This window comes from Arachis stenosperma, chromosome 5 (genome assembly GCF_014773155.1).
Source record: "Arachis stenosperma cultivar V10309 chromosome 5, arast.V10309.gnm1.PFL2, whole genome shotgun sequence".
In the NCBI taxonomy this organism is placed as follows: Eukaryota; Viridiplantae; Streptophyta; class Magnoliopsida; order Fabales; family Fabaceae; genus Arachis; species Arachis stenosperma.
This window is the reverse complement of record NC_080381.1, coordinates 37026086-37148676: the sequence shown is the minus strand read 5'-3', so window position 1 is coordinate 37148676 and position 122591 is coordinate 37026086. Positions and strand designations below refer to the sequence as shown.

General features: G+C 37.3%; 4 protein-coding genes, 1 long non-coding RNA gene and 1 other non-coding gene across 17 annotated transcripts; 3 read left to right on the top strand and 3 right to left on the bottom strand.

Annotated features, from left to right (window-relative positions):
• Positions 1-37398: 37398 nt before the first annotated feature.
• LOC130984056 (small nucleolar RNA R71) lies at positions 37399-37506 on the top strand. Its single transcript, XR_009088015.1, has one exon. It is a non-coding gene; the product is annotated as a small nucleolar RNA R71 (small nucleolar RNA).
• Positions 37507-43989: 6483 nt separating this feature from the next.
• LOC130980704 (uncharacterized) lies at positions 43990-44949 on the bottom strand. Its single transcript, XM_057904357.1, has one exon. The coding sequence runs from the start codon at positions 44947-44949 to the stop codon at positions 43990-43992; it is 960 nt and encodes a 319-aa protein (XP_057760340.1).
• A 12585-nt stretch (positions 44950-57534) lies between these two features.
• Positions 57535-58992, bottom strand: LOC130980703 (uncharacterized). Its single transcript, XM_057904356.1, has one exon. It carries the CDS (start codon positions 58990-58992, stop codon positions 57535-57537), a length of 1458 nt encoding a protein of 485 aa, XP_057760339.1.
• A 4999-nt stretch (positions 58993-63991) lies between these two features.
• Positions 63992-67809, top strand: LOC130982685 (FT-interacting protein 3-like). 11 transcript variants are annotated; one of them, XM_057906740.1, is made up of 3 exons: positions 63992-64179; positions 64372-64500; positions 64944-67809. In XM_057906740.1, the coding sequence occupies exons 2-3, from the start codon at positions 64494-64496 to the stop codon at positions 66902-66904; spliced, it is 1968 nt and encodes a 655-aa protein (XP_057762723.1). In that variant the 5' UTR covers positions 63992-64179; positions 64372-64493; the 3' UTR covers positions 66905-67809. The 11 variants fall into 11 exon arrangements, 9 of the variants coding, with proteins under 9 accessions (XP_057762723.1, XP_057762721.1, XP_057762724.1 ...); XM_057906738.1 differs by having other exon boundaries at positions 64914-67809; XM_057906741.1 differs by having other exon boundaries at positions 64011-64179; positions 64425-64500.
• A 32019-nt stretch (positions 67810-99828) lies between these two features.
• On the bottom strand, positions 99829-101501 carry LOC130983113 (uncharacterized). Of its 2 annotated transcripts, none has more exons than XR_009087253.1 (3): positions 101000-101501; positions 100371-100554; positions 99829-100248 (listed from the first exon to the last, which is right to left on the bottom strand). It is a non-coding gene; the product is annotated as an uncharacterized LOC130983113 (long non-coding RNA). The 2 variants fall into 2 exon arrangements; XR_009087252.1 differs by having other exon boundaries at positions 99830-100248; positions 100371-100515.
• Positions 101502-101975: 474 nt separating this feature from the next.
• LOC130978982 (disease resistance protein RPV1-like) lies at positions 101976-110641 on the top strand. Its single transcript, XM_057902319.1, has 5 exons — positions 101976-102504; positions 104622-105714; positions 106055-106342; positions 106435-107379; positions 109662-110641. Exons 1-5 carry the CDS (start codon positions 102023-102025, stop codon positions 110262-110264), a joined length of 3411 nt encoding a protein of 1136 aa, XP_057758302.1. The 5' UTR covers positions 101976-102022; the 3' UTR covers positions 110265-110641.
• The last annotated feature ends 11950 nt before the right edge of the window (positions 110642-122591 follow it).

Below are 122591 nucleotides of genomic sequence, written 5' to 3'. Positions count from 1 at the left end.
GCTATTGCTGAGCATGTTTCTTCCACCATTGTTAAAGCCTTGTTGAGGCTTTTGTTGATCCTTCCATGAGAAATTTAGATGATTTCTCCATGAGGAATTATAGGTGTTCCCATAGGGTTCACCCATGTAATTCACCTCTGCCATTGCAGGGTTCTCAGGATCATAAGCTTCTTCTTCAGAAGATGCCTCTTTAGTACTGTTGGATGCATTTTGTCATCCATTCAGACTCTGAGAAATTATGTTGACTTGCTGAGTCAACATTTTGTTCTGAGCTAATATGGCATTTAGAGCATCAATTTCAAGAACTCCTTTCCTTTGAGACGTCCCATTACTCACAGGATTCCTCTCAGAAGTGTACATGAATTGGTTATTTGCAACCATGTCAATGAGTTCTTGAGCTTCTGCAGGCGTTTTCTTTAGGTGAATGGATCCACCTGCAGAATGGTCCAGTGACATCTTAGAGAACTCAGATAGACCATAATAGAATATATCCAAAATGGTCCACTCTGAAAGCATGTCAGAAGGACACCTTTTGGTCATCTGCTTGTATCTTTCCCAAGTTTCATAGAGGGATTCACTATCTTTTTGTTTGAAAGTCTGAACATCCACTCTAAGCTTGCTCAGCTTTTGAGGAGGAAAAAACTTAGCCAAGAAGGCCGTGACTAACTTATCCCAAGAGTCCAGGCTATCTTTAGGTTGTGAGTCCAACCATGTTCTAGCTCTGTCTCTTACAGCAAAAGGGAAAAGGATGAGCCTGTAGACTTTAGGATCTACTCTGTTAGTCTTAACAATCTCACAGATCTACAAGAATTCAGTTAAAAACTGATAGGGATCTTCTGATGGAAGTCCATGAAACTTGCAGTTCTGTTGCATTAGAGCAACTAGTTGAGGTTTCAGCTCAAAATTATTTGCTCCAATGGCAGGGATTGAGATGCTTCTTCCATCAAATTTGGAAGTAGGTGTAGTATAGTCACCAAGCATCCTCCTCGCGCCTTCACCATTGTTATTGGGTTCGGCCATGTCTCTCTCTTTTTTGAGATTCTCTGTAAGATTTTTTCTGGATTGTTGTGCTTTAGCTTCTCTTAGCTTCTTCTTCAGAGTCCTTTCAGGTTCAGGGTCTGCTTCAATAAGAATATCCTTGTCCTTGCTCCTGCTCATATGAAAAAGAAGAGAATAGAAAAGAAGAGGAATCCTCTATGTCACAGTATAGAGATTCCTTTATGTGAGTAGAAGAAGAAAAGTATAGAAAAAGGATGAGAAAAATTCGAACATAGAGGAGAAGAGAGAGTTTAAATTTTTAGATGAAGAGAAGTGTTAGTAAATGAATAAGAGAAATGTTAGTAAATAAATAAATAAATAGAAAGAGATGAGAGGAAAGAATTTTTGAAAATTATTTTGAAAAAGAGTTTGTGATTTTCAAAAATTAAGAGAAGAAATAAAATTAAAATTGAAATTTGAAACAATTAGTTAATTAAAAGAATTTTGAAAAAGAGTGAGGAAATTTCAAAAATTAGAGAGATAAAATTAGTTAGGTGGTTTTGAAAAAGATAAGAAACAAACAAAAAGTCAATTAGTTAGTTGAAAAAGATTTTTGAAATCAATTTTGAAAAAGATATGATTTTAAAAAAATATATTTTGAAAGGATATGATTGAAAAAGATATTTTGGAAAAAGATTTGATTTTTAAAATTAAAATTGATTACTTGACTAACAAGAAACTAAAAGATATGATTCTAGAATTTAAAGATTGAACCTTTCTTAACAAGAAAGTAACAAACTTCAAATTTTTGAATCAATCACATTAATTGTTAGTAAAGTTTTCGAAATTTTGAAATTAGGATAAGAAAAAGATTTTGAAAATAAATTTTAAAAATTTTCGAAAATAAAAAATGAAAAAGATTTGATTTTCGAAAAAGATTTTGAAAAGATAGAATTTTTTTAAAATTGAAAATTTGACTTGACTTACAAGAAATAGCTAAGTTTTAAAAATTTTTTGACTAAGTCAACTCAAATTTTCGAAAATTATGAGCAAAATAAGGAAAAGATATTTTTTTTATTTTTGAATTTTTAATGAGGAGAGAGAAAAAAGAAGAAAAGATGTCATATTTGTGTTTTTCTCTTTTTTTTTTTTTTTGTAAACAGGAAGATTGACACAAGATATGAAAAATTAAGATCAAAACACATAACGCATGCAAGAACACTTTGAATGTCAAGATGAACACTAAGAACACTTTGAAGATCAAGATGAACATCAAGACTTATTTTGGAAAAATTTTTAAGAAAAGAAAACATGTAAGACACCAAACTTAGAAATTTTTAATATTTAGACACTAAGAATTCAAAAATGCATATGAAAAACAACAAAAAACACAAAACAAGAAAATTTAAAGATCAAACAAGAAGACTTATCAAGAACAACTTGAAGATCATGAAGAACACATGCATGAATTTTCGAAAAAATGCAAAAGTTTTTAAAACATGCAATTGATACCAAACTTAAAAATTGACACTAGACTCAAACAAGAAACACAAAAATATTTTTGATTTTTATGATTTTATGATTTTTTTTTCGAAAATTATCTTTAGAAAAATGAAAAAGAGAAAAATTTTGAAAGATTTTTTAAGAACTTTTTTTTTGAAAATAAAATTACTTAAACTGAGCAACAAGATGAACCGTCAGTTGTCCAAATCGAACAATCCCCCGCAACGGGGTCAAAAACTTGGTGCACACTACTATGGTTCACTCACATTCTTCACAACTTCGCAAAACTAATCAACAAGTGCATTGGGTCATCCAAGTAATAAACCTTACGTGAGTAAGGGTCGATCTCACGAAGATTGTTGGTATGAAGCAAGCTATGGTCATCTTGTAAATCTCAGTTAGGCGGATAATAAATGGTTATGGAGTTTTCGAAAATAAAGATAAATAAAGCATAAAATAAAGATAGAGATACTTATGTAATGCATTGGTAGGAGTTACAGATAAGTGTATGGAGATGCTTTGTTCCTGTTGAATCTCTGCTTTCCTACTGCCTTCCTTCAATCCTTCATACTCCTTTCCATGGCAAGCTGTATGTAGGGCGTCACCGTTGTCAATGGCTACTTCCCATCCTCTCAGTGAAAATGGTCCAAATGCTCTTGTCACAGCACGGCTAATCATCTGTCGGTTCTCGATCATGTCGGAATAGAATTCATTGATTCTTTTGCATCTGTCACTACGCCTAACAATCGCGAGTTTGAACTCGTCACAGTCATTCAATCCCTGAATCCTACTCAGAATACCACAGACAAGGTTTAGACTTTCCGGATTCTCAAGAATGGCCGCCAAAGGGTTCTAGCTTATACCACGAAGATTTTGATTAAGGAATCCAAGAGACACACGCTCGGTCTAAGGTAAAACGGAACTGGTTGTCAAGCACGCGTTCATAAGGATGGATGATGATGAGTATCACGGATCATCACATCCATCAGGTTGAAGTGTAGCGAATATCTTAGAATAAGAATAAGCTTGAATCGAATAGAAGAACAATAGTAATTGCATTAATTCTCGAGGTACAACAGAGCTTCACACCTTAATCTATGGTGTGTAGAAACTCCACCGTTAAAAATACATAAGTGATCAAGGTTCAGGCATGAACGAATGGCCAGCCCCCAAAGTCTAAGAACTAAACGTCAAAAGATAGATACCAAGATGTCTAATACAATAGTAAAATGTTCTATTTATACTAGACTAGTTACTAGGGTTTACAGAAATAAGTCTAAATGCAGAAATCCACTTTTGGGGCCCACTTTGGTGTGTGATTGGGCTGAGCTTGAGCTTTACACGTGCAGATGCTTCTTTTGGAGTTAAACGCCAAGTTGTAACGTGTTTTTGGTGTTTAACGCTGGTTTGTGACGTGTTTCTAGCGTTTTACTCCAGAATGTAGCATGGAACTGGCGTTGAATGCCAGTTTGCGTCATCTAAGCTCAAACAAAGTATGGACCATTATATATTTCTGAAAAGCCCTGGATATCTACTTTCCAACGCAGTTAAGAGAGCGTCATTTGGAGTTCTATAGCTCCAGAAAATTCATTTCAAGTGCAGGGAGGTCAGAATCCAACAGCATTAGCAGTCCTTTTTCAGCCTGAATCAGATTTTTGCTTAGGTCCTTCAATTTCAGCCAGAAAATACCTGAAATCAAAGAAAAATACACAAACTCATAGTAAAGTCTAGAAATGTGAATTTTGCATAAAAACTAATAAAAACATCCCTAAAAGTAGCTAGATCCTACTAAAAACTACCTAAAGATAATGCCAAAAAGCGTATAAATTATCCGCTCATCAGCTTGCCACCACTTGCTTCAGGTTGAGGCTCGATACTCTGTTGACCATACATCGTAAGATGTGGCTTGGAACTTTAACTCCCCGAAAATTCTCCCAATAAGTTGATTGATTGATTGATTGTAAGACTATGCATAGACTCTTGGGGATGCACACACGAAAGGACTATCCAGGGTTAGCTACTGGACATGTTAGGTTTGGCTATATAACCGACAGATGAGACTTATCAGCCATAGGGCAGGCATACATCATATGCATTTTTTTGTTTTGTTTGAGTGTGCATTACTTGGGTTTACCTATTTGATTAATTATGCCTAATTGCTATATATTCTACCTGCTGTAACTGCATTCTATCTGTGTTTTCTTTGTCTGTGTTGTATGTCTATGAAACTGAGAGATCCATTGCCTGGTGAAGGATGACGAGGGTAGTTCCACCAGTGTTTTGGAGGGTTGAAGGAAGTAGAAAGTGAGAGTTGAGTTAGAATTAGAATTAGAATTTAAGAACCTTATATAGTTTACCTAATGTTGGGCCTAGTTTATTTCCTTAAGTTTAATTTTGAGTGTCGGAGTTCTATGATTGCCTCTAACTTTTCCGGGACCTTATATATTATGTACGTTAGCACCGTTACAATGTTGAGAATTCCCGGTTCTCATTCCATACATATATTGTGGTTTTTATATGCAGGTCGAGAGGCACCTCACTAGGTGTCTGGAGTTTCCTGAGCAAGCGGAGCTAGTTCTTTTGGGGTTACTGTATTCTGTTTTAGGCTATGTTTATGTATGTACTTAGACTCTCTATTTGTATTTTGGATGTTGTACCTCGATCTTTGCTTTTCTTCCATTTCAAGTTTTTGTTCACGTGAGCGATGCACTTCTCTTTTGCGATTTCTGCTTAAGCTTTTGGTGCATGAAACTGACTCCGCATGTTTCACACAGATAGACCGGCAAGTATACCGGGTCGCCCAAGTAATACCTCAGGTGAGTGAGGGTCGATCCTACAGAGATTGTTGGTTTGAGCAAGCAATAGATATCTTGCAGATCTTAGTCAGGCAGATAGAAAATATAGTTTGTCACAAAAAACGCATAAAATAGATAAAATAAATAAAACGTTACTAGATAGGTGTGAAATCAATGATGATAGAACGGTTGAGGCTTTGAAGATGCTTCTTCCTTCTGGATCAACTTTTCTCACCATCTACTCCAACTTCTGATTGATTCATTCCATGGCAAGCTGTATATGATTAACGTTGGTGGTGCACGAAATTATTATCTCAATGGTGCCAACAACTTGGTACACACAATTGTAATGTCACTCTTTTTCACAACTTCACACAACTAACCAGCAAGTGCACTGGATCGTCCAAGTAATAAACCTTACGTGAGTAAGGATCGATCCCACAGAGATTGTCGGCTTGAAGCAAGCTATGGTCATCTTGTAAATCTCAGTCAGGCGGATTCAAATGGTTATAAAGTTTTAATAATTAAAATATAAATAAAACATAAAATAAAGATAGAGATACTTATGCAATTCATTGGTGGGAATTTCAGATAAGTGTATGGAGATGCATTGTTCCTTCTGAATCTCTGCTTTCCTACTGCCTTCATCCAATCCTTCATACTCCTTTCCATTACAAGTTGTATGTTTGGTGTCACCGTTGCCAATGGCTACTTCCCGTCCTCTCAATAAAAATGGTCCTCTACGATTTCTGTACGGCTAATCAATTGTCAGATTGCTCGTCTCGGATGAAAAATACCATGCACATATATCGTATGGCTAATAAGCTATTGGTTCTCCATCATGTAGGAATAGGATTTACTATCCTTTTGCATCTGTCACCACGCCCTACAGTCGCAAGTTTGAAGCTCGTCACAGTCATTCCATCCCAGATCCTACTTGGAATACCACAGACAAGGTTTAGACTTTCCGGATCTCAAGAATGCTGCCAATAGATTCTAGCCTATACCACGAAGGTTCTAATCTCGGATTCAGATGCCCCATTGTCAGAGGGGGGTCGATATGAATCGTTGATTAGAAACCCAAGAGATATACATTCAAACTTGTTTGCATGTAGAACGGAAGTGGTTGTCAATCATACGTTCATAAGTGAGAATGGTGATGAGTGTCACATAATCATCACATCCATCATGTTCTTGTGTGTGAATGGATATCTTAGAATAAGAATAAGCATGAATTAAATAGAAAACAGTAGTACTTTGCATTAATACTCGAGGAACAGTAGAGCTCCACACCTTAATCTATGGTGTGTAGAAACTCCACCGTTGAAAATACATAAGAACAAGGTCCAGGCATGGCCGAATTGCCAGCCCCCAAAATGTGATCAAGAGATCAAAAGATGATCAAAAGATATTCCAAAAGCTCATCCAAAGATGTCTAATACAATAGTAAAAAGTTCTATTTATACTCAACTAGTTACTAGGGTTACAGAAACAAGTAAATGATGCAAAAATCCACTTTCGGGCCCACTTGGTGTGTGCTTAGGCTGAGCATTGAAGCTTTCATGTGTAGAGGCTTTCTTTGGAGTTAAACGCTGATAAACCTCGATTTCGTGGTTTATTTTATGCTTAATTTGGGGGATTTTATCACCTTTTCCCACATTTATTCAATAAAATAGCATGGTTTTATAATTCTCCCTTGAATTGTGCTTATGTGTAAAAACATACTTTTTAGGCCCTTAAATTGGTGATTTTAACTCACTTTAATTCCATTTAATGTCTTGATGTGTTTGTTGAGTGATTTCAGGTTCATAAAGCAAGTATTGGATGGAAGAAATGAGGGGAAAAGCATGCAAAGTGGAGAATGCATGAGGAAACAAGAATTGGGAATGCATCAATGGGCGCGCACGCGTACAAGGCGCGCACGCGCAAAAGTGATTTCGCATAGAGACGCGCATGCATACATGATGCTTCCGCGCAGATGAAGAAATAGCCAATCGACGCGCACGCGCACATGGCGCGTACGCGCCGATACTCGCACGTGACTCACTTAAAGGCAAAACGTTGGGGGCGATTTCTGAGCAGCCAGACCCAATTCCAACCTGTTTCTGAGTGTATTTCATGCAGAATTGAGGCCCAAGCAAATGGGGAAGCAATTGCTTGTAGTATTAGCATCATGTAGTGTAGTTTCTAGAGAGAGAAGCTCCCTCTTCTCTTTAGAATTAGGGTAGATTAGGTTAATTTCATCTTAAATCTAGTTCCAATTTCATGTTCTCATCTTGTTTTCTCTACAATTTCATGTTTCTATTCTTGATTCCTCTTTGTTTTCATGTTAATTCCCATTTTTGCTATCTTTTGTGATGATGAACTCTTGATGGATTTGGTTTATTTTTAATGCAATTTAATATTTGATGTTCTTTTATTGTTGATTTGAGTTGTGATTTTATCTTTCCTTGCAATTGGTAGTTGGTAGATTTATATTTCTTGCACTTTTACTATGCTTTCCATTTGTACCCACCAAGTGTTTGACAAAATGCTTGGTTGGGATTTAGAGTAGAATTTTATGCTCTTGGTTTGGGAAGGTAACTTAGGAATTCTTGAGTTGCTAATGTCCAAGTGATTGATGATTGGGAGCCATTGACCTTAGATCTCACTAATTAAATTGGTGGAGAACTAGGACTTATGGACTTGGATTGACATAGTTGATTTGACTTCCTTTATCATTTAGAGGATGACTTAATGGGGTTGATCCTTGCCAACTCTCATGTTGTGGTTAGTGATAAGGATAGAGATCCTTGACCACCAACCCTTGCCAAGGCCTTTTTGTTATTTGAATTCCCTTATCATCTACTTTTCATGTCTCTTATTCCAAAAATCCCAAAACATACTTCATAGCCAATAATCATACACTTCATTGTAATCCTCGTGAGACGATCCGGAGTCCAAATACTCCGGTTAATTCTTATTTGGGGTTTATACATGTGACAAAACCATAAATTTTAATTTGATGTGAGAATTGTTTGTTGGTTTGGAGCTATGCTTACAACGAAGTAATTCTTTTCTATAAGAAGAAAATCCTAACCAACGCAGTTTTCGTCTATCAAATTAATGGCGTCGTTTCCGAGGATTGCAATGGTGTTATATTATTGGCTATCGTATATATTGTGAATATCTTGATTTTTGGTTTGTTTGTTAGTTTTTGCTAGTTGTAGGATTTTGTTCTCTTTGTTTCTTGTTAGCTTTTATTTTTATTTTCTCTTTCACTATGAATTCTCATGACTTTGGCTATGAGTGTGGTTCAAACTATGTTGTAGGAGATGGAATTTACAATGATAACATGCATCAAGGATTTGGAGATCAAAGGTGAGAGGAGCCCCAAGCTTATAGACAACATTCTTGGCAACAACCTCCTCCGACTTCTAATGGGTACAATTCAAATCTTGATGCATACTAATCTAATGTATGTGATGACCCTCATTGTGGTTGCCAACCACAATCATCATATACATATGAACCCCCTCCTCAATATTGCCCTCCACCATACTCACAAGCCTCATACCACCATTTACCTCCATATGATCCTAACCCATATCCACCATACCAACCACCATATGAACCATCTCTAGAGCCACCACCACTCCAACACTCATACTCCCATGAACCACAAAGTCTATACACAGCACCTCAAGAATTTCACTAATATGAACCACCTTCAAACTACAATACCCTTCCCTCAAACAATGAAACCTCTCTTCCACCACCGCCTCCCGATGAAGCCCCCATTCTAGAATTGAGAGATCTTGAATCTCATATATTAAGGCGACAAGAGGAGGATGAAAAAAAAGTTTGCAGAGTTAAGAGCAAAAATGACTATCATGGTAGAAGCCATTGGTAACATAGTCTCATCCCGCCTAAGCCTATGCGATCAAGGCACTCCCATTGTTGAATGTGGAAAAGCACTCGAAGAACTTAGTGAGGGAATGGACTTGAAGCTCCAAGGTGAAGAAGAGGAGTGAAAGCAAGAAGTGCAACAAGAGGAGAAGGTAGAGATGATTGAACCAAAGAAAGTAGTGGTTGGCACCTTAAGATATATTGAGTACATAGAGGAATCACAAGTTGAAGAGCCTTCTTCCATGGAATTTGAAGTTGATGTTGAGGAGGAGAGTGCACAACCTCCAAGGCACAATTTGATCGAAGAATTGGAAGAAGTGGCCCAAGAAATAGGCCCTCCTATTTATGATGATTTCGCATCAACATATGATCCTTTTGAGTTTGAAGAATCCTTCCCCATTGGACTTGGAATTGATGATGAGGTAGATTTTACTAAACCTTCTATCTATGATTTGAGTGATGGGGAAGAGATTGAAGGCATTGGTGAAGAAGAATGGGAACTTGAGGAAGTTTGGTAAGAGGTAAAGCTTGAAGAATCTTGCCAAGTGGTGGAAGCCTCTAGGAGAGGATGGACGGGAGTAGAGCGTGCCTTGTCAAGATCATTGGGAATTCGTCCACCTAGGTTGTCATCCAATCCTTCATTTGAGTGGGTAAAACTTTTAACTCTTAGCTCTATTATCTCACTTGAATTTGGTTTACTTGAGACGGATGGCCAACTTAGGGCGCTTTGTGGAATTAAGCGTAAAAGGAGGATGTTTAGTGGTTGGCGTTGTAAGTCTAGGCTCATTATGGTTGAAGCTTTAAGGAGCAAGGGTTAGACTAGTGCTCAATTGGATGGGTCTAGGAGGGTAGTTTGGTGCTTCCATGAGAATTCATCTCTCTTGCCACCCGGAGGAAATCACCATGATCAACTCAAGGACGGGTGTGAAAACAAAGTGTGGGATCCCCGATCGCACAAGGAAGATCAACTTTGGGAGCCTATGGTTTGTGAAGAACTCCATCATAGCTTAGAATTATTAACTTTGAATGATGAAGCACAATGGAAGTCCAAGCATTGGTGGATGTTCAAGGATGGATTCAAGCACAAGCCACCTTGATGGATAACTCCCCATAAGTCCAACTTAAGGACAATAAACAAAAGTTCTAGGTGGGAGACACCCCACCATGGTAACATCTTTCCTTTTTCCTTTTTGTAAATATTGCTAATAATTAGTTTAATTTTATGTTTTGTTTGGTTAGATATGTTTATTTGGGAGTTTAGTATGTTAAATAAGGTTTTATGATATTTTGGTAGTTGTTTGGAGGTTTGGAATGCTTGGTTTGGTGCAAAAATATAGAAAAATTTTGAAAAACAGAACACCATCCACGCGCACGCGCACTCCACGTGTACGCGTGACCCAAGTAATTTCAACCATCCACGCACACGCGTCATGCACGCGCACGCATGGATTGAAGTTTTCCACTTTCCATACATTCACCCAAGAGTTGTGCCTGAAGTGTGCCAACTTTGTGCCCCAGGGCACACGCACACGTACCTTGCGCGTATGCGTCGCTTCCATTTTACCGTTCCACGCTTACACGCACATGACGTGCACGCGTGGATTGCCCCTGTTTCACCCACCTTCTTTTCTTCCCTTCTTTCCATTTCTTCCCTTCTTCTCTCTTCTCTCTTCTTTTCTTTCTGCCCTTCAAACATCATCCAACACTACCAAATATCATGTAACACCACTTCTTTTAGTTAGTTAGTTTAATTTTTGTTTTCCATTATAAGTGTTGGATTACTAATCTTGTCTACTATTTATTGCTGGTCATTATTAATAGGATATTATCTTAATATCATTGTTGTTAATTGTCATTGTTGGATTTCTTTGTTGAGGTTATATTTGGTAACTTGGTTTAGAACTTTCCATGCTTAACATTTGTGAAAACCAAGTACATGTTACATTGCCTTCATGCATCTTACCTCTTTTGAATTGCATGTTTTGGCCACCATGCATTCATCATCCATCGCTAGGCAATTGTATATCATCATTGCATATTTTTTTAGGTGATGCTTGTTTGTGGTTTACCTCTATTCACATCACTTATTTCATGCATTGAGATTGTAGAATTATGAAATTTGATCGAAAGCTTACCTAGTGACATATTTTTTAGCTTTGTAAAGCTTTGTGGACCATGCTTACTATGTGATTGATTTCCACTTCTATTTTCTTTTTCCTAAGTTCCATAGCACCCATGTGTTTCATCTCTATGTCACTTAGGTGTTGCAACAACTTCAATATGTGTCATTGATTGTTGTGTAAGTTTCATATACCATTTTGTTCACTAAGTCTACTTACACGTCAATCAATGTCCATGCATTATCCAATCTCACAATTGCTTGATTAATTGCTTGAATGCTTCCATGCCTCTTCACTACTTGTTTGATTGACTTAACTTACAAGTCTCTTGAAGTACTTCAAGCACACTAGAATGAGTGAAGTGCATACCTCTTTTGTGTAATTGTGACATGGCTTTTAAATACTAGGGTGTGAGTTCTAAACCGTATGCAAGTTAGGACCCACACGCCTATTTTTCATCAATGTCACATTAACTCACTCACTCAATTCTAGTAATTTACCTCATTCCAACAATTCACGCTTCCTTGCTTTTGTATTTTCTCATCTTACGGTGTTTATTTTGTTTTTCATGATTGATGCACCATAAGCAAAAATGGAAGCGGGAGGAAGAACATGTAGCAATCGGTTGACCTACCAGCTGAAGGTAGCAACTCGGAGAGTTGCCGTACACCCTTGCTCATCTTTGGATGCACCGAGGACGGTGCAGACTTTTAAGTATGGGGAGGTCGTCCGACCGCTCGGTATTTTTGGGTGACAAGTTTCTAATCCCAACACTTTTGCATTTCATTTTAGGATTTTTAGTTGCATTTTCTTATTCTATATATGTATATAATAAGCTTAGTCAAAATAATAAAATTTTTCAAGGATTTTATCTAGAGGGCACCCCAATTGATTGAAAAAAAAAATTTTAGAACTTGCTTGAATTATATATTTTGTGGATCATGTTCTTGAGCTAAGAATACAAGCATGTGAGATTTGAGCCGCAATTATGTGGTTACACAATACATAACCACTTATTTTCATTCTTGTGTGCATTATTCTCTTCCTATGATTTTAATCTTTGATTTGTTTGATTCTTTATGTCCATTACTTTGTGTATACATGCATTTATATGATTGAAGCCATTGTTCAAATAGCTCACTTACCCAAATAGCCTACCTTTTATCTTCCATTGATAGCCAATTTTGAGCATATGCTTAACCCATTTGTTCATAATTGTAGCACATTACAAGCCTAAGTGAAAAATAATAAATGTCCTTTGTTTGGATCTTTGAATAGATTAGGCTAGTGAGAGTGTTTATCAATTGATTTCGGAAAAGTTGGGAACATTGGGTAGAGATAAAAGTATATTTTGTATTTGTGTTGAAAATCTTGGGAATTGGGTACATACTCATGTATTAATCATGTGTAAACCATATGCATTGATGTTCTTGTATATATTTTAGTTTGAAAAGAAGAAAAAAATGAGAAAAATAAATAAATAAATAAATAAATATATATATATATATATATATATATATATATATATATATATATATATATATATATATATATATAGAAAAGAAAGAAAAAAAGCAATAAAAATGGGACAAAATGTCCCAAAGTGAAGTTCAATAAGAGTCAATGCATATGTGTGGTGACCAAAAATAGAATGTATGAGTGTGTAAAAAAGTGAAGAATGGGTAGTTAGATTAGCTTTGAATTGTATAAGTTGTTATATAGGTTAGGTGGAAAGCTTAGGTTAATCAAAGATTCAAATTCTAATCCACTTGACCATATGCATCCTTGCCTTAACCCTAACCCCATTACAACCTTTGGGAAAGACCTCATGATATTTGTATGCATGTGATGAGCGGATAATTTATACGCTTTTTGGCATTGTTTTTAGTATGTTTTTAGTATGTTTTAGTTAGTTTTTATTATATTTTATTAGTTTTTAGTTAAAATTCACTTTTCTGGACTTTACTATGAGTTTGTGTGTTTTTCTGTGATTTCAGGTATTTTATGGCTGAAATTGAGGGACCTGAGCAAAAATCTGATTCAGAGACTGAAAAGGACTGCAGATGCTGTTGGATTCTGATCTCCCTGCACTCGAAGTGGATTTTCTGGAGCTACAGAAGCCCAATTGGCGCGTTCTCAACTGCGTTGGAAAGTAGACATCCTGGGATTTCCAGCAATGTATAATAGTTCATACTTTGCCCGAGATTTGATGGCCCAAACAGGCATTCCAAATCAGCTCAAAATTGCCCGGCGTTAAACGCCGGAACTGGCACAAGAATGGGAGTTAAACACCCAAACTGGCACAAAAGCTGGCGTTTAACTCCAAGAAAAGTCTCTACACGAAAATGCTTCAATTCTCAGCCCAAGCACACACCAAGTGGGCCCGGAAGTGGATTTTTATGTCATTTACTCATTTCTGTAAACCCTAGGCTACTAGTTCTCTACATATAGGACCTTTTACTATTGTATTCTCATCGGGGTAGCTATCTTTGAGTAATCTTATGCTATCTTAGATCATTGGGAGGCTGGCCTCACGGCCATGCCTAGACCTTATTCTTATGTATTTTCAACGGTGGAGTTTCTACACGCCATAGATTAAGGTGTGGAGCTCTGCTGTACCTCGAGTATTAATACAATTACTATTGTTCTTCTATTCAATTTGGCTTATTCTTGTTCTAAGATATTCATTCGCACCCAAGAACATGATAAATGTGATGATTATGTGACGCTCATCATCATTCTCACTTATGAACGCATGCCTGACAACCACTCATGTTCTACAAGCAAATAAGGCTTGAATGCTTATCTCTTGGATCCCTAAATCGGAATCTTCGTGGTACAAGCTAGAATTGATGGCGGCATTCAAGAGAATCCGGAAGGTCTAAACCTTGTCTGTGGTATTCTGAGTAGGATTCAATGATTGAATGACTGTGACGAGCTTCAAACTCCTGAAGGCTGGGCGTTAGTGACAGACACAAAAGAATCACTGGATTCTATTCCAACCTGATTGAGAACCGACATATGATTAGCCGTGCTGTGACAGAGCGCGTTGAACATTTTCACTGAGAGGACGGGACTGTAGCCACTGACAATGGTGATGCCCAACATACAGCTTGCCATGGAAAGGAGTAAGAAGGATTGGATGAAGATAGTAGGAAAGCAGAGAGACGGAAGGGACAAAGCATCTCCATACGCTTATCTGAAATTCTTACCAATGAATTACATAAGTATCTCTATCTTTATTTTATGCTTTAATCATCCATAACCATTTGAATTCGCCTGACTTAGATTTAAAAGGTGACCATAGCTTGCTTCATACCAACAATTTTCGTGGGATCGACCCTTACTCGCGTAAGGTTTATTACTTGGACGACCCAGTGCACTTGCTGGTTAGTTGTGCGAAGTTGTGAAATTATGTTTAGACCATGGTATTGAGCACCAAGTTTTTGGAGCCATTACTGGGGACTGTTTGAGTTGTGAAAAGAATGAATCACAATTTCGTGCACCATGTTTTTGGCGCCATTACCGAGGATTGTTGAGTTTGGACAACTGACGGTTCATCTTGTTGCTTAGCTTAGGTATTTTTCTTCAGAGTTCTTAAGAATGAATTCTAGTGTTTCAAGGTGATGTTCTTATCATCACCAAAGCTGATTGATTCTCATCAATTTAGCTCTTGAATGTAATGTCCTGCTGAAGCTTGGCTAGCCATGTCTAATTTCTTTAGACTGAAGCTTTAGACTAACATTGCATGATTCCTGGAATTCTCATTAAGAATTTTGATATCTTTATTTTCTTTTCCACTTAATTTTTGAAAAATCCAAAAAAATTATAAAATCTTAAAATCAAAAATATTTTTATGTTTCTTGTTTGAGTCTAGTGTCTAATTTTAAGTTTGGTGTCAATTGCATGTTTCTATTCTTCTTGCATTTTTTTTTGAATTCATTCATGTGTCTTCATTAATCTTCAAGTTGTTCTTGATGATTTCCTTGTTCTGATCTTTAAATTCTCTTGTCTTGTGTGTTTTGTTGTTTCTCATATGCATTCTCATTTTGTTAGTGTCAATAGTATACAAACTTCTAAGTTTGGTGTCTTGCATGCATTGTTTATTTGATTTTAGTTGCATTTTGATTATTCCTCATTATTAAAAATCCAAAAAAAAATTTTAATTTGTGTCTTTTCAAGTCAATAATACAGAGAATTGAAGATTCAGAACATTCAGCAGAGGAATTACACAGAAAAAGCTGGGCGTTCAAAACGCCCAGTGAAGAAGGAAAACTGGCGTTTAAACGCCAGCCAGGGCACCTGGCTGGGCGTTTAACGCCCAAAAGGGTAGTGTTCTGGGCGTTTAACGCCAGGATGGCACAAGAGGGAAGATTTTGTTTTTAACTCAAATTTTTTTTCAAGATTTCAAATTTTTTCAAAATCAAATCTTTTTCAAATCAAATCTTTTCAATCATATATTTTCAAAATCAATCTTTTTCCATTTTCAAAAATACTTGCTATCAATTAATGATTTGATTCAACATTTCAAGTATGTTGCCTTTTCTGTTGAGAAAGGTTTAATGTCTGAATCATATCTTTCTTGTTAGGCAGGTTATTAATTTTTCAAAATCAAATATTTTTAAATTGTTTTTCAAATCATATCTTCTCAATCACATCTTTTTAAAACCATAACTTTTCAATCATATCTTCTTAATCACATCTTTTTCAAAATAGTTTTCAATCATATCTTTTTGATTTCTAATTTCAAAATCTTTTTCAAAAATCACTTGATTTCTTTTTCACTCTTAGTTTTCGAAAATCACTTAGTATTTTTTTAAAAATATTTTTAAAATCTTTTTAATTTATTTTCGAAAATTTCTTCCCCTCTTCTCACATCCTTCTATTTATGGACTAACACTCCTCCTCAATGCATAATTCGAACTCTATCTTTCTTGATAAGTTCGAGTTCTTCTACCTCCTCCTTCTATTTTTCTTTTCCTCTGACACCTCAAGGAATCTCTATACTGTGACATAGAGGATTTCATATTTTCTTGTTCTCTTCTCTTTCATATGAGCAGGAGCAAAGACAAAAGCATTCTTGTTGAGGCTGACCCTGAACCTGAAAGGACCTTAAAGCGAAAGCTAAGAGAAGCTAAGGCACAACTCTCTATAGAGGACCTAATAGAAATCTTCAAAGAAGAAGAAGACATGGCAGCCGGAAATAACAACAATGTCAACAATGCAAGGAAGGTGCTGGGTGACTTTACTGCACCTACTCCCGACTTCTATGGGAGAAGCATCTCTATCCCTGCCATTGGAGCAAACAACTTTGAGTTTAAGCCTCAATTAGTTTCTCTAATGCAACAGAATTGCAAGTTCCATGGACTTCCATTGGAAGATCCTCATCAGTTTTTAGCTGAGTTCTTGCAAATCTGTGACACTGTCAAGACTAATGGGGTTGACCCTGAGGTCTACAGACTTATGCTATTCCCTTTTGCTGTAAGAGACAGAGCTAGGATATGGTTAGACTCACAACCTAAAGAAAGCCTGAACTCTTGGGAAAAGCTAGTCAATGCCTTCTTGGAAAAGTTCTTTCCACCTCAAAAATTGAGTAAGCTTTGAGTGGAAGTCCAAACCTTCAGACAGAAGGAAGGTGAATCCCTCTATGAAGCTTAGGAAAGATACAAACAATTAATCAGAAAGTGTCCTTCTGACATGCTTTCTGAATGGAGCGTCATATGTATCTTCTATGATGGTCTGTCTGAACTGTCCAAGATGTCATTAGATAGCTCTGCTGGAGGATCTCTTCATCTGAAGAAGATGCCTACAGAAGCTCAAGAACTCATTGAAATGGTTGCAAATAACCAATTCATGTACACTTCTAAAAGGAATCCTGTGAACAATGGGACGAATTAGAAGAAAGGAGTTCTTGAGATTGATACTTTGAATGCCATATTGGCTCAGAACAAAATATTGACTCAGCAAGTCAATATGATCTCTCAAAGTCTGTCTGGAATGCAAGCTGCACCAGGCAGTACTAAGGATGCTTCATCTGAAGAAGAAGCTTATGATCCTGCGAACCCTTCAATGGAAGAGGTGAATTACATGGAAGAACCCTATGGAAACACCTATAATCCTTCATGGAGAAATTATCCAAATTTCTCATGGAAGGATCAACAGAGACCTCAACAAGGTTTCAACAACAATAATGGTGGAAGAAACAGGTTTAGCAATGGCAAGCCTTTTACATCATCTTCTCAGCAACAGACAGAGAATTCTAAGCAGAGTCACTATGACTTAGCAACCATGGTCTCTGATCTAATCAAAACCACTCAAAGTTTCATGACTGAAATAAGGTCCTCCATTAGAAACTTGGAGGCACAAGTGGGTCAGCTGAGTAAAAAAGTTACTGAACTCCCTCCTAGTACTCTTCCAAGCAATACAGAAGAAAATTCAAAAGGAGAGTGTAAGGCCATCAACATGGCCGAATTTGGAGAGGAGGAAGAGGCAGTGATTGCCACTGAGGAAGACCTCAATGGATGTCCACTGACCTCCAATGAGTTCCCTAATGAGGAACCGTGGGAATCTGAGGCTCATAATGAGACCATAGAGATTCCATTGGATTTACTTCAGCCATTCATGAGCTCTGATGAGTATTCTTCCTCTGAAGATTATGAAGATGTCACTAAAGAGCAAGTTGCTAAATACCTTGGAGCAATCATGAAGCTAAATGGCAAGTTATTTGGTAATGAGACTTGGGAAAACGAACCTCCTTTGCTCACCAAAGAACTGGATGACTTGTCTAGACAGAAATTACCTCAAAAGAGACAGGACCCTGGAAAGTTCTCAATACCTTGTACCATAGGCACCATGACCTTTAAGAAGGCTCTGTGTGACCTAGGGTCAAGCATAAACCTTATGCCTCTCTCTGTAATGGAGAAGCTAGGGATCTTTGAAGTGCAAGCTGCAAGAATCTCACTAGAGATGGCAGACAATTCAAGAAAACAAGCTTATGGACTTGTAGAGGATGTTTTGGTAAAAGTTGAAGACCATTACATCCCTGCTGATTTCATAGTCCTAGAGACTGGAAAGTGCATGGATGAATCCATCATCCTTGGCAGACCCTTCCTAGCTACAGCAAAGGCTGTGATTGATGTTAACAGAGGAGAATTGATCATTCAAGTGAATGAAGAATCCTTTGTGTTTAAGGCTCAAGGATATCCCTCTATTACCATCGAGAGGAAGCATGAAGAGCTTCTCTCAAAACAGAGTCAAACAGAGCCCCCATAGTCAAACTCTAAGTTTGGTGTTGGGAGGCCACAACCAAATTCTAAGTTTGGTGTTGAACCCCCACATTCAAACTCTAAGTTTGGTGTTGGGAGGTTCCAACATTGCTCTGAACATCTGTAAGGCTCCATGAGAGCCCACTGTCAAGCTTCTGACATTAAAGAAGCGCTTGTTGGGAGGCAACCCAATGCATATATGTGGTGACCAAAAATAGAATGTATGAGTGTGTAAAAAAGTGAAGAATGGGTAGTTAGATTAGCTTTGAATTGTATAAGTTGTTATATAGGTTAGGTGGAAAGCCTAGGTTAATCAAAGATTCAAATTCTAATCCACTTGACCATATGCATCCTTGCCTTAACCCTAGCCCCATTACAACCTATGGGAAAGACCTCATGATATTTGTATGCATGTGATGAGCGGATAATTTATACGCTTTTTGGTATTGTTTTTAGTATGTTTTTAGTATGTTTTAGTTAGTTTTTATTATATTTTTATTAGTTTTTAGTTAAAATTCACTTTTCCGGACTTTACTATGAGTTTGTGTGTTTTTCTGTGATTTTAGGTATTTTCTGGCTGAAATTGAGGGACCTGAGCAAAAATCTGATTCAGAGACTAAAAAGGAATGCAGATGATGTTGGATTCTAACCTCCCTGCACTCGAAGTGGATTTTCTGGAGCTACAGAAGCCCAATTGGCGCGCTCTCAACTGCGTTGGAAAGTAGACATCCTGGGCTTTCCAGCAATATATAATAGTCCATACTTTGTCCGAGATTTGATGGCCCAAACAGGCGTTCCAAATCAGCTCAAAATTGCCCAGCGTTAAACGCCGGAACTGGCACAAGAATGGGAGTTAAACGCCCAAACTGGCACAAAAGCTGGCGTTTAACTCCAAGAAAAGTCTCTACACGAAAATGCTTCAATGCTCAACCCAAGCACACACCAAGTGGGCCCAGAAGTGGATTTTTATGTCATTTACTCATTTCTGTAAACCCTAGGCTTCTAGTTCTCTACATATAGGACCTTTTACTATTGTATTCTCATCGGGGTAGCTATCTTTGAGTAGTCTTATGCTATCTTAGATCATTGGGAGGCTGGCCTCACGGCCATGCCTAGACCTTATTCTTATCTATTTTCAACAGTGGAGTTTCAACACACCATAGATTAAGGTGTGGAGCTCTGCTGTACCTCGAGTATTAATGCAATTACTATTGTTCTTCTATTCAATTTGGCTTATTCTTGTTCTAAGATATTCATTCGCACGTAAGAACATGATGAATGTGATGATTATGTGACGCTCATCATCATTCTCACTTATGAACGCGTGCCTGACAACCACTCCTGTTCTACAAGCAAACAAGGCTTGAATGTTTATCTCTTGGATCCCTTAATCGGAATCTTCGTGGTATAAGCTAGAATTCATGGCGGCATTCAAGAGAATCCGGAAGGTCTAAACCTTGTCTGTGGTATTCTAAGTAGGATTCAAGGATTGAATGACTGTGACGAGCTTCAAACTCCTGAAGGCTGGGCGTTAGTGACAGACGCAAAAGAATCACTGGATTCTATTCCAACCTGATTGAGAACTGACAGATGATTAGCCGTGCTATGACAAAGCGCGTTGAACATTTTCACTGAGAGGACGGGATTGTAGCCACTGACAACGGTGATGCCCAACATACAGCTTGCCATGGAAAGGAGTAAGAAGGATTGGATGAAGACAGTAGGAAAGCAGAGAGATGGAAGGGACAAACCATCTCCATACGCTTATCTGAAATTCTCACTAATGAATTACATAAGTATCTCTATCTTTATTTTATGCTTTAATCATCCATAACCATTTGAATTCGCCTGACTGAGATTTAAAAGGTGACCATAGCTTGCTTCATACCAACAATTTTTGTGGGATCGACCCTTATCTGCGTAAGGTTTATTACTTGGACGACCCAGTGCACTTGCTGGTTAGTTGTGTGAAGTTGTGAAATTATGTTTAGACCATGGTATTGAGCACCAAGTTTTTGGAGCCATTACCGGGACTGTTTGAGTTGTGAAAAGAATGAATCACAATTTCGTGCACCAGCATGCATGAAATAATTGTTGTTTGTTAGATGAAAAACAAATCTTGGAAAGCATGATCAGGGGAGAATCGAGTGAATCAACCCCATACACTTGAGTGCCTAGAGCGGATACACATCCGGTGAGGGTTCGATCGCTCAATTACATGTTTCCACCTATGATAATCTTTTCTTGCAAGTTTGTAAAATCTTTCAATGATTCAATTCAATTGTGGGTTTGCGTTGATTGCTATACTTTAGCCCTTGTACTTATATGTATTCTTGGAAGTTGACTTATTTTAACCAAGTAGTTGCATTCATTTAGATAGATTGCATTTAGTTAGTTTGCATTGAATAAATGTTGATACCCTTTGCTTCTTTCTTGATTTTAGCATGAAGACATGCTTTGTTTAACTGTGGGAAGATTTGATAAACCCCGATTTCATGGTTTATTTTGTGCTTAATTTGGGGGATTTTATCACCTTTTTCCACATTTATTCAATAAAATAGCATGGTTTTGTAATTCTCCCTTGAATTGTGCTTAAGTGTAAAAACATACTTTTTAGGCACTTAAATTGGTGATTTTAACACTTTAATTCCATTTGATGCCTTGATGTGTTTGTTGAGTGATTTCAGGTTCATAAGGCAAGTATTGGATGGAAGAAATGAGGAGAAAAGCATGCAAAGTAGAGAATGCATGAGGAAACAAGAATTGGGAATGCATCAATGGGCGCGCACGCGCAAAAGTGATTTCGCATAGAGACGTGCACACGTACATGACGCTTTCGCGCGGATGAAGAAATAGCCAATCGACGCGCATGCGCACATGGCGCGTACGCGCCGATACTCGCATGTGACTCACTTAAAGGTAAAATGCTGGGGGCGGTTTCTGAGCAGCCCAGACCCAATTCCAACTTGTTTCTAAGTGTATTTCATGCATAATTGAGGCCCAAGCAAAGGGGGAAACAATTGCTTGTAGCATTAGCATCATGTAGTGTAGTTTCTAGAGAGAGAAGCTCCCTCTTCTCTCTAAAATTAGGGTAGATTAGGTTAGTTTCATCTTAAATATAGTTCCAATTTCATGTTTTCATCTTGTTTTCTCTATAATTTCATGTTTCTATTCTTAAATTCCCCTTTTGCTATCTTTTGTGATGATGAACTCTTGATTGATTTGGTTTATTTTTAATGCAATTTAATATTTGATGTTCTTTTATTGTTGATTTGAGTTGTGATTTTATCTTTCCTTGCAATTGGTAGTTGGTAGATTTATATTTCTTGCACTTTTACTATGCTTTTCATTTGTACCCACCAAGTGTTTGACAAAATGCTTAGTTGGGTTTTAGAGTAGAATTTTATGCTCTTAGTTTGAGAAGGTAACTTAGGAATTCTTGAGTTGCTAATGTCCAAGTGATTGATGATTGGGAGCCATTGACCTTAGATCTCACTAATTGAATTGGTGGAGAACTAGGACTTATGGACTTAGATTGACATAGCTCATTTGACTTTCCTTTATCATTTAGAGGATGACTTAATGGGGTTGATCCTTGCCAACTCTCATGTTGTGGTTAGTGATAAGGATAGAGATCCTTGACCACCAACCCTTGCCAAGGCCTTTTTGTTATTTGAATTCACTTATCATCTACTTTTCATGTCTCTTATTCCAAAAACCCCAAAACATACTTCATAGCCAATAATCATACACTTCATTGCAATCCTCGTGAGACGACCCAGAGTCCAAATACTCCGGTTAATTCTTATTTGGGATTTGTACATGTGACAAAACCATAAATTTTAATTTGATGCGAGAATTGTTTGTTGGTTTGGAGCTATGCTTACAACGAAGTAATTCTTTTCTATAAGAAGAAAATCCTAACCAACGCAGTTTTTGTCTATTAAACACCAGTTTGTAACTTGTTTATGTTGTTTGACTCTAGCTTGCAACTTGTTTCTAGCGTTTAATGCCAGAATAGAGCAGAAAGCTGGCGTTGAACGCCAGTTTGCATCGTCTAAACTCGGGCAAAGTATAGACTATTATATATTGCTGGAAAGCCCTGGATGTCTACTTTTCAACGCAATTGAGAGCGTGCCATTTGAGTTTTTGTAGCTCCAAAAATTATATTTCGAGTGCAAGGAGGTCAGAATCCAACAGCATCAGCAGTCCTTCTTCAGCCTCTAAATCAGATTTTTGCTCAGGTCCCTCAATTTCAGCCAGAAAATACCTGAAATCACAGAAAAATACACAAACTCATAGTAAAATCCAGAAATGTGAATTTTGCTAAAAAAAACTAATAAAAATATACTAAAAAGTAGCTAGATCCTACTAAAAACTATCTAAAAATAATACCAAAAAGCGTATAAATTATCTGCTCATCAGCTGGGCCAACGGTCGTTAATCTCCTCTGCTTCAGATCAAACGTCGGGTTAGTAGTCATCCATTCTAAATGGGCTGAAGCTCTAGCAGCCCATTCCCTTGGTGATCCTACTCAAAATGTCACAGATAAGGTCAGATCTTCCGGATCAGATAACGTTGCTCCTTGGGTTCTAGTCTATACCACAAAGGCCCTAATCACCCCATACCTCAGCTGAACTGATGTCTCGAGAAGTCTCCAACGATGCCGTGGATTAGCCGTCTAAGAGATTTATAATCAATCTTGTGGTTCCATACTATCCCGTCAAGGACTCGCAAGAACCCATGTGGAATTGGGATGACGGTCAAGTTACACTCCCAACCCATTAGGATGAAGAACAAAGATACATCATAGAATAGAATCAAGCATAGATTGAAGTAGAATAGTGATATTATTAATTCATAAGAATCAGCAGAGCTCCTAACCTTAACCTTAGGAGGTTAGTCACTCATACTGTACAATGTAATCCAAAAATAAAGTGGGGGAAGGAAGAAGATAAAAAAAGTTCTTAAACAAGGGTGATCTCCTCCTATATATACTAATCTACTAACTAAGAATTACAGAAATAAGATAAACTAGTCTTGTAGTGCAAAAAATTCACTTTTCGGGCCCACTTGGTGAGTGTTTGAGCTGAGATTATCTCAGCCTTTCACCCCTCTCTGCTATGTTTTTAACCTCGAGTAACTAACTGCGGTTAATTGCGGATAAGCTCGACATGCAAGTGCTGACCAAGCTTCCACGTTTTCATGCCCCTTCTTCATCAAAATCTCATCCCTTGACCACGAAAATTCCAGCCCCTTTTACCATCATAAATTCAGCAAGACTTTTATTTTTTTTTTATTTAAGGAAGCATTTGCCACAAAATTCACAAAACACTTTACACATTTTTACACTCTTTTGACAGAATTCTTGAAAGAGAAAGAGAGAAAATTCTTGCACCTATTCTCTGCATCCCATCTCATATTTCAACTCTTCTTTCATTTTTCTTCATGTGTTCTTCAAGGACTCAAACCATACAAGCACAAACTCTTGCCTGTTTTCGCTTTTTCTTGCGTTTATACCGAAATTTCGGCTAGGTAAACTCTTGTTCTTTCTCCTTTCATTTTCTATTTTTAAAATAGTAGTCATGATAAATTCTTACTCTCCTCCATGTATATAGAACTCCTCTTGAAGCACCCATGGAGTACGCCTAAGGAGTTAAGGAGTTTCGAGCTCACAGTGGTTGAATTTCGACGTTTTGCGACACTTTAGGCCCAAAAATGAAACTCACCACCAGCAGCTGTGTTTCTGCCCTTGTATGCACGTTTTCTAGTGTGAGAAAGGTTTACTAACTGAATTATATAAGAGGTAAGGGTTAGGATTAGTTAGAGTATGGTTGTGCTTGTTTTCGGCGCTTATATGAGCTACTTTGTGGTGAATTTGTACTTGTTTTAAATTTCTGAAAATTTTGTGAGTTACCACTGTTTTGGCTTGCTAAATGTGTAAAATACTGTTATATTGTCTCTGAATTTTGTGTGAAAATATCCGGAAACATGGAAGTACTTGGGTTTAAATTTCAAGCTTCAAACGTCACAAAAAGTGAAGAAAAACATAAAAACGGCACCTCTGAAATTTTTGGTCACTAAGAGCACAAAAATCATGGTAGAAAAGAGTTGAAAAGTAGTTACAAAAGTTGTTTTAATCCTATGGAACAAAGATGGAAAGGTAAAAAGGGTGTTTTGGTCATTTTTGGGTAAAAAAGAGTCAAAAATATAATTTAAATGAAAAATAAGTAAAATTCTAAATTTAGTGTCATTAGGGGTAAAATAGTAATTATATAAATTAGTTGGGTCAAGATTATAATTGTAAAAAAGTTTTGGACCTAAATAAAAGCTTTAGTAAAATTAGAAGTAAAACAGTAAAAAGTAGTAACTAGAATAAGTAAATAAATTAATAAAGGATAAATTTGGTTTTAGGTCCCTTATGGTAAAAATTGGAATTTAATAAAAATATTAGGAATAATTTTAATCATAGGAAACTATTAGGATTAATCTAGTGAAATTTTGATGCTAAATAAGGTTAAACAGTAAAACTAGAGTACTTAGGGGCATATTAGTAATTTCAGGCATAAAGTCAAATTAAAGATGAATAATTAACTTAATCAAGGAGAAAGATATATTAGAAAAAATATGAAGATACAATGGTAAAATAATAACATTAGAGGTGAAAGCGTCATTAAAAACTTAATGAAAACGGTGAAAAGAAAAGTTAAATAAAAAGGGCAAAATGGTAAATATGACAAAGTTAAGACATTTTAAGAAAGATCCGGGCACAAGTTTTTATAAAAGAAGAGAGGAGAAGTCCCTTAGAAATAAATTCTGTTGAGATGTGCCACAGAAGAAGAAACTGTAAACCCTAAGGTGCTAAGAAGTACCTGGCAGAGCGGACTTTTATCCTGCCTAGCTAGAGACTGTATGAATGTGGAGATGCCCGCCATGTGGACTGCTACTCACTGGAGCACCTTGTATTTTTGGGCCATTATTTATTAGTGCCGCAATTGTATTTCGGGCACCGGTGCATGACCGACCCAATGGAGTAGTAATATCTAGACTTGGATCGGGTAACGTCGGGCTGCGGATAGCCAACCGACGCATGAGCTCATAGTCTGCATAGGACCAGGCATGTATCATACCTGGTTGCTACATTTATTTGTCATTGTGATTTATTTTTACTTCATGTACTTGTGTTTGTTTACATTCTGCTATATACTTGTGCTTGTATTTATTTGTATGACTTATCGATCTAACTGCGCGAAGTCTTAGACTTAGGCTGTGAAACCCCTTAGGTTTTTTGTATAGTACCCTAGTGGGAACCTTAGGTTCTCACCCCTTACTTCCTCATTCCGCAAATGCAAACTAGCGATGTCTTCTTTGAGTTTCCATCCTTGGAACTAGCAAGCAGTAGTAGCATTATTGGAGTATTAGAGCGACTTCTCTTACTTTCACACATCACTTCTGTGTTTCTTCAGCTACCAGGGTTTGATGACCAGCAATAGTTATAATAGTAGTAGTCTTTGCCCTCGCTCTGTATAGACTTTTAGAGGGCTAGGTGCTTTTGTAAATACCTATATAAACCACTTAGAACGGGTCCCAGACTAGAGTGACTCTTGTGAGTCGAGGCCTGTTAGTATAAATATAGAGTCTGTAAATATTTTCATGAATAAGCAACGACGTAACCCGATGTGAATTATGATGTACTAAATGAGCCTTCGGGCATATATGTATGATATTGCTATGCTTTCTGTGCTTATGTGTATATACTATCTATTTATCTATCACCTATTTCATTATATCTATATATCTGACACGCGATCTCGACTAGCGCTACAGGCTCATATGTATATATTTAATATAAGGTCTAAAGTCTCTAGAGAAAGCCGTATAGTAATGCCTGGCGGCTAGAATTGGTCATGACGTGCTATATGTTGGGTCGTTACACAAGTACTATCGAATTTGAAATTTTCCTTCTTTCAAACAAATCTGACAGTCCAATTTGTAACCGTCTTCAACAATAAAGAAATTAGACAGTCTAATTTTTACTCTGCAAATTTGAAAAAAAAATATCTTCCACATTAATATGTAACACAAACCCACATCCATATCGTAGCATAACACCCATACAATACTCATATAAAAAATCAATATTATTGACAACGTGTCGTAAAATATTAAAAAATAAATAAAAGGAAAAAAATAAGAAACTTAATCTTATAATGCCAAAGATTCGCTTCCATATTTTTCATATGTTATTTCACCTTTGTTTCTTGTGCATGAGTGCATATCTATATGCTTAGTATTTGTTCTTTGTTTTGGAGCCAAAATTTCTTACAATCATCTATTTACAATAGAGATGTAAAGTCTGGTTTTAGTGAAAAGTTTAGTGGCATTAATGCAAAGACCATTAAATATAGATACATATGAGTTATGACCAATGTTCTAAAAACTAGTTTGAACTAGCCCATCGAACTAATAGAAATAACGATTCGGTCAAATGCCAAAACCGAAAAATTCAAAAATCACCATTGGACTGCCAAACTGACCGAGAACCAATCGATTGAACTGAACCAAGACTCGGCCAGCTTTTTGAATTTAGCTCAAGACGACTGATGAATCCATACTTGACGATAAATTTTGGATTGATTTGAGTGGATTTCATCATATAAACCTACATTTATTCATCTAAATAGCATATTTTTGTGTTTTCTCTCTAAATTGTGCCTAATTGTGAAAACATGCTATTTTATGCTTAATTTAATCAGTTTTGTTCCACTTTCATTCCATTCGATGCCTTGATGGTTTTGATGAGTGATTTCAGGTGTAATAGGTTAGAATGACTTGATAAAAGTGGAAGAGAAGCATGCAAATCGGAGAAAACATGAAAAAAATAAAGGAGAAGCACACAGCCAAGTGTGCATATGCACAACATCCTGTGCGTACGCACGAGTGACGAAGCCAGCAAGTGTGCATACGCATACATCTATGCATACGCACAAGAGAAAAATTCAGCAAGTGTGCGTACGCACAAGTCCCTGCGCGTGACTTCATAAAAAAGTCACGTGGCTCGTGGTTTTGGAGGCTTTTTGGCCCATTTCTGATGGCTTTGGAGCATATAAGGAGGCTAGCAACACACCCATTCAAACCATATCATACAATACATTATACAACATACTTAGGAATAGTTTTAGGTAGTTTTAGTTTAGGTTTTCTGTCAATTTCTTAGGGTTTAGTTAGGCTTTATATTTCAAGTTTACAATTCCCAATTTTGATCTTGGATCCTAGCTTGTTTCTATTGTAAGTATTTCTTTAATTTTCTCTTTTACTATACTACTTGTTCTACACTCTCTTATATTTTAATGCACTTTGTCAATATATACATAATTGTGCAATTTCGAGTTTCAGTTGATTAATTTGATACTTTTTTGTTATTATATGTTTATTTGAGTTGCCTTTGTTGATTTTGATCATTTGGTTGTTCATAGTTTTTATCATTTTTCTAATTTTGCCATATTTTATGATTATGCCCACCATGTGTTTGATTATGGGGTAAATTTTCACCCCTTGACTTGGGAAAAATGAGAATATGGAATACTAGAGTTGTAATGTCCGACATTTAGTGATGATTCTTGGGTTGTTAGTTGTTATTGTTCCACTAACGCTAGCTTCTTACTAAGGTAATTAGTAAGATAGTTAGGATTTGTGGATTAATAACAATTATGCTCACTTGACTTACTCTTCGATGTCAAGGGTTGACTAGGTGAGAATAATCCATTATAATTATCATAGTTGTGGTTATAGCAAGGAATGAATTCCATAACTCATCCCAAGTTAAGGTTCTATTTAAGTTTTGAACTACATTTCCATCCTTTTAAAGCATTACTTGTCCATATTATATACATAGTTCTTTTACTCCTTTATTAGTTTATTAATTACAATTTTGATCGTTCTTTTATTTCTTTAATCGTTCACTTTACTATTGAAAGCACCTTTGCTTTCCACAACCAAAATTGCGCGCTTATTGTCACTAGTTCCTAGGGAGAACGACCCGAGGTTTAACTACTCTCAAATATTTTAATTAGAAATTAAACTTTGATTAATGGGTTTTAAATTTTCAGTTTGGACTATCCTACCGACGAAGAAATTCTCTTTTCTAGAGTGAAATTCCGAACCGGCACAAATCCATCACATCAACGACGCCGTTTGGTTTAGCCTTAGAGGAACTCACAGGTGCAGCATGTAACGACCCAATTCCCAGTAAGTCATGATCATACGAGAAATCAAGTTCTACTAACTTGTTCACTTGAAACTTTTACTATTTATTATTAAGCCTGCAATCGGATTAGCGTACTATCGAGTTTTTGGAAGGACTTTTATAAAAAGATCTGCGAGGATAGTTAATTAAACATACACAGGCCAGCATCGTATATAACCATAACACCTAGCATAGAACATACATACGCATACAGGTACTGTAGTGTATATATACCTATATATATATCCTAAGTTAGCATACAACCCATCAGAAATCCTGCTAAGTACAACCCAACACTCCGGGCCCTGGTCTGTACAGAAAACCCCTAAGCTGGTACCCGAACTAGCCTAGTCAACTATGTACACCCTACTCTCTCTGTGAGTCTAATCAAAAGTGAGAGATTAACACAAAAGCTAGGCTATCACCAAAAAAAAAACTATCAAAAGGCTCAACCGTAGCTCTCAAGCCTCAGCTATCATCATCAGAGGAGATCACAACCACATCAGAACACTCCTCAGGATCCTCGTCCTCGTCATCATAAATCTCTATAATCTCAGGAGGGGCACTGGCACTCGTGCTACTGGTCTGACCATCACTCACCGGTCCACTAATAGAGGCGGCGAGCGGCTCCTCAGAAGATGGCTCGGAAGCAGATACCGAGATCTGCTCCACTGGGATGTCCTCCTCCGGTACAGGCTCTGGAAAATGCTCCTCCATGGGCTCAGGCTCAGGGTCCGCCTGACCCGCAGGCTGATCAGGATGCTGGTGAGGCACCAGCCCATCATGAAACGGGTGAAATGGAGCATCTGGGTGGAGCCACTGCAGTGGAAACTCATAGGGTATGTCGGGGTTAAACTGTGGAGTGTCAATCGGGTGACGGAAGGGACGATCACGCAGAATATACATACGAGTCCTAATCTCTGCAGCTACTACATAAAACCTATGTTGTACAATATCCTCGTATATATAGGGAGGGTCCATCTCGTAAAATATAACTCTGGTTTCCATCTGAAGGGAAGGAAGAGAAGGGGTAAGAACTGGGGGGTTCTTAGTAGGGTCGAGGGTGGTTAATTTAGTCAGAGTTACCACAATTCAAGTAATTCACAAAAATATACAGCAATCACAGAGAAGTACCTAACTACCACAATTCAGAGTAATAGTAAAAAATGCATAAATACAAAAAAAACAATCATAAATAGTATCACCGTATCAAGTAAAATGCAACTGCACAACAAGGATGATGCATGTCTAGTCCTATTGCAGGCCATGAGCTCATGTGTCGGTTGCCTACCCGCTCCCGACATTACCCGGGCACAAGTCCCAGATATGGTTTTCCAGATGCATACAGTGTGCTTATAAGTCGTACGGCTAGGCCGCATACAGTGTGACTTTCCAAATCAATAAGCGTACATCTGGAAAACAGTTCTCAGTGTGTGGGCGTCCCCACTTTACATTTGGCACTAAAGCCCAAACAATGTCACATCTGCTCTCCTGTGGCAGTAATTTTTGAATAAAAACTCAAAATAGCATTTTCCTTTCAAAACTTAGTTCATAATAATAAACATAACCTCAGTCTTTTTATAAAAATATAATGACATCCTTTAAAATAAAATTTCCAAACTAATTTCTTGTCCTTCAACGAGACCGAAAACCTGTTTTATTTTTATCAAAATATTAACTTAAAAATTTATCCATTCTCGAGCTGACTAAACACAACTTCATCAAAATATCAATATATCAACAAAATTCAATATGAAATGCAGTCAAATTTCAATAACACTCAATCCAAACATCAATTTACTTTCAAATATCATTTAGTCGGTGCAAATTTATCAAAACCCTACCTTCGTACGTAATCGAAATACTCGAAACTCTAGAGAAACTTTCTGACCGTGCTGCTGAAGGAAAAAACGTCTGAAATCCTCCGTGTCTCCTAGAACTCCAGTTGGCCAAGCTCAAGGGGTAGGAAAGCTACGTCACCGTCGATTTCCACCGGATAAAAGTAACGCCAACACGTAGAGGATGAGGATACGAACACTTTTATCGGATTAGATTTTTTATTGGAGTTACGAATCACAAGAAATCGAAGCCGAAAATTTTTGGGAAGTTCACGGTTTCTTTCTTCTCTCGGTTCTATCTCTCTTGTACCACTCCAGTATAAAGCATGCAATGCTAATTAGGTGTTAATGATGATGATTTATGGAAAAGGTTACACATAAGGGGTTTAGGTGTCATGAATATATCAATATGTATATATATACTTACAAGCCACGTTTCTTTTCTTTCTTTTGGTTATATGTTGGTGCGCGAAATTGTGAACTATACTTTTTCACAACTCTCATAATCCCTGGTAATGGCTCCAAAAACTTGGTAGCCCAATACCATGGCATTACACAACTTCGCACAACTAACCAGCAAGTGCACTGGGTCGTCCAAGTAATAAACCTTACGTGAGTAAGGGTCGATCCCACGGAGATTGTTAGTATTGAAGCAAGCTATGGTCATCTTGTAAATCTTAGTCAGGTAAACTCAGATATATATGGTGATGAACGAAAATAACATAAAAGATAAAGATAGTGATACTTATGTAATTCATTGGTAGGAACTTCAGATAAGCGCATGAAGATGCCTTCCCTTCCGTCTCTCTGCTTTCCTACTGTCTTCATCCAACCCTTCTTACTCCTTTCCATGGCAAGCTCGTATAGGGTCTCACTGTTGTCAGCAGCTACCTCCCATCCTCGCAGTGAAAGCTAATGCACACACTCTGTCACAGTGCTGCCAATCACCGGTGTGGTTCCCTCCCCTACCGGAATAGAATAACTCTTTTGCGTCTGTCACTAACGCCCAGTAGGTTACAGGTTTGAAGCACGTCACAGTCATTCAATCATTGAATCCTACTCAGAATACCACAGACAAGGTTAGACCTTCCGGATTCTCTTGAATGCTGCCATCAGTTCTTGCCTATACCACGAAGACTCTGATCTCACGGAATGGTTGGCTCGTTTGTCAGGCGAGCACTCGGTTGTCAGGCGATCAACCATGCATCGTGCAATCAGGAATCCAAGAGATATTCACCAAGCCTCAAATGCTTGTAGAACAAGAGTGGTTGTCAGTCACTTTGTTCATGAGTGAGAATGGTGATGGGCGTCAATCATCACCTTCATCATGTTGAAGAACAAGTGATATCTTGGATAAAGAACAAGCGGAATTTGAATGAAAGAACAATAGTAATTGCATTAATACTCGAGGTACAGCAGAATTCCACACCTTAATCTATGGTGTGTAGAAACTCCACCGTTGAAAATACATAAGCATAAGGTCTAGGCATGGCCGAATGGCCAGCCTCCCAATGATCTAAGAACTAAAATGTCCAAAGATGATCTAGAGATCTGAAAGTGATCAAAAAGATTTTTATACAATAGTAAAAGGTCCTACTTATAAGAAACTAGTAGCCTAGGGTGTACAGAAATGAGTAAATGACATAAAAATCCTCTTCCGGGCCCACTTGGTGTGTGCTTGGGCTGAGCAATGAAGCAATTTCGTGTAGAGACTCTTCTTGGAGTTAAACGCCAGCTTTGGTGCCAGTTTGGGCGTTTAACTCCCATTTGGGTGCCAGTTCCAGCGTTTAACGCTGGGATTCCTTGAGGTGACTTTGAACGCCGGTTTGGGCCATCAAATCTTGGGCAAAGTATGGACTATTATATATTGCTGGAAAGCCCAGGATGTCTACTTTCCAACGCCGTTGAGAGCGCGCCAATTGGGCTTCTGTAGCTCCAGAAAATCCGCTTCGAATGCAGGGAGGTCAGAATCCAACAGCATCTGCAGTCCTTTTGGTCTCAGGATCAGATTTTTGCTCAGGTCCCTCAATTTCAGCCAGAAAATACCTGAAATCACAGAAAAATACACAAACTCATAGTAAAGTCCAGAAAAGTGAATTTTAATTAAAAACTAATAAAAATATACTAAAAACTAACTATATCATATCAAAAACATACTAAAAACAATGCCAAAAAGTATACAAATTATCCGCTCATCACAACACCAAACTTAAATTGTTGCTTGTCCTCAAGCAACTGAAAATCAAATAAGATAAAAAGAAGAGAATATGCAATGAATTCCAAAAACATCTGTGAAGATCAGTATTAATCAGATGAGCGGGGCTTTTAACTTTTTGCCTCCGAACAGTTTTGGCATCTCACTCTATCCTTTGAAATCCAGAATGGTTGGCTTCTTTAGGAACTTAGAATCCAGATAGTGTTAATGATTCTCTTAGTAAAGTATGATGATTCTTGAACATAGCTATTTATTGAGTCTTGGCTGTGGCCCAAAGCACTCTGTCTTCCAGTATTACCACCGGATACATACATGCCACAGACACATAATTGGGTGAACCTTTTCAGATTGTGACTCAGCTTTGCTAAAGTCCCCAATTAGAGGTATCCAGGGTTCTTAAGCACACTCTTATTGCCTTGGATCACAACTCTTATTCCTTTCTCCCTTTTTTTTTCGTTTTTTTTTTTCGGTTTTTTTTTTTTGAAATGCTTTTTCTTGCTTCAAGAATCATTTTATTGATTTTTCAGATCCTCAGTAACATGTCTCCTTTTTCATCATTCTTTCAAGAGCCAACATTCATGAACCACAAATTCAAAAGACATATGCACTGTTTAAGCATACATTCAGAGAACAAAAATATTGCCACCACATCAAAATAATTAAACTATTATAAAATTCAAAATTCATGCAATTCTTTCTTTTATCAATTAGGCACGTTTTTATTGAAGAAAGGTGATAGATTCATAGGACATTCATAACTTTAAGGCATAGACACTAAGACACTAATGATCATAGGACACAAACATGGACAAACATAAGCACTAAAATTCGAAAAACAGAAGAATAAAGAACAAGGAAATCAAGGAACGGGTCCACCTTAGTGATGGCGGCTCTTCCTTCCTCTTGAAGGTCCTATGGAGTGCTTGAGCTCCTCAATGTCTCTTCCTTGTCTTTGTTGCTCCTCCCTCATGATTCTTTGATCTTCTCTAATTTCATGAAGGATGATGGAGTGTTCTTGATGCTCCACCCTCAGTTGTCCCATGTTGGAACTCAATTCTCCTTGGGAGGTGTTCAGTTGCTCCCAATAGTTTTGTGGAGGAAAGTGCATCCCTTGAGGAATCTCAGGGATCTCATGATGAGAGGGGTCTCTTGTGTGCTCCATCCTTTTCTTGGTAATGGGCTTATCCTCATCAATGGTGATGTCTCCCTCTATGTCAACTCCAACTGAATAACAGAGGTGACAAATGAGGTGAGGAAAGGCTAACCTTGCTAAGGTAGAGGACTTATCCGCCACCTTGTAGAGTTCTTGGGCTATAACCTCATGAACTTCCACTTCTTCTCCAATCATGATGCTATGGATCATGATAGCCCGGTCTATGGTAACTTCGGACCGGTTGCTAGTGGGAATGATTGAGCGTTGTATGAACTCTAACCATCCTCTAGCCACGGGCTTGAGGTCATGCCTTCTCAATTGAACCGGCTTTCCTCTTGAATCTTGCTTCCATTGTGCGCCCTCTTCACATATGATTGTGAGGACTTGGTCCAACCTTTGATCAAAGTTGACCCTTCTTGTATAAGGATGCTCATCTCCTTGCATCATAGGCAAGTTGAACGCCACCCTCACACTCTCCGGACTAAAATCCAAGTATTTCCCCCGAACCATAGTGAGATAATTCTTTGGATTCGGGTTCACACTTTGGTCATGGTTCTTTGTGATCCATGCATTGGCATAGAACTCTTGAACCATCAAGATTCCGACTTGTTGAATGGGGTTGGTAAGAACTTCCCAACCTCTTCTTCGGATCTCATGTCGGATCTCCGGATATTCACCCTTTTTGAGTGAAAAGGGGACCTCGGGGATCACCTTCTTCAAGGCCACAACTTCATAGAAGTGGACTTGATGCACCCTTGAGAGGAATCTATCCATCTCCCATGACTCGGAGGTGGAAGCTTTTGCCTTCCCTTTCCTCTTTCTAGAGGTTTCTCCGGCCTTGGATGCCATAATGGTTATGAAAAAGCAACGCTTTTACCACACCAAACTTAAAATGTTTGCTCGTCCTCGAGCAAAAGAAGAAAGAAGAGAGTAGAAGAAGAAATGAAGAAGAGGGAGATGGTGGTGTATTCAGCCAAAGAGGGGGAGAAGTGGTGTTTAGGTTGTGTGAAAATGAAGAAGTGGAGAAGGGTATTTCTAGGAGAGAGGGGAGAAGGAGTTCGGCCATGTATGGGTGGGTTTGGGAGGGAAAGTTGTTTGAATTTGAAGGGTGAGGTTGGTGGGGTTTTATGAAGGATGGATGTGAGTGGTGAAGAGAAAGATGGGATTTGATAGGTGAGGGGTTTTTGGGGAAGAGGTGTTGAGGTGATTGGTGAATGGGGGAAGAAGAGAGAGAGTGATGGTAGGGTCCTGTGGGGTCCACAGATCCTGTAGTGTCAAGGAAAAGTCATCCCTGCACCAAATGTTGCTCAAAATCACGTTTTGAGCCATTTCTGGCGTTAAACGCTGGGCTGGTGCCCATTCCTGGCGTTTAACGCCAGGTTCTTGCCCTTTACTGGCGTTTAACGCCAGTCTGGTGCCCCTTTCTGGCGTTAAACGCCCAGAATGGTGCCAGACTGGGCGTTAAACGCCCAACAGCTAGCATTACTGGCGTTTGAACGCCAGTTTCTTCTCCTCCAGGGTGTGCTGTTTTTCTTCCTGTTTTTCATTCTGTTTTTGCTTTTTTCATTGTTTTTGTGACTTCTTATGATCATCAACCTACAAAAAAGATAAAATAACAAAAGAAAATAATTAATTATAAAACATTGGGTTGCCTCCCAACAAGCGCTTCTTTAATGTCATTAGCTTGACAGAGGGCTCTCATGGAGCCTCAGAAATGCTCAGAACCGTGTTGAAACCTCCCAACACCAAACTTAGAGTTTGAATGTGGGGTTTCAACACCAAACTTAGAGTTTGGTTGTAGCCTCCCAACACCAAACTTAGAGTTTGACTGTGGGGGCTCTGTTTGGCTCTGTTTTGAGAGGAGCTCTTCATGCTTCCTCTCCATGATGACAGAGGGATATCCTTGGGCCTTAAACACCAAGGATTTTTCATTCACTTGAATGATTAACTCTCCTCTGTCAACATCAATCACAGCCTTTGCTGTGGCTAGGAAGGGTCTGCCAAGGATGATGGATTCATCCATGCACTTCCCAGTCTCTAGGACTATGAAATCAGTAGGAATGTACTGGTCTTCAACTTTAACCAGAACATCCTCTACAAGTCCATGGGCTTGTTTTCTTGAGTTGTCTGCCATCTCTAATGAGATTCTTGCAGCTTGCACCTCTAAGATCCCTAATTTTTCCATTACAGAGAGGGGCATGAGGTTCACACTTGACCCTAAGTCACACAAGGCCTTCTTGAAGGTCATGGTGCCTATGGTACAAGGTATAGAAAACTTCCCAGGATCCTGCCTCTTTTGAGGCAGTTTCTGCCTAGACAAGTCATCCAGTTCTTTGGTGAGCAAGGGAGGTTCATCCTCCCAAGTCTCATTTCCAAATAACTTGTCATTTAGTTTCATGATTGCTCCAAGGTATTTAGCAACTTGCTCTTCAGTAACATACTCATCCTCTTCAGAGGAAGAATACTCATCAGAGCTCATGAATGGCAGAAGTAAGTCCAATGGAATCTCTATGGTCTCATTTTGAGCCTCAGATTCCCAAGGTTCCTCATTGAGGAACTCAGAGGAGAGTGGTGCACGCCCACTGGGGTCTTTCTCAGTGGCGTCTTCTTCCTCTCTTTCCTCTCCATATTCGGCCATGTTGATGGCCTTGCACTCTCCTTTTGGATTTTCTTCTGTATTACTTGGGAGAGTACTAGGAGGGAGTTCAGTAACTTTCTTGCTCAGCTGACCCACTTGTCCTTCCAAATTTCTGATGGAGGACCTTGTTTCATTCATGAAACTTTGAGTGGTCTTTATTAGATCAGAGACCATTGTTGCTAAGTCAGAAGTATTCTGCTTAGAACTCTCTGTCTGTTGCTGAGAAGATGATGGAAAAGGCTTGCCATTGCTAAACCTGTTTCTTCCACCATTATTGTTATTGCAACCTTGTTGAGGTCTCTCTTGATTCTTCCATGAGAGATTTGGGTGATTTCTCCATGAAGAATTGTAGGTATTTCCATAGGGTTCTCCTAGGTAATTCACCTCTTCCATGGAAGGGTTCTCAGGATCATAAGCTTCTTCCTCAGATGAAGCATCCTTAGTACTGTTTGGTGCATTTTGCATTCCAGACAGACTTTGAGAAATCAAATTGACTTGTTGAGTCAATATCTTGTTCTGAGCCAATATGGCATTCAGAGTGTCAATCTCAAGAACTCCTTTCTTCTGACTAGTCCCATTGTTCACAGGATTTCTTTCAGAAGTGTACATGAATTGGTTATTTGCAACCATTTCAATCAATTCTTGAGCTTCTGCAGGCGTCTTCTTCAGATGAAGAGATCCTCCAGCAGAGCTATTCAAGGACATCTTAGATAGTTCAGAGAGACCATCATAGAAAATACCTATGATGCTCCATTCAGAAAGCATGTCTGAAGGACATCTTCTGATTAATTGTTTGTATCTTTCCCAAGCTTCATAGAGGGATTCTCCATCCTTCTGTCTGAAGGTTTGGACTTCCACTCTAAGCTTACTCCATCTTTGTGGTGGAAAGAACTTTGCCAAGAAGGCATTGACTAGCTTTTCCCAAGAGTCCAGGCTTTCTTTAGGTTGAGAATCCAACCATATTCTAGCTCTGTCTCTTACAGCAAAAGGGAATAGCATCAGTCTATAGACCTCAGGGTTAACCCCATTAGTCTTGACTGTGTCACAGATTTGCAAGAATTCAGCTAAAAACTGATGAGGATCTTCCATTGGAAGTCCATGGAACTTGCAATTCTGTTGCATTAGAGAAACTAATTGAGGCTTAAGCTCAAAGTTGTTTGCTCCAATGGCAGGGATAGAGATGCTTCTCCCATAGAAGTCGGGAGTAGGTGCAGTAAAGTCACCCAGCACCTTCCTTGCATTGTTGGCATTGTTGTTGTTTTCGGCTGCCATGGGTTCTTCTTCCTTGAAGAATTCGGTCAGGTCCTCTAAAGAGAGTTGTGCCTTGGCTTCTCTTAGCTTTCGCTTCAAGGTTCTCTCAGGTTCAGGGTCAGCTTCAACAAGAATGCCTTTGTCTCTGCTCCTGCTCATATGAAAGAGAAGAGAAAAAGAAAATGTGGAATCCTCTATGTCACAGTATAGAGATTCCTTGAAATGTCAGAGGAAAAGAGAAATAGAAAGAAGAAGGAGAAGAAGAATTCGAACTTTAATTAGATAAGGTTCGAATTGTGCATTTAGAAGGAGTGGTACTCCATAAATAGAAGGATGTGAGAAGGAGGGAAGAGGATTTTCGAAAATTCAATTAAAAGATTTTGAAAACATTTTGAAAATTTGATTGATAATTTTCGAAAATTGAAAGTGGAAGAGAAATCAAGTGATTTTTGAAAAAGATTTTGAAATTAGAAACTAAAAAGATTTGATTGAAAACTAATTTGAAAAAGATATGATAAAAAAATTATGATTGAAAGGTTATTGTCTTAAAAAGATGTGATTGAGAAGATATGATTTGAAAACCATTTTAAAAGATATGTTTTGAAAATTATTTTAAAAGATTTGATTTGGAAAATTAGTGACTTGCCTAACAAGAAAAGATATGATTCAAACATAAAACCTTCCTTAACAGAAAAGGCAAAAAATGTTCAATCAAATCATTAGTTGTTAGTAAGTATCTTTGAAAGGAAAGAAATTAATTTTGAAAACATTTGAGTGAAAAGATTTGATTTGAAAAAGATTTGATTTTGAAAAACTTGAAAAAAATTGATTTGAAAACAAAATCTTCCCCCTAGCACCATCCTGGCGTTAAACGCCCAGAATGGTATACATTCTGGCATTTAACGCCCAAAATGCTACCTCTTTGGGCGTTAAACGCCCAACCAGGTGCCCTGGCTGGCGTTTAAACGCCAGTCTGCCTTCTTCACTGGGCATTTTTGAATGCTCAGCTTTTTCTGTATAATTCCTCTGCAGTGTGTTCTGAATCTTCAATCCCTTGTATCATTGACTTGAAAAGACACAATTTAAAAATTATTTTTGGATTTTTAATAACTAAAATGCAACAAGAATCAAATAACAATGCATGCAAGACACCAAACTTAGCAGTTTGTATACTACTGACACTAATGAACTGAAAATGCATATGAGACACACAAAATACTCAAGTCAATAGAATTCAAAGATCAGAGCAAGTGAATCATCAAGAACATCTTGAAGATCACTAAGACATATGAATGCATGCAATTGACACCAAACTTAGGATGAGACACTAGACTCAAACAAGAAATATTTTTGAATTTTATGATTTTTTAATTTTTTAATTTTTTTGTGTTTTTCGAAAATTAAGTGGAAAAAGAAGGTATCAAAATTCTTAATGAGAATTCCAGGAATCAGTGCAATGCTAGTCTAAGACTCCGGTCCAGGAATTAGACATGGCTTCACAGCCAGCCAAGCTTCCAAAGAAAGCTTCGGTCCAAAACACTAGACATGACCAAAGGTCAGCCAAGCCTTAGCAAATCACTGCTCCAAAAGCAAGATTGATACGAAATCAACAAGCTCTTGTGGTGATAAGTTGAAACCTCGGTCCAATCAGATTAGACATGGCTTCTCAGCCAGCCAGATTTCAACAGATCATCATGAAACTCTAGAATTCATCTTCAAGAATTTCGAAAAAAATACCTAATCTAAGCAACAAGATGAACCGTCAGTTGTCCAGCCTGAACAATCCCGGGCAATAACACCAAAAATTTGATGTTGTTGCCGGATCTTGGCACTGATGTTACCAAAGGCTTGCTCAAAACTAGAACAATCCCCGGCAACGGCGCCAAAAACTTGGTGCGCGAAATTGTGAACTATACTTTTTCACAACTCTCATAATCCCTGGTAATGGCTCCAAAAACTTGGTAGCCCAATACCATGGCATTACACAACTTCGCACAACTAACCAGCAAGTGCACTGGGTCGTCCAAGTAATAAACCTTACGTGAGTAAGGGTCGATCCCACGGAGATTGTTAGTATTGAAGCAAGCTATGGTCATCTTGTAAATCTTAGTCAGGTAAACTCAGATATATATGGTGATGAACGAAAATAACATAAAAGATAAAGATAGTGATACTTATGTAATTCATTGGTAGGAACTTCAGATAAGCGCATGAAGATGCCTTCCCTTCCGTCTCTCTGCTTTCCTACTGTCTTCATCCAACCCTTCTTACTCCTTTCCATGGCAAGCTCGTATAGGGTCTCACTGTTGTCAGCAGCTACCTCCCATCCTCGCAGTGAAAGCTAATGCACACACTCTGTCACAGTGCTGCCAATCACCGATGTGGTTCCCTCCCCTACCGGAATAGAATAACTCTTTTGCGTCTGTCACTAACGCCCAGTAGGTTACAGGTTTGAAGCACGTCACAGTCATTCAATCATTGAATCCTACTCAGAATACCACAGACAAGGTTAGACCTTCCGGATTCTCTTGAATGCTGCCATCAGTTCTTGCCTATACCACGAAGACTCTGATCTCACGGAATGGTTGGCTCGTTTGTCAGGCGAGCACTCGGTTGTCAGGCGATCAACCATGCATCGTGCAATCAGGAATCCAAGAGATATTCACCAAGCCTCAAATGCTTGTAGAACAAGAGTGGTTGTCAGTCACTTTGTTCATGAGTGAGAATGGTGATGGGCGTCAATCATCACCTTCATCATGTTGAAGAACAAGTGATATCTTGGATAAAGAACAAGCGGAATTTGAATGAAAGAACAATAGTAATTGCATTAATACTCGAGGTACAGCAGAGCTCCACACCTTAATCTATGGTGTGTAGAAACTCCACCGTTGAAAATACATAAGCATAAGGTCTAGGCATGGCCGAATGGCCAGCCTCCCAATGATCTAAGAACTAAAATGTCCAAAGATGATCTAGAGATCTGAAAGTGATCAAAAAGATTTTTATACAATAGTAAAAGGTCCTACTTATAAGAAACTAGTAGCCTAGGGTGTACAGAAATGAGTAAATGACATAAAAATCCTCTTCCGGGCCCACTTGGTGTGTGCTTGGGCTGAGCAATGAAGCAATTTCGTGTAGAGACTCTTCTTGGAGTTAAACGCCAGCTTTGGTGCCAGTTTGGGCGTTTAACTCCCATTTGGGTGCCAGTTCCAGCGTTTAACGCTGGGATTCCTTGAGGTGACTTTGAACGCCGGTTTGGGCCATCAAATCTTGGGCAAAGTATAGACTATTATATATTGCTGGAAAGCCCAGGATGTCTACTTTCCAATGCCGTTGAGAGCGCGCCAATTGGGCTTCTGTAGCTCCAGAAAATCCGCTTCGAATGCAGGGAGGTCAGAATCCAACAGCATCTGCAGTCCTTTTTGGTCTCAGGATCAGATTTTTGCTCAGGTCCCTCAATTTCAGCCAGAAAATACCTGAAATCACAGAAAAACACACAAACTCATAGTAAAGTCCAGAAAAGTGAATTTTAATTAAAAACTAATAAAAATATACTAAAAACTAACTATATCATATCAAAAATATACTAAAAACAATGCCAAAAAGTATACAAATTATCGGCTCATCATATGTATATATACATATGCTGAAATGCATATAAGTAAGTTTCTTTTACTTTTTCCCAAATGGCTTCGGCCACTTCCTTTCTTTCTTTTTTTTTAACTTTAATAATAATAATAACAATAATAATAATAATACTAATAATAATAATAATAAGATCAATTTAAACTTTGTCTATTAAAATAATTTTTAATGCATAATTTAAATTAATAAAATAAGTCATAATTAAATTAAACTTCAATAATTATAAAATTTTATTTAATTATTTTTTTGTTAAAAAAATATTTTTTAAAATAACTAATTATTTAATTTTTAAAAAATCCGAGATTTTACACCCTACCCCACTTATAAAAATTTTCGTCCTCGAAAATTGCTATAAACGAAAATTTTCATCCTAAAAGGAAATTTTGCCCTCAACATTTCCTTACCTGTAAGCAGGTGTGAGTAAACGGTTCTTATCTTATTTTCTAGTCCTCAGGTATATTGTGTGTCCTCATCTCGTCTCAACTTACGTATAGCAGTTAAAGAAATACAAGAATGTGACGCACCAGAAACATAAAATGCAGTTAAGGAGCGAGTCTTAACACAATACTGACCTTGGGTCAGGGAGTTCGAGTACGAGCATCTTCAGTCATCATTGTAAATACTCTTCCTGGCTGCTGAGATTTAGCTGAATCTTGAGCAATCTTCTTCTCACAATTCCTCGCCATGTGTCCAGGCATACCACAAAAATAACAAACGCTCGAACCCAATCGACATGGATTCCTACCATGGTTCTTCCCACACTGATTACAAACAAGGTTTGTTAGTGCTGGCTGTGGTCGCTTTCCAGTATCTCATCCTTGCCTATCGATATTGTCACGAGCAGGAAGATTACTAACTTGCTGATTCCCATAAGAAAGTGTCCTATTCATTTTAAAGTTCCTTCCCTGAGGGGCTATATACCGATTAAAATTTTTCGGAGGTAATTCTTGACGACTCATCTTTGCTGCCGCCACTTTCTTAGTACAGTCTTCCACCAACTGACTCCTATTGACAAGTTCTGCAAAATTTCGTATTTTCAGTGGTACCAACGAGTGCATTAGTTCTTCGCAGAGTCCTCCTTCGTACTTCAAGCACTTCCATTCCTCAAAATCATATGGGTTTCCCTGACAGATCTTAGAGAATCGGCACAAATCTTCAAATTTCTGAGTATATTCTGCTACTGACATATTCCCCTGCGTCAACTGCATCAGTTCCATTTCTTTAGCATCACGAACAGTTCTAGGGAAGTACTTTTTGTAAAATTCCTCCTTAAAAGTATCCCAGTCAATCTCTTCCACCACCTGCCTTAACAAGCGTTGCACTCCATGCCACCAGTGTTCAACTTCTTCCTCCAGCATATAGGTTGCAAATTCCACGTACTGTCTTTCTGGTACATGTTGCGCTCGCAATGACTTCTCAATACCACGGAACCAATTGTCAGCTTCAGTTGCAACAAGCGTCCCCTTAAACTTGGGCGGATTTACCTTCAGAAAGGTTGCCAGTGTCATAGGGTTATCGTGGTTTCCGGCACCTTCATTATCATTACCGTCTCCACCACGCTCACCATTGCGTCCTCCGTTATGATCTCCGTTCCTCTCCCCTAAACGGTCAATTGCTCGCGTAGTAGCAGTTGCCGTTTCACGCACAGCCTCAGCCATGGTGTTCATTGCAGCTATAAAAGCATCTGCACCCCTCGTCGGTTCCTCTGCATGGTTTGCACCACGCCTACCACGTCCTCGTGCAGCCATCAAGATTCTGTGCACACCCAACATGTAATATTAAGGTGATCAGTCTTAACATTTCAGGCAAAGTGTGAATAGTCTCTAAAATAGAAACACAGTGACAATCATGCAATTCATATCACAACGATATCCTATGTGCATGAGACACAACTCAGAGAATGCAATGAAGCATGATTCAGTCCATATCCCCAGGCTTTAATAGGAATGAACTGCTCTGATACCAAGTTGTAACGACCCAATTCCCAGTAAGTCATGATCATACTAGAAATCAAGTTCTACTAACTTGTTCACTTAAAACTTTTACTATTTATTATTAAGCCTGCAATCGGATTAGCGTACTATCGAGTTTTAGGAAGGACTTTTATACAAAGACCTGCGAGGATAGTTAATTAAACATACACAGGCCAGCATCGTATATAACCATAACACCTAGCATAGAACATACATACGCATAAAGGTACTGTAGTGTATATATACCTATATATATATATCCTAAGTTAGCATACAATCCATCAGAAATCCTACTAAGTACAACCCTACACTCCGGGCCCTGGTCCATACAGAAAACCCCTAAGCTGGTACCCGAACTAGCCTAGTCAACTATGTACACCCTACTCTCTCTGTGAGTCTAATCAAAAGTGAGAGATTAACACAAAAGTTAGGCTATCACCAAAAAGAAACTATCAAAATGCTCAATCGTAGCTCTCAGGCCTCAGCTATCATCGTCAGAGGAGATCACAACCACATCAGAACACTCCTCAGGATCCTCGTCCTCGTCATCAGAAATCTCTATAATCTCAGAAGGGGCACTGGCACTCGTACTACTGGTCTGACCAGCACTCACCGGTCCACTGATAGAGGCGGCGAGCGGCTCCTCAGAAGATGGCTCGGAAGTAGATACCGAGATCTGCTCCACTGGGATGTCCTCCTCCGGTACAGGCTCTGGAAAATTTCGTATTTGCAGTGGTACCAACGAGTGCATTAGTTCTTCACAGAGTCCTCCTTCGTACTTCAAACACTTCCATTCCTCAAAATCATCTGGGTTTTCCTGACAGATCTTAGAGAATCGGCACAAATCCTCAAATTTCTGAGTATATTCTGCTACTGACATATTCCCCTGCGTCAACTGCATCAGTTCCATTTCTTTAGCATCACGAACAGTTCTAGGGAAGTACTTTTTGTAAAATTCCTCCTTAAAAGTATCCCAGTCAATCTCTTCCACCACCTGCCTTAACAAGCGTTGCACTCCATGCCACCAGTGTTCAGCTTTTCCCTCCAGCATATAGGTTGCGAATTCCACATACTGTCTTTCTGGTACATGTTGCGCTCGCAATGACTTCTCAATACCACGGAACCAATTGTCAGCTTCAGTTGCAACAAGCGTCCCCTTAAACTTAGGCGGATTTACCTTCAGAAAGGTTGCCAGTGTCATAGGGTTATCGTGGTTTCCGGCACCCTCATTATCATTACCGTCTCCACCACACTCACCATTAAGTCCTCCGTTACGATCTCCGTTCCTCTCCCCTAAATGGTCAATTGCTCGCGTAGTAGCAGTTGCCGTTTCATGCACAGCCTCAGCCATGGTGTTCATTGCAGCTATAAAAGCATCTGCACCCCTCGTCGATTCCTCTGCATGGTTTGTACCATGCCTACCACGTCCTCGTGCAGCCATCAAGATTCTGTGCACACCCAACATGTAATATTAACGTGATCAGTCTTAACATTTCAGGCAAAGTGTGAATAGTCTCTAAAATAGAAACACAGTGACAACCATGCAATTCATATCACAACGATATCCTATGTGCATGAGACACAACTCAGAGAATGCAATGAAGCATGATTCAGTCCATATTCCCAGGCTTTAATAGGAACGAACTGCTCTGATACCAAGTTGTAACGACCCAATTCCCTGTAAGTCATGATCATACCAGAAATCAAGTTCTACTAACTTGTTCACTTGAAACTTTTACTATTTATTATTAAGCCTGCAATCGGATTAGCGTACTATCGAGTTTTTGGAAGGACTTTTATAAAAAGACCTGCGAGGATAGTTAATTAAACATACACAGGCCAGCATCGTATATAACCATAACACCTAGCATAGAACATACATACGCATACAGGTACTGTAGTGTATATATACCTATATATATATATCCTAAGTTAGCATACAACCCATCAGAAATCCTACTAAGTACAACCCAACACTCCGGGCCCTGGTCCGTACAGAAAACCCCTAAGCTGGTATCCGAACTAGCCTAGTCAACTATGTACACCCTACTCTCTCTGTGAGTCTAATCAAAAGTGAGAGATTAACACAAAAGCTAGGCTATCACCAAAAAAAAAACTATCAAAAGGCTCAACCATAGCTCTCAGGCCTCAGCTATCATCGTCAGAGGAGATCACAACCACATCAGAACACTCCTCAAGATCCTTGTCCTCGTCATCAGAAATCTCTATAATCTCAGGAGGGGCACTGGCACTCGTGCTACTGGTCTGACCAGCACTCACCTGTCCACTGATAGAGGCGGCGAGCGGCTCCTCAGAAGATGGCTCGGAAGCAGATACCGAGATCTGCTCCACTGGGATGTCCTCCTCCGGTACAGGCTCTGGAAAATGCTCCTCCATGGGCTCAGGCTCAGGGTCCGCCTGACCCACAGGCTGATCAGGATGCTGGTGAGGCACCGGCCCATCATGAAACGGGTGAAATAGAGCATCTGGGTGGAGCCACTGCAGTGGGAACTCATAGGGTATGTCGGGGTTAAACTGTGGAGTGTCAATCGGGTGACGGAAGGGATGATCACACAGAATATACATACGAGTCCTAATCTCTGCAGCTACTACATAAAACCTATGCTGTACAATATCCTCGTATATATAGGGAGGGTCCATCTCATAAAATATAACTCCGGTTTCCATCTGAAAGGAAGGAAGAGAAGGGGTAAGAACTGGGGGGTCGAGGGTGGTTAATTTAGTCAGAGTTACCACAATTCAAGTAATTCACAAAAATATACAGGAATCACAGAGAAGTACCTAACTACCACAATTCAGAGTAACAGTAAGAAATGCATAAACACAAAAAAACAATCACAAATAGTATCACCGTATCAAGTAAAATGCAACTGCACAACAAGGATGATGCATGTCTAGTCCTATTGCAGGCCATGAGCTCATGTGTCGGTTGCCTACCCGCTCCCGACATTACCCGGGCACAAGTCCCAGATATGGTTTTTCAGATGCATACAGTGTGCTTATAAGTCGTACGGCTAGGCCGCATACAGTGTGACTTTCCAAATCAATAAGCGTACATCTGGAAAACAGTTCTCAGTGTGTGGGTATCCCCACTTTACATTTGGCACTAAAGCCCAAACAATGTCACGTCTGCTCTCCTGTGGCAGTAATTTTTGAATAAAAACTCAAAATAGCATTTTCCTTTCAAAACTTAGTTCATAATAATAAACATAACCTCAGTCTTTTTATAAAAATATAATGACATCCTTTAAAATAAAATTTCCAAACTAATTTCTTGTCCTTCAACGAGACCGAAAACCTGTTTTATTTTTATCAAAATATTAACTTAAAAATTTATCCATTCTCGAGCTGACTAAACACAACTTCATCAAAATATCAATATATCAACAAAATTCAATATGAAATGCAGTCAAATTTCAATAACACTCAATCCAAACATCAATTTACTTTCAAATATCATTTAGTCGGTGCAAATTTATCAAAACCCTACCTTCGTACGTAATCAAAATACTCGAAACTCTAGAGAAACTTTCTGACTGTGCTGCTGAAGGGAAAAACGTCTGAAATCTTCCGTGCCTCCTAGAACTCCAGTTGGCCAAGCTCAAGGGGTAGGGGAGCTACGTCACCATCGATTTTCACCGGACAAAAGTAACGCCAACACGTAGAAGATGAGGATACGAACACTTTTATCGGATTAGATTTTTTATTGGAGTTACGAATCACAAGAAATCGAAGCCGGAAATTTTTGGAAAGTTCACAGTTTCTTTCTTCTCTCGGTTCTATCTCTCTTGTACCACTCCAGTATAAAGCATGCAATGCTAATTAGGTGTTAATGATGATGATTTATGGAAAAGGTTACACATAAAGGGTTTAGGTGTCATGAATATATCAATATGTATATATATACTTACAAGCCACGTTTCTTTTCTTTCTTTTGGTTATATGTATATATACATATGCTGAAAAGCATATAAGTAAGTTTCTTTTCCTTTTTCCCAAATGGCTTCGGCCACTTCCTTTCTTTCTTTTTTTTTAACTTTAATAATAATAATAATAATAATAATAATAATAATAATAATAATAATAAAAGATCAATTTAAACTTTGTCTATTAAAATAATTTTTAATGCATAATTTAAATTAATAAAATAAGTCATAATTAAATTAAACTTCAATAATTATAAAATTTTATTTAATTATTTTTTTGTTAAAAAAATATTTTTTAAAATAATTAATTATTTAATTTTTAAAAAATTCGAGGTTTTACACAGCAGTGCATCATCCATTCACCCTCGTCTATGGTCTCTTTCACAGTCTCACTCAGCCACTTTCTCTCTTCGTCCTCTTATTGATCTCCTTCGATACTCCCTCACTGCCATCCAGCCATCGCCTTACTACCACCATGTTGCAACCTTGAACTTCAAAGCCACCATCGCAGCTTCCTTCCCCTCCATTGCGCAGCCACTGTTCGAACTTCAAAGGCACCGTTGCCACTACAACTGGGCTCTTCTCCTGCCTCCGTCGTTGAATAAAATTTCATATCATAAGCTATTCAAGCTATAATGTTAGTGGTTTGATGAACCATAAGAGAGATAGGAAGAGTGAAAGTTGAGAGAGAGAGAGAGAAAATGAGTTCTTATCATTTTGAAAATTTTTAAATGAATGAAAACAGAAAGTTGAAAAAATGTTTGGTGGTTAACCTTATGTACTTCTTATATATTTCAACTATAATTAATTACCATCAACATCAAACTAATAAAAAAAATCTAGATAACGCCCTCCCGCAAGCTAGAATTGTATAAATGTAACAATCCTCGCTTGGAAACATTAGTAAGAAAAGGACCCGGTGGCAGAGCTTTGGTAAGAAAATGAGTATGTTAGTATTTGGAACGAACTAGCATAAGATGAATGAGACTAGATAAATGTTTTTCACGAACAATATGAGAGTCCACTTCAATGTGTTTGGTTCTATCATGAAAGATGGGATTATTGGCAATGTGAATAGCTGAATGGTTGTCACAGAATAGAGTGATAGACTTTTAAAGCGGCAAACGAATGAAATCTATTAAGAAAGAAAACCAACTAGCTTTACAAGTGGCAATAGCAAGAGACATGTATTCAGCTTTTGTAGAGGACTTGGCAACGGTGGTTTACTTCTTACTCTTCCAGCTAACAAGAGAGTTTCCAAGCATGAAGCAATAACCAAAAATGGAGCAACGAGTATCGACACAAGTAGCCCAGTCAAAGTCGGCAAATCCAATGAGATGCCGATCAAAAATAGAGGAAAAGAATATACCAATTGTAGGTATGCTTTTTAAATATTGGAGTACACGAAAAATAGCCTGTAGATGTGAAATGGTTGCACAGTCCAAAAACTAGCTCAAACATCCCACAGCATAAGATATATCGGGTCTAGTATTTGTGAGGTGAAGGAGTCGGCCGATGAGCTGTAAGTAGTGTTGTTCATTAAGATAGTACCTAACTTCTTCAAGAGCTTAATGTTCCATTGTCTACTTACTTGCTTAAACCCATATTGTAACACCCTATCACACTAAGCCTTACTTCTAGCCGTAAAGCAAGGGGTGATAAAGCATCACGACAGCTCTAAAACTCTTATTATAGAATATAATCAAGAAATAATATAACTAGAAGCCCGATGAAAGGAATATAGGATCAAAGACGGATATAAGCATAAAGTGTTCACACACGACAACCAAAATCCATAAGCACGAAGCTTAACAGATTACATAGAGTAAACAAATTATATGTATATACAAAAGAGAACTAGTCACAATTTACGAAATTTATGCCGGCTAGCTAAAACAGAATACAGCAGAGTTTTGATGTTTAAAGGAGCTAACATCTTATCTCTCAAAGTTTAAGACTCTAAGGCAACAAAATACAATAATCCAAAAGTGAGAAAACTAAAAACAAAATAAAGTACAAAACAAAGCTGAATCTTCCCCCACTCTATCACCACATCCGCAAACTCACTGAGGTAGGTTGCGACCTGCATATAAAAAACAACAACATATGGTATGAGAACTAGAGGTTCTCAGTATGATAACAGTGGCCAATAGATAAGATATAAGGTTCTGGGAAGCCAAAGGCAATCCTAGAACTTTCACATGCATAAGTGATGCGCGTGTACGCAAAACTCTCACTATTTCCTACAACAGCAACAGTACCAGCAAGTGCACTAGGTCGTCCAAGTAATACCTGAGTGAGTCAGGGTCGATCCCACGAGAATTGTGGCTTGAAGCAAGCTATCATTGTCTTGTAGGTCTTAGTCAGGCGGAATCAGAAGGAGTTGTTTGATTTGAAGGTTGATAGATAAAATGTCATAAATGTTGAAAAGGGTAAAACCAATTGGATTAGCTATTAGGAATTATATGCTGGGAATAGAGTTGAAAGTTAGAGTTGCTTTGCCTTTCAGAATTAACTCTGGTACTACTGCTCTCCTTGCTTGTGAGTGATTTCTTCAATGGCAGGCTGTATGTGATTTACACTGGTTTGAGCAACTGCCAATACTCCTCTAGATCTGAACCCCAGGGTTAGTGTGGATCCATCCTTGCTTGAGGGTGAAGTTCCTGCAGGCTATTCTCCTTAATGATCCTACTCAAAACGCCACAGACAAGGTCGGATCTTCTAGATCAGAGAATATTGCCTCTTTGGGTTCTAGCCTTTACCACAGAAATCCTAATCTTCCCAAAAATTGGCTGAACTGATGTCTCGAGAAGTCCCAAACGAAGTCGTGGATTAGCCGTCTGAGAGATGTATATTCAAGCTGTTGGTCGTCTTTGTCCGGTGAAAGACGCATTTTGACCCAAGTAGACGCGGGTGTTTGTTAGGCACTTTCATCTTAATGTGATGAACAGAGCTAATTGATTAGATCATCCTATTCACCACGATAAAGTACGAATATACATTTTAGAATTAATCAAACAAGGATTGAAGAGAAATCATAGTACTTTTATTAATTCATAGTACTAAGCAGGGCTCCTCCCCTCAATCTAGGAGGTTTAAAAACTCATACTGAGGTAGAATACAATGATAAAATGAAAATAATGCTTAATAGTGCGTGTATAACATGAATTAAATCCCAATACTAAACTAATGACTAGTAAGGGTAAAACATTATTTTTAGTGCTAAAATCCACTTCTGAGACCCACTTGGTGAGTGTTTGGGCTGAGTTTTGATGAGATCCACGTGCTATGAGGCTCCTTGGGCGTGGAACGCCTAGCTAGGGGGTCCTCTCTGGGCCTTTGGACGCTGGGCTCTGCTCTTTGGGTGCAGGACGCCTGGAAGGGGCAGGAAGCTGGCGTTGGACGCCAGATTTGGGCCTTCTAACCCGAAGAAAAGTATGAACTATTATATATTTCTGGAAAGCTCTGGAAGTCATCTTTCCATATCCATTGAGAGCGCTCTATTTGGACTTTTTTAACTCCAGAAAAGCTCTTCTAAATGCAGGCAGGTCAGATTTGGATAGCATCTATAGTGCTTTCTCTGTCTCTAAATTAGACTTCTGCTCCAGCTCCTTAATTTCAGCCAGAAAATACCTAAAATTGTACAAAAATACAAAAACTCATAGTAGAATCCAAAAATGTGAATTTAACACTAAAACCTATAAAAACTTAATAAAAACTAAATAAAAACTACTAAAAACTATATGAAAGTGATGTCAAAAAGCGTATAAAATATCCGATCATCAATAAGATTCAAACTTACCGAAATATATAATTTTAAACCATCAATAGGGTAATCTAACTTAGGAAATTTCTAACTAATACTAGCCATCGTTATCCCATATCTTTCATCAACCTACCCTCCATGCGATCCCATCGCCGCCGTCTACTGAGCCTCTTCAAACCCGAAAGAAAACACAAGTAAAGCAAACAAGTAAAGACAAGTAATTACACATATACAGCAAGTAAAAAAAATAGCAAGTAAGCATGTGATTCATTTAGGCATAATAAAGTTAAGCAAAGCAAACAACATATAGAAGACATATATGATGAATGCCTGTCTTTTTGGCTCGTGATATCACTTGTTGGTTCAAAATGCCAACCCGCTACATCTTTTTGGATGTCGCCTTTCTGCCACGTCTTGGGATATAGTGCCCGATTCACTGTGTACACCCAGGGATATAATGCCCTGCTCACCGTTTCTCTCATCAAGGAAATGAGATGAAATGCTCATTAATAGGATATTTATATGTTGGGCTTGGGCCTAACTTGGGTCTAGTCCAACTGTTTTAGCCCGTTAGTCCAATTTTGTGCCAAAATCTTTAAAATTAGCGCCCGATTTTTAACTCTGATTTGTTTTTATCTTTTCAAATTAATAAATTCAATTTTCTAATTTTATTTACTCATATGCAGTACCGGACAGACTTAAGCTAGTACTGTTGGCTAGATTACTAATACGCCTTTTTACACATTTTTTCGTAAAATATTATATTTTCCTGCTTGAAAAAATTCACTGAATCTAAATTTTACGTTTAAATTTTTTAATTAATATTTCTAAATTTTTGGACCTATTCTGGACAATTAAATTATTATTTTATTTTATCTAAATGGTTAATTAAATTCTAGTTCTTACACATATAGAAACTTTTGCAATTTATAAACCAAACCTGGTTGTGACACAGCCAAACCGGATGGTATCCTCATATAAACTTTATTGTCCAAATCTCTGTGAAGGAAGTTAGTATTGAAGTTCACATGTTTCATATACTCTTTCTTTACCGCTGCTAATGCCAACATTACTCATAGAGTAGTTATTTTGACAACTGGACTAAAAGTATCACTATAATCCACTCTTTGCACTTGAGTGAATCCTTTTGCAATTAGCCTGACTTTGTACTTTTCTATGGTGCTATTGGAATTGAATTTTACCTGAAAACTCTATTTGCAACCCACAACCTTTTTGCTTTTTGAAAGTTTAGTAAGACACTAAATTCTGATCTGATCTAGAGTTGCCAATTCAGCTTGTATTACTTCAATATTAAACTAATAAAAAATAATTTAGATAACAATCGTGCAGCCACTATCCTGCCAGCACCAGCTCCCTGTCTCCTATTGCTTAATCTACTTTATTTTAACTTCTAGGCATTAAATTTTTTTGTCTATTGAATAATTGTGGTTAGTTATTCCATAAATTTTACTGTCAGAAATACGAAATGAGTTGGCTAATTTGGGGTTAGAAATGTTAACTCAACTATAAAAAGCAATTCTTATTAAGTATAGTTTGACATGTTTATATGCATCAATGCCTTTACAGGAGGAAGTTATCGGAAAAATGAATTGTATGAAAACATGAAAGTGGAAGCTGAAAAATGTTTAGCCCACAGTGAGAGAGTCGCCAATGAGAAGGCTGAATGTTGAAGGTGAATGAAGCTGAGAGAGAGAGTTCATGAACAGAGGAAATTGAGAGAAGAAATGAAATTGACATTAACTCAATCTACAGTGAAAGAACTTAAGTTACCATTACTGTGGCAACAAGTTTATATAGGGCTAGTTCAATTCTAACTAATCACTTCCAGCTGGCAATAATAGTAACAAACTTAGTAACTAATCTACTTAAGTTACATTCCGCTGTGTGTTGCTGTATGGTATGTGTGTGTGTGTCTGCACAAGGTTCTCCATCAAGTAACACCCTCCCTCAAGTTGGGAGTGTAGATGTCCAATAGTCCCAACTTGCGGTGAAGTGTTAAGAAAATAGCAGGGGACAGCGGCTTTGTCAACAAGTCAGCTACTTGTTCTTTGGTCGAGATAGGCATCAAATGAATGAGTCCTTCCATGAGCTTGTCGCGCACCACATGGCAATCTACCTCGATATGCTTGGTTCTCTCGTGAAAAACTGGGTTGGATGCAATATAGATGGCTGATTGACTATCACAAAAGATGCTGATGGGTTCAGTTAGAGGCATACCAAGGTCCTCCATCAAGTATCCTAGCCAGATAGCTTCTTTGGTGGCTGTAGCTAAGGCCCTATATTCAGCCTCAGAGGAGCTGCATGAAACAGTATTCTGCTTCTTACTTTTTCAAGAGATAAGAGCAGACCCAAGAAAAAAACAATAGGCAGAAGTTGAACGTCGTGTGTCCGGACAAGCTGCCCAGTCAGAATCCGAGAAGCCTGTGATGCATAAATTAGTAGAAATGGGAAAGAATAATCCCTGAGCAGGTGCAGATTTCAGGTATCGCAAGACTCGATGAGCGGCGTGTAGATGCAAGTTTGTCGGTTTGTCTAAGTACTGGCTAAGCCGACTAACAGCATAGCTGATTTCTGGTCGTGTGTTGGTCAAATACAATAATTTTCCAACTATCTTCCGATATTTAGCTGAATCGGACAGAGGAGTTCCACTATCCTTGCTCAACTTCACACTATAATCCATAGGTGTTGAGATTGGTTTGCATTCGGCAAATCCATAGTCAGTAAGCATGTCCACAACATACTTCCTTTGGTACAACGTGATCCCTTTTTCTGAATGTGCTACCTCCAACCCGAGAAAGAATTTTAAGTCCCCAATATCCTTGATTTTGAACAGATCATCCAGGACACCTTTGATTTTGTTGATCTCAAGGATGTCATCCCCAGCCAGTACTAAGTCGTCCATATAAACTAAGACTGCAGTAAAACCAGTTTCACATTGTTTGGTGAAGAGGCTGTAGTCAGAACGGCATTGCTTGTACCCCAGATCCAATAAAACAGATTTGAGCTTGTTATTCTATTGTCTACTGGCCTGCTTGAGTCCATAAAGTGACTTCTCTAGCTTGCAAACTTGTCCCTTGTCAATTTTCAATCCCGGTGGAGCAACCATATACACCTCTTCATTAAGATCTCCATGGAGGAACGCAGTGTTCACATCTATTTGCTTTAGGTACCAATTTTTTGCTGCTGCCAATCCAAGTACCATTCGAAGGCTTGTGAGCTTTAGGACTGGACTAAAGGTGTCTCTGTAATCAATACCAGGGACTTGCGTGTAGCCCTTGGCAACAAGACGTGCCTTATGGCGTTTTACAGATCCATCAGGGTTATATTTCACCTTGAACACCCACTTGCATCCTATAGGTTTCTTCCCAGGTGGCAAGGAGGTGATCTTCTAGGTCTTGCTTTCATCAAGTGAATCAAGTTCAGATTTAATAGCCTTTTTCCAGCAAGGTTGAGACATAGCCTCCTCATAATGCTTGGGCTCAGTATGTATGGATAATGCAATCGAAAATGCTCTATGATTTTTGAAAAGTTTCTCATATGACAAAGATTTAGATAGAGGATACTTACAGTGGGTATTGATGGAACAGACGGGCTTGGTGGTGAGATTTAAGCACTGATAGTCTTGAAGGTAAGAAGGAGGTCTTCTTATTCTCGAGGTCTTTCTTTGCACATTTTGCTCAGCAATAGGTACTGTAGGACTTATCTCATTACTGGTGTTAGTATTAGAGATAGTAAGTGGTGGTGAATTGTGAGAAGGCTCAATTGATATTGAGTCTGCATTAAGAGAAACGTCATTATGTGAAGGCTGACCAGTGAGGTCATGCTCCTTTGGGTGTGGCTCAAGATTAGCTAGACCTTGGTTTGTTTGAGGTTGAAAAACGTCATATGAAAAGGGGTCAATGTTCATGGATTGTTGCTGATTAGATGCAGTTGTACTTAAGGAGTTAGTTTCAATGGAAAAGGGAAAGTGATTTTCATAAAAATGTACATGTCTTGAAACAAAAATTTGTCTAGTTTTCAAATCCATGAGTACATAGCCTTTAACACCCTCCCTGAATCCTAAATATACTGATTTTCGAGCTCTCGGATCAAGTTTTGATCTATTTGAGGTGATGGTGCTAGCATAAGCTAAGCAACCGAACACTCTAAGGGTTGAGAGATCAGGGGTAGTGTTATGCAAGATTTGAAATGGTGATTGATTGTTTAGAAAAGTGCTTGGAACCCGATTTATTACATAAACTGCATGGAGGATAGCAAAATTCCAAAAATATTTTGGGATTCCAGATTGAAAGAACAAACTTCTTGTGACAGATAGAATATGTTGATGCTTTCGCTCAACAATTCCATTTTGTTGAGGAGTCTCAACACAAGAAGTTTGGTGTATTATTCCTGTTTTAGCAAAGTAAGTTTTCATTGAAAATTCCGGCCCATTATCTGTTCTGATGTACTTTACTTGGCTGTTGAACTGAGTTTTTGCAAATTGAACAAAATTTTTGACTATTGTGCCAGCTTCAGCTTTGGTTTTCATTAGATGAATCCAAGTGAATCTGGATTTGTCATCTACTATGGTTAGAAAGTATTTGTGGCCAGCAATTGAGGGAATTACAAGAGGACCCCAGATATCAATATGAAGAAGTTCAAATATGCTTGCTGAAATAGTATTGCTATTTGAAAAACTCAATTTCTTTTGCTTTGAAAAATGGCATGTATCACATGGATCAATTTTTGTTTTACAATCTATAAAAGGAAAAACAGATTTCATTACATGGAGTCTTTCAAAAGGTAAATGTCCTAACCGAAAATGCCAAAGGTTTATTCCTTTCATTTCTGACTTTGGCAGGGTAAGAATGCTTGCTGTTTGTGCAAAGTGAGGCCTCACAGCTTCATTGTTCAGTGTGTAAAGCCCCCCACAAGCTCTAGCTACTCCAATCACTTTCTTCGAGTTGGTATCCTGTATCTCACATTTTTTGTCATCAAAATTCATATGACAATGCAAATGTGATGTGGCCTTGGAAACAGAAATCAGCTTGAAATTGAAAGAGGGGATGTATAATGCATCAACAAGGTAAAGTTCATTTGTGAATATAATAGTTCCAGCAATTTTGCTAATGGCTAATGCACCATTTGTAACAGCCCAGACCACCCGCTAGCACGATATTGTCCGCTTTGGCTCACAAGGCCTCACGGTTTTACCTTTGACGATAGGGATGCTAGCCGAAGCCCCCCACACTCACTCGTCAAAACGCGTCATGCTAGGGAGAGGTATCCACACCCATATAAGGCATGCTTCGTTCTCCTCCCCAACCGATGTGGGTCTTACAATCCACCCCCTAAGGGAGCCCAGCGCCCTCGCTGGCACATCGATCCGGGTTCTGGCTCTGATACCATCTGTAACAGCCCAGACCACCCGCTAGCACGATATTGTCCGCTTTGGCTCACAAGGCCTCACGGTTTTACCTTTGACGATAGGGATGCTAGCCGAAGCCCCCCACACTCACTCGTCAAAACGCGTCATGCTAGGGAGAGGTATCCACACCCATATAAGGCATGCTTCGTTCTCCTCCCCAACCGATGTGGGTCTTAGGGGGTGGATTGTAAGACCCACATCGGTTGGGGAGGAGAACGAAGCATGCCTTATATGGGTGTGGATACCTCTCCCTAGCATGACGCGTTTTGACGAGTGAGTGTGGGGGGCTTCGGCTAGCATCCCTATCGTCAAAGGTAAAACCGTGAGGCCTTGTGAGCCAAAGCGGACAATATCGTGCTAGCGGGTGGTCTGGGCTGTTACAGATGGTATCAGAGCCAGAACCCGGATCGATGTGCCAGCGAGGGCGCTGGGCTCCCTTAGGGGGTGGATTGTAAGACCCACATCGGTTGGGGAGGAGAACGAAGCATGCCTTATATGGGTGTGGATACCTCTCCCTAGCATGACGCATTTTGACGAGTGAGTGTGGGGGGCTTCGGCTAGCATCCCTATCGTCAAAGGTAAAACCGTGAGGCCTTGTGAGCCAAAGCGGATAATATCGTGCTAGCGGGTGGTCTGGGCTGTTACAGATGGTATCAGAGCCAGAACCCGGATCGATGTGCCAGCGAGGGCGCTGGGCTCCCTTAGGGGGTGGATTGTAAGACCCACATCGGTTGGGGAGGAGAACGAAGCATGCCTTATATGGGTGTGGATACCTCTCCCTAGCATGACGCGTTTTGACGAGTGAGTGTGGGGGGCTTCGGCTAGCATCCCTATCGTCAAAGGTAAAACCGTGAGGCCTTGTGAGCCAAAGCGGACAATATCGTGCTAGCGGGTGGTCTGGGCTGTTACACCATTAGGCAATTTAACAAGGATTGGAGCTATCTCATGATATGTATGAAAGTCATTGAGTGAGTAAGAGACATGGTCAGTTGCTCCCGTGTCTATTACCCATGATGCAAATTTCTTATCTGAAATATTCAATGCGAGAATGTTTGATGTGAAATGCATAATATGTTCCAACTTACCTGGATGAGGTGTTGGCAAAGGCTCTTTGTGAGGATCAGCATTTTGACTTGGTTTCTGTGCTTCCTTGCTGAGAAGTGCTAATAAGGCTGATTTTTGTTTAGGTGTGAAATCAAGACTTGTTACATCACTATCCTGTCCATTGTAAGGGTTTCTGAGATTCTCATTGCTTCCCTCAGAGTCAAATTCAGCTGCACTCATGTTGGTGAATGCTGTGTTATATCTTTGCTTAAGGTGTGGTGACAATCCATGCTTCTTGTAGCATGTATCAACAACATGTCCTGTCTTACCACAATGAGAGCATTGCATCTTGCCTCTGCCTCCCTGTCCTCTTCCAAAGCCTGGATTTTTGCCTCCTCTGCCCCTCCCTCTCCCTCTGCCTTGAAAGGCCCCTGCAATGTTCAAGAGAGTGGCAGGTTGAGTGCTTGTCTGAGCTATCAATCTTGGTTCTGAGACAAAATCGAAGCTTTGAAATTGTCTCTCTTGCTGTGTGAGAAGAGAGAAAACAGTGTTGATATTTGGGAGTGGATCCATAAGCATGACTTGCAACCTAACCCCAGCATATTGTTCATTCAATCCTCTAAGAAATCGAGTAACCTGATCTTCAGTTCTAAAGTCCCTTATGACTCCTAATCTACAACTGCAATTTCTTCCACACTTGCACGAAGGAATTGCTCTAAAGCTATCCAAATCTTCCCATATCGTCTTCAATTTTGTGAAGTACACGGTTACACTCATTTCTCCCTGCTTAGTTGCATACAGTTCCTCTTGTAGCTCAGCAATTCGGAAGCGGTCACCTTGGTAGTACCTATGTTTTAGGTCTTCCCAAAGATCTAGTGCTATGGTGTTCCAGCTCACACTTTTGGCAATGTCAGGTTCTAGTGAACGATTGATCCATCCAACTACATACGTATTACATCGGTCCCATGCCTCAAATAGGGGATCGTGCTTTTCTGGTTTATCTAAACTACCATCAATAAACCTAAGTTTGTTCTTTGATTTTAAAGCAAGATTCATAGCTCTACTCCAATCTCCATAGTTTCTTCCATTCAGAATTTCATGAGTTATGGATATACCTGGATTTTCGGAGGGATGTAAGTAAAAAGGACTTGCAGGATCTTGGCTTGGTCCTCCATTGCTTTTGTTTATATGCGCTTGAATTGCAGAAAGTTGATTCAAGAAGACTGAAATTCCCTGAGGATCGAGGTTCTCCAATGGCGATCGTGCTTCTGGCTGTGCGGTTCCGCGAGCTGGTTCCATCACTGCACGCTAACTAGCGGTTCAGAACTTGCGTCTTTGATTATCAAGTTTGAATGATTGAGCCCCTTCTTCAATCTCAATCCCTAGAACACTCTTCAATCTCCACGCTCACCGCACCATGTTGAAGGTGAATGAAGCTGAGAGAGAGAGAGTTCATGAACAGAGGAAATTGAGAGAAGAAATGAAATTGACATTAACTCAATCTACAGTGAAAGAACTCAAGTTACCATTACTGTGGCAACAAGTTTATATAGGGCTAGTTCAATTCTAACTAATCACTTCCAGCTGGCAATAATAGTAACAAACTTAGTAACTAATCTACTTAAGTTACATTCCGCTGTGTGTTGCTGTATGGTATGTGTGTGTGTGTCTGCATAAGGTTCTCCATCAAGTAACACTGAATTTGAAGCATAAATCTATACAAAGGTAACTTTTTACCTCTTTGCATTTGTTTTATGGTAATTTCTGTAGTCTGTTGAAAGTTTTGTTTTTGATTGCATAGTATGTGTTAGAATATAATTAGGATCAATTAATATTATTTAGTACTATCGCCTCAACAAGCACTAAATCGTTTTTTATTGTTTTTTAAGAAATTAATTTTTTGTTAATATATTATTCACTCTTTAAATTTATTAGATAAGTAATTTTTTATTATTTTAATATTAATATGATCTTATTTATATCATATTTTTTACTTTAAAATTAATATGTATTTTTAAAATGTTAAATTATAAAAGCACATAATAAAGAGATATAATATTATCAGAAAAAACATAGTTAAAATAATAATAAAGAGATTATTATTGTTGTTGTTGTTGTTGTTGTTGTTGTTGTTGTTGTTGTTGTTGTTCAAAAAGAATATATATAAATCAAAATTAGTTATTTACAAAAGATAATTTTACTTAAATGTTATGGATATTTATATTTGTCTTATTTTTTTAAGTGATAGACCAAAATATGGATCTAGATTCGAAGAGGTCTTCATTTCCCTGTAAACAGTGAAAAAACAAAAGAAATGAGAATGCTTATTTTTTTCGTTTTTAAATACCAAACTATAAGAATAGTTAATAAATAAAATAGGAGAATATAAAAGTTGTATACCTAAAAAATTTTTCTCGTAATTCATCATACATTTTCTTATCAATAACTTTTTGGATCTTGAAAAATAGTGACATTTATTGACTATAAAAATAACTACATAAACGATCAAGATTATTCAATTAAATTGATTTCTTATTATAGGGACGAATTCAATTAATTCAATTAAAATTTATAGAATTTAGATATCTTGTTTAACAGAGCATTCCTTAATACTATTGTACGTGATAGTAATTGCACATAATTCACAGAACATGACTCACTTTAAAGTTTTAATATTATGTTTCATGATAGAATTTTTTTGTACATCCATCGGTACATAAATCTAATTTTTATCTGTATTTCAATAAGAGTTATAGAAAAATCATGGATAACCTCTTCTTCAATTCTTTACACTGTTAATTTATTTTTTAATTTGTTTTAGCTTTTTTTTTTAATTTTTCTTACTTCTATTTCCAATTCACGATGCACTTCTTTGTATGGAACAATTATTATTAGAATAAAAAAATAATTATTATGAAAAAAATGAAAAAAATAGTAAAAAAAAATAATTATTATAATAGAAATCAAAGTTATGAATAATACAATAGGATTATTTTAATTCAACCATGAAAAGAATAAAAGAAAATCTGAATCTAAATTAATTAGATATTAAATGAAATAAAATAACATAAAATATTATTATTTACCTATAAATTAAATAAAAAATTATCAATATTTTTAAATAAATATTTTATACAACAACTGCTATACAGTATGTGTCGAACTAATAATCAATAAAAAATAATATTATCAAATGTAAAATAGATTACAAATAAAAAAAATTAACAAAATATGTGTGAGAATTTTTCATTCTACCATTGGGAGGTATAAGTTTTTTTTATCTTTTATATATTAATTACATGATAAATGAATAATAATATTAAATTAATTATTTTTTTTGCAATACAATTTAGGAAATTAATAAATGTTAAATTTAGTACTCTATATAATTAAATATCAAACCCAGTACTCTACATAATTAATAGCATAGATAGTTTAGGAAATTAACATATTAATATTTTTACCAAATTTTTGATAGATGTGAATTTTCTTGCGTCCTATATATACGTCAGTCAAATAACTTAACCAATACGCAAAATAAATAATATTGTGGTAGACAAAATTAATAATTTAATTTAGTTTCAAAGTAAATATTTATGTATTCAAATTTTGAACATAATATTCTGCATAATCAATATTTTAAAAAATTAAAAAAATATTATTACAAAGTAATTAAAAAAATAAGTTAACAAAATATTTAAGGGACTTTTTTATTCCATCATTAATAGGTAAAGACGTATAAAAAACATAAAAACACATCAAATAAAAAGAAAATATTTTTTTCTACATCAAATTGATAAGACAAAAAAAATCATTTTTTCCTACATTAAATTGATATAAAAAAAGAGACATAGTACTATTTTAGTAAAATTGGGAATAAATTAAAAAGTAGAGGAATGACTGAAAATATAAATTAGATAAGTAAACTAAAGAGAAGAAAAGATATGAGTGGATGTTATGCGTTGAAAGTAGTAACAGCTGCAAAATTGAATAAAAAATAATCATTATATTAAAAAAAGAATTTAACATCAAACTCCCATATCCTCTTCGTATATTGTTATTTTGTTACACTATAAACAATAGTTTGGAATTATCTAAATATTTTAATATAAATTATTTAATATTATCAGAGCTAAAAAATTAGAAAATAAAATTAATATTTCTTTTAAGAATGATTATTTTTAAAATTATAAATACACAATAAGAAATTAGAGTACATCAAAATACTACCATAATAAAAAAAATTCAAAAGATAAAATTAACAAACTAATGAAATATATATACACAACTAACCAATGTTATTATCATTCGATATATTATTTAGAGCAATTCTAATACTTGAATATCTAAGAAATAGATTATTAATATATAAATAATATTTTTTGATTTATCTATATCTTTTAATATAAATTATTTAATATTATCTAAATAAAAAAATTAAAAAATAAGATTAATATTTCTTTTAAAAATGGTTTTCATCAAAATTATAAATACATAATAAAAATTTAGAGTACATTAAAATAGTACCATAATAAAAAAATTTAAATATTAAATTAATAGTCTAAATTTTTGAGTGAATAATTATCAATTATAATACATTGTATTATAGATATATGTAACATATTATATTAAAAATAATTAAAAGTTTACTAAGTATGAATTAAATCTTTAAAAAAATAATTTATACTCACTAATATTATTACCGTTTCATTTATTATTTAATTTGGACCAATTTTACTATTATTATAAGTATCTGAATGTTTAAAAAGTAAATATATTATTGGCATAAAATTAATATATTTTTAAATTCTACCAAAAATAAAGTAATTTTTTATATAAATCATAGCTATTAAAATTAAAAAAAATATAATAGTAATCAAAACATAGATCTAAACGAAAAAATCATTATTTATAATTTATGACAATTAATTTAGATAAAATGCTTAAGTAAAATATTGAAGATTAGTGATTTTGGATGTGTCTATTTTTATTTATGATATGTTTAAGAAAAAATAAATTGGATTAAAAGTAAATAAAATAAAAAATTTTCTATCCGTATTCAATAATACTAATAAAAAATGATATGAGAAGAGTGAGATAAATGATAACTGATAAAAGTGACGTTAAGGTAGCCAAGTGGAGTAAGTGCAAAATTGCTCTAATAACGAGTTTTGATGAGAGTTTTAAAGAGAAGGATAACTGACGGAGAAGTGAATTAAAAAGGGTAATACTGAAAAGAAATCTTGGACACTAAATTCATGTATTGCTATTATATATTGTTATAGATTATATATTATTATAGATATGTTAAAATATAATTAACATCAATTAAGATCAATATTCTAATAAAATAATATTAATTGATTCTAACTGATATTAATTATATTCTAATAATATGATCTGTATCACTCAAGAATACTGGTGATCATTGTAGTTAATTAATTCGTAGTTACAATCACAAAGATCTTGAATCTGTTTGTGTTTATTTTAGTTTCTAGGGGTCTTAAATTCTAAGAAATCAAAATTGAGAGAGCTTCGAGATCAGTTGTCAAAACAAGACACTGCCAAGAGATCTCCTCAAGTGGAAGAAGACATACAAAGTTTTTGATGAATTAAAAGAAAGTAAATGTTTAATAAATTTGAGTGGTTACTTAATTATGAATTAATTTCTCGTGGACTCATGGGACAAATAATGAAGCCTAAGGAAGCAAAACAATGGGAACAGGTGTTATTGTTGTGTTAGTACTTAGTATTTTGAGCCTTATCTTCATTGTTCTTGCTTTTTCCTTTACATAATTTCCCTCTCTCTTCCTTTATATGTGCTGTGCCCATTTTTTGAATCATCACTTATTACCATTCACAAAATCAAAGTCAGGAAGTCAGGATTCTTGGGTTAGCTTGTTGTTAACAAATAAAACGTCTCACATAATTAGACCAAGAAAATTGTAGCACCATGACACATTGACACTGCTCATTAACGGTCGAAACGGTAGATTCTAAGATAAATTTGCAACAACCATTATATGAAATATTATTTTTTATATTAAATTATAATTATATTTTAATGTATTTATTTATTTTTTATTTTATTATAAAATAAATTTTTAATTGAACTATAATTAAATTAATTAAATTAATAAAATTAATAAATGAGTAAATCAATAACTAAAATAATTTAATGATCGATTTGGTTTTTAAAACCTTGGTTATGAGGGAGGATGAGCCTACCATACATCATAAAACGACAAATGCAGAGCATGGCAGAAATATAAAGTACATAAAACCGGCTATACGCAAAGGAAACCTCTTGGTGTCGGTTATTACCATGAAGGTGAAAGCAGACTTTTTAGGGGGCACCGCAGAACAAGCAAGTCCTTCAGTTTTACTTGGCGATTTTCGGTCCTAGAGTTCTGAAACGCGCCTCAAATCAATGTTTGCTGCTATTTCCTCCAACTGGGTGTCGTAATAGGACACGGTTCTGTCAAGGTTCTATAATTTTGCCATTTCCTACTCCTAGTCAGCTTTGTCAGCACTCAGTCTTCACATTTTTTATGCTATCTTAACTTTGCTTTCCCATAGTTTTGTTCTTAATTTCCTCAACTTTATTTTTTTCTCTCGCTCTTAAATTTTAATTTTATCGTGAAATATAATGTTAGCTGATCCTGTCTATTCGCCCAGATGTATACTTGGTTTAAAACTAATGGGTACTTGCCTTTGCCTGTGTGATGAAGACTGAAGTCATATACGATTAAATTTGCGTCAAAACCATTATGTTTTAGAGAAAGAGGGCGTGGGATCTAATGGAAGGTAATGCCTTTGTGAATATTAAGTAAAATTCAATGATCAATGGTCAATGGTCAATGGTTTTAGAAATTTATGAGATACATAACAGTGACGTATAACAACCATGCTATGTAGTTATACATAAATACATAGCTAATTCAATAGATAATTTTTTGTATACATCTAGTATTTTTGAATAACAATAAAAGAAAAAAAAAGAAGAAGAAAAAGGCCAAAATAACTGAGGTTCGTAGGTCATATTATCGATAGGCACAAATGACTATGAACTCCATCGCATTCGTCTTCCTAGCTTTTATTACATGCTACGTTCTGGACTTATTTTGGATTATGGAGAAATATTTGGTTTGGCTATATTAATACTTAGTGCATCCGATGATTACTTTGTTTTCTTTCATTTTGTATGGTTACTAATGAAGTAATGATGGAAAACAAATCAAACGCAGCAGACTCGGAAAACTCAAAAGCTATGGACTCAAACCCAAGCGATAACACCGTGTCTTCGCGCATACAAATTGGACCTCAACTTGCAGATGAGTCATTGGAGAAGGGTAAAATTACGAGTTCAACCAATGATTTAGTGAAGCCATTTACAGAGGCATGCCATTCTGAAGCTGCAAATGTTCCTTTTGATCGGTTCACAGGACCAAAAGTTTATCACTCCCCAAAACTATGGCACCTTCGAGTTTCGGTTATTGAAGCAGAGCATATCATGCCAGGGCACAGAGGAGCAGAGTTGGTGAGGTTCCCCGAGTTCGTTATCAAAGTCCAAGTTGGAGACTTTCATCTGAGTACTGCAATTGCTGCTCCTAGCTCCACTCGAAGCTTCTCCAATCCTTTCTGGAATGAAGACTTGTTGTTTGCGGTTGATGAGCCGTTTGTAAATTCATTGCAGGTTACGGTTCAGGACCGGATACAATCGGACAATGAGATTGTTGTGGCTACGGGGAAAGTTTTAATGGATACTATAGAGAAGCGAGTTGATGAAAGACCTGTTACTTCGAGTTGGTTCAATCTTGAAAGCCACCACGGAAAATCAGGTGATAAGAACAAGGCAAGTACAAGGTTTGTTCCTCGGATTCACCTACGAGTCTTTTTAGATGGAGGTTACCATGTGTTTGATGAGGTCAAAATGAATAAGAGCGACCACCTTATTGGGGTGCTTTATATGAAAATCCTTGGTGCCAGGGGGCTTGAGCCAGTGCAAATAAAGGATACTATTGGTGAAGAGCAGCCTGTGACTAATGCATATTGTGTTGCAAAGTATGGGCAAAAATGGTGTCGAACTCGCAATGTGGTTGATAGCTTGTCGCCAGAGTGGAATGAGGAATACAGTTGGGAAGTTTATGATCTCTGTACTGTTGTTACTATTGGGGTTTTCTATGACCGTAGGATCATTGAAAATGTTGATGATGATGATGAAGAAGCTTCTTCAGATGATTGTATTGGGAAAGTGAAAATCAGATTGTCCATACTTGATACTGATAGAACTTACACTCACTCTTACCCTCTGCTGATCATGCTTCCATCTGGAGTGAAGAGAACGGGTGAAATTCATTTGAGCACGAGGCTTTCGTGTTCGAATGTGTCTAACATGCTGCTTAGATACACAATGCCATTGGTTCCCATGATGCATTATGGGGAACCCATAACCGAGGGTCAACGTACTAACTTGACTAACCAGGCCAAGAGCATGTTGGTATCCAGGCTGAGTAGAGAAGAGCCACCACTGGGAAGGAAGGTGGTAGAGTACATGCTTGAAGATGATATGTGGAACTTAAGGATAAGCAAAGCCAATTTTTACAGGATGATGGGCGTAGGCTCGGGGCTTTTTGCCATGTTTAGGCTTCTGAATGAAATTCGTAACTGGCAAAAGCCAGCGCATTTGATACTATTCATTGTCATTGTAGTCACGCTAATGATGCATCCAAAGTTAATCATTCTGGCCTATATATTATACATCGGGTTAGCGGGGTTGGCGAACTATCGTTGTCGACCACGCCACCCACCTGGTATTGATGCCAGACTTTCACAAGCTGACGGCAGTCACCCCGATGAGCTTGACGAAGAGTTTGATACGATCCCTACAACTCGTCCCGATGATATTGTTAGGATGAGGTATGATAGGCTGAGATCTATTGCAGGAAGGTTTCAAACTGTGGTTGGAGATCTGACATCACTGCTAGAACGACTCCAAGCATTGGTGAATTGGAGAGATCCAAGAGCCACCACCTTATTTTTGGTGTTTTGCTTGGTTAGTGCTTTTGCTTCCTATGTTGTGCCCATCCGGGTTCTGATTGCGCTCTTCGGAATGTACTGGTTGAGACCACCATGGTTCAGAAGCAAATCGCCCCCTCTAGCTCTTAACTTCTTCCGTAGATTGCCATCTAAGGATGATTGTTTCTTTTGAACGCATGGATAAGACTGGAATTGGGAAGTAAGCTGGCTCCTTTTTTTTCATCCTTTTCTATAAGAAAATATGATTTATAATATTTTGCTATTGTTATACTGTCTTGTTACTGTTTTTAGTTAAAAAAAAAAATTTTAACAGTAATGCTAAGGTCTAAGAAAATAATAATCTAAGCGTTAAATCTATTTCACTATTTTTATTAATTATTTGGATCACTTTTATTATGAAGTATGAACGTTGTTTCCATACCTGCAAACTAGAATAGAAGTTGTAATGACTAGAGATTTCTAACTTTACTCTCTTCTTTCTGTTAGGGTTGAAGCCTTTTTACCCTTGTGGCCTCCAAGAGGGAGGCTGCCGCCGCCACCGCTATCTTGGTAAGGTGGTGGCCTCCCTCCCCCCCTTTCCCCTCTCTTCTCCTTTTTCTTTACTCTATTCTCTCTCTTTTTTCTTCTTTTGGTTTCTTTCAGTTTTCTTTGTTTAATTTCTGTTTTCTAATATCCCTATGTGGTGTATTTTCTCTCCTTTTGTGGTGGTTTATTGTCCTCCCTTTATGGGTAGTATGGGTACGTTGGTACAGATCTATCAGATCTTGGAGTATACACTGAAGTTCACTTGTTGTTCATGGAAATATCTTCAGACTAGAGGAGGATTCGACTTTAAGCAGAGAAGAAGAACAGAATTTTTAACATGTTGCATCACTTTTAGTGTTGATTTAGAAATCATAGAGATTCAGATCTGTCTATGTTTCTACTGGTTAAGATTCTTTGTAATCGAACGTTGGGCTTACTTTCAGTTTATAGTTCAGCATAGAATTTATCTAATCATCTTCTCTAATTTTAGATCTAACTTATCTCTATCATCTGTAAGTGCCGTTTGGCTTTCCTTTAAATGATATGTTTCCTTCTGTCAAAAAAAAAAAAGAAAATAATAATCTAAAGTAACTTTAATATAAGAAAAATCCAAGACTTGTGTTTTCTAACATGTTAAGAGCAATATCTGTTAATTAACCTAATCAAACTATTGAATCTTTAGCAACCATTAGATAATAGATAGGTGAAAATTGCCATAATCTAATAAATATGTTAACTCATTAAATAGTGACAGTATTAAATTCTCTTTTAGAAAATACAAACACTAGATTAAATAATTAAACAGGCAAGTCATTAAGATTGCTACTGTCGAAAATTTAGAAAAAAAATATCAACTAAAATGGTGGAACAATTCCTAATTGTCACAGCCCAAAATGAGTCATGGTTAGCGCTTAGGGAAACCATCCCTAGCTGATGAGCGAAAACTAGTATTCACGGATATTGGCAAGTGCACCAAATCGTTTAAGTAATACCACGGTGACTGAATATCGTTCCCACAAGAATTAATGGATTGAGCAAGAAAATATCGGATTGAATCGCTAATTAAATCAATTGAACCTGGATTAATGAGGGTAGAGACAGTGTCTTGCTTGGAACCTTGAATGCTTAAGGAGGTAGTGATGAACGAGTAATTAATTGTAAGAAAGCAGTGATTGAGAGTGTCAAGGGTTTTAGAGATATTTATTTTTTAGGAAGATTAAACCTTATGTTTATCTATTTTGATGCATGCAAAGATCTTTTCAAGACAAATTATAAATAGTTAAATTTCAATTTCTTGGCAATTCAGTTTATCTTTAATTAATCACTCGCTAATTCTTTGGTCAACTGATTAAGAAAAGAGATTTAGCACAATTCCGATTTAGTTTCAAATAATATTCAAAAGTAGTTCTAGGTCAAATTATATGTCACATATTTAAACTAGTTCTAAACAATTGAGAATTATAAGAAAAATAACGTCGTACACTCTTTAAAAAACTATTTCTAGTCAATCAAAGAGTCATGAGAAAGAGTTTTCAAGCTATAATTTTGATATTAAAATTTTCAAAGTAATAAACAGATTTTAAAATAAAATTAGAATACTTTTCAATACTTCTAACATTTAAAGAATAAAGAACGAAAATTCAGTTTTGAAAATAGATCAATGCATAACCTTAAAATAAAATAAAACTTAGATTAATAATCCATGAAAATATAAACATAGCTCCTAACCCCTTAACAAAAGAATTAGTGACTCATGCAGAAAGATGAAAGGACACGGCTAGGGTTTCGTGGATCCGAAGACCCTGGATGATCCTCTTTTGTAAACCATGTTTACTTATTTATATTCTAGGTTTACCTAAAATTCAAATTCAAAAGTGGATCTTATCATAATAAGATAACTAATAACAGTATTTTAAATCTTAACTAAAATTAAAAGCAAATCAGCATTAAATCTTATCTTAACAGAATCTTCCATAACCTTAACTATAATTACATCTTCTAGAGGCGTGGGTCTTGGTTAGTGTTGCACTTGGGCTTGTGGCTGGCACACCCACTTATTATGGGTTTTAAGGCGTTGCACGCCTGAGCTTGGCATGGCACGCCTGAGCTTGGCGTGGCACACCAACTTCTTGTATGGCTCCTGGCGTTAAACGCCCTTGTGGTGGTGTTATACGCCATTGTGTGCATGGCTCCCAATCGAAGGCGTTGGACGCCCTAGGTGGCGTTGCACGTCATCTTTCTTTTGTTTTTGGGGCGTTACACACTGATGTGTGGCATTAAACACCAACTTAAAGGGTCTCGAAGGTGTTACACTTCTGTTTTGGGTGTGTAACTTGAAGTCTTGGGCACTGGTTTTGTCACTTGAAAGGTGATGATCGTGCGTGGCTTAAACTAAATGTCCACTATTGAGATATGTGGTGGACGAAATTGTGATCACTAATATTGGCTCTTTGGTATGTACACAAAAACTATTGTGGCTCTTGTTGAATTCACAACTCCGTTCAACTAACCAGCAAGTGTACTGGGTCGTCCAAGTAATAAACCTTACGTGAGTAAGGGTCGATCCCACAGAGATTGTTGGTATGAAGCAAGCTATGGTCACCTTGTAAATCTCAGTCAGGCGGATTAAACATGATACTTGATTAGATTAAAATAAACAATAAAAGGAAATAATAAAAGGGATAGAATACTTATGCAGATTCATTGGTGGGAATTTCAGATAAGCGAATGGAGATACTGTATGGCTCAAGGACGCTTGCTCTCCTACTGCTTCAACTCAATTCTTCTTACTCATTTCCATGGCAAGCTGTGTATAGGGGTTCACCATCAGCGGTGGCTACTTTCAATCCTCTCGGGAAAATGGTCCTCTGCGGCTGTCACTCGCATGGCTAATCGTCTGGAGGCATCACCCATGGTTGATGGTTACATCCCATCCTCGCAGTGAAAACTACGCTCACGCACTCTGTCACAGCACGGCTAATCACTGGTTGGTTCCTGCGCCTACTGGAATAGAATCCCTTGATTCTTTTGCGTCTGTCACTAACGCCCAGCACTTGCAGGTCTGAAGCACGTCACAGTCATTCATTACCGGAATCCTACTCGGAATACCACAGACAAGGTTAGACTTTCCGGATTCCCAGGATCCTACTCGGAATACCACAGACAAGGTGAGACTTTCCGGATCCTCATAAATGCCGCCATCTATCTAGCTTATACCACGAAGATTCTGTTGGGGAATCTAAGAGATACGCATTCAAGCTCTGTTGCATGTAGAACGTAAGTGGTTGTCAATCACGCGCGTTCATAAGTGAGAATGATAATGAGGGTTATCTGATCATCACATTCATCATATTCTTGGGTGCGAATGAATATCTTGGAATAAGAATAAAAGAGAATTGAATAAAAGAAAATAGAACTGCATTAATACTTGAGGTACAGCAGAGCTCCACACCCTTAATCTATGGTGTGCAGAAACTCCACCGTTGAAAATACATAAGTAAAAGGTTCAGGCATGGCCGAATGGCCAGCCCCCTCCATGATCAAGTGACCGAATGAATAATGACTTAAAGTGGTCAAAAGATCACTAATACAATAGTTAAATGTTCTATTTATAATAAACTAGCTCCTAGGGTTTACATGAGTAAGTAATTGATGCATAAATCCACTTCCGGGGCCCACTTGGTGTATGCTTGGGCTGAGCTTGATCAATCCACGAGCTGAGGCTTCTTTTGGAGTTGAACTCCGAGTTATGACGTGTTTTGGGCGTTCAACTCCGGATCATGACGTTTTTCTGGCGTTTAACTCCAGACAGCAGCATGTACTTGGCGTTCAACGCCAAATTACGTCATCAATTTCCGAATAAAGTATGGACTATTATATATTGCTGGAAAGCCCTGGATGTCTACTTTCCAACGCCGTTGAGAGCGCGCCATTTGGAGTTCTGTAGCTCCAGAAAATCCATTTCGAGTGCAGGGAGGTCAGAATCCAACAGCATCAGCAGTCCTTTTGTCAGCCTTTTTCAGAGTTTTGCTCAAATCCCTCAATTTCAGTCAGAATTTACCTGAAATCACAGAAAAACACACAAACTCATAGTAAAGTCCAGAAATGTGAATTTAACATAAAAACTAATGAAAACATCCCTAAAAGTAGCTTGAACTTACTAAAAACTACTTAAAAACAATGCCAAAAAGCGTATAAATTATCCGCTCATCACAACACCAAACTTAAATTGTTGCTTGTCCCCAAGCAACTGAAAATCAAATAGGATAAAAAGAAGAGAATATACTATAAATTCAAAAATATCAATGAATATTAATTATAATTAAATGAGCGGGACTTGTAGCTTTTTGCTTCTGAACAGTTTTGGCATCTCACTTTTTCCTTTGAAGTTCTGAATGATTGGCTTCTCTAGGAACTTAGAATTTTGGATAGTGTTATTGACTTTCCTAGTTAAGCATGTTGATTCTTGAACACAGCTACTTATGAGTCTTGGCCGTGGCCCTAAGCATTTTGTTTTCCAGTATTACCACCAGATACATAAATGCCACAGACACATAGCTGGGTGAACCTTTTCAGATTGTGACTTAGCTTTGCTAAAGTCCCCAGTTAGTGGTGTCCAGAGCTCTTAAGCACACTCTTTTGCCTTGGATCACGACTTTAACCACTTAGTCTCAAGCTTTTCACTTGGACCTTCATGACACAAGCACATGGTTAGGGACAGCTTGATTTAGCCGCTTAGGCCTGGATTTTATTTCCTTGGGCCCTCCTATCCATTGATGCTCAAAGCCTTGGATCCTTTTTACCCTTGCCTTTTGGTTTTAAGGGCTATTGGCTTTTTCTACTGCTCCTTCTTTTTCTATATACTCTTTTTAGCTCCATTTTTTTTTTCGAATGCTTCTTCTTTTTCACTGCTTTTTCTTGCTTCAAGAATCAATTTCATGATTTTTCAGATCATCAATAACATTTCTCTTTGTTCATCATTCTTTCAAGAGCCAACAGTTTTAACATTCATAAACAACAAGATCAAAATTATGCATTGTTCAAGCATTCATTCAGAAAACAAAAGGTATTGTCACCACATCAATATAATTAAACTAAATTCAATGATAAATTCGAAATTCATGTACTTCTTGTTCTTTTGATTTAAAACATTTTTCTTTTAAGAGAGGTGAAGGATTAATGGAATTTATTCATAGCTTTAAGGCATGGTTACATACTAATGATCATGAAATAAAGACACAAAACATAGATAAACACAATATTAAAAACCAAAAAACAGAAAGAAATAAAGAACAAGGAATGAATCCACCTTTAGTGGCGTCTTCTTAAAGAACCAATGGTGCTCTTTGAGCTCCTCTATGTCTCTTCCTTGCTTCTGTTGAATGATTCCTAGTAATTTTGGTGTTCCTCCCCTTAGTTGCTTCCAATATTTGTGTGGAGGACAACTTATCCCCTGAGGTATCTCAGGGATCTCTTGATTTGCAGTCACATGTTCTACCACTGAGCTATGACGGCTTATATTAGTCTTTCCATCTCCCAAGACTCAGAGGTGGAAAGCCTTTATCCCTGTTCCTGCTCATATGAAAGAGAAGAAAACAAGAAAAGAAAGAGGAATCCTCTATGTCACAGTATAGAGATTCCTTTATGTTAGTAGAAAAAGAAGGGACTAGAAGAATGAAGAAGAATTCGGATTTTTAGATGAAGATAGGTGAAGAGAAGTGTTAGTAAATGGTGGACAAAATTGTATCTCTTTATAGAATATGATAATAGAACCTGGTCCAAGATCAACTTCGTTCAACTAACCAGCAAGTGCACTGGGTCGTCCAAGTAATACCTTACGTGAGTAAGGGTCGATCCCACGGAGATTATTGGCTTGAAGCAATCAATGTTTATTTTATTAATCTTAGTCAGGAGGTCAATAGGATTAATTGGATTTTACTTGTAAAAAGCCAAACTACTTAAAATTGTAAGTTGGAATAATAAAGAGTATTATCGTTACTTGTGTGCAGTACTGGAGAATATGTTGGAGTTTTGGAGATGCTTTGTCCTTTGACTTCAACTCTTCCTTGGAATCCTCTTCTTACACGCAGATTCCTTCCATGGCAAGCTCTATGTAGGGTATCACCGTTGTCAGTGGCTACTTCCCATCCTCTCAGTGAAAACGTTCCTATGCTCTGTCACAGCACGGCTAATCATCTGTCGGTTCTCAATCAGGTTGGAATAGAATCCATTGATTCTTTTGCGTCTGTCACTAACGCCCAGCCCTCAGGAGTTTGAAGCACGTCACAGTCATTCAATCCCGGAATCCTACTCGGAATACCACAGACAAGGTTTAGACTTTCCGGATTCTCATGAATGCCGCCATCTATCTAGCTTATACCACGAAGATTCTGTTGGGGAATCTAAGAGATATTCATTCAGTCTGATGTAGAACGGAGGTGGTTGTCAGGCACACGTTCATGGATTGAGGAAGGTGATGAGTGTCACGGATCACCACCTTCTTCACAATTAAGCGCGAATAAACATCTTAGATAAGAACAAGCGTGTTTGAATGGAAAACAAAGGAATTGTATTAAATCATCGAGACGCTGCAGAGCTCCTCACCCCCAACAATGGAGTTTAGAGACTCATGCCGTCAAAAGTATGTAATTCAGATCTGAAAATGTCATGAGGTACAAGAAATGTCTGTAAAAGTTGTTTAAATAGTAAACTAGTAACCTAGGTTTACAGAAATTGAATAAACTAAGATAGTTGGTGCAGAAATCCACTTCTGGGGCCCACTTGGTGTGTGCTGGGGCTGAGATTAAAGCTATCCACGAGTAGAGGCCTTTCTTGGCGTTAAACTCCAGGTTATGACGTGTTTTGGGCGTTCAACTCCGGATCATGACGTTTTTCTGGCGTTTAACTCCAGACAGCAGCATGAACTTGGCGTTCAACGCCAAGTTACGTCGTCTATCCTTGCGCAAAGTATGAACTATTATATATTGCTGGAAAGCCCTGGATGTCTACTTTCCAACGCCGTTGAGAGCGCGCCAATTGGACTCCTGTAGCTCCAGAAAATCCATTTCGAGTGCAGGGAGGTCAGGATCCAACAGCATCAGCAGTCCTTTTTCAGCCTTAGTCAGATTTTTGCTCAGCTCCCTCAATTTCAGCCAGAAAATACCTGAAATTACAGAAAAATGCACACACTCATAGTAAAGTCCAGAAATATGATTTTTGCCTAAAAACTAATAATATTTAACTAAAAACTAATTAAAACATGCTAAAATCTACATGAAATTACCCCCAAAAAGCGTATAAAATATCCGCTCATCACAACACCAAACTTAAACTGTTGCTTGTCCTCAAGCAACTAGATGAATAAAATAGGCTTTAGCATAAATTAAGAAGTAATAATATTTTAGAGTTTTAAATGAAGCTCATATTCTTATTAGATGAGCGGGGCTTGTAGCTTTTTGTTTCTGAACAGTTTTGGCATCCCCCTGTATCTTTAAATTTTCAGAATGATTGGCATCCTTAGGAACTCAGAATTCAGATAGTATTATTGACTCTCCTAGTGTAGTATGTTGATTCTTGAACACAGTTATTTTATGAGTCTTGGCTGTGGCCCTAAGCACTTTGTTTTCCAGTATTACCACCAGATACATAAATGCCACAGACACATAACTGGGTGAACCTTTTCAGATTGTGACTTAGCTTTGCTAAAGTCCCCAGTTAGTGGTGTCCAGAGCTCTTAAGCACACTCTTTTGCTTTGGATCACGACTTTAACCACTCAGTCTCAAGCTTGTAACTTGGACCTGCATGCCACAAGCATATGGTTAGGGACAGCTTGGTTTAGCCGCTTAGGCCTGGATTTTATTTCCTTGGGCCCTCCTATCCATTGATGCTCAAAGCCTTGGATCCCTTTTTACTCTTGCCTAGTGCTCATGGCTTGTGAATATTTTTTTTTTTGAACTGCTTTTTCTTGCTTCAAGAATCAATTTCATGATTTTTCAGATCATCAATAATATTTTTCGTGTTCCTCATCCTTTCAGGAGCCAATATTCATCAAATTCAAAGTACAATTTATGCACTGTTCAAGCATTCATTCAGAGAACAAAAAGTATTGCCACCACATATAATTAATTATAGTCTTTATTACTAAGAACTCATAAATATAGATTACTTCTTTATTCTAAAAAATTCTACTACTTTATTCATGCCTGATGATGATGAGAAAAATAAATTATAGCTTAATTGGAAATAAAATTAAAATAGACATACTAATTACTACTAAATATCTCCTAAGGTGAATTTCTATAATAATACTATCACTAAGTTAAAGCAGAAAAAATTGGAACTCAGCAACCTGTTGTTTTGAGGATTAGATGTTCCTCTGATCTGTGGAGTGTGGTTCAAGGATTAATTTTTGGCGCTTCAGCTCCCTTAGATCACGCCCTTGCTCCTCCTGTTCCTTGAGCAGTTTGCAAATCATGCTACTTTGATTATTCTGTTCTTCCTTTATTTGATCCATAGCTTCTTGCAATCTGGAAATAGAAGCCTCAAGATGTTCCCAGTATTCGAATTGGGGCAGTTCTGGGAGAGCTTCTGGTGCTCTCTTCTTGGTTGAATCATCTTGTTGCTGTTGTCTGACCATTGATATTCCAGTAATGGGCTTTTCAATTAGGATATATTCAGTTATTCCCATCTTTACTCCAGCATCTTTGCAGAGCATAGAGATTAAGCTTGGATATGCCAATCTGGCGTCCTTAGAGTTCCTGTTTGCTATTTTGTATAGCTCACATGAGATCAGCTGATGGACTTCTACCTCTTTTCCCAACATGATGCAGTGAATCATGACAGCTCTTTTGATGGTTACTTCAGAACGGTTGCTGGTGGGTAATATGGAACGCCCAATAAAATCCAGCCAGCCTCTGGCTACTGGTTTTAGATCTTCCCTTTTGAGTTGAACAGGGATGCCAGTCGTGCTGGTGGTCCACTTGGCTCCAGGGATGCATATATCTTCCAAGATCTTGTCCAATCCTTTATTGACCCTCATCATTCTCCTATTAAAGGAGTCTGGGTCATCTTTCAGTTGAGGAATCTTGAATATCTCCCTGATCTTGTCAGCATTGGTATGAATGATCTTTCCTCTGACTACTATCTTATGGTCAAAGAGGGCGGCTCCAATGATTCTTTGCCTTTCTGTCTGCCATAAATTAGCATAAAATTCCTGAACCATGTTCTTCCCCACTTTCGTTTCAGGATTGGTCAGAATTTCCCAATTCCTGTTTCGAATTTGCTCTTGGATCTCCGGATATTCATCTTCTTTCAGATCAAATCTGACTTCCGGGATCACTGATCTGTGACTCATTATCTTGTAGTAATGGTCTGAATGTTCTTTAGTTAAGAACTTCCCTTGATTCCAAAGTGGCTTTGGAGTGCTTTCTTTCTTGCCCTTTTGGGTGGGTTGCTTTCCTCTAGGGGCCTTGAATTTGATGATCACGGATAACCACACCAAACTTAGAGCTTTGCTTGTCCTCAAACAATAGAGAAGAAAGAAGAGGGATAGGAGGAGAGCAATTGTGGGATGGTGATGATGAGGAAGGCGTCGAACACAAGATATAGGGAGGGGGGGTGGGAAATTTTCGAAAAATAAGAAAGAGATAAAATAGAAGATATGATTTTAAAAGATATGATCAGAAAAAGATATAATTTTTTTTAAAAGAGAAAGATATGAATAACAATTTAAAAGATCAAATTTGAAATTTACTTTTGAAAAAGATTTTTAAAATAATTAAGTTTTGAAAACAAATTTGAAAGGATGTTGGATTGGATTTGAAAGCCATTTGGTTTTATAAATTAAGATACATTTGATATTTTGAAAAAGAGATTTTAAAAATTTGGATTTTTAGAACACTAATTTGGATTGAGGGGTGATGATTTAAAATATGTTTATGCAAGAAATCATGGTTTGAAACATAAAAAAATAAAAAATTTGGATTAAATACGAAATTGTACCTCCTCCCACCATCCTGGCGTTAAACGCCCACATGGTGCATGGTTTGGGCGTTTAACGCCCAATTGTTGCTTCTCCTGGGCGTTCAACGCCCATTTGGTGCTTCTTTCTGGCGTTGAACGCCAGGAAGTCCTTCGTCACTGGGCGTTTTTCTGAACGCCCAGGATGCTAGCAGACTGGCGTTAAACGCCCGGAAGGTGCATCTTTCTGGCGTTTAACGCCCAGAAGATGCTCCTTTCTGGCGTTTAACGCCCACATGGCTACCTTTACTGGCGTTAAACGCCCAGTGGGAGCTTCTTTTGGGCGTTTAACGCCCAAAGTATTTCTTACTGGCTTTTTCATGCCAGTGAGCTTCCAAATTTCCCTGTAACTCTGTGACTTCAACCAATTGCTATTTCACCTTTGAAGATGTTTGGACTCAAAACCTGAAACAAAATCAATTAATTAATTAATACGAATAAAATTAAATTTTGTGATTGGCTGGGTTGCCTCCCAGCAAGCGCTTCTTTAATGTCATTAGCTGGACTTATTACTGAGTTTTAATTAAGTCTCAGTCTTGAGCATTCTTGCTCGAAATTATCTTCAAGATAGTGTTTAACTCTTTGTCCATTAACAATGAACTTTTTGTTAGAGTCACTATCCTGAAGTTCTATGTATCCATATGGTGATACGCTTGTAATTATATATGGACCTCTCCACCGGGATTTTAATTTCCCAGGGAATAATTTGAGCCTTGAATTAAATAACAGAACTTTCTGTCCTGGCTCAAAGACTCTGGATGACAATTTCTTATCATGCCATCTTTTTGCTTTCTCCTTGTAAATTTTTGCATTTTCGAAAGCATTGAGTCTAAATTCCTCTAGCTCATTTAACTGGAGTAATCGTCTTTCTCCAGCTAACTTGGCATCAAGGTTCAGGAATCTGGTTGCCCAGTAGGCCTTGTGTTCCAATTCCACTGACAAGTGACACGCCTTTCCATACACAAGCTGGTATGGAGAGGTCCCTATAGGGGTCTTAAATGCTGTTCTGTATGCCCACAGAGCATCATCCAAGCTTCTTGCCCAATCCTTTCTACGGTTAATTACAGTCCGTTCCAGGATTCTTTTGAGTTCTCTATTTGAGACTTCAGCTTACCCGTTAGTTTGTGGATGATATGGAGTAGCCACCCTATGGTTGACTCCATAACGTACCAGGGCAGAGTAAAGCTGTTTATTAGAGAAATGAGTGCCCCCATCACTGATTAACACTCTAGGGACACCAAATCTGCTGAAGATATGTTTCTGGAGGAATTTCAACACTGTTTTAGTGTCATTAGTGGGTGTTGCAATAGCCTCCACCCATTTGGATACATAATCCACTGCCACCAGAATGTAAGTGTTTGAGTATGATGGTGGGAAAGGTCCCATGAAGTCAATACCCCATACATCAAACAACTCAATCTCCAAGATTCCTTGTTGAGGCATGGCGTAACTGTGAGGTAGGTTGCCTGATCTTTGGCAACTGTCACAATTAAGCACAAATGCTCGGGAATCTTTATAGAGAGTAGGCCAGTAGAAACCACTTTGGAGGACTCTTGTGGCTGTTCGCTCACTTCCGAAATGCCCTCCATACTGTGATCCATGGCAATGCCAAAGGATCTTCTGTGCTTCCTCTTTAGGCACACATCTACGGATTACTCCGTCTGCACATCTCTTGAAGAGATATGGTTCATCCCAAAGATAGTACTTTGCATCTGTGATTAATTTCTTTGATTGCACCCTACTGTACTCTTTGGGTATGAATCTCACTGCCTTGTAGTTTGCAATGTCTGCAAACCATGGCACTTCCTGGATGGTAAACAGTTGCTCATCCGGAAAGGTTTCAGAGATCTCAGTGAGAGGGAGGGACGCCCCTTCTACTGGTTCTATTCGGGACAGGTGATCTGCTACTTGATTTTCTGTCCCTTTTCTGTCTCTTATTTCTATATCAAACTCTTGCAAAAGCAACACCCATCTAATGAGTCTGGGTTTTGAATCCTGCTTTGTGAGTAGATATTTAAGAGCAGCATGATCAGTGTACACGATCACTTTTGATCCTACTAAATAGGATCTGAATTTATCAATGGCGTAAACCACTGCAAGTAGCTCTTTTTCTGTGGTTGTGTAATTTTTCTGTGCATCATTTAGAACACGGCTAGCATAGTAAATGACGTGCAGAAGCTTGTCATGCCTTTGTCCCAATACTGCACCAATGGCATGGTCACTGGCATCACACATTAATTCAAATGGTAATGTCCAGTCTGGTGCAGAGATGATTGGTGCTGAGACCAATTTAGCTTTCAGGGTCTCAAATGCCTGCAAACACTCTTTATCAAAGATAAATGGCGTGTCAGCAGCTAGCAGGTTGCTCAGAGGTTTGGCGATTTTTGAAAAATCCTTTATAAACCTCCTATAGAATCCTGCATGCCCCAGAAAGCTTCTGATTGCCTTAACATTGGCAGGTGGTGGTAATTTTTCAATTACTTCTACCTTAGCTTGATCCACCTCTATTCCCTTGTTCGAAATTTTGTGCCCAAGGACAATTCCTTCAGTCACCATAAAGTGACATTTTCCCAGTTTAAAACCAGGTTAGTCTCTTGGCATCTTTTCAGAACAAGTGCTAAATGGTTAAGGCAGGAGCTAAATGAGTCTCCAAATACTGAAAAGTCATCCATGAAGACTTCCAGAAATTTTTCCACCATATCAGAGAAAATAGAGAGCATGCACCTCTGAAAGGTTGGAGGTGCATTGCACAGGCCAAATGGCATCCTTCTGTATGCAAATACTCCAGATGGGCATGTGAACGCCGTTTTCTCCTGATCCTGGGGATCTACTGCAATTTGATTATAACCTGAATATCCATCCAGGAAGCAGTAGTATTCATGACCTGCTAGTCTTTCTAGCATCTGGTCTATGAATGGTAAAGGAAAATGATCCTTTCTGGTGGCTGTATTGAGCCTTCTATAATCAATACACATACGCCACCCTGTAACTGTTCTTGTAGGAACCAGTTCATTTTTTTCATTATGAATCACTGTCATGCCACCTTTCTTAGGGACAACTTGGACAGGACTCACCCAGGGGCTGTCAGAAATAGGATAAATAATCCCAGCCTCTAGTAATTTAGTGACCTCTTTCTGCACCACTTCTTTCATAGCTGGATTCAGCCGCCTTTGTGGTTGAACCACTGGCTTGGCGTCATCCTCCAGCAAGATTTTGTGCATGCATCTGGCTGGGCTAATGCCCTTAAGATCACTAATGGACCACCCAAGAGCTGTCTTGTGCGTCCTTAGCACTTGAATTAGTGCTTCCTCTTCCTGTGGCTCTAAGGTAGAGCTTATAATTACAGGAAAGGTATCACCTTCTCCCAGAAATGCATATTTCAGGGAAGGTGGTAGTGGTTTGAGTTTGGGTTTTGGAGGTTTCTCCTCTTCTTGAGGGATTTTCAGAGGTTCTATTATCTTCTCTGACTCCTCCAAATCAGGCTGAACATCTTTAAAGATGTTTTCTAGCTCTGATTCCAAACTCTCAGCCATATTGACCTCTCTTACCAGAGAATCAATAATATCAACACTCATGCAGTCATTTGGGGTGTCTGGATGTTGCATTGCTTTGACAACATTTAACTTGAACTCCTCCTCATTGACTCTCAAGGTTACTTCCCCTTTTTGGACATCAATGAGGGTTCGGCCAGTTGCTAGGAAAGGTCTTCCTAGAATGAGAGTTGCACTCTTGTGCTCCTCCATTTCCAGCACCACAAAGTCAGTAGGAAAGGCAAATGGCCCAACCTTGACAATCATATCTTCAATCACGCCTGATGGGTACTTAATGGAGCCATCAGCAAGTTGAAGACATATCCTGGTTGGTTTAATTTCTTCAGTTAAACCAAGCTTTCTGATAGTAGATGCAGGTATTAAGTTGATACTTGCCCCAAGATCACATAAAGCTTGCTTGGTACAATTACCCTCTAATGTGCATGGTATCATAAAGCTCCCAGGATCTTTAAGCTTCTCAGGTAAGCTTTTCAGAATGACTGCACTGCATTCTTCAGTGAGGTAGACTTTTTCAGTTTCCCTCCAATCCTTCTTATGACTTAGGATTTCTTTCATGAACTTAGCATAAGAAGGTATTTGCTCAAGTGCTTCTGCAAACGGAATCTTTATTTCAAGAGTCCTGAGATAGTCTGCAAAGCGGGCAAATTGCTTATCCTGTTCCGCTTGGCGGAGTTTTTGAGGATAAGGCATTTTGGCTTTGTATTCCTCAACCTTAGTTGCTGCAGGTTTATTACCTACAGAAGTGGGTTGGGAAGCCTTTTTAGAAAGGTCAACACTTGTATGTGACTGATTCCCTACTGGCATTTGAATGCCAGTGGTGGGAGCTGGAGTGGCGTTAGACGCCACTTCCTTGTTTGTTACTGGCGTTTGAACGCCAGAACCATGCTCCCTTTGGGCGTTCAACGCCGGATTCATGCTTGTTTCTGGCGTTGAACGCCAGGAATGAGCATGGGCTGGGCGTTCAGCGCCAGCATTATTCCTCTCTGGGCTCTGATTGTCCTCAGAGGGATTTTTAGTATCCTCTTGTTCATTTCTTGGTTTCCTGCTGCTTTGAAGTGAGGTATTTAATGTTTTCCCACTTCTTAATTGAACTGCTTGGCATTCTTCTGTTATTTGTTTTGACAGTTGCTTTTCTGTCTGCTTTAATTGCACTTCCATGTTCCTGTTAGCCATTCTTGTTTCCTGTAATATTTCCTTGAATTCGGCTAGTTGCTGAGTTAGAAAATCTAATTGCTGATTGAATTCATTAGCCTGATCCACTGGACTGAGTTCTGCAGTTACTGAGTTAGAAATTGTATCTCTTTATAGAATATGATAATAGAACCTGGTCCAAGATCAACTTCGTTCAACTAACCAGCAAGTGCACTGGGTCGTCCAAGTAATACCTTACGTGAGTAAGGGTCGATCCCACGGAGATTATTGGCTTGAAGCAATCAATGTTTATTTTATTAATCTTAGTCAGGAGGTCAATAGGATTAATTGGATTTTACTTGTAAAAAGCCAAACTACTTAAAATTGTAAGTTGGAATAATAAAGAGTATTATCGTTACTTGTGTGCAGTACTGGAGAATATGTTGGAGTTTTGGAGATGCTTTGTCCTTTGACTTCAACTCTTCCTTGGAATCCTCTTCTTACACGCAGATTCCTTCCATGGCAAGCTCTATGTAGGGTATCACCGTTGTCAGTGGCTACTTCCCATCCTCTCAGTGAAAACGTTCCTATGCTCTGTCACAGCACGGCTAATCATCTGTCGGTTCTCAATCAGGTTGGAATAGAATCCATTGATTCTTTTGCGTCTGTCACTAACGCCCAGCCCTCAGGAGTTTGAAGCACGTCACAGTCATTCAATCCCGGAATCCTACTCGGAATACCACAGACAAGGTTTAGACTTTCCGGATTCTCATGAATGCCGCCATCTATCTAGCTTATACCACGAAGATTCTGTTGGGGAATCTAAGAGATATTCATTCAGTCTGATGTAGAACGGAGGTGGTTGTCAGGCACACGTTCATGGATTGAGGAAGGTGATGAGTGTCACGGATCACCACCTTCTTCACAATTAAGCGCGAATAAACATCTTAGATAAGAACAAGCGTGTTTGAATGGAAAACAAAGGAATTGTATTAAATCATCGAGACGCTGCAGAGCTCCTCACCCCCAACAATGGAGTTTAGAGACTCATGCCGTCAAAAGTATGTAATTCAGATCTGAAAATGTCATGAGGTACAAGAAATGTCTGTAAAAGTTGTTTAAATAGTAAACTAGTAACCTAGGTTTACAGAAATTGAATAAACTAAGATAGTTGGTGCAGAAATCCACTTCTGGGGCCCACTTGGTGTGTGCTGGGGCTGAGATTAAAGCTATCCACGAGTAGAGGCCTTTCTTGGCGTTAAACTCCAGGTTATGACGTGTTTTGGGCGTTCAACTCCGGATCATGACGTTTTTCTGGCGTTTAACTCCAGACAGCAGCATGAACTTGGCGTTCAACGCCAAGTTACGTCGTCTATCCTTGCGCAAAGTATGAACTATTATATATTGCTGGAAAGCCCTGGATGTCTACTTTCCAACGCCGTTGAGAGCGCGCCAATTGGACTCCTGTAGCTCCAGAAAATCCATTTCGAGTGCAGGGAGGTCAGGATCCAACAGCATCAGCAGTCCTTTTTCAGCCTTAGTCAGATTTTTGCTCAGCTCCCTCAATTTCAGCCAGAAAATACCTGAAATTACAGAAAAATGCACACACTCATAGTAAAGTCCAGAAATATGATTTTTGCCTAAAAACTAATAATATTTAACTAAAAACTAATTAAAACATGCTAAAATCTACATGAAATTACCCCCAAAAAGCGTATAAAATATCCGCTCATCAGTAAACAAATAATTAAATAGAAGAAGAAAAAAAGAAAGAGAATTTCAAAAATAATTTTAAAAATGGTTTAGTGATTTTCGAAAATTAGAGATAAATGTAATTGAAATTAAAACTTGAAACAATTAATTAATTAAAAAGAATTTTTGAATATTTTTCGAAAATAGAAGAGGGAGAAGTAGTTAGGTGGTTTTGAAAAAGATAAGAAACAAACAAAAAGTTAGTTTTGAAAAAGATAAGAAAATAAGTTAGATAAGATATTTTGAAATCAAAATTTTGAAAAAGATAAAATTTTGAAAAAGATAAGATAAAAAGATAAGATAAATAGATAAGATAAAAAGATATGATTTTTGAAAAGATAAGATTAAAAAGATATTTTTTTGAAAAGATATGATTTTAAAAGATATGGTTTTAAAAAGATATGATTGAAATTAGTTTTGAAAAAGATTTAATTTTTTAAAATTAAAATTAATTACTTATCTAACAAGAAACTAAAAGATAAGATTCTAGAATTTAAAGATTGAACCTTTCTTAACAAGAAAGTAACAAACTTCAAATTTTTGAATCAATCACATTTACTTGTTAGCTAATTTTCGAAAATTTGATATAAAGATAAGAAAAAGATTTTGAAAACAATTTGAAAAAGATTTTTGAAAATTTTCGAAAAACAAATATAAAATTGAAAAGATATGATTTTTGAAAAAGATTGTGAAAAGATAAGATTTTTAAAATTGAAAATTTGACTTGACTTGTAAGAAACAACTAATTTTAAAAATTTTTGACTAAGTCAACTCAAATTTTCGAAAATTTGGAGAAAAATAAGGAAAAGATATTTTTTTTGAATTTTTAATGATGAGAGAGAAAAACACAAAAATGACCCAAAACATAAAAATTTTGGATCAAAACCAATGATGCATGCAAGAACACTATGAATGTCAAGATGAACACCAAGAACACTTTGAAGATCATGATGAACATCAAGAACATATTTTGAAAAAATTTTTATGCAAAGAAAACATGCAAGACACCAAACTTAGAAATCTTTAATGCATGGACTCTAACAAACGAAAAATGCACATGAAAAACAACAAACAACACAAAACAAGAAAACATCAAGATCAAACAAGAAGACTTACCAAGAACAACTTGAAGATCATGAAGAACACTATGAATGCATGAAATTTTCGAAAAATGCAAGAAAAATTTTTAAAGCATGCAATTGACACCAAACTTAAAGATTGACTCAAGACTCAAACAAGAAACACAAAATATTTTTTATTTTTATGATTTTATGATTTTTTTGTATTTTTATTAATTTTTCGAAAATAATGTTAGGAAAAACGAAAAAGAAAAGAAAGATTTTGAAAAAGATTTTTGAAAAGAAAATTACCTAATCTGAGCAACAAGATGAACCGTCACTTGTCCATACTCGAACAATCCCCGGCAACGGCGCCAAAAACTTGGTGGACGAAATTGTGATCACTAATATTGGCTCTTTGGTATGTACACAAAAACTATTGTGGCTCTTGTTGAATTCACAACTCCGTTCAACTAACCAGCAAGTGTACTGGGTCGTCCAAGTAATAAACCTTACGTGAGTAAGGGTCGATCCCACAGAGATTGTTGGTATGAAGCAAGCTATGGTCACCTTGTAAATCTCAGTCAGGCGGATTAAACATGATACTTGATTAGATTAAAATAAACAATAAAAGGAAATAATAAAAGGGATAGAATACTTATGCAGATTCATTGGTGGGAATTTCAGATAAGTGAATGGAGATACTGTATGGCTCAAGGACGCTTGCTCTCCTACTGCTTCAACTCAATTCTTCTTACTCCTTTCCATGGCAAGCTGTGTATAGGGGTTCACCATCAGCGGTGGCTACTTTCAATCCTCTCGGGAAAATGGTCCTCTGCGGCTGTCACTCGCATGGCTAATCGTCTGGAGGCATCACCCATGATTGATGGTTACATTCCATCCTCGCAGTGAAAACTACGCTCACGCACTCTGTCACAGCACGGCTAATCACTGGTTGGTTCCTGCGCCTACTGGAATAGAATCCCTTGATTCTTTTGCGTCTGTCACTAACGCCCAGCACTTGCAGGTCTGAAGCACGTCACAGTCATTCATTACCGGAATCCTACTCGGAATACCACAGACAAGGTTAGACTTTCCGGATTCTCAGGATCCTACTCGGAATACCACAGACAAGGTGAGACTTTCCGGATCCTCATAAATGCCGCCATCTATCTAGCTTATACCACGAAGATTCTGTTGGGGAATCTAAGAGATACGCATTCAAGCTCTGTTGCATGTAGAACGTAAGTGGTTGTCAATCACGCGCGTTCATAAGTGAGAATGATAATGAGGGTTATCTGATCATCACATTCATCATATTCTTGGGTGCGAATGAATATCTTGGAATAAGAATAAAAGAGAATTGAATAAAAGAAAATAGAACTGCATTAATACTTGAGGTACAGCAGAGCTCCACACCCTTAATCTATGGTGTGCAGAAACTCCACCGTTGAAAATACATAAGTAAAAGGTTCAGGCATGGCCGAATGGCCAGCCCCCTCCATGATCAAGTGACCGAATGAATAATGACTTAAAGTGGTCAAAAGATCACTAATACAATAGTTAAATGTTCTATTTATAATAAACTAGCTCCTAGGGTTTACATGAGTAAGTAATTGATGCATAAATCCACTTCCGAGGCCCACTTGGTGTATGCTTGGGCTGAGCTTGATCAATCCACGAGCTGAGGCTTCTTTTGGAGTTGAACTCCGAGTTATGACGTGTTTTGGGCGTTCAACTCCGGATCATGACGTTTTTCTGGCGTTTAACTCCAGACAGCAGCATGTACTTGGCGTTCAACGCCAAGTTACGTCGTCAATTTCCGAATAAAGTATGGACTATTATATATTGCTGGAAAGCCCTGGATGTCTACTTTCCAACGCCGTTGAGAGCTCGCCATTTGGAGTTCTGTAGCTCCAGAAAATCCATTTCGAGTGCAGGGAGGTCAGAATCCAACAGCATCAGCAGTCCTTTTGTCAGCCTTTTTCAGAGTTTTGCTCAAATCCCTCAATTTCAGTCAGAATTTACCTGAAATCACAGAAAAACACACAAACTCATAGTAAAGTCCAGAAATGTGAATTTAACATAAAAACTAATGAAAACATCCCTAAAAGTAGCTTGAACTTACTAAAAACTACTTAAAAACAATGCCAAAAAGCGTATAAATTATCCGCTCATCAATATGCATATCGTTTCGAAGCTCTGGATGTTAACTTTCTAACAGCACTAGAGCAACTTCATTTGAACCTCTATAGCTCAAGTTATGAGGTCCAAATGACCCACTTGTTTCATGACCTCTACCACATTCACAAATTATCCTGTAGTTGTAAAAATATAACCTGAATTCACAATAATTTTAAAACAACTCCAAATTTATTATTAGTCATGAAAGTTTCTTATAAAACATAAAAACATAAAAAAATTAATTAAAATAATAAGAAAACTTCTGAAAACATATATAAAAATCACTAAAGATGCCAAGGCATCACAACACAAAATTTAAAACTTTGCTTATGCTCAAACAAACGAAAAATAAATAGAATTTATCTCGGTGAGAAGAAATTAAAAAATTAAATTTGATTTGAATGTTTTAAAAATAAAAGTGGGGTTCATAATATTCTGTAAGACTGCATGTGGACTATATCTTGATGAATCTTGACTACTTATGAGTTAAGAATATTCAAAGATCTCTAATCCGGATTATATTGTAAGAATCATTTTTATGATTCATGACCTTGGAAGCAGTTTAACAATTTAGTTTAAACGGGAGATATTTGAGTTTTACTCTAAGTGTTTTGTCTCAAGGTAGCTCTTTAATATAGGTTTTCAATCGATACTCTCGAACCAATTGGTCCAAGATACCAGGTGATGAAGCACCCCTCAGTCTAATTATCCAAGCCTCTCCTTGATACCTTTAACACCATAAGCACATAATTAGAAAATTCTTTGATATATTTTTCAGACATAGAAGCACAGAGCCTCTTTGGACTTCTTAATGCTTTATCTCAAGGGTTCTATGTATATTTGTTTGTTTAGGGCACATTACTCTACTGTGATATTTTATTGTATTCATACCATTTATTTTTTATAAAATACTTTGTTAATTTCTTCCAATTTTAGATTTCTGATAACAATTTTGTTAACAAGAATTTTAATTTGATTATTTGACTGTTAGTTGTGGTTAAACTGTGCCAAAAAAATAAAAAATAAAAATCCTACCGGTGGATGTATCGTCGGATTAATCCGACGGTAATCATCAACCCAGGCTCGACAATCTGTTGAAAAAACTAATGCACCACTATTTCGTGGTACATCTTGTGCTTAATTGAGTGGATTTTATCCACTATTCTCACACTTATTCATAGAAATCGCATGTTTTACATTTTCCTTCTTGATTTTGTGCTATGATTGAAAACATGCTTCTTTGGCATTAATTTTGCTATGTTTAATCCTCTCTTATTATCATTCGATGCCTTGATATGTGTGTTAAGTGTTTTTAGGTTTTATAGGGTAGGAATGGCTTAGAGGATGGAAAGGAAGCATGCAAAAGTGGAAGGAATACAAGAAGCTGAAGGAACTGCAAAGCTGTCAAGCCTGACCTCTTTGCATTCAACTGATCATAACTTGAGCTATAGAGGTCTAAATGAGACGGTTCTAGTTGCGTTGGAAAGCTAACATCTAGAGCTTCAAAATGATATATAATTTGCTATAGTGGCCATGCAGCTAGGTGACTCACCCACGCACTTGACGCGCACGCGCACATTGGCGAAAAGTCCATCGGCGCGCACACGCACCTGACGCGTACGCGCGACATGCGTGACGTACTGCGACTGCAGAAATCGCTGGGGGCGATTTTTGGGCTATTTTGACCCAGTTTTTGGCCCATAAAATACAGATTAAAGGCTGAAGAGTGGGAGAATCATTCATTCATACAACTTCTCATTCACACAATTTTAGGTTTCAGATGTAGTTTTTTAGAGGGAGAGGCTCTCTCCTCTCTCTTAGGTTTTAAGATTAGGATTTCTTCTTCTTCTCAATTCCAGGTTCAATGTTCTTTTAATTTAGTTTCTCTTTTATTTGTTTATGAACTCCATATTAGATTTGATTTCTTTATTTAATGCAATTTGAGGTATTTCATATTTATGATTTTAATTTAGCTTTTTACATTCTTAGCTTGTGTTGAGTAATTGGAGACACTTGAGTTATCAAACTCCTTGTTGATTGAAAATTGGAATTGTTTGCTAATCGATTTGAATTCCCCTAACTCTAGTCTTTTCTTAGGAATTGACTAGGACCTGAGGAATCAAATCGATTTATCTACTTAACATACCTTCATAGTTAGAGGTTGACCAAGTGGGAGCAAAATTCAATTCTCATCACAATTGATAAGGATAACTAGGTAAGGACGTCCAATTCTTATACCTTGCAAGGGTTTTCATGATAATTAGTTTACTTCCTTGTCATTTACATTCCTTGTTCAAACCTTTCAAAAACCCAAAAAGATACTTTTCTCATAACCAATAATAACACACCTCCCTGCAATTCCTTGAGAGATGACCCGAGGTTTAAATACTTCAGTTATTAATTTTTATTGGGTTTGCTTTAGTGACAAACAAGTTTTTGTACGAAATGATTCTTTGCTGGTTTAGAAGCTATACTTTCAATGAGACTTTATTTGTAAAATTCTTTACTAGCAAAAATCCGTTCGTCAAACACCGAAGGAATGTAACATCCTACAACATAGAGCTTTACGCCTAGGACGTAAATTAGAGGTACTGTGGCACTACGACCTCTAAAAGAAAAAATATGTATGCAATATAATTAAAGAAAAGTGTAACTAGGAGCCTTAAAAGAGAAGTTATTCAAAAACAAAACAAAAATCGCATCACTCATGAAGATAAACAAGATTGAAAGGAAGGTTAAAAAACATATATATGGATCAGAATTCCAAAATACAGATAACAAGCTCCAAACTCGATCTGCAAAGCGAAGACCGACCAGAGTATATATATATATATATATATATATATATATATATATATATTTAACCCAAAATACAACTCAAATTATAAAATAAACACCTGTTTTTTCATGTCATCTTCTAGGAGGGACAAAATACAAAATACAAAGAGTGGAGAACAACTATGTATAAATATATACAAGTAGAAACTAAATGTTTAACCCAAAATATAGTTCTTCGCTTCAAGAAGGTCTCCAGTATCCTTAATGAGGTGCCTCACGACTTGCATCTAAAAAACAACAATATATGTATGGAATGAGAACTGGGGGTTCTCAACATGGTAAAGATGTCCACATTTAATATAAAAAGTCTCGAAAAAGTTAGAGGTATTCCTAGAATTTTAACACTCATATTTAAACTTGAGATCCAACTAAACCAGAAATTAGGCAAAACTATTTAAAGTATTTAAATTCTATTCTAACTTTAAGCTAACATTTCACTTTCTGTCTCTTCCAACCCTCCTAAACACCGGTGGAATTACCTTCAGCGCCACCTCTGCCAGCTTGATGGATCTTTCAGTTGCAAAGACATACAATACAATCAAGAAAAACACAAGTATGGATAACAAGTACAACAAATAGGACAAGTAGCAATTAATTACAGTTAACAATTAGGCAAGTCAAAACAAAGTGTTACGGACTCGCACAGTCCAGCCCAATTACCCGACGGGTCGGAAACACCGCCTCCGACCCAAGCCTCAAACCATCCTCCACAATAAGGAGAACCCGATGGGTCGGTCCCCTACACCCGACCCGAAGCACGCGCAACTCAAAGTCACCGCGCCCAGCAAACGGTCGGGTCGGTATCCCTGGGACAGCACCTGAGGCCCCGACTCGGTAACCAGAATGACCTACTCCCCCACGTGGAATAGGACAGCTCATAGAAGCTTCCTGGCCAGTGGGCTAGGTCACCTATGGGCCCACCCAATACAGTATATAAGGGAAGAGGCCAGCTTTCCCCCCAAGGTACGTAACATCTTACCTAATTTGGCTATCACCTCGTATGGACACTGACTTGATCGTCGGAGTGTCCTTGCAGGTGGCCACACCCCTCGTCCACACCACCTCCGGTGTCGCCAGCTTTCAACACCACATCTCTAAACCTGCTCCAAGTTAGTCCAAGGCCTCACCCTCTCATCCTCTCATCGTTACCCGACATGCCAAGCACCCGAGATCCCTCAGGTAACGAACATTGGCGCCGTCTGTGGGGACCCTGGAGTAGACATGGAGCGACTCCCCACGTCGGAGGAACTTCACAAAGGAGGAGGGGCCCGCCTGAGTAGGGCGTGTTCAACGGCTCGCGCCGGTGAACAACCACGATCCTCCGTTCAGCCAAACCAATCGATCTACACCAAGACCCCCGAAAGACATCCCTTCGGAGGGACGAGAGCCGACAATGCCAAGATTATGCAGGAGCTTAGACATAGAGTACAAAACCTCGAAAGGGAGCTAGCAGCGAAAAGTCAATCCCACGGATACGTCAGCCGATCCCGCACCCGCTCCCCCTCCCAAAGATACGAGAACCAAGAAAGGAGCCCGACAAGACGCGAAGATGAAGCGCATACACAGGCGACCTCCCGACCTACCGAAGGTAGGTCCGAGAGCCGTGGGGAGTCCCAAAAGGGAAATGCCAAGAAACGGCTGGAACCCGTCATCATGGGAGCCACCTCTTTTCACCCCTCGATCCTCAAGGTCCGGCTTTCGAAAAATTTTGACAAGCCAACGGACATGAGGTACGATGGGACTAAGGACCCCCAAGAGCACCTCACAACATTTGAAGCAAGAATGACTTTGGAAGGGGTAGGCGACGCGGTCAGGTGCCGAGCATTTCCCGTGACGCTGGCCGGCCCAGCAATTCGATGGTTTAACGCGCTCCCACAAAGATCCATCACGACCTTCATAGACATCTCCCAAAGCTTCTTAGCTCGGTTCACGACACGCATAGCCAAGGCAAAATACCCGATTAACGTGCTAGGTGTTACCCAAAAACCCGGAGAGCCGACTAGGAAGTTCCTGGATAGGTTCAACGACGAATACTTAGAAATCGATGGCCTCACAGACTCGGTTGCCAGTCTCTGCCTAACGAACGGCCTGCTAAACAAGGACTTTAGAAGGCACATCACCACCAAGCCTGTCTGGACCATGTAGGAAATTCAAAGCGTGGCTAAGGAATACATCAATTATGAGGAGGTGAGTCAGGTTGTAGCAGCCAATAAACAGCAGCTCTCGAACCCCTCGGTTCGGCAGGCCCCCAGGTCGACAGATATAAGGAAAATCCCAGGGACGGAACCTTGGCCAAACAACCCAAGCAACCCCCACGGGTAGGGAGGTTCACGAACTACACACCACTCACGGCGCCCGTAGTGGAAGTCTATCAATAGATTACGGACAAGGGAATCATATCCAGACCTAGACCATTGAAAGAGAGAATAGGAGGTAACAAAAGCCTTTACTGTGATTATCATAAGGGATTCGGTCACAAGACCCAAGACTACTTCGATCTCAAAGATGCTTTAGAGCAAGACATCCGAGAAGGGATGTTGAGCGAGTTCTCTCGACTTATCCGGGAACCGAGGAGGCGGGAACAAGAATGCTTCGAAGAAGATCGTAGCCGTACTGTCAAACCAAGACAAGAGCCTATAGGGAACACCAACAACCCCCCAACTTTCGTGGTCAACGTCGTGGTCGGGCGTGACACCCCCCCAAAATCTAAATCAACAGCAAAAAAGGATACCCGGATCCTCTCCATCTCGATAGGAGGTCCCACCGCCCCAAGCAGAGGACCTCCCATGATATCCTTCGGTCCGGAAGATCAATGGTTTCACGATCTCCCCAAAAACCCCATGGTAATCATAGCAATTGTCGGGACGGGGTTAGTCAGACGAATCCTCATTGATACCGGGGCTGACTCCAACATCCTGTTCAGGAATGTATTCGACACCATGGGACTCAAGGAATCTGACCTCAAGAATCACCAGCACGGGGTCATGGGGCTGGGTGATAACTATATAAAACCCAACGGAAGGATCTCTCTCCCAATCTGCGTAGGAGCCGGTGACGCCAGGAGGTCGGTTATGGCGGACTTCGTAGTCCTCAGAGACTCCACAGCCTACAACATCGTTCTAGGGAGAAAGACCATCAACGAGTTATCAGCCGTGATATGTACTAAATTCCTAACAATGAAGTTCATAACGGACAAGGGAACCGTTGGCTCCATTAGGAGAGACTTAGAAGCGGCGGTTGCCTGCGACAACGCTAGTCTTTCCATAAGAAAAGAGTCTAAGAAGGCAGCCGATGTGTTCTTGGCAGACCTGGACGTAAGGATGGAGGACAAGCCGTGGCCGAAACCAGAAGGGGACATGGAGAAGTTCCAGATAGAAAAGTCGGCAGAGTAGTTTACCTTCGTAAATAGGAACCTGCCTCACGAACTCAAGGGCCCCCTCATGGAGGTCGTAAGGGCGAACGTCGACCTCTTCGCATGGACACCATCAGACATGCTGGACTTGGATCCTGAAGTCATGTCCCACCGACTAGCCGTCAAACCAGACGCCAAGCTAGTAGCCCAACAACGAAGAAAGATGTCTCAAGAAAGGGCCAATGAGCTCACCAAACAAACAGCCAAGCTGTAGAACCTATGCACAATTACTCAAGAGGGGGGTGAATTGAGTATTGCAACAACAATGAATCTTTTTGCGAAAGTTAAAGACAATATACAAAAGTGTTATTGTACTAGTATTTTTCCAAGAGCTTAACTCAATTGCTAAGCATTTATAAGGAGCTTTTACTTTCCAATAGACACCAACTCAAATAAATTGATCAAGCTTTTCACCAATCGGACTTAAGCTATTCCTTAAGTACTTACGAAGCTACTTTTCGATCACAATTTATTTGCTCAAAGGTAAAAGACAATAATATTGAAGAGATGAGTTTGGAGAGATGCAAACGCTATTTAGAGTGGTTCGGCACAATCCTTGTCCTACGTCCACTTTCTTTCTCAATCGCTATTGAGAAGTTCCACTATTGCCAAGCTTCAAGGTGCTCGCGCAAAACCTTTTACAATCCGAGTCCTTAGTTTCTAACACCTCACGGTATATGATCACCACTCGTATACTAACCCACTCCACTTAGAGATACATTCTCTAAGATTTGCCTTGAGTACTTAGTATACCTCTTTGGTATCCTCACCGACTATAGTGTTTATAACTCTTGACTCAACCTTGGAGATCACACTCCAATTTACAAAGTGTACAAGAAAACAATTCTCAAAGAATTGTTGAGACGAAATGAGTACTCTCTAGAAGAGTGTATGATTACAAGTTTAGCACTATTGAACCAATTGATATTGCTCTCTCAAATTGTGTATTATAACACCTTAAAAAAATGTGTAGAATGAAAGAATATGAACAAGATAGTTTGCAAAAATTCAAGTATCTGAAATAAGGCTTCAATCCATCTATTTATAGACTTCCCAAACCTTAGAAACGTTGGGGAGTTAATGGGATGGAGCCTTTTTGTCAAAACTAGCCGTTTTTTATGTTTTTGAATCATTTGCATCGATGCATAACACTTTGCATCGATGCAAATGTGTCTTTGAAGCTGAAATTTGAATTTTCAGCTAGGTTGCATCGATGCAAACATCTTTGCATCGATGCAACAAGTCGTCGCATGCTTTGCATCGATGCAAGATGAGTGTGCATCGATGCAAACCTTAAAGAATGGCTTAAAATCACTTCAAAATACTTAGGATTGATCTCAAACTTGTTGGAGTCAATTCCTATGCTTTTGTACCTTTGAAAACAAGTTTTAAACCATTTGGCTAGCATCAAATTGCAAGATGTGCATCAAAACATTTTGTGAGTGTGTGTTGAGAGATTTAGCAATTGGTTCTTAACAAGAAGTTACCTAAGTCCTAAGACACTATACTTGTCTTCAAATGTTGTGGACTTGAGTTTCTTGTTGTTGTTGTGTTACTTTCAACTCTTCATTCCTCAACATTGAATGTTGGTTGATCTTTCAACATGCTTGTTCATTCAAGTTGTTTGTTGGTTTGTCTTTCATGTCGTTTGTTGGTTTGTCATTCATCAAAACCTACGAATACAAACTTCGCATACAAGCAACATGATTTACACAAGCTACTAGAAGCCGGGTTCATCAAAGAGCTCGAGTACTCGACATGGCTGTCCAACATTGTCATAGTAAAAAAAGCCAGTGGGAGGTGGAGAATGTGTGTCAACTATTCCGACCTGAACAAAGCATGCCCTAAAGACTCTTTCCCCCTCCCCAACATCGACACCTTGGTAGAATCAGTGGCAGGGTATCGTTTTCTCAGCTTCATGGATGCATACTCCAGTTATAACCAGATCTCGATGCACCGATCTGATGAAGACAAAACGGCGTTCATAACGCAAGGAGGCACCTATTGCTACAAGGTAATGCCATTCGGGTTGAAGAATGCAGGAGCCACCTACCAAAGGCTAATGAGCAAGGTCTTTCATGACCTCATCGGCAAAACAGTGGAAGTTTACGTCGACGACATCTTGGTGAAAACGGCAGAACCGAGCAACCTTATAGACAATCTCCAAGTTGTCTTCAAGGCACTAAGAAAATTCAATATGAGGCTCAACCCACTCAAATGCGCATTTTCCATGGAAACTGGGAAATTCCTAGGCATCATGATAACGCAAAGAGGGTGGAGGCCAATCCAGACAAGTGCGAGGCCATCCTCAAAATGACGAGCCCAAGGTGCGTCAAAGATGTGCAGCGACTCACCGGGAAACTTACGGCTTTATCCCGGTTCCTCGGGGCCTCGGCAGAGAGGGCCATCCCATTCTTCAACCTAATGAAGAAAGGAATCGCCTTCGAATGGACTGATAAACCATTATTTTATGATTTATATTGCGTTTAATTGAGTGGTTTTATCAAGTCTTTACCCACTTATTCATGTGATTAGCATGATATTACAATTCCTTCCCAAAGTTATTCTATGGTTGAAAACTTGCTTCCTAGAGATCTTTTTATTGTGTATTTTAATTCTCTTTTATACCACTCGATGTCGTGATCCATGTGTTAAGTGTTTCAGGTTTCATAGGACAGGAATGGCTTAGAGGATGGAAAAGAAGCTTGCAAAAATGGAAGGAACACAAGAAATCAAGGAGATGACCAGCGAACACCGACGTGGACGCATGGCTCATGCGACCGTGCGAAATGGAGAAATCGCAGTGACGCGTTTGCGTGCCTGACGCGAACGCGTGGATTGAAATCTGTACGGATGACGCGAACGCGTGGATGACACGTACGCGTGGCGAGGAAAAATGTTGGATGACGCGATCGCGTGGACGACGCTTGCGCGTGACATGTGCGATCTGCAGAATTTACAGAAATTGCTGGGGGCAATTTTGGGCTGCGTTTTGACCCAGTTTTTGGCTCAGAAACACAGACTAAAGCCGGGGAACATGCAGAGACTCGGGAGAGATTATGATAAGGATAGTTTTTAGTTTTTAGATCGGATTTTACTCCTCCTCTAGGTTTTCTCTCTACATATTCATAGTTTTATAATTTTATTCACTTTTGAATTTGGATATTGAGAAGAGTTGTTACCTCCGCCAAGACTTCGTCATTCTAGTTTGTTTTTTTACTTTTTAATTACTCTTTCATATCCTTAATTTGTCCAGAGTTACAATTGGATTATTTTTAGAGTTTATTAATACAAGAACTATTGTTATTTTTAATTGATCTTTTTTATTATTGTTTATCATGTCAAAAAATGGCATGTGACGCGATAGCGTCGCCAACGCGTGGCGTCATATGTGCCTTGGGAAGAGAAGAGAATTTTACAGAAAGTCGTGCAAAAGCGTGGCTGGAGGCGTTCCTTTGGCACAAATACGCCCACGCGGCCGCGTCGCTGACGCGTCTGCGTCATGTGGAAAAATGGCCTCCCACGCGTCCGCGTCAACCACGCGAACACATGCCCCAAAAAAATCGACGTAAAAAGGGGTGTATGGCAGAATGTTAGGCTGGAATAGGGCTGGAACCATGCTAGAAGTACAAGTCCTACCACGCGAACGCATGCCCGACGCGTCCACGTCGTTTTTAAAAAAATGGCCTTTCACGCGATCGCGTCACCCACGCGAACGCGTCACCCTAAATTTTGGCTAAATGAGTTTGAAACAGAAAGTTGCACGAACGCGAGGCTGCTCTTGCGCCAATAGCACAATTCATATCACGCGAACGCGTGACCCACGCGTCCGCGTCACTTAGAAATCGCGCCAACCGCGTGACCGCGTGCCCCACGTGTCCGCGTCGCCTGCGCCGCATAGCTTATCCAGATCAGCCAAATATCATATCTTTTCTTCCCCAAATCCTAATTTTTCTTTTCCCTTTTTCTTTCTTTCTTCTTCCTTCATTCCCTCTTCATTTTTTTCCACAAGATCACAGGGTTCTCAAAGCACCTGAAGAAGAGGATCCAGAAAGGTCCGATTTGTGAAATCTTGTTGAAACTGCAAGAAGTGGGGAGAAAGAGAGAGATGGATTTTGTTCTAGAAGTTTTTGCCATAATGTCGATAGCATGGAGGCCAATAAGCAGGCCATCGATATGCTTCATGGATTAAGTATGTCTATTATTTCTGGTGTTGTGCATGTTGAGCCTATGGCAGTTCTGCAGGTTCTATTTGGTCGTGGTGGTTTTGTTGGCGGCTCTGATAGGAGGTTCTGGATTTTGATAATGGTAATTTAGAACTTTATATAGTTAAAACTCTTAAAAGTATTTTATTGGAATTAATTTTTGATTTAGTTAAATTATTAGTGCCATCAGTGTGTTTTGTATTGCGTTGAGACAAATTATTACAAGATGAATTTTACCATGTAGAAGAGAAATTATTTCTATATATATAGAAATGTGTTGTCATTTTTCAAGTAGAATAAGTGTCTAGAGAAAGAGAGTGTAATTAAAGCTATACTGGAAGACAAAAGCTGATCTTGATGCAGAATGTGGACTCTACTACAGTAGATTAATTTCACCAATATTTAATGATGTAAAGTTGATTAGTTATTAATTATGAATGATAACGATGGGCTGGTTTTTGTTTTTTTTTTTTCTTTAATGGATTTAAGTTTTTGGGTCAAGCCATTTTTTTCTTGGATTTGGGTTTTAATTGAATTTTTTTTTATGAAAAACGAAAATAATAAACATAATATCTTATAGATTTGGGGTTATTTGAATTTTTTTTTGTTTAAGTCTTAATTTATTTTTTCTGTGTAGACGTAGGTGTCGATTGATTTTTTTTATGAAAAGTAGACACTTTTTTGTCATGAAAGATGTATTTTTGTGTTCTTGAAAATATTAGTTTAGTCTTTTCACATGTTATTTTTATTCTATCTCAATAATCTTATTCTTAATAATATTTTAGACTATAATCATTCATTAGTTATGATTTTATTATTAGTTATATGGTTAATTTTTGTAGTAGGTAAATTAATCATTAGTTATATGGTTAATTTTTGTAGTAGGATAAATAATTTACGTTATAAAAAAATTATAATAGTGCACAAGAATAAAATGCTTTAGCATTTAGAATTTAATTTTGGTTCGTTTAGAGTTTATTTTGATGATAATATTTTTGGTACGTGATAAAATTTTTGTATTGTAACGATTGTAAATCGATGATAGAATTTAGTGTTTAATTAGAATTATTTTCGTAAAACCTTGGTAAAAATTTTGAATATATTTAGTTAATATAGTTGTTGGAATTTCAAAATATAATTTATAATTTTTACTAAAAAATGAAATATGTATATTTTTTTCATGAGTATTTTACTAAATGGCATCATGTTATTTAACAAGTTATATTTATGGTTGACAATAAATAATTTATTGATGTAAAAACGATCACAAAAAGAATATGTTAGATGGATGCTAATTTAGAATGATTCATATATATATATATATATATATAGGGTAAATCACATGAACAAACTGAATGCATTTTAAATTTATATGAATGTCCAAAATGCAAAGTAGTTATATGAATTTATTGTAAATTTTTGTCAAAACCATTAAATCTAAACCCATGAATTTGATTTACCTTGAGTGTGGTTCAATTATTATAGTTTCGATTTATCTCCATAGAAGTTGCTCATATTAAATCGAAGCTATTGGCTTTGTTTTTTCATAGTAAATTGATTCCAATGAATTCAATTTACTAATACATCTACTAATTCGAATCATATGTAATTGAAACATTCATGTAAATTTGAAATTCATTCAATTTATTTATGTGATTTATCCTTAAAATGAATGTTGTCACTTTTATACATTGAATTAGTTAATATAGAGATTAAGTAGAGTATTATCTATTATTAGATATGATATAATATCATTCCTTCATGATTCATTTAGGTAAATTTTCTTGCTATTTTTTTATTCTTTCTTTTTATATTTAATTCGTTCTAAAATTATGAAATGATAAATATTGTTATAAAAACGAATCCTTTCAAAAATAAGCCTTATAAAAAAATTTTAAAAAATAATTATGTACTTTGTATTCATAATATTTAAATAAAGTCTAACATATTAAAATTGTATTAAAAGCCATTTAAATTCTTTTTGTTGTTTTATTATTTTTAAACTTGTGGATAAAATGGTTTAGTTATTCAAATTTATTGTTACTTGATTTAGGGTTTAGTGTAAGATGCTTTAGGATTTAGGTTTTAGTGTAGAAAACTTTAGAATTTAGAATTTAGAAATATATTGTTTAGAATTTAGAGTTGGATGATTTAGAGCTCAGGATTGAATAGTTAGTTTATGTTTCATGATTAAGAAATTAGGGTTTGTGGTTTATTGTTAGAGATTAAAATTAGATGGTTTAAGTTTTTTATTCTAAAATTGGATTGATTAAGAATAATTACATATAAAGACTAAAGTGTATGATATAAAATTGATTAAGTAACAATACCAGTAAAAGAAATAATTAAAGTTTAAACCGATAACATTATTAAGAATAATTACATATAAAAGCACTAAATATTTGTTATTTTATCAGTCACATATCTAATATATATACTTCTTTAAAATTTTGAACAGGCTAAGGCCATTACTTGCAATCTTGGATCCGTCCCTAATCCCAATCAATCGTTCCGAAAAGATAATGTATAATGAAAGTACTATTAAATGAAGCACTATGAATAAGGTCCACACAATAAAATAACATACTAGCCCGAATGACAATAAAAAATACTTCTGCAACCGTTACTAACTCTCAATGGCGCACAACAGCTAGCTCTCCAAGGACAGAACCTCAAATTATTTAACAAACATAGTATGCGTAAAATCAGTCTACTTCATCGCACAAATTGAAAGGAGTTATAATTAGGCCTATTTAACAACAATATACCCATGCAGGAGCCAACCTTTATGTGACAGATGGAGTTATGTCCCTTTTTTCAGTGATTTTAGAAGCTCCAAGGCCTGTAAAATGATGACATAAATCAACTGTTATAAATCCAAAAAAATGAACAAACAAACGGCACAACTCTTGCAACATGAATTGCATAAAAAATGGTTTATAAGCACATGGTAATGGGAACTACCTACATCAGGCCACGAAATTACATTCTCGCTTTGAGCAGTTCCAATTATAGGCTCCGTCGACTCATTTGGGTCGACATTATCCTGTTTGACTTGTGCAGCGACCCTCCTCTTACTCCTTCGTAAATGCCCTTTTCCTGTTAAAACCTGTCAACATGGCCACCTATGTTAACTAGCCAACTATCCCTACAAGTAAAGAAAATAAAAAGTCACTAACAAATAACTCGGACAGAAACAGCAAGCAGGAAACAACCAAACAAGCAACAAACTTTAGCAAGAAAAAGGATACCCCAGGATTCACACAAAAGAGATCAAATGCCATAAATATAGGGGCATCCTTTGGAGGCAACATTACAGAGCAACAGTATTACAGAGCAAAGAAAAAGGAGTAAAACCTAACTCTCTCAAAACAGAAGAAAAGTACAAATCCAAGTGTCAACAATGGAGAAGTAAAAATATTGCGACTTTCAAACACATACAATGATCACCAAAGAAAGCTTCGTCTTTTTTATCTTTTGAGGAACTCAATAAAATTCAAAACCTTAGTGCAGAAAAAAACAACACATGCAACACTCATCATCGGAAGTAAAACAGAATTGGAAATTAATAAGTTTAGGATGAAAGAACAAACCTGAAAAAGAAGAAAGCAGAAAGACGAAATGCACGAAGCCGCAAGACACAGCTGCTACCAAAAGGAGAAACTCCAAAAGAGGCAATCTTGGGTCAGGGGGCAAGGAGAAAGGAAGCTTTTCTCCACCGAGCAAGTGAAATACACGAACGGTCTAAGAGGAGAAAACTCCAGAGAAAGAAGAAAAAGCTTGGGGCAAAAGTAAATTCTTTTTTAGAAATGAAGTAAGCAAAGGAAGAAGAAAAGGGTTAAAATTCAAATTGAGAAGAGAGAAAAAGAAACGACGAAGTAAAAGCACCATCAAGTAGCATTAAAAGCGCGTGCATGTTTCCAAGGAAGTAACCCCCTCGAGGAACGAACGCGACAATAAAAGAGCTGAAAAACAAAACGCTTCGCATTTAAAAAACTCGCAAACGGAAGAACGGACTGAACCAAGATGTTTGAGCACGACTTCTCCAAAGAGATCGAAGCTCTCATAGAAAGGTCCGAACTCAAGCAGGGACACTGTTCATACCATGGACCGAGCTGGATTACTCTGGTTGGACGATGTCAGAGCGACCGAATAAGTTTAAATATTAATCCTAATTTTTTAAATTTTAAAATTTAAAATTAAATAATTAATTAATCATCTCATTTTTAATTGTAATTTTATTTTATTTTTTAATTTATTGTTTACATTGTACACAATTAGTATTAATTCCTAATACTTTTTTTGAAATAAAATGTACCTTTTCAACAAAATTTTCCATGCCAAGCAAGAATCGGATTAAAGTCGTTAAACTGTCATTTTAAGAAAATTATTTAAGGATGAGAAATCAAATTTTACTTCCTAAAATAAAATTTAAAATTTAGAGTATCCAATTTGGTTCGGAAAAAGAGCTCGTGTAATGGAATTGGGAAAGTAAAAAGGAAGCACTCTTTTGAGTTTTACAAATAATAACACTATATGAAAAAAACCATCTACCCTATTCCACTAGGATCCTTATCACTCTCCTTCCCACCCGCAATAAGTTGCTGAGCCTTTCAATGGCACTGAATGGTGGTTCCTCAGGAAGATCGAAATGGAAGTATCATATTTTCTTGAGTTTTAGAGGAGAAGACACCCGCCTAGGTTTCACTGACCACTTATACACAGCCTTGCAGAAGAGAAGCATTGATACTTTCAGAGACAATGAAGAGCTTCGAACAGGTGAATTTATCTCTCAACAGCTCCTTCATGCAATTGAGGATTCTCTCTGCGCAGTTGTTGTGTTATCCCCAAATTATGCCAACTCAGGATGGTGTTTAGATGAGCTCAAAAAGATCGTTGAAACAAAAGGAAGTTTTGGGATGATTGTTCCGGTCTTCTTTAATGTGGATCCCTCCGATGTACGATACCAAAAGGGAAAGTTTGCAGAAGCTTTTGAGAAACACGAAGAAAGGTATAGAGAACAAAAAGACAAGGTTCAGCAGTGGAGAGATGCTTTGACATTCGTTGCCAACTTAAGTGGCTGCACCTCTCAAGATCGGTAACTTATTTCTTTCTTCTTTTTCAGATTTCTCGCATTTTAAGGGGAACTCATTATCTCTTAATTGAATTTATTTGTTTAGGGAATATTATCAATTTAATATTGTTAGGCAACCATAGTTTGACTTGTTAATGCATATCTTTGTTATATTCTCATCCTTTTATTTCTAATTACACTCACCTCTCTTAATCTCATCATGATTATTATGTTATTTTGGATAAGGTATAGTTTTTGTTGTTTCCGAAGTTTTTCAAAAATTCCTTACGATTTAATTTGATTCAATTTTGACCTTGACATTTGGAATAAGTTTCAATTTTAGGCCTACCGTTTCTGTTCTGTATTCTGTCTCGTGTGTGCGTGAGCAAGGGTGCGTGTTGGATGATAGTAATGGTGATTAGAAGAAGATGATGACGGTGGTTCTGGTTGTTATATTAATAGGGGGATAAAATTGGTAAAATAATTTTGAACTAACAGATATGGTTTTAGAGATGAGGAAGGTGATGGTAACCGTGATTAGAAGGAGAAGAAGATGATAGATGGTGATGATGGTTGTTTTTTTTTTTTTGACTTAAAATAGAACACAACCGAAAGGAAAAGAAAAACAAAGTCCTAAGAGACGGTTAAGACAGGCAGTCTTGCCGAATACTACTCTCAAACTTCTTTCAAGATACCGGAAGTTCCACGTGTTGAGAATAAGGCCTTAAAGCTATCTTTGTCATGATATCTGTCACTGTATTTATCTCTTTTAAGATCAAGCGAAGATCAGTACACTATGGTTATAGAGATGATGGTGGTGATGGTTGTTAATAGTTATATAGATACGAGGTAAAATTGATAAAATAATTTTGCTCTAACAGTTGACTCTTATAAAATTTACAAGAGGGGTAGGATTGAAACTTATTCCAAATGTTAGGAATAATTTTAAAACTTGAGTAAAATTCTTTTCCGCCCCTATCTATTTTTTATTTTAGACAACCCGTATCGTATCAATTGGAAAATGACAAGCTGACCACTATACTTCGTGTCCATTAGTTGAATGGTTATAGTTCACGTAAGCTAAGTGATGCCACGTCATAGAGCCCAACGTGACATGTCATCAAGTTTTGTCAAGACTTGCCGGAGAATTTGACAAAGGGGCTCATGTGTCTAACTGAAACGAAGAATAGGGGTCAATTTGTCATTTTCTAATTGATAGGGTACGTGTTGTCTAAAATGAAAATGGACAGGGGCCGAAAAGTAGAGGTGTTCGTGGTGCAGTTTGGATCGGTTTTGAGTCAAAAACTCATCCGATCCGAACACTAATTTTATTTGTGGTGCGGTTTGGATTGAATGATTTTATTTTATTTTTTAAATCTGATCCGATCCAATTTCAAGAGGTTTGGATTGAATTGGATTTGCTGTTTTGTAAATTCAAAAAATTAAATATATATAACAAGTCTCAACATCAAATTTTAAATAACCAACAATGATATAACAAGTGTCAACAATATTTTAAAAACCAACAATAACATAACAATAGAAATAAAATTATAGGTTAGTTAAAATAAATAAATAAATCACATTTTGAACATAAAATATTTATTAAATAATAATAATACATGAATCATTTAAAAATATACAACAAATTGAATATGGTATAAGTATAATTGTAAATATAATAATAAAATAATAATATTATAGCATATTATGCGGTTTGGATTGTATTAGATCGATTATGAAAAGTAGATCCGAAATCCGATATGACTCAGCGGTTTGCAAAAAATAGAATCCAATCAAATTCAAATTAGTGCCGTTTTAATCGGTTTGGATTGGATTGAATGAGTGGTTTAATTTAGATCGGTTTGGATTTGAACACCCCTACCGAAAAGGGGTTTTACTCTTAAAACTTTCGAGAAACTTTATTGGACAAAAAATATATTTTACCCTTTTATTTTTAACTAATATATTCCTTTATGGTAATTACATATATTGAGTTTTTTAACAAAATAAAAAATGTATTATGAACAATAAATTATAGTCTTATTTTGTGTATTTTAAAATTGTTATTATATTAAGAGAATTAATTTAATTAATTATTGTGGAGTTTGATATGATATTTTTCAACTTATTAAATGTAGATATGAATCGCAACTCATTGATGAAATTGCTGAAGAAGTATGGACTAAAGTAGAACCTCAGTTGCCAACAAAGGATGATGATGATCTCGTTGCAATTGAATCAAAAGTAAACGATGTGCGTTCATGTTTAAGCCTAGAGCCGAAAGGAGATGTTCTCTTTCTTGGAATTTGGGGCATGGGCGGGTTAGGGAAAACAACTCTTGCCTCTGTTGTCTGTAAAAGAATCAGAAGAGAATTTGAAGATTATTGTATTCTCCGAGTTGGAGATGTTTCAAAGGAAGGAGATCTAGTTAACTTACAAAATCAACTTCTTTCACATCTGAAACTAAGGAGCAGAGTAATTGAAACTTTAGTCCAAGGAAGGGACAACATCAGAAACCTTCTGTACAAAAAAAGGATTCTTATTGTCCTAGATGATGTGAGAACTATAGAACAGCTAGAGAATTTGGTAGGAAACAAGGAATGGTTTGGTCCGGGAAGCAGAATAGTTGTTACAACTCGGGACAAGAACCTGCTTAGTTCACATGGTGTGTTTAAAATCTATGAGATGGAAGTCTTGAACACTGATGAATCCCTTCAGCTCTTTCATCAAGAAGCTTTCAAAGGAGAGCTACCAAAAGAAGAGTACTTGGAGTTGTCGAAAAGGTTTGTGAGCTATACTGGAGGCCTTCCCTTGGCACTTAAAGTGCTAGGATCTAATCTTCGTAGAAGAAGCATTGATGAATGGGAAGATGCTTTAGATGAGATAAGAAAAGATCCAGATGGTGGAATAATGAACTTACTCAGGATAAGTTATGATATGCTGAAAGAAGGGTACAAGACCATATTTCTTGATATTGCATGCTTTTTTAGGGGGTGGTACAGAGATAAAGTGACAAAAATATTGAAAAATTGTGGCCTAAATCCGACAAAAGGAATAAGTGAGCTGATAGGAAAATCATTGATTACCTGCAACAAAGGAGTTCTAGGGATGCATGATTTGCTTGAAGATATGGGTAAACAAATAGTTTTTCAAGAATCTGAAAAGGATCCTGGAAAACGCAGTCGGTTGAGCTCTCTAGATGATATTGATCAAGTATTGGAAGAAAATACGGTAAGTGTCATTCTCTCTCTCTCTCTCTCTCTCTCTCTCTCTCTCTCTCACACACACACACACTTGGCTTTTTTGTTTTACATTTTCTGTTTTTACTTAGGATTTATGAAGAAAAAAGTGAAAATGAAGAAAACAATAAAATCACGTTTTTCTGATTTCATTTACTGGCTTTTAATTTTTTATTTTATTTCATTTACTGGCTTTTAACTTTTTCTTTAAGAGAATCCTAAATATAGAAAAAATTGAAAATGAAAACAGAAAATAAAAACACAAATCAAAGATTTTTCTGGATTCCTTGTGTCTTGCCGTGCTTATGTGATGCTGACCATTTTTATATCAGGGAACTGAGAACATTGAAGGCATGGTTTTGAAGCAGCAATTCGAGTCATACAATAAAGCTGCAAATTGGCACCCGGAAGCGTTCTCTAAGATGCGCAACCTTAGACTTCTCATCGTATTATGTGATTTGCACCTCTCGCATGGTTTCAAATGTCTTCCTAGGTCTCTAAAGGTTCTTATTTGGACAGAATGTCCTTTGAAAGCTCTACCGCTTGACATAGAACTACGCCGACTTGTTCACTTGCAGATGAACAATAGCAAGCTAGAAAAACCATGGAATGGAAGTCAGGTAAGGATCCTGAACGACGAGCTTCCACAACATTTATATATTAGCATAATAATTTTTCAAATTAATTCAATGATATTATTTAATGTGTTTAGGTGTTCGAGGGACTGAAAGTTATTGACTTGAGTTATTCCAAGGATCTGATTCAGACTCCAGATATTTCTGAAGTTCCATTACTTGAAGAGCTCTTCCTTGATGGTTGTGTATCGCTGGTTGAACTTCACCAATCTGTTGGTCAGCATCAGAATCTTGCAATTTTGAGCCTGATAGGTTGTACAAAGCTTGAAACATTACCAAATAAATTGGAAATGTGTTCATTGAAGAGGCTCTTTCTCTGTGGCTGCACAAATATGAAGACACTTCCTGATTTTGGAGAGAGTATGGGAAGTTTGTCCGTGTTGAATTTGATGAAGTGCTCAAATCTTCTTTGCATCCCAGATAGCATTAGTAATTTGAAATCACTCAAACAGCTCAACTTGTCTGGATGCTCAAAGGTTTGCAAGGTGCCGCATAATATAAATCAAAACAAGGCTTTAGAGGATCTTGATCTAAGCGAAACTTCCATAAGAGTGATGAATCCATGCCTGTTTGAATTGGAAAACCTCAAGAGGCTTTCTTTCCATGGATGCAGTGGACCAGTATCCAACACCTGCGAGTTAGCATTGTCTTTTGAGCTTGGGTTTAGCAAAGAACCAGATCTCTTACGCTTAACCTTACCTCCTTCTTTCGCTGGGCTCTCCTCGTTAAATATTTTTGATTTAGGCAATTGCAATCTCGATCATGGATTAATTCCCAAAAATCTTGGTGAACTATCATCGTTGGAGACTTTAATTTTAAGCGGCAATACAGATCTCGTTGTACCTAAAAGTGTTGCTATGCTTCCTAACCTACGTATTCTTGAAGCAGAAGGTTGCAAGGACTTTATTGATCGATCTGTGCTTCCACGCCTGTCAGACTCTGTTGTGGAAGCTGGTTTATTCTTAGATCTATGGAAGTTTTGGGAGCAATTCAAGTCAAATAATGACGAGCTCTTATGTCAGGTTTGTTCTCGTTGTCAATTATACATTTATATGGTATCTCTTCTTCTTAGTTACTTTTATGTTATTTAATTTTCATCACAGAGAAAATAAATTAGAAAGATAACAAGTGCAAAATGTTATTAGACAATGTTTATACTTTTGGAATTTTTTTCTAAATGCTTTATGTATAAATATATGCATTTTGGGAGTATTTACATGGTAAACGAGTTAAGTATAAAAAATACAATTTGTACACTAAAATTAGTCACTATGTATTTGTGTATAAATACATATGTTGTTTAACTCATTTTCAATGTGTATTTTCTATTTTGTATTCTAACATGTATTTTATACTAGTAGTTGATTTTGGTGTATATGTAACATGGTTGAGTAAACACATGTCGTTTACATTATAAATGAGATAAGACACAACGAGTTTACGTGTCTCTAGGGTGGGTGGAAATGAGTAAAGCCGACTCGTGAGCCAGCTCGAACTCGACTAGCTAACAACTCAATAAATTGAGCTTATGAGTTTGTGAGCCAAGTTTGAGTCTGGATTTAACCTCATATATTAAATGAGCCAAGCCTGAGCTCTGGTAAGCTCAACTTATTAGCTCATGAGCTAGTTCGATTATATTACTTATTATAATTATTTATATTAATAATATATTATGAATTTGTACTTTTAATTTATATTAATAACATATAATTTTACATATACAATTTTTACATATGATTATGATAGAGGATACAAATTATAATTGATAGATAGACAACATATACAATTGATCATTTTTCTTATATTTAAATTATTAATTTATTTATATACAATTATAGATTATATTAATATTATTTGAGCTGGCTTGTGAGTTCAACTCAACTTGTGAGCTTTTCGTGAGTCAAGCTTGAGCTTTACGAATAAACTCGATTGTTAGTGAACCGAGCTCAAATTTTATGAGCACAGCTTGAGCTTGAGCTTGGTCGGCTCAGCTCAGATCCAGTTCTAGTGCACTCGTGATAATACACGTAAACTATCAATGTATATGAGATATAGTCATACTTATCTCATTTACACTATAAATAGGATAAGTGTGGTAGGGTGCCTATAGATACTACTCGTTGGCAGCACCCAATTTCATTCATTTTGGTTATTTTGTCTACTTCTAGAGCCTTTTCAAGGGTTCTTCTTGCGAGAGTTGAGTTTTTGAGATTATGGCACATTCAGATACACGTGCGGAGAACATCAACCCCTTCCACATTGTCCCTAATATGAGAATTAGGATACACACAAACAAAAACATATTCACTAGCCGCCATTCTTAAGAAGCTTATTAAAAAAGTTTGGAAGAATGAGTGAAATTTGTGCGAGGGAAGCTATTAAATGCACCTCTTTATATAGATGAAAAATTTTTGTTGTTTCATATCACCTTTACACTGAAAGTAAGGTTATTTTGCATATATCTTGTTTACAGTGTAAGCGAAATGAATTTTTTCGTTTATATTGTATCTTATACACAAAGAAAATTTCTCAATATATCTTGTTTGCACCGTTATTGGTTCATAAAAATTGCCTTATCTCGTGTATGTTAATCTAAACGAGATATATATTTACTTAACTCGTTTCCACTGTAAACGAGGTAATAATATGACGAAATTCATAAATACCTCCCAAAACGCATATATCCCCATAAATAAAACATTTAAAATATTTATTTTAAAAAATCCTCAAAAATAGGTAGTATATGTTGCAATATTTTTCAGAAGTTATAGATTGTCAAAATTTGGGATTCAGAATCACAATGTTTCAACATTACTGTTTCATTCATAATTTTTTCATCACATTAAGATTTTAAGTGTAAAGGGTAAAAATCCTTCTTCAATCAAAAGATGGATTAAATGAGGAGCATATAGTATGGATGACCTATAACTTCATTATGTTAATGTTTTCGGTTCCGACTTGCTGTTGTGATTTCTCATTTAATTTATTGGTTAATATTTTCTCGATGCATAGCCTGGATTAGGAAAAAGTTCCACGTCAATTTAGCAATAAATATATAAGAAAGACTTATTGTCTTTTAAGGTAGGTTTTGTCCATTGGTTTTAAGCCTTCCCAAGTTTTAGGCTTCCCAATATATCTCATTTTGGGAAACTGATGTAACATGCTAGCTTTTTTTGAATGTACTATGTCAACACACATGCTGCATAAATACATAAATATATGTATTTTGTAGCATAAAAATATTTATGGATGCATATTCTTCATACAATTACCGTACTCTTACAAAAATATTTGGTTGTAACAGGTCAGGGATCATAGTTACCCCATCACATACTTTGAAATTCCTCCAAAGTTTGGCAATGAGATACTCTTTCCAATGGGTCCAAGGTTGTCAAAACTTGAATCAAGTGCATCAATCATAGCGGATATCCCTAATGAACTTGGTGGGAATGAATGGTGGGGAATAATTGTATTCATTGCTTTTGAGCCTCTGGAATCTTCAACATCATTTCCAACTTTGAAATTCAGTTGGAGCTTTGAATCATCCCATCCTGAAGCTGGTCCCTCCTTATATCTCTCTTCTGATGCTGCAAGGACACATTATAGTTGCTGCCTCGTAACAATGATAATGACGGACAAATACATTTACATTCAGCTACATCATAGGCAGTATGACAACATAAGCGAATCAAAGCCTTTTAGCAAACATCGGAAGCCAGCTTTTAGCGAAAATAGTAGGTTGCGTTTTGATGTGCAAGGGGGGCAGCTAAAGATGAAGGAATGCGGGTATGATGTATTATGTAACGAAGATTTTAAATCTAAGATCTTGCCTGATTTGGAAAATGAGAGTGATGACGACGGCTCTAATCACTACAACAAAATAGCATTTTGGCGACGGTTTTTTTAATGCTTGGTGACGGTTTTAACTGTCACTAAATGGTTTTGTGACGGTTAAAAAAAGCGTCACAGATTTGAGGGTCGCCAGTTGACATAGTGACGATTTTGGACCACCGTTGGTAAGGAGTGTCGCTAAATTGTTTGTGACAGTTTTTAAAATATAAAATCGTCACTAATTTGTAACACTTGTAAAGGTGTTTTTTATACTGTATTTCGTGACATTTTGAAACTGTCGTTAAATTACTAAGTCCTATGACAGGTTTTTCTTATATTTTATGACTATTTTAAACCGTCACAATATTTAGCGACGATTTGAACCGTCACTAAGTTACTTGTTCTTATGACAGTTTTTAGGCATATTTAGTGACTATTTAAACCGTCACAATATTTTTAGTGACAATTTTTGGATTTAAAATTGTTACTAAGTTACTTATTCCCGTGACAAATTTTTCCTGTATTTAGTGACTGTTTTAAACTGTTATAATCTCTCCAACATAAAAGATTTTTATTATCAAAAGTTGAATTTTCCAAAAATGACATTGGATTTCAACAAATCCAAATTCAATCCCACAAGTTTTACAAAAATAACAATGTTGGGCTGCTTGTATATCTGATGTAGTCCCACTTGTCTCTTGAACTGTAACATTTGCTCCACTAGCTTACACAATAACTTACGCAAATGAACTGCAGTAAGTTTAACTGCCTTATGAACTTCAGCAGGATCACCTTGTACTTCAACAACACTATCGTCTCCCAAAGCAAACACAAGCAAGTTTTTTGTTTTAAATAGTACATTATTCAAGAAAATTAAAACTCAGTAACCAAAATCTTTTAAGATTAAATATCATACATAGTTCTTGCATATTTTTTCATCAAGTGAAGGTAATATATAATTGCCATTTCTAACAAGAAATTAATGAACTCTCTAAACAATTATATCACAACAGTCTGATCACTAATACAGCAGGGAAAGGGGAGAAAAAGGGGGAGGGGGACTGAATGTAAATTGGGAGAATATATAAGATCAACTAAAAGACCACTTGATAAATAATTCTGAAAAAGTTAAGTGTACTGGTTTTCAAATATAAGCAAGGTATCCTAATATAATAGAAAATAGATGGAAACAAACCTAGCAAGGTAACCTTATATAATAAAAAATAGCTGGGAACAAACCTGATCCAAGAACACGTATAATGCAACCATATTCATCTTGAATGGATTTTATGGTGGAACCCTGCTTCCCAATCAGACTTCCTGCTTGAGTATCTGCAACTAGAAGAAAAATATGGTGGCCAAGTTTTTTCTCTGGCCAACTCTGTTCATTAATCATTGTTAATAAATAGTAATCTAAAGGAGTCAACTGGGCAACACCATTCACCTAACAACATTCAGGCACCAAGTAGCAAACAAATTTCAAATAAAATAAAATGCACAAGTATGAAAAAAAATGTCACAGAAAATAAAAACTGGAGAGTCCTGTAGAATGTAAATGAAAGGATAGGGTATCAATGAAAGGACTGAAGACAAGAATTTATTAAAAATTATGAGGCCTTTTCTTCAAATGAGTAAACCACTTACTGCATGAGAAGAAACCACACACAAATTAGCCATCCAAACTACTGGCTTCTGGGAATTATTAGCCAATATGCGCATGTTGGAAAGCTCACTCTCAAGGTCGAACCGTGTGGAAGTTATCATCGCAGTGAGCTGAAAGCATTTTATCATTTCCACATTGAAATATAACTGTTACACATTTTACTAGTGAGGAATATACTACAGGCATTAACGGATCATGGCTGAAAGAAAAAGTTACACATCATTCCATACAAGAAATTTTATAATTTACTGACTTTGATGTCACATCCCATGCTTCATCCCATTCAAGTCCTTCATCATCCACAAGTAATCGCTGACCAGATATAGGAGGCAAGAAACAAGTCAATATATGCGATAACTTCGAATTCTATCATAGTTGATTTTTATCCAAGGACAGCTAACATATAAAGTGTTTTCAACACAAATCATGTTACTATCATTAAGCTGGTGATTATGAAATATATTTAGTTTAAGAAGAAAGCATCACCTGTATGAGTAGTTCAGTTTTTAGTCGTCTACTTGCTTCATGTTCACTGCGTGCTTCACTGTGTTGACTAATGATTGCATCAATTTCATCAAGAAATATGGTTGAGGGGGCATGGTGTCTTGTAAGCTCAAATAACACCTTTATCAACTTCTCGGAATCACCTGCAATCTAGAATAAATTCTGTAAAAGTGCAGGCCCAGTTGCCCACTATATTATAAACTAAACAGAGAAGAACAAGGAGCACTTTGAAAGCTCTTTCTCTTCCTTACAAGATAAAGGCAATTTAATCCAAACAAAGGAGGAATCTAGGCATTCAAATGAAGCAATGTCATCTAAAATACAAGAATAATTCTAGATCCTCCTAAGGAATTCTCCCAACAGTCCTCATAATTGCCAAACAAGGAAAAATATTTGAATGCTTTGAAAATGTATTTAGTAACTTCTGAAAAACTTCAATGTCTTTTACACAAGCATATCCTCATTCTCATCATAGTTTTCATTGATTATTGGAAGATCATCATCTACAACTATTCTCGCCAATTTTATATTTGTATTTTCATCTGAAAAAAGTGACTCTAAGTCTTGTGGTGGATAATTATCATTGGATACTGCAATTTCGTCATCTTCACCCATATTATCTCCACCCATGTTATACAAATCTCTTGGCTTCAAATGAATTGGTATGCACCATCCTTTTTCCTTCTCATCATCCACATAATATACCATCTGGGTTTCAGAAGCTTTAATATATGGCTCGTTATCTTCATGTTCACCAGTATGTATGAGTCTTGTAAAGTTCACAGATAAAAAACCCAAATTGTCCTTTTTGATTCCTCTAGGACTAGTTGTGTTTGCCCGTTGACATTTAAACAAGAGAACTGTAAAGCCATTGTAGAAAAGCTCAATGATGTCTACCAACTTTCCATAATAAGGTACCGCACCAAAGTTCATTCGGGTATCTTTACTACTTGAGTAACTTCTTGTTCCAAATGTACCAAAGACTCCGCTATTCTGAGTTTTTAATCCATTATCCCTTGTCATAGTTCGAAATCTATATCTGTTAACATCATATGAAGAGAACTTTCTTTCTTGGTCATATGGTCCTTGAGAAAGACTGATAAGAATGTCTTTATCCACATCAGGAAGTTTGTTGAGATTAGTACAAATCTAGAAGCACATTAACATGTTTGTGTTAGTCATAGACATATTGCAAAAATAGAAAATGAAATAAGTGAAATTTCTCTTACATGATTAGAGAACCAATCAACAAATTCTCTATGAACCTTTTTGTCTATCTCAGTAGTATCCCTTGTTCGGCTTCTTAATCTTTTCTTCACAATATCTCTATAATCCCTAAGATAGTTATCAACTGCACGATAATTTGTCAAAACATGCCTATGAGCCTGCCTCTTCTCAATTGGTGATAAAGTAAAATATGTGAAACTAGTATTTGATTCTCCAACTTGAGGAAACAGCTTAGATATTCGTGAATTAGGATCTATCTGGGTAGGCTCATTATCAACACGCTTACATCGATTCTATATTGTCTCAATATTGTCCAGGTATCTTGAACAAAATGTAAGGATCTCTTGCATAAGATAACCTTCAGCAATAGAGCCCTCTGGTTGTGCTTTATTACACACATAAGATTTTAGTTGTCCCAAGTACCTATTAATTAAGCCAAAACTATTAATATTAATAGGAAACTTATACACTATTTTAAAATTAAGGTAAAGAAATTTATTCTTTGTTACCTTTCTATCAGATACATCCACCGATAGTGTACAGGACCTCCAAGCTTAACTTCTTCAACAAGGTGAACCACCAAATGAATCATAACTGTAAAAAAGGATGGAGGAAATAACATCTCCATGTGGCATAAAGTGAGCACAATTTGATCTTGCAACTTGTCTAAATCCTTAATAATCAATCTTTTATCACATAACTTCCTAAAGAACGAGCACAATTCAATCAAGATTGCTAAAACTTCACTAGGCAAACTTGTTCGCATGGCTAATGGTAGCAATTGTTGCATTAATATGTGATTATCATGGCTTTTTAGCATCCCATTGATCTTAAGGTTGTCAACATCAATGCACCTAGATATGTTACTTGAATACCCGTCTGGCACACTAATATTTTTTAAAGTTGACAGAAAAGCCTTCTTGCCTTTATTAGTCAGTGTAAAGATAGCTGGAGCGTACTTTCCATTCTCATCTGGCCAAAGATCTTATTTACAGCCTAAAGCTTTAAGATCTTTTCGAGCATTGAGGTGGTCTTTTGACTTGGTGCTGTCATTTAGCAACATGTATATCACATTATCACATACATTTTTTTTTTATATGCATCACATCAAGATTGTGACGCAATAGGTTATACTTCCAATAGGGAAGTTCAAAAAAATTCTTTTCTTCATCCACTGCTTAGCACCTTCTGTAGCACGCTCACCACGTCTTCTTTTCCCCCTAACTTTTGCCTCTTCTTTTCTACCAAATGTGACATTGATGTCCTTGACTTGCTCAAGTATATCAAGACCAGATAACCTCTTCGGTGGATTGCGAAATTCTTGCTTTCCATTAAATCGAACCCTATTCAATCTAAACTGATGCCTTTGATTAAGAAAATGATGATGTCCTATTGGTGGACGAAATTGTGATCCTTAAAATTGATCTCCTTGTACTTATATGGAATTTGAAATTGGCACGAGTGAACACAACTCCGTTCAACTAAACCAGCAAGTGTACTGGGTCGTCCAAGTAATAAACCTTACGCGAGTAAGGGTCGATCCCACAGAGATTGTTGGTATGAAGCAAGCTATAGTCACCTTGTAAATCTCAGTTAGGCAGATTAAATTGGTTTATGGTTTCGAAAATTAATAATAAAAAGAAAATAAAAAGGGATAGAAATACTTATGTAAATCAAGAGTGGGAATTTCAGATAAGCGTATGGAGATGCTGTGCTCCTCTTGAAACTCTGCTTCACTACTCTCTCTTCCAATCCTTCTTACTCCTTTCCATGGCAAGCTGTATGTAGGGCATCACTATCATCAATGGCTACTTTCAATCCTCTCGGGAAAATGGTCCTATGCGCTGTCACTGCACGGCTAATCGTCTGGAGGCATCACCCTTGGTTGATAGCTACATCCCATCCTCTCAGTGAAAATGTTCCAAATGCTCTGTCACAGCACGGCTAATCATCTGTCGGTTCTCAATCAGGTTGGAATAGAATCCATTGATTCTTTTGCATTTGTCACTAACGCCCAGCCTTCAAGAGTTTGAAGCTCGTCACAGTCATTCAATACCGGAATCCTACTCGGAATACCACAGATAAGGTAGACTTTCCAGATTCCCAGGATCCTACTCGGAATACCACAGACAAGGTTAGACTTTCCGGATTCTCATGAATGCCGCCATCTTTCTAGCTTATACCACGAAGATTCTGTTGGGGAATCTAAGAGATATGCGTCCGGCCTAAGGTAGAATGGAAGGGGTTGTCAATCACGCACGTTCATAGGTGAGAATGATGATGAGTGTCACGGATCATCACATTCATCAAAGTTAAGTGCAACGTATATCTTGGAATAAGAATAAAAGAGAATTGAATAGAAAGGAATAGTAATTGTATTGAAACTTGAGGTACAGCAGAGCTCCACACCCTTAATCTATGGGGTGCAGAAACTCCACTGTTGAAAATACATAAGTGAAAGGTTCAGGCATGGCCGAATGGCCAGCCCCCTAAACGTGCTCAATGGCCTCCTAAGATGAAGAATAAAACAAAACTGAGACCAAAGATGAAACGTGGTCAAAAGACTTCTAATACAATAGTTAAATGTTCTATTTATAATAACTAGCTACTAGGGTTTACATGAGTAAGTAATTGATGCATAAATCCACTTCCGGGGCCCACTTGGTGTATGCTTGGGCTGAGCTTGATCTATCCACGAGCTGAGGCTTCTCTTGGAGTTGAACTCTGAGTTATGACGTGTTTTGGGCGTTCAACTCCGGATCATGACGTTTTTCTGGCGTTTAACTCCAGACAGCAGCATGTACTTGGCGTTCAACGCCAAGTTACGTCGTCAATTCCCGAATAAAGTATGAACTATTATATATTGCTGGAAAGCCCTGGATGTCTACTTTTCAACGCCGTTGAGAGCACGCCAATTGGAGTTCTGTAGCTCCAGAAAATCCATTTTGAGTGCAGGGAGGTCAGATTCCAACAGCATCAGCAGTCCTTTTGTCAGCCTTTTTCAGAGTTTTGCTCAAGTCCCTCAATTTCAGTCAGAAATTACCTGAAATCACAGAAAAACACACAAACTCATAGTAAAGTCCAGAAATGTGAATTTAACATAAAAACTAATGAAAACATCCCTAAAAGTAGCTTGAACTTACTAAAAACTACCTAAAAACAATGCCAAAAAGCGTATAAATTATCCGCTCATCACCTATGAAACATGATTTTCTACTATGAGGAAGTTGAAAAGGAACAGAGTCGAAGTTACAAGATGGACAAGCAAGTCCAGTGTACGTGTTCCACCCGAAGAGAATTCCTAACCCAGGAAAGTCACTTATAGTCCATATCAACGCCGCATGCGATTTGAACGCCTTTTTCTCAAAAGAATCATATGCATCCACGCCCTCATTCCATAACTCTTTTAGCTCTTTGATCAACGGTTGTAAGTAGACATCTATATTGTTTCCTGGCATCTTTTTTCTAGGAATTATCATTGAAAGAATAAAAGACGTTCTCTTCATATAAATCAAAGGAGGAGTGTTGTAAGGAATGAGAATAACTGGCCAGGTACTAGAATTTGCATTCATACTACGATAGGGATTAATACCATCAGTAGCTAATGCCAAACGTATATTTCGTGGATCCTCTGCGAATGATGTGTTTTTTAAATCAAACATCTTCCAAGCTTCTGAATCTCTAGGATGCGTCATTACACCATCTTCCTTAGGAGCAACATCATGCCATCTCATGGCCTTGGCTGTCTTTGAAGACAAAAATAACCTTTGCAAACGAGGTTTTAGTGGAAAGTAATGAAGAACTTTAGCAGGCACCTTCTTCCTAATATTCCCATCATTTGATTCTTGAATCTCACCACCCTTTGTATCTAGTTTCCATCTAGACCTGTTGCAAACTTTACACATTTCTTTCTCCTTGTCTTCACCCCAATACAGCATGCAATTGTTTGGGCATGCATGTATCTTCTCATAATTCATACCAAGCTTCAAGATAGTTTTTTTTGCTTCATAAAATGAACTCAGAATCTCTACATGTTCAAATGCGTCATGTAAGAGTTCAAATATCATCGACATTGCCTTGTCAGTCATCCCACATATACACTTAATATGATACATCTTCACCAAAAAGGACAATCTTGAATATCTTGTACACCCTTCATACAAAGGTAGTTCTGTATGACTTGCTAATTCTTCAAACTCCGCTGCATCAGTTACATCTGGCATCACTCTTTCAACTCCATCAATGTCTTCATCTGACTCTAATGAGACTTCATTTGCCCAGTGCATATCAGTCCCAAAAGCATCTCCAAGCATGTCATGAATAGAATCTTGATTAAACAAATCATCAAAAGCATTTGAAGCATCACTATTTGAGACGTTACTACTGGGATCCCCTACCTCAGTCTCTCCGTGATAAAACCAAAGTGTATATTCTTTCAGAAATTGGGTACATATCAAGTGATCATACATCTCACCCTTTGTCACTTTTTTTTAAAACCGCACTTCAAACAAGGGCATACAGTTGCTTCAGCTAAACTATTTTTGAAGGCAAAATCAATAAACCTCCTAATCCCTCGCTTATACTCTATTGAGTTTCGTGGCTTTGTGATCCATGACTTATCCATTGAACCAATATAAGAATATTCCTTCAAATTTCAAACAAGAGTATATCCTTAATTCTATTTACAATGCAATAAATACTAAACTATGAAAAGTACCATGCAATAAAAATATAGTTTGTGCAGTAGTAAAAATAAATATAAACTAAGAAAAAAACTAACTGAATGTGGCGATGCCGTAAGAAAGCTCCACCTTCTAACTCTCTTACTTCCAACAATACTTATATGAATCTTCTCTCTGCATTCATATAGAAAATTCTAATGAGAAAATTTCAGGTTGACTTCAAGGACTTAATAAATATAAACCTTCATTTTCACTTGACCTCAAAATTCTACCGTATGGGCCAGAGATTATTATCAACGAAAGCAAGCAAATACAAGTCAAACCATGATGTGCACGAGGTAAGACCACATATCTACATCAATCATATTAGATATACATTATTAAAATATTACAATAATATATTTTTTAAAAATTATCTATCATTTAGTCTTTAAAAAAAATTAAAAAATAAGTAACTTTTCATAAAAAATAAGTAACTTATAAAAATATATATTCAAATTAATTAAATAATATTATTTAAATAAAAAAATTGACTAAAAACTAAAATTTAAAAAATAAATAGCATTTCTCCTATTATATAAAACAAATATAAAATTGAAATGTGCTTCTGCCACTTGAAATCAATTCCGAGGTCTAAAAAATACTAAAGACTTACAACTAGTCATCCAAAAAATATTAAACTAAAAAAAGTGCAATAAGCAGACCTGCAAAACTCTTAACTTAACTGTTGAGCACACGTTATTACCAGAAAGGCACTCCCAAACCCAGTTCATAACAACACTTACAGATGAGAGGCTAAAATTTCTTAAGAGCAGATGCAGGTTCAAGGCTTGAGGGTAAACTTGCCAGGCTCGATGTATTTTGCTTCTAGCTGATCAACTTTGTTAAATTTAAAATCCCTGATTCTCAATACCTCAAGCTCTTTGGAATCCTTATGGTCGACAGTTTCAAGGGTCCAACCTTTGTTCTAAACTGAACCACTTGCATTAACCTATTAAAAAAGAAGAGAAAAAAAACTCGCATTAATCTAAACGTTAAATAAAAAACAAGGTCTTCCATGCATGTTTATTAATACTGAACAAGACAAATTTCAAGATTTGATTAATTTGGGGTATGTAAAAATAAAAATGAAATAGAAACAATGCAATTATAAGGCAAATGACAATACAAAGTATTTAGGATATTCATAGAAAAATTCAAAACTTTTATTTTTTAAAATTGGGATATCTTCACTAGTTATTTGGATAAGTTGGAGTCCAGTAGATTGTAGGATTGACTTGATTTTATTTTAGTCTATATCTGTTATGGTGTTAAAAATTTAAATTATTATCTTCTCTCACCAAGCTCTAATTATTTTATCTGCGCTACATCTAGTAACTATTCCTTCTAAGCAGTTAAGACACAATATGCAGGTCACACAAGCAGATAAAATACCAGAAAACTATCATTATACCTCCGCATTATCAACAGCATCAATGATAAGAGCCCTATCTAAGGACAAATTTTCAATAAAAATATTTTGACCCTTAATCGCCAGAGTAGACCTCTGGAAAATAAAGCTTTTTCCCCTAACTTTGCTCTTGATCCGAGAGTAGGTCAGACCCCATTTTGGCTTCCAAGTGATGCGGGGCCAAACTTCAACCTCTTGCCCATTGAAAACCTGCACTACTAGATCAGCTACTTGGACACCAACCTGGCAGAAAAACAAAAAGGAAATGCAATTTTTTACAACCTGAACCATATCATCGAGTTAGAGCAGCTAACATCTACGAAAGTCAGATAAAAGCACAAGAGATAAACAAAGGTTATTTTCTTAATTCGATTATTTTCCATGTATGAAAATACTAATAATAGATAAATAATATAATGAGAGGAAACAAAGGCATCCAACATATGCAGATTGTTGGTCCAGCACTTTGGATCCCCTGCATTATGCTGGGGGAACTAGTTCACAAGAAGTGGGGTCCTTTCTTAACATCTTCAAAGCATATAAACAAAAAGCTAGCTTAAAGAAAGCCAAGAATATTTTGAAAGCTAAGTGATAGGGCACACCGAGAAAGAGAGAACATATATATTCTTTTTTACTCAACTTTCACATTCCAAAGTTGCTATTAAGTCAATGAAGGAAGATCACAAAATGATAATGAAGCTCAATGCTTGATTTAAAATTTCGAATTCCTTCCCAATTTTAGGGCATAAAAAGAAATTAGGACAATATTAATGGCCTAGAAACAGATTAATTAGCAACAAAAATATATGTGACAAGTCTGGAATTTGTTTGAAGCATCTCTATCTGGCGACAAATTAAACAAAACCAAAGTAGTAAGTTCAATGCCCTTGCAATTGTTTATACTGAATCAAAAGTAATTTTCCAACAGGCAGCACATAGTCAAATCATGCCTAACATTAATTTGGAGGATGGTCTTGCATCATGCGTTTAGAAATGCAAATAGGGCTAATCACTATCAATTATTAGAAATGCAAAAGAGGAAGAGACACAATTAGCAATATAAACTCTGAGCCAATTAAAAACATTGTTAAATACTCAATTGAAGAGTTAATTCACAATATAATATGAACAAAAGTAAAACATCAAAACGGAGACTATAATAAAACCTAAACATAAGAGAATTTTTAATGTCAAACTTGTATGGCAATAGCAATAGAAATAAGAGAATGCAAAGAAAAAAAATCAAACAGATTTGGTTGAAGTATTTCATCGAACATGTTGAATATTGTGGTTGAAAGAGAAGAAATGGTTACCAAAAGAGCCTAGAGATTAAAGAGTTCCTACTGAATTTAATCACACATTGAATTTACATCTCATGAAAAGGCGATATAAAGGCTAATCTAATAAAATAGATCAATGAACAAAGAAATTTAAAAAGTTGAATCCATATATGTTAACACATCAAGTCATCAATAATCGATTAATCAAAAAATAAGATCTTGAGAAAGGCACAGAAACTAGACGAAAGCAAATCAGTAGAGAGAACTGACCGAAGGCGAGAGAGTTCAGAGGCAGTGACGGAGACTGGGGGATCGGAGCAGAGAGCATAGCGGCGGCGGCGAGAGAAAATTTAAAGCAAAAACAGAGCAATGGAGGAGAGAGGCACAGAAGAGCAAAAGAGAGCAGATCGGAGACGAACTCAGAGGTGGCAGCAACGGTGGAGAGAGAACAAATAACAGCAGCAAAGAGAGGAGACTGACGCCGAAGATAGAAGTGACATTCTCATCTATTCTCTTCTAATCTCAACGCCAGTTGCCAATTGAATCAGTTAGGGTTTTGAAAAATAGAAATGGATATCAGAAATAGAAAATAAGAAAAGAGAAAGAGGGAAAAGAATAGATTGCTATGTTTCTTATTACTGGGACACTTAAATTTTTAGTGACATTATAAAAATTATATAAATAAGTGTCACCATTTTATTTAATAACAACTGTTTAAATAAGGGTTGTAAAATAAGTGTAGCTATTCATCTAATTTGGTGTAGTGAATTCTGGGGAATCCAGTGGTCTCAAAGAATCAGATATCAGCAGCGAAGATGCAACGGATGGAAACAAATCTCCGTGAATGTTTCTAGGAGCTTTCTAAGGGTTTGTCATGTGTTTAATTTGAAAGTAAACAAATCAAGAAAATTTAGGGGAATTAAAGTTCCTTTATTCCAAACTATGAAGGACGGACACTTCGTTGAGTTGCATATGTCCGCATGTCAGACATATTTTGGACACGAGATTCACCGACACTCGTTCGACATGCGTATCTACTGTATCCAACCGTGTCTTAATAAAAAATAATTTTTTTTCTTGACACGCCTGAACACACCTAAATACCATCACGTGTCAGTGTGTCTGGTCTTATTCTTAACATGTATTCTTAAAATAAATATAGATATAGTATATATTATTATTTATTAAAATAAAAAATATTTTAAATACTTGATATAATTAAAATAAGACATTAAAAATAATTAAAAATGTTAATTTATATTTTAATATCAATAAAATATCAAAATATCATTACGATTTATCTAAAAAGCATTTTATATTTTATATGTATGCATGTTCCTGTGTCATGTAAAATTTTAAAATTTACGTATCGGAATGTTCCGTGTCGTGTTGTGTCCTGTGTCCATATCGATGTTTGTGCATCATAGATTCCAAACCTTGATTGCTTGAAATCTTCGGTGGGGAGAAGGTGGGGAGAAGGTTGTAACTGAGTGGTGCTCCTCTCAAAGTAATGAAACATTTATAAAAGATCAGTTTCCTACATCATTAATTATGCCTCACTAAATTTACATAATTCAGACACTGTTATAGTGCTCTG

Bases quoted from the DNA above. Each gene is read 5' to 3' on its own strand.
- LOC130980704 (XM_057904357.1), bottom strand. From the start codon at position 44,949: ATGGCTGCACGAGGACGTGGTAGGCATGGTACAAACCATGCAGAGGAA.
- LOC130980703 (XM_057904356.1), bottom strand. From the start codon at position 58,992: ATGGAACCAGCTCGCGGAACCGCACAGCCAGAAGCACGATCGCCATTG.
- LOC130982685 (XM_057906737.1), top strand. From the start codon at position 64,898: ATGGTTACTAATGAAGTAATGATGGAAAACAAATCAAACGCAGCAGAC.
- LOC130978982 (XM_057902319.1), top strand. From the start codon at position 102,023: ATGGCACTGAATGGTGGTTCCTCAGGAAGATCGAAATGGAAGTATCAT. The intron at 105,715-106,054 runs GTAAGTGTCATT...TTTTTATATCAG, and splicing joins AAGTATTGGAAGAAAATACG to GGAACTGAGAACATTGAAGG. The intron at 106,343-106,434 runs GTAAGGATCCTG...TAATGTGTTTAG, and splicing joins AACCATGGAATGGAAGTCAG to GTGTTCGAGGGACTGAAAGT.